At 44.6% G+C, this 144,179-nt stretch overlaps 4 protein-coding genes across 5 annotated transcripts; 1 reads left to right on the top strand and 3 right to left on the bottom strand.

The window, feature by feature from the left end:
- Window positions 1-40,909: 40,909 nt before the first annotated feature.
- Window positions 40,910-81,804, bottom strand: LOC141270811 (uncharacterized). Its single transcript, XM_073680917.1, has 7 exons — window positions 81,560-81,804; window positions 63,555-63,636; window positions 47,190-47,369; window positions 46,991-47,114; window positions 46,814-46,911; window positions 46,525-46,615; window positions 40,910-42,628 (listed from the first exon to the last, which is right to left on the bottom strand). The coding sequence occupies exons 1-7, from the start codon at window positions 81,802-81,804 to the stop codon at window positions 42,030-42,032; spliced, it is 1,419 nt and encodes a 472-aa protein (XP_073537018.1). The 3' UTR covers window positions 40,910-42,029.
- Window positions 81,805-98,818: 17,014 nt separating this feature from the next.
- Window positions 98,819-112,657, bottom strand: LOC141271693 (uncharacterized). 2 transcript variants are annotated; one of them, XM_073681762.1, is made up of 7 exons: window positions 112,445-112,657; window positions 106,297-106,430; window positions 105,988-106,167; window positions 105,780-105,903; window positions 105,599-105,696; window positions 105,310-105,400; window positions 98,819-102,007 (listed from the first exon to the last, which is right to left on the bottom strand). In XM_073681762.1, exons 2-7 carry the CDS (start codon window positions 106,351-106,353, stop codon window positions 100,656-100,658), a joined length of 1,902 nt encoding a protein of 633 aa, XP_073537863.1. In that variant the 5' UTR covers window positions 106,354-106,430; window positions 112,445-112,657; the 3' UTR covers window positions 98,819-100,655. The 2 variants fall into 2 exon arrangements, with proteins under 2 accessions (XP_073537863.1, XP_073537862.1); XM_073681761.1 differs by lacking the exon at window positions 112,445-112,657 and having other exon boundaries at window positions 105,988-106,315.
- Window positions 106,441-130,867, bottom strand: LOC141271694 (gastrula zinc finger protein XlCGF66.1-like). Its single transcript, XM_073681764.1, has 6 exons — window positions 130,807-130,867; window positions 113,427-113,566; window positions 113,118-113,297; window positions 112,911-113,034; window positions 112,734-112,831; window positions 106,441-112,535 (listed from the first exon to the last, which is right to left on the bottom strand). The coding sequence occupies exons 2-6, from the start codon at window positions 113,502-113,504 to the stop codon at window positions 112,434-112,436; spliced, it is 582 nt and encodes a 193-aa protein (XP_073537865.1). The 5' UTR covers window positions 113,505-113,566; window positions 130,807-130,867; the 3' UTR covers window positions 106,441-112,433.
- Window positions 130,868-133,268: 2,401 nt separating this feature from the next.
- LOC141270850 (uncharacterized) lies at window positions 133,269-142,441 on the top strand. The gene is made up of 2 exons (XM_073680946.1): window positions 133,269-133,409; window positions 139,566-142,441. Exons 1-2 carry the CDS (start codon window positions 133,364-133,366, stop codon window positions 140,534-140,536), a joined length of 1,017 nt encoding a protein of 338 aa, XP_073537047.1. The 5' UTR covers window positions 133,269-133,363; the 3' UTR covers window positions 140,537-142,441.
- The last annotated feature ends 1,738 nt before the right edge of the window (window positions 142,442-144,179 follow it).

The raw sequence follows: 144,179 nt of genomic DNA, 5'->3' as shown, positions 1-144,179 counted from the left end.
CCAATGAAGAGATGGAATGGTGCACCCCCTGCTGGCGCACATTAAATGCCGCTGTCACAGACTGATAGCAAGATTTAATAGGCTAACTGTCGTGGGCAGAGCTCCCCTCATCCTGTGACTGTTAGAGGCATATGATTGCTGAATAACACAGCCATCATCTGCCGAGAAAGATGCAGACTCGGCGTGTGAGCCTGCAAGAAATGCGGGGAGCAGAATTATGACGGATATAGTCCTTCATAAGTTAAGATGCAATTCTTAGTTAAAGAGTGACCATCAATAACTGTATTTTCTAGACTATATGACGCACTTTTTAACAACAAAAAATCTTGCTCAGTATTGTGTGCGTCCTATAGACCAGAAGCAGCGTCCTATCAAGTATGCTTATCATGTGTCTGGCACCTGCCGGAGCAGATTTCAGCTGATCGTGGGGGCGCCAGGTGTCAGACCCTCCGATCTCATACTGATGAGCGATCTAACAGATAGATCATCAATTCTTAAGTCCCAAATAACCCTTTAAGGGGACTGGGAATGAAATCACCACCAAGGCTCCAACAGAATAATAAATATGTCCTTGTATAAACTGTTGGTTCATTATAAGCTCATTGTCTACACAATGCAGAAATGAATGATTTATACAGGGGCATCTTTATAAACTCATTACACAGTGGTATTTCACAATGGTGGTGGTTTAGGGGCCTGAAATGAAGTAATGGGTTACCTTTAATACATACATGAACATTCACACACATACACACTCACCTCAACACACACATACATACACACACAGACACAAATACACACTCACCTCTATACACATACAATAAACACACGTGCACACACCCCTTCAGTGCTGCAGTGCTCGGTAGACAAACACACAGACCAGGTACACACAAACCATCACACAGCCACCCCGTTATTGATGGGGCCATAGAGACACACATCTTCAGTGCTGGAGTCACAGACACACATCCCTTTGGTGCTGAGGTCACACAAACAGACACAGACACACACCTTCAGTGCTGGAGCCACACACACAGCCCTTCAGTGCTGCATTTCAGGGGACATGTACACTTGTGCCAAACACACGTGCACACACCCCTTCAGGGTTGCAGTGATGAGGAAACAAGCACACACCCCATTAATGCAGGGACACGCAAACCATCACACAGCCTCCCCGTTATTGATGGGGCCATAGAGACACACATCTTTATTGCTGGGGTCACAGACATACATCCCTTTGGTGCTGAGGTCACACAAACAGACACAGACACACATCTTCAGTGCTGGGGCCACACACACAGCCCTTCAGTGCTGCATTTCAGGGGACATGTACACGTGTGCCAAACACGCGAGCACAAACCCCTTCAGTGCTGCAGTGTTGCCGAAACAAGCACACACCCCATTAGTGCAGGGACACGCAAACCATCACACAGCCTCCCCGTTATTGATGGGGCCATAGAGACACACATCTTTATTGCTGGGGTCACAAACACACATCCCTTTGGTGCTGAGGTCACACAAACAGACACAGACACACACCTTCAGTGCTGGAGCCACACACACAGCCCTTCATTGCTGCATTTCAGGGAACAAGTACACGTGTGCCAAACACACGTGCACACACCCCTTCAGTGTTGCAGTAATGAGGAAACAAGCACACACCCCATTAGTGCAGGGACACGCAAACCATCACACAGCCTCCCCGTTATTGATGGGGCCATAGAGACACACATCTTTATTGCTGGGGTCACAGACACACATCCATTTGGTGCTGAGGTCACACAAACTGACACAGGTACACACCTTCAGTGCTGGGGCCACACACACAGCCCTTCAGTGCTGCATTTCAGGGGATATGTACACGTGTGCCAAACACGCGAGCACAAACCCCTTCAGTGCTGCAGTGTTGAGGAAACAAGCACACACCCCATTAGTGCAGGGACACGCAAACCATCACACAGCCACCCCTTTATTGATGGGGCCATAGAGACACAACCCCTTCATTGCTGGGGTCACAGACACATCCCTTTGGTGCTGAGGTCACACAAACAGACACACACCTTCATTGCTGGGGCCACACACACAGCCCTTCAGTGCTGCATTTCAGGGGACATGTACACATGTGCCAAACACACGTGCACACACCCCTTCAGTGCTGCAGTGTTGAGGAAACAAACACACACCCCATTAGTGCAGTGACACACAAACCATCACACAACCACCCCTTTATTGATGGGGCCATAGAGACGCAGCCCTTCATTGCTGGGGTCACAGACACACATCTCTTTGGTGCTGAGGTCACACAAACAGACACAGACACTCACCTTCAGTGCTGGAGCCACACACACAGCCCTTCAGTGCTGCATTTCAGGGGACATGTACACGTGTGCCAAACACGAGAGCACAAACCCCTTCAGTGCTGCAGTGTTGAGGACACAAACACACACCCCATTAGTGCAGGGACACGCAAACCATCACACAGCCTCCCCGATATTGATGGGGCCATAGAGACACACATCTTTACTGCTGGGGTCACAGACACACATCCCTTTGGTGCTGAGGTCACACAAACAGACACACACCTTCATTGCTGGGGCCACACACACAGCCCTTCAGTGCTGCATTTCAGGGGAAACCTACACGTGTGTCAAACACACGTGCACACACCCGTTCAGTGCTGCAGTGTTGAGGACACAAACACACACCCCATTAGTGCAGGGATACACAAACCATCACACATCCACCCCTTTATTGATGTGGTCACAGAGACACCCTTTCATTTCTGGGGTCACAGACACACATCCCTTTGGTGCTGAGGTCACACAAACAGACACAGACACACACTTTCAGTGCTGGGGCCACACACACAGCCCTTCAGTGCTGCATTTCTGGAGACATGTACATGTGTGCCAAACACACGTGCACACATCCCTTCAGTGCTGCAGTGTTGAGGACACATACACACACCCCATTAGTGCAGGGACACACAAACCATCACACAGCCACCCCTTTATTGATGGGGCCATAGAGACACAGCCCTTCATTGCTGGGGTCACAGACACACCTTCCTTTGGAGCTGAGGTCACACAAACAGACACAGATACACACCTTCAGTGCTGAGGCCACACACACAGACCTTCAGTGCTGCATTTCAGGGGACATTAACACGTGTACCAAACACACGTGTACACACCCCTTCAGTGTTGCAGTGTTGAGGACACAAACACACACCCCATTAGTGCAGGGACACGCAAACCATCACACAGCCTCCCCGATACTGATGGGGCCATAGAGACACACATCTTTACAGCTGGGGTCACAGACACACATCCCTTTGGTGCTGAGGTCACACAAACAGACACAGACACACACCTTCAGTGCTGGGGCCACACACACAGCCCTTCAGCGCTGCATTTCATGAGACATGTACACTTGTGCCAAACACACATACACACACCCCTTCAGTGCTGCAGTGTTGAGGACACAAACACCCACCCCATTAGTGCAGGGACACACAAACCATCACACAACCACCCCTTTATTGATGGGGCCATAGAGACACACCCCTTCATTGCTGGGGTCACAGACACACATCCCTTTGGTGCTGAGGTCACACAAACAGACACACACCTTCAGTGCTGGGGCCACACACACACCCCTTCAGTGCTGCATTTCAGGGGACATGTACACATGTGCCAAACACACGTGCACACACCCCTTCAGTGCTGCAGTGTTGAGGACACAAACACACACCCCATTAGTGCAGGGACACGCAAACCATCACACATCCACCCCTTTATTGATGGGGTCACATAGACACCCCTTCATTTCTGGGGTCACAGACACACATCCCTTTGGTGCTGAGGTCACACAAACAGACACAGACACACGCCTTCAGTGCTGGAGCCACACACAGCCCTTCAGTGCTGCATTTCAGGGGACATGTACATGTGTGCCAAACATACGTGCACACACCCCTTCAGTGTTGCAGTGATGAGGAAACAAGCACACACCCCATTAGTGCAGGGACACGCAGACCATCAGCAGCCTCCCCGTTATTGATGGGGCCATAGAGACACACATCTTTATTGCTGGGGTCACAGACACACATCCCTTTGGTGCTGAGGTCACACAAACAGACACAAACACACACCTTCAGTGCTGGGGTCACAGACACACATCCCTTTGGTGCTGAGGTCACACAAACAGACACAGACACACACCTTCAGTGCTGGGGCCACACACACAGCCCTTCAGTGCTGCATTTCAGGGGAAATGTACACGTGTGCCAAACACACGTGCACACACCCCTTCAGTGCTGCAGTGTTGAGGACACAAACACACACCCCATTAGTGCAGGGACACACAAACCATCACACATCCACCCCTTTATTGATGTGGTCACAGAGACACCCTTTCATTTCTGGGGTCACAGACACACATCCCTTTGGTGCTGAGGTCACACAAACAGACACAGACACACACTTTCAGTGCTGGGGCCACACACACAGACCTTCAGTGCTGCATTTCTGGAGACATGTACATGTGTGCCAAACACACGTGCACACACCCCTTCAGTGCTGCAGTGTTGAGGACACATACACACACCCCATTAGTGCAGGGACACACAAACCATCACACAGCCACCCCTTTATTGATGGGGCCATAGAGACACAGCCCTTCATTGCTGGGGTCACAGACACACCTCCCTTTGGTGCTGAGGTCACACAAACAGACACAGACACACACCTTCAGTGCTGAGGCCACACACACAGACCTTCAGTGCTGCATTTCAGGGGATATGTACACGTGTACCAAACACACGTGTACACACCCCTTCAGTGTTGCAGTGTTGAGGACACAAACACACACCCCATTAGTGCAGGGACACGCAAACCATCACACAGCCTCCTCGATATTGATGGGTCCATAGAGACACACATCTTTACTGCTGGGGTCACAGACACACATCCCTTTGGTGCTGAGGTCACACAAACAGACACAGACACACACCTTCAGTGCTGGGGCCACACACACAGCCCTTCAGCGCTGCATTTCATGAGACATGTACACTTGTGCCAAACACAAGTACACACACCCCTTCAGTGCTGCAGTGTTGAGGACACAAACACCCATCCCATTAGTGCAGGGACACACAAACCATCACACAACCACCCCTTTATTGATGGGGCCATAGAGACACACCCCTTCATTGCTGGGGTCACAGACACACATCCCTTTGGTGCTGAGGTCACACAAACAGACACACACCTTCAGTGCTGGGGCCACACACACACCCCTTCAGTGCTGCATTTCAGGGGACATGTACACATGTGCCAAACACACGTGCACACACCCCTTCAGTGCTGCAGTGTTAAGGACACAAACACACACCCCATTAGTGCAGGGACAAGCAAACCATCACACATCCACCCCTTTATTGATGGGGTCACAGACACCCCTTCATTTCTGGGGTCACAGACACACATCCCTTTGGTGCTGAGGTCACACAAACAGACACAGACACACGCCTTCAGTGCTGGAGCCACACACACAGCCCTTCAGTGCTGCATTTCAGGGGACATGTACATGTGTGCCAAACACACGTGCACACACCCCTTCGGTGTTGCAGTGATGAGGAAACAAGCACACACCCCATTAGTGCAGGGACACGCAGACCATCAGACAGCCTCCCCGTTATTGATGGGGCCATAGAGACACACATCTTTATTGCTGGGGTCACAGACACACATCCCTTTGGTGCTGAGGTCACACAAACAGACACAAACACACACCTTCAGTGCTGGGGCCTCACACACAGCCCTTCAGCGCTGCATTTCATGAGACATGTACACTTGTGCCAAACACACGTGCACACACCCCTTCAGTGCTGCAGTGTTGAGAACACAAACACCCACCCCATTAGTGCAGGGACACACAAACCATCACACAACCACCCCTTTTATTGATGGGGCCATAGAGACACACCCCTTCATTGCTGGGGTCACAGACACACATCCCTTTGGTGCTGAGGTCACACAAACAGACACAGACACACACCTTCAGTGCTGGGGCCACACACACAGCCCTTCAGTGCTGCATTTCAGGGGACATGTACACGTTTGCCAAACACACGTTCACACACCCCTTCTGTGCTGCAGTGTTGAGGAAACAAGCACACACCCCATTAGTGCAGGGACACGCAAACCATCACACATCCACCCCTTTATTGATGGGGTCACAGAGACACCCCTTCATTTCTGGGATCACAGACACACATCCCTTTGGTGCTGAGGTCACACAAACAGACACAGACATACACTTTCAGTGCTGGGGCCACACACACAGCCCTTCAGTGTTGCATTTCTGGAGACATGTACATGTGTGCCAAACACACGTGCACACACCCCTTCAGTGCTGCAGTGTTGAGGACACAAACACACACCCCATTAGTGCAGGGACACACAAACCATCACACAGCCACCCCTTTATTGATGGGGCCATAGAGACACAGCCCTTCATTGCTGGGGTCACAGACACACATCCCTTTGGTGCTGAGGTCACACAAACTGACACAGACTCACACCTTCAGTGCTGGAGCCACACACACAGCCCTTCAGTGCTGCATTTCAGGGGACATGTACACGTGTGCCAAATACACGTGCACACACCCCTTCAGTGTTGCAGTGATGAGGAAACAAGCACACACCCCATTAGTGCAGGGACACGCAAACCATCACACAGCCTCCCCGTTATTGATGGGGCCATAGAGACACACATCTTTATTGCCGGGGTCACAGACACACATCCCTTTGCTGCTGAGGTCACACAAACAGACACAGACACACACCTTCAGTGCTGGGGCCACACACACAGCCCTTCAGTGCTGCATTTCAGGGGACATGTACACTTGTGCCAAACACACGTGCACACACCCCTTCAGTGCTGCAGTGTTGAGGACACAAACACGCACCCCATTAGTGCAGGGACACGCAAACCATCACACAACCACCCCTTTTTTTGATGGGGCCATAGAGACACACCCCTTCATTGCTGGGGTCACAGACACACATCCCTTTGGTGCTGAGGTCACACAGACACAGAGACACACCATCAGTGCTGGAGCCACACACACAGCCCTTCAGTGCTGCATTTCAGGGGACATGTACACGTGTGCCAAACACACGTGCACACAACCCTTCAGTGTTGCAGTGATGAGGAAACAAGCACACACCCCATTAGTGCAGGGACACGCAGACCATCAGACAGCCTCCCCGTTATTGATGGGGCCATAGAGACACACATCTTTATTGCTGGGGTCACAGACACACATCCCTTTGGTGCTGAGGTCACACAAACAGACACAGACACACACCTTCAGTGCTGGGGCCACACACACAGCCCTTCAGTGCTGCATTTCAGGGGACATGTAGACGTGTGCCAAACACACGTGCACACACCCCTTCAGTGTTGCAATGATGAGGAAACAAGCACACACCACATTAGCGCAGGGACACGCAAACCATCACACAGCCTCCCCGTAATTGATGGGGCCATAGAGACACACATCTTTATTGCTGGGGTCACAGACACACATCGCTTTGGTGCTGAGGTCACACAAACAGACACAGACACACACCTTCAGTGCTGGGGCCACACACATAGCCCTTCAGTGTTGCATTTCAGGGGACATGTACATGTGTGCCAAACACACGTGCACACACCCCTTCAGTGCTGCAGTGTTGAGGACACAAACACACACCCCATTAGTGCAGGGACACACAAACCATCACACAACCATCCCTTTTATTGATGGGGCCATAGAGACACACCCCTTCATTGCTGGGGTCACAGACACACATCCCTTTGGTGCTGAGGTCACACAAACAGACACAGACACACACCTTCAGTGCTGGAGCCACACACACAGCCCTTCAGTGCTGCATTTCAGGGGACATGTACACGTGTGCCAAACACACGTGCACACACCCCTTCAGTGTTGCAGTGATGAGGAAACAAGCATACACCCCATTAGTGCAGGGACACGCAAACCATCACACAGCCTCCCCGTTATTGATGGGGCCATAGAGACACACATCTTTATTGCCGGGGTCACAGACACACATCCCTTTGGTGCTGAGGTCACACAAACAGACACAGACACACACCTTCAGTGCTGGGGCCACACACATAGCCCTTCAGTGCTGCATTTCAGGGGACATGTACACTTGTGCCAAACACACGTGCACGCACCCCTTCTGTGCTGCAGTGTTGAGGACACAAACACACACCCCATTAGTGCAGGGACACACAAACCATCACACAACCATCCATTTTATTGATAGGGCCATAGAGACACACCCCTTCATTGCTGGGGTCACAGACACACATCCCTTTGGTGCTGAGGTCACACAAACAGACACAGACACACACCTTCAGTGCTGGGGCCACACACACAGCCCTTCAGTGCTGCATTTCATGGGACATGTACACGTGTGCCAAACACACGTTCACACACCCCTTCTGTGCTGCAGTGTTGAGGAAACAAGTACACACCCCATTAGTGCAGGGACACGCAAACCATCACACATCCACCCCTTTATTGATGGGGTCACAGAGACACCCCTTCATTTCTGGGATCACAGACACACATCCCTTTGGTGCTGAGGTCACACAAACAGACACAGACACACACTTTCAGTGCTGGGGCCACACACACAGCCCTTCAGTGTTGCATTTCTGGAGACATGTACATGTGTGCCAAACACACATGCACACACCCCTTCAGTGCTGCAGTGTTGAGGACTCAAACACACACCCCATTAGTGCAGAGACACACAAACCATCACACAGCCACCCCTTTATTGATGGGGCCATAGAGACACAGCCCTTCATTGCTGGGGTCACAGACACACATCCCTTTGGTTCTGAGGTCACACAAACAGACACAGACACACACCTTCAGTGCTGGAGCCACACCCACAGCCCTTCAGTGCTGCATTTCAGGGGACATGTAAACGTGTGCCAAACACACGTGCACACACCCTTTCAGTGTTGCAGTGATGAGGAAACAAGCACACACCCCATTAGTGCAGGGACACGCAAACCATCACACAGCTTCCCCGTTATTGATGGGGCCATAGAGACACACATCTTTATTGCTGGGGTCACAGACCCACATCCCTTTTGTGCTGAGGTCACACAAACAGACACAGACACACACCTTCAGTGCTGGAGCCACACACACAGCCCTTCAGTGCTGCATTTCAGAGGATATGTACACGAGTGCAAAACACACGTGCACACACCCCTTCAGTGCTGCAGTGTTGAGGAAACAAGCACACACCCCATTAGTGCAGGGACACGCAAACCATCACACAGCCACCCCGTTATTGATGGGGTCACAGAGACACCCCTTCATTTCTGGGATCACAGACAGACATCCCTTTGGTGCTGAGGTCACACAAACAGACACAGACACACACTTTCAGTGCTGGGGCCACACACACAGCCCTTCAGTGCTGCATTTCTGGAGACATGTACATGTGTGCCAAACACACGTGCACACACCCCTTCAGTGTTGCAGTGTTGAGGACACAAACACACACCCCATTAGTGCAGGGACACACAAACCATCACACAGCCACCCCTTTATTGGTGGGGTCACAGGCACACATCCCTTTATTGGTGGGGTCACAGACACACATCCCTTTATTGGTGGGGTCACAGACACACATCCCTTTATTGGTGGGGTCACAGACACACATCCTTGTAGTGCTGGGGTCACAGACACACTTCCCTTTAGATCTGGGGTCACACAAACCTTCAATGCTGTGCCTACACACACACTCACATGCACGCACACCTACCTTCTTGCTGAATCCCAAAAAGTCTTCTCAGTTGATAATTGCCGGACGTATGATAGTTACTCCACAGATCTCAGAACAGCCTTGAGGAAGGTCAGGAAGAAAGAAAACAATGCAGCTAATAATCATCTGGAAATATCATGGGGATGAGGACACAGTCCATACAGCACACACTGCAGATCTCTTCCTGATCCTACTCTGCTGTTTGTGCTGTGACCCAATGCTGTGCAGCCAGTCCTCCTCCCTTTCCGATGTGACCCGATCCCCAGCGTTCAGTGATGAGCTACTTACCTGGACTGGTCCTCTTCAAGCTGTGACACAAGATGGCTCAGGAATAGAACTTTGTACATTCTGTAGCAGTTATGATGTCATGTGAGGTCTATGATGTCATGTTCTCTATGCTGTCATGTGCTTTGTGATGTCATCATAACGGACACTGCTGTTCTATGTATCAAGTTTACACTTCAGGAAATAAATTACTAAACAAAAAAGTCACAGACTGCAAATATCCCACAGCCCCATGTTATAATTCATGACAGCTATTTAAATGAACCTTTATTTTAATCCATATAACCTACTGCTATATGAAAAAAACCTCGAGACCTGAACTGGAATTTAAATTGTCGTGCATGCAGCATGTAAGAGCATGTTCACACATGGCCACTAACCAGAAAAAAACTAAGACAGAAATACAATACTCAAACACCCTGCAGTAAATAAATAAATCGCAATAGTGCATGAAAATAATAAAGCGTACTTAGTTAACATAATTTTGATCGAAATAATGCGAAAGCCATCCCGCCTCGTAACGGTGACCCTTATGGGACAGTCCTAACTCTAATATTTAAAACTTTACCGTTATTTGTGTATTGTGTTTCTGTCTTTGTCTTCTACTGCTATGTGAGTTACAGGAAAACACTGGACTAAAATCACTGACTGCGGTGGATTCCCCAATAAAATGTACATTTTATTTCCTTAAATAACATTTTCCTATACACACCTTACCTAATAATCGTGACATTTTGTGGAGCGTGCCAAATATTACCCTCCATTTAAAGTCTGCCAGCTGTGTTTTGTTGAACCTATTCACACTTGGTCGCAGACCAATACCACACTACAAGACCAGTGCCTAAAACCGTGATTTATACAGCTGACATGTGCCCCCAACAGCCGCGGGTGGAATCGCGATCCACTTGCGGCTGTTAACATGTTAAATGCTGCTGTCTGTAGCGTCGGCGTCCCTGCCTCCTGCTAGGCAGGGACGCCGTTTCCCTCACCTCTCCGCTCCGTGCCCGGCAGCTTCCTCCCGCTCTGCTGGCAGCGCGCGCTGCTTCCCGGCCTCTGTGCCTATGGCACGCGCGCGCGCGCTCTCCCTCTCTTAAAGGGGCCGCGCGCACCGTCCTAAGGAGTCCCCGGCCAATGGCCGGAGGACCTCACCATATATAAGGCACCTCCTCCAAAATGGAGGTGCCCGAGCAATGTTGTTGCAAAGCCTTTCAACTCTGCTTCAGCCCTCAGGTCCCATTACCAGATACCTGCCAGTTACCTGCCAGATCTCTGCTTGATACCTACCTGATTCCTGTCTATCTGCTTGCATTCCTGCGGTCCGACAGTCTGCCTTCCAACACCTGTCAGTCTATCTATGGATCTGCCCGCCCGCTCACCTGGGAGCGCTCACCTGCTACCTGCTTGCTAGCCTACCTGGAGGCTCTGCCGTCACTTGCCGTGACCACCTGCCTGTCCAGCGACTCCTGCCCGCTCACCTGGGAACGCTCACCTGCTACCTGCCTGCTAGCCTACCTGGAGGCTCTGCCGTCACTTGCCGTGACCACCTGCCTGTCCAGAGACTCTTGCCCGCTCACCTGGGAGCGCTCACCTGCTACCTGCCTGCTAGCCTATCTGGAGGCTCTACCGTCACTTGCCGTGACCACCTGCCTGTCCAGAGACTCCTGCCCGCTCACCTAGGAGCGCTCACCTGCTACCTGCCTGCTAGCCTATCTAGAGACTCTTATCCTGCTGTCACTTGCCGTGACCACCTGCCTGTCTAGAGACTCTTACCCTGCTGTCACTTGCCGTGACCATCCGCCTGTCAAGAGACTGTCCCCGTCACTTGCCGTGACCTCCTGCCCTTCTACCCAGAGACTGTCCCTGTCACTTGCCATGACTACCTGCCCGCCTTCCCTGGGAGCCACCCGCTTGTTTACAAGGACTGCCCCTTTGTATAGTTGCTCTGAGGTTCCACCTCCGAGACCCGTTACACTGTCAATCTCTGACAGCGGCATTTAACAGCGCCGCGCCGGAAGCGCGTCACTTACCCCGCCCATCTGTGACCCCGTCACGTAATCGCGGGTCACTGATGGGTGGGCATGACAACCCTGGGTCTGCAGCAGACCCCAGTGATTGTCATGTACTGACGCTATGAGCGCCACCTAGTGGTCGGCGCTCATAGCACAGGAGCATTTCTGCTACCTAGAGCTGATCTGCTCATCCCCTGTATGTAGCAGAGGTGATTGGACAGTTGCTGCTTCTAGCCTCCTAATGAGACTATAGAAGCAAGCAAAAAGTGTAAAAAAAAAAAATGTTTTTAAAAATATAAAAAAAAATTAAAAATATATAAAAGTTTAAATCACCCCCCTTTCGCCCCATTCAGAAAAAAATTCTAAAAATACCACCCACATACACATATTTGGTATCGCCGTGCTCAGAATCGCCCGATCTATCAATATAAAAAAAGAATTAATCCAATCGGTAAACGACGTAACGAGAAAAAAATTCTAAATGCCAGAATTACGTTTTTTGGTCGCCGCAACATTGCAATAAAATGCAATAACTGGCGATCAAAACATCGGATCTACCCCAAAATGGTATCAATAAAAACTTCAGCTCGGCGTGCAAAAAATAAACCCGGCCCCAGATCCCGAAAAATGGAGACGCTACGGGTCTTGTAAAATGGCACCATTTTATTTTTTAATTATGGCACTTTGCAAAGCACTTCATTAGTTTCTTTGGCGTCATATCCGTAAAATGATGATATTAAAGTGGCCTCCAGACCCTGCTTTTCCCCAGTGCAGGAGCGTTGCTGGGGTCCTAAGATATCAGGGACCCCAGCCCCAAAGTACATGTTTCCCCATATAACCTCCCTGTCACTTAAAAGAGGATTTATACATATATAATTACAGTATACCACTGTTACTAATCTAAAATACACTATACAAAGACCAATATTCCCAAAATTACTACTATACAAGGCCAAAATGATCCTGCTACACAATGTTCTCTACCATCACCACCACACAGTGAGTCCATATATGAAAGAAAACCCCGCAGGGTAAAAGACCATCAAAGGAGCCCAGGGAGTATAAAATATATCATATTTATTCAGCAATAGAAGAATAGGATGATGGGGGAAGGGACACAACACATATGTGATTGTTAGACATGTAAGCCAAAAAAAGCAAGGCACGCAAGGAAGGGGCCATTCCAGGTATAATGGCTGTCTATAGTATCATCATGGGTATACTAAAATATCCCAAAATAGACACCGCATATATTCCACTGGGGGCAACAGTCATCATATGCAGGTGCATCTCACTAAATTAGAATATCATCAAAAAGTTAATTTATTTGAGTTCTTCAATACAAAAAGTGAAACTCCTATATTATATAGAGTCATTACAGACAGAGAGATCTATTTCAAGTGTTTATTTCTGTTAATGTTGACGATTATGGCTTACAGCCAATGAAAACACTAAAGTCAATATCTCAGTAAATTAGAATAATTAACAAAAAGCACCTGCAACGGTTTCCTAAGTGTTTAAAAATGTCCCATAGTCTGTTTCAGTAGGCTCCACAATCATGGGGAAGACTGCTGACTTTACAAATGCCAAGAAGGCAGTCATTGACACCATCCACAAGGTCCCAGAGTTCCAATTTTCCTTTGGAAATCAAGGTCCCAGAGTCTGGAGGAAGAGTGGAGAGGCCACAATCCAAGCTGCTTGAGGTCTAGTGTGAAGGCTCCACAATCAGTGATGGTTTGGGGAGCCATGTCATCTGCTGGTGTAGGTCCACTGTGTTTTATCAACACCAAAGTCAGCGCAGCCGTCTACCAGGACATTTTACAGCACTTCATGCTTCCCTCTGCCGGCAAGCTTTTTGGAGATGGAAATTTCATTCTCCAGCAGGACTTGGCCCCTGTCCACACTGCTAAAAGTACCAATACCTGGTTTAAAGACAACAGCATCACTCTGCTTAATTGGCCAGCAAATTCACCTGAACTTAACCCCATAGAGAAACTATTATAGAGAATCTATGGGGTATTGTCAAGAGGAAGATGAGACACCAGACCCAACAATGCTGTCGAGCTGAAGGCTGCTATCAAAGCCACCTGGGCTTCCATAACACCTCAGCAGTGCCACAGGCTGATCGCCTCCATGCCACGGCGCACTATGCAGTAATTGATGCAAAAGGAGCCTGACCAAGTATTGAGTGCATTTACTGAACATACATTTCAGTAGGCCAACATTTCGGATTTTAAAAACATTTTTCAAGCTGATGTTATGAAGTATTTTAATTTACTGAGATAATTACTTTTGTGATTTCATTGGCTGTAAGCCATAATCAGTGGCGTACCGCCAATGGTGGCAGGCCACACCACTTCTATGGGGCCCGTGAGCCTCGGGGGAGCGAGGAGGATAGGTGAGTATTGGGGGGGTGGGAGGTTGCGGCGGCGGAGGAGCGGGCACACGCAGTAGCGGCTGCTGTAGCTACCACGTGTGCCTGCTGCTAAAGGGACATGAATATTCCCTCTTCTCCACTTCCATGGGCGTGGAGAAGAGGGAATATTCATTCTCTTTAGTAGGGGGCACGGAGGAGCGCTGAGCCGTGGCTCCTGCTTACAGTGCCCGCTACCAAAGAGAATGCATATTCACGCTTGTCAACGCTCATAGTCCCGGCGTGGAGAGGAGTGAATATGCTGGCAGCAGCAGCAGCTCACCTAGGCAACTGAGAGCGCGCGCTGCTCAGATACCAACATGAGCTGCTGGCAGACAGAACACAGCAGCTCTGGAGCAGAGGTGAGGAAGGAAGGTGAGTATAAGTGTTTATTTTTTGTGTGTGCAGTGATGGGGCCACACATACCAGGATTGGGGAGTGAGGGGGCCACACATACCAGGATTGGGGAGTGAGGAGGCCATACATACCAAGATTGGGGGATGAGGGGGCTATGCATACCAGGATTGGGGGATGAGGGGGCCATGCATACCAGGATTGGGGGGATGAGGAGGCCACACATACCATTCCTGACCCCATTTCTGGCGATTGGATATTTCCCTGGATCTCGTGTATCCTGCTGCATATTGCTGTATATAACATAGGTTTACTTTATGTGAACAATGGCCAAATAGCTGTTGGTTGAGAACTCTTCCTATATGATAAAATCTGCGATGGAGGTTCCTAATACGGCTTCCAACGAAGATGTGAAATCATCTAAATGTGTATAAGAACTAGCGAGTGATAAAGGAGACAATGGCTGGTAGGTAATAAGTCATTACCTGTCTGCCTATATCTTCTTCTGGAAGACTTGAAGATATCATGTATTACATATTACATATTATTTTGAAAGAGCACCATGTAATACCACATGTGTCCTGGAGAGGCCGCTATGTCCAGCAAAACACAGCTGATTGCTGAGGGGGTTCACTGCCGGACCCCCGACTATCAACTGATCGCCTGCAAGTCCTCATTTGGGGACAGGAGCTGTTCACACTTGGCATATTTTGTGATTCATGAGGGGAGGACAGTAGCCGGATATAGACTTTTTCTATAAAGTCAGGTTAAAGGGGTTTTCAGGAATGTTTTTATGTAATATATAGGAGGTTCCCAGTGGTAGAGAAAACACACAGAGCTTTACTTTCTCCTGCTGCTCCAGCTCTGGATCTTCAGCGCTTCCTGTGCTCTATTGTGACAGGCTGCAGGGGTGATGGCTCAACTTCAGCACACATCATTGCTGCAGCCAATCACTGAGCTTAGAAGCTCTGTCAGCATGGCCCACTGAGCCAAGTGATTGGCTGCAGAGCTGCAGTCATGATGTCACCCTTGAAGCCAGTGACTAAAGATCAGCGGCAGCGGTGAAGTGCTGGAGCTGGAGCAGGAGGTAGTAAAGCTTCATCTGTTCTACTTAAGTGACGATTTATAGGATTTATATTTAAGTGATGAAAAAAAATTCCGAAATTTGTAAAAAAAATAATAAAAATAATTTGCTTGTGTCGCCACTTTCCGAGATCTGAAAGCCGCGGCGTTTTCATGTTTCGGGAATGGGGCTGCGTGAGGGCTAGTTTTTTGCACCACAAACTGATGGTTATATTGATATCATTTTGGGGTATATACAATGTTTTGATTGCCTATTATTATTTATTTTTTTCTTGTTGCAACGACTGAAAATCTGTAATTCTGGCATTTTATTTAATGTTCTAGTTACGCCTTTTACTAAATGGATTAATTTATTTTATATTTTGATGGATCTGACTTTTACAAACGCAGCGATACCAAATATGTGTATTTTTTAAAATGTTTTATAATTCTTAATTTTTAATGAGGGGAAAACTGGGATGATTTGAACTTTTATACTTTTTTGATTTTTTTTTTTTACTTTTCACTGTATTTGTTAGTCTCTTTAGGGGGCTTGAACCTGCAATCATCTGATTGCTTGTGCTATATACAGCATTGCTATATATAGCAGAAATCACGGTCTCCTATGAACACTAGCAACAGGCTGGCTGTCACAGGAATACAGTGATGACAGACAGTGTGCAGTGATGGGGCCACACATACCAGGATTGGGGGGTGAGGAGGCCCCACATACCAGGATTGGGGGATGAGGGGGCCATGCATACCAGGATTGGGGGTTGAGGGGTCCACACACACCAGGGGATTGGGGGATGAGAAGGCCACACATACCAGGATTGGGGGATGAGGAGGCCACACATACCGGGATTGGGGGATGAGGAGGCCACACATACCAAGATTGGGGGATGAGGAGGCCACACATACCAGGATTGGGGGATGAGGAGGCCACACATACCAGGATTGGGGGATGAGGGGGCCACGCATACCAGGATTGGGGGATGAGGGGTGCCATATGTACCAGGATTGGGGGATGAGGGGTGCCATACATACCAGGATTGGTGATGAGGGGTGCCATACATACCAGGATGGTGAAATTTTCCAGTAGCTGCTGCCTTTCCTACCCTAGGCTTATACTCAACTCAATACTTTTTCCCAGTTTTTTTGTGGTAAAATTAGGGGCCTCGGCTTATACTCGGGTCGTCTTATTTAAAACATACAGTATTTTAAAATCAGCGAGTACGTGGTGCCCATAATACTGCAGGACTGTGTGGTGCATTATACTATATGGGAGCTGCATTTTACCCTTTGGGGTGTGAAATATACTGCATGGAGGACTATGGGGAGTGCATTATATTCTATCGAGGACCATGGGAAGTTCATTATTCTATATGGAGGATTATGGGGGGTGCATTATACTATATGGAGGATTTTGGAGGGTGCATTATACTATATGGAGGATTATGGGTGGCATATTATACTATATTATACTATATGGAAGTCTATGTGGGGCCATTATTATATTTTGAGGGCTATGTGGGGGGCCGTTATACTGTATGAAAGCAATTATACGGTGTGAAGGTTTGTGTGGGGTCCATCATACTGTTTGAAGGGCTATGTGGGGCCATTATACTGTTTGGAGGGCTAGTGTGGGCCATTATACTGTATGTAGGCCCAGTATACTGTATGGAGGGCTGTGTGGGAGTCACAGTTGGGGGAATCATACTGTGTTAGGGTCACCATACTTTGCCTTGGGAGTTGAAGTGGGGTACAATAAGGTCATTATACTGTTCATGTAGAGGCTAATGTGGAGGAATGCACCATGGGGGTATCATACTGTGTTTGGGGGGCACTTTTATTGGCATCATACTTCATGGGGGCAATGAAAGAGGGATCTAGGACTTCAGTAGGAGGAACATTAGAAAAGCGAAGTAAAGGCTGGAAAGTTGTGAGATCGGCTCTTCTGTGACACAGACAAATATTTCTTTATTTTTTTGGTGGGGGGGTCCAATTAGAGCTTCTGCTATGGGGCCTCATGATTTCTATGTGCGCCCCTGGCCATAATCATCAACATTAATAGAAATAAACACTTGAAATAGATCACTTTGATTGTAATGACTTTATATAATATATGAGTTTCATTTTCAGCATTGAAGAACTAAAATAAATAAACTTTTTGATGATATTCTAATTTAGTGAGATGCACCTGTATATATAAGGGGTGTGGGTGCCATCATACTATAAGGGGCTATGGGAGTCATCATGCTATATATAAGGGGCAGTGGGGCCATCATATTATATAAAATGGGGAGTGGGTGCCAGAATACAGTTTATATGGGGCTGTGGGGCCATCATACAGTATAAAGGGAGCTGTAGGGGCCATAATATAGTGTACAAGTGGGTGTGGGGGCCATCATACAATATATATTGAGCTGCGGGGGCCATCATACAGTACTGTATATATGGGGCTGTGAGGGCCATTATACAGGATATAGGAAGTTGTAGGGACCATCATGCCAGTTATAAGGAGTTGTAGAGACCATCATACAGTGCATAGGGAGCTGTGGGGACCATCAGACAATGCATAGGGAGCTGTGGAGACCATCATACAGTGCATAGGGAGCTGTGGGGACCATCATGCAGGGCATAGGGAGCTGTGGGGACCATCAGACAATGCATAGGGAGATGTGGAGACCATCATACAGGGCATAGGGAGCTGTGGGGACCATCAGACAATGCATAGGGAGCTGTGGAGACCGTCATACAGTGCATAGGGAGCTGTGGGGACCATCATACAGTGCATAGGGAGCTGTGGGGACCATTATGCAGTGCATAGGGAGCTGTGGGGACCATTATGCAGTGCATAGAGAGCTGTGGGGACCATTATGCAGTGCATAGGGAGATGTGGGGACCATCATACAGGGCATAGGGAGCTGTGGGGACCATTATGCAGTGCATAGGGAGCTGTGGGGACCATTATGCAGTGCATAGGGAGCTGTGGGGACCATTATGCAGTGCATAGATAGCTGTGGGGACCATCATACAGTGCATAGGGAGATGTGGGGACCATCATACTGGGCATAGGGAGCTGTGGGGACCATTATGCAGTGCATAGGGAGCTGTGGGGACCATCATACCGAGCGTAGGGAACTGCAGGGACCATCATACAGTACATAAAGAGCCGTGGGGACCATCATACAGTGTATAAGGAGCCGTGGGTACCATCATACTGTGCTTAAGGAGCTGCGGGGACCATCATACAGTGCGTAGAGAGCTATGAGGACCATCACACAATGCATAGGGAGCTGTGGAGACCATCATACAATGCTTAGGGAGCTGTGAAGACCATCATACAGTGCATAGGGCACTGTGGGGACCATCATACAGAGCGTAGGGAGCTGTGGGGACCATCATACAGAGCATAGGGAGCTGTGGGGACCATCATACAGTGTCTAGGGAGCTGTGGGGACCATCATACAGTGTCTAGGGAGCTGTGGGGACCTCATACAGGATCTACGGAGCTGTGGGGACCATCATACAGTGTGTAGGGAGCTGTGGGGACCATCATACAGTGTATAGGGAAGTATGAGGACCATTATACAGTATCTAAGGAGCTGTGGGGACCATCATACAGTGCATAGTGAGCTGTGGGGACCATTATACAGAGCGTAGATAGCTGTGGGGACCATCATACAGTGCATAGGGAGCTGTGGGTTCCATCATGCAGAGCGTAGATAGCTGTGGGGACCATCATACAGTGCATAAGTAGCTGTGGGGACCATGATACAGTGCATATGGAACTGTGGGTACCATCATACAGGGCATAGGGAGCTGTGGGGACCATTATGCAGTGCATACGGAGCTGTGGGGACCATCATACAGGGTATAGGGAGCTATGGGGATTATCATACAGTGTATAGGGATCTGTGGGGACCATCATATAGTGCGTAGGGAGCTGTGGGGACCATCATACAGTGCATACGGAGCTGTGGGGAACATCATACAGTACGTAGGGAGCTGTGGGGACCATCATGTAGTGTATAGGGATCTGTGGGGACCATCATACAGTGCATAGGGAGCTGTGGGGACCATCATACAGTGTGTAGTGAGCTGTGGGACTATCATACAATATACAGGGTGCTATGGGGGCACTCAGGACATTATTTCTTTTAAATGGGTGCATCATCAGAAATTTCTTCTTTCACCACCCCGAAATCATCGTCCATAGACTTGAAGAAGAACTTTGTAGTTGGGTGTAGTTTGATTGTGGCTTTAAGGGGGCATTATTACTTAAAGGGGATACTCAACGGTATTTGTTGCTTGGAGGGAACACTTCAGATATTGAAACTTTCATAAGAGCATATCTGGCATTATTACTTGCTAGGTAGCACAGTGGGGTCTTTACTACTTTCTATGGGACGCTATTATTTTTATAGGTCCCCTCTATCTGGCACACAGTCTTTGTAGCATTAATTGGTGGAGGGTAATCATAGTAATGACATAATTTTTGAAGTATTGAGGTTCCTATTCCACGTCGGAAGAGCAGGCAGCATGGGGAGGTTGTGCAGGGGGGGAATAGATGGGGACGGTGCTGGAAATGTGAGAAGTCAGATGGTCTTTGTACAGTGTGTTTTTTATGTAGAGGCAATGGTCATATCATAATACTATGTACTCACTGTGTAGTGTTGATGGTAGAGGGCATTGTGTAGCGGGATTATTATTGCCTTGTATAGAAGTAATTTTGGGAATATTGGTCTTTCAGTTGTGTATTTTAGGTTAGCAACAATGGTGTACTGTAATTATATATGTATAGGTCGTCTTTTAAGTGGCGGGGAGGTTGTATGGGGAAACACCTACTTTGGGGCTTTGGCCCCTGATCTTTTAGGACCCTGGCAACATCCCGGTATACAAGGGATATCGGGGGGCACAAAGTGTTCTGGAGGTTTCCTTTACAGTATGAAGCATTTTCCACACAGTATCCTTCCTCTGTAATATACTCCAGGACTGCTGAGGCGCACTGTCGCTCCCTATTTCGCCATAACTCGGCCTCAGCACTGCAGTGCTGATCAGCAGGTCTGCTTACTTGTTCTTCGGTTTCGCGCACTATGTCTTCCACTACTGGCGCCCTTGAACCCTTGCACTCGTGACTCCCACTAGTACATCATATTCAGTGCTGCTTTGGGGTCTGTAACTCGGCGTCCAATCCAAGGACCCTTCTCTGTAAGGCCACTCTGTCTCATCGGTCCAAAAGAGTCGGGCGCACTTCATGGCCGCCTCATATAGAATGAATGGAGCAGCATTTTAGCATGCGTACCACCGTTCCAATCTAAAGGGGATGAAGGTTCCTGTAGATTGGAGCTTGTTTTCATTGGACAACCCCTTTCATTTTTCACACACTGTTTCTTCATTTAAGTCTATTTTTTGGTAAATATTCGGTGACCTGGTGTAATTTGTGATGTGTTGTTCACCTGAGGTTGTATTGACCTCGTTTTATAACTTCTAAGGACCAGACTTTTTTTTTAATATATCCTGAATAGAACACAATAGAATTGTATGGAAACATTATTGTGTTCTTCACAATTCAAGGCAACGTGTCCTTATGAGATCTTTTTCTTGAAGGTATATGGCCCTCAGGTTCTTTATCACCATGCAATCTGAAGAGCCAACTTAGACTAAGAGTGGCCACCACTGGGCATACACCATGGTGCAGCAAGGGCTAGCAATCTGTCCCTCCAATTGTGTGGGTACTTATTGCTTAGGGAATGTCAGTCCAATTCTTCTTTTTAAGAGGGTTCACTGTCTGTGCATCTCTGTGCCCGAAGAATATTAACCTGGTGTTACTGTATTACTGCTGTTCCAAGTGGCAAGCACATGGTTCTCTTAGAGACAGGACCCTTGTTTAAACCCAAGTAGACTTGAATTGGAAAGGCCACTGGTCTGGACCAGGACTCTGGTTGTGTACAGTGATGGCGGCATGCACGGTTTCTATGTACGTGTCTGTGTGTAGTCAGAAAAGCATTTCAGTGGTGGCCTAATAACTGCAAGGACCGGCGGAGGTGATGGACAAAGGTAACGAGTGGCTGCAGAACGGTTGGTAAATGTGGCCACTTCATGGGAATATTGGCCACTGATGACTGAGGCCTCCCTCCTGGTTTGGTCCTGGAGCCCCCCGGCCACTTGTTGGACATCTTTCCTGTTTTTTACTGTTACACAAGACCCTGTGTCTCCTGTATTCTGCGGCTGCGTCCCGTTCTTCAGTCTTCTTTCTGTAGCATGGTGTGTACGACGTCCTGGATACAATGTTACTGCTCCATCACAGACTGAACCCCAGAACAATTGTCATGGAATTTGGTACCAGAGTTCTCTCTGTGTATGGAGCCCCCATATTTTGTGATTACTCTTATCATTCTCACTGTGTAAGGTGAAATCCAGGAAAAAAAAACACACAAAACAATATATATATATATAATTAATTTTTTTTACTGAAATAGCAATAAGCAACATTGTAATGAAAATATTACTGGTCCTTTAAGAAATTAAACTATGGTCACAGTCACTCTCAGATTGGCCCCGGTGGAGACCACAAAACGAGCTGCGGTCATTGGGGACCACCTGAGAGTCATTGGGACCCAAAGATCCAGAAGAAGGCAAAGAAACCCCCCCAAAAGAATTCTGATTCAGGGGGGAAAAAATTCCTTCCTGACCCCATTTCTGGCGATCGGATATTTCCCTGGATCTTGTGTATCCTGCTGCATATTGCTCTCTATAACATAGGCTTACGTCATGTGAACAATGGCCAAATAGCTGTTGGCTGAGAACTCGTCCTGTATGATAAAATCTGCGATGGAGGTTCCTAATACGGCTTCCAACGAAGATGAGACATCATCCAAATGTGTATAAGAACTAGCGAGTGATAAAGAGACAATGGCTGGTAGGTAATAAGTCATTACCTGTCTGCCAATATCTTCTTCTGGAAGACTTCAAGATATCATGTATTACATATTACATATTATTCTGAAAGAGCACCATGTAATACCACATGTGTCCTGGAGAGGCCACTACGTCCAGCAAAACACAGCTGATTGCTGAGGGGGTTCACTGCCGGACCCCCACTATCAACTGATCGCCTGCAAGTCCTCATTTGGGGACAGGAGTTGTTCACACTTGGCATATTTTGTGATTCATGAGGGGAGGACAGTAGCCGGATATAGACTTTTTCTATAAAGTCAGATTAAAGGGGTTTTCAGGAATGTTTTTATGTAATATATAGGAGGTTCCCAGTGGTAGAGAAAACACACAGAGCTTTACTTTCTCCTGCTGCTCCAGCTCTGGATCTTCAGCGCTGCCTGTGGTCTATTGTGACAGGCTGCAGGGGTGATGGCTCAACTTCAGCACACATCATTGCTGCAGCCAATCACTGAGCTTAGAAGCTCTGTCAGCATGGCCCACTGAGCCAAGTGATTGGCTGCAGAGCTGCAGTCATGATGTCACCCTTGAAGCCAGTGACTAAAGATCAGCGGCAGCGGTGAAGTGCTGGAGCTGGAGCAGGAGGTAATAAAGCTTCATCTGTTCTACTTAAGTGACGATTTATAGGATTTTTATTTAAGTGATGAAAAAAAATTCTGAAATTTGTAAAAAAAATAATAAAAATAATTTGCTTGTGTCGCCACTTTCCGAGATCTGAAAGCCGCGGCGTTTTCATGTTTCGGGAATGAGGCTGCGTGAGGGCTAGTTTTTTGCACCACAAACTGATGGTTATATTGATATCATTTTGGGGTATATACAATGTTTTGATTGCCTATTATTATTTATTTTTTTCTTGTTGCAACGACTGAAAATCTGTAATTCTGGCATTTTATTTAATGTTCTAGTTACGCCTTTTACTAAATGGATTAATTTATTTTATATTTTGATGGATCTGACTTTTACAAACGCAGCGATACCAAATATGTGTATTTTTTAAAATGTTTTATAATTCTTAATTTTTAATGGGGGGAAAACTGGGATGATTTGAACTTTTATACTTTTTTGATTTTTTTTTTTACTTTTCACTGTATTTGTTAGTCTCTTTAGGGGGCTTGAACCTGCAATCATCTGATTGCTTGTGCTATATACAGCATTGCTATATATAGCAGAAATCACGGTCTCCTATGAACACTAGCAACAGGCTGGCTGTCACAGGAATACAGTGATGACAGACAGTGTGCAGTGATGGGGCCACACATACCAGGATTGGGGGGGTGAGGAGGCCCCACATACCAGGATTGGAGGATGAGGGGGCAATGCATACCAGGATTGGGGGTTGAGGGGGCCACACATACCAAGATTGGAGGATGAGGAGGCCACAGATACCAAGATTGGGGGATGAGGAGGCCATACATACCAGGATTGGAGGATGAGGAGGCCAGACATACCAGGATTGGGGAATGAGGAGGCCACACATACCAGGATTGGGGGATGAGGGGGCCACGCTTGCCAGGATTGGGGGATGAGGGGTGCCATACATACCAGGATTGGTGATGAGGGAGCCATACATACCAGGATGGTGAAATTTTCCAGTAGCTGCTGCATTTCCCACCCTAGGCTTATACTCAACTCAATATTTTTTCCCAGTTTTTTTGTGGTAAAATTAGGCGTCTTGGCTTATACTCGGGTCGTCTTATTTAAAACATATGGTATTTTAAAATCAGTGAGTACGTGGTGCCCATAATACTGCAGGACTGTGTGGTGCATTATACTATTTGGGGGCTGCATTTTACCCTTTGGGGTGTGAAATATACTGTATGGAGGGCTATGAGGAGTGCATTATATTCTATCGAGGACCATGGGAAGTTCATTATACTATATGGAGGATTTTGGGGGGTGCATTATACTATATGGAGGATTTTGGAGGGTGCATTATACTATATGGAGGATTATGGGTGGCATATTATACTATATGGAAGTCTATGTGGGGCCATTATGATATTTTGAGGGCTATGTGGGGGCCGTTATACTGTATGAAAGCAATTATACGGTGTGAAGGTTTGTGTGGGGTCCATCATACTGTTTGGAGGGCTGTGTGGGGCCATTATAATGTTTGGAGGGCTAGTGTGGGCCATTATACTGTATGTAGGCCCATTATACTGTATGGAGGGCTGTGTGGGAGTCACAGTTGGGGGAATCATACTGTGTTAGGGTCACCATACTTTGCCTTGGGAGTTGAAGTGGGGTACAATAAGGTCATTATACTGTTCATGTAGAGGCTAATGTGGAGGAATGCACCATGGGGGTATCATACTGTGTTTGGGGGGCACTTTTATTGGCATCATACTTCATGGGGGCAATGAAAGAGGGATCTAGGACTTCAGTAGGAGGAAAATTAGAAAAACGAAGTAAAGGCTGGAAAGTTGTGAGATCGGCTCTTCTGTGACACAGACAAATATTTCTTTATTTTTTGGTGGGGGGGGGTCCAATTAGAGCTTCTGCTATGGGGCCGCATGATTTCTATGTGCGCCCCTGGCCACAATCATCAACATTAACAGAAATAAACACTTGAAATAGATCTCTTTGATTGTAATGACTCTATATAATATACAGTACAGACCAAACGTTTGGACACACCTTCTAATTTAAAGATTTTTCTGTATTTTTATGACTATGAAAATTGCACATTCACATTGAAGGCATCAAAACTATGAATTAACACATGTGGAATTATATACTTATCAAAAAAGTGTGAAACAACTGAAAATATGTCTTATATTCTAGGTTCTTCAAAGTAGCCACCTTTTGCTTTGATAACTGCTTTGCACACTCTTGGCATTCTCTTGATGAGCTTCAAGAGGTAGTCACCGGAAATGGTCTTCCAACAATCTTGAAGGAGTTCCCAGAGATGCTTAGCACTTGTTGGCCCTTTTGCCTTCACTCTGCGGTCCAGCTCACACCAAACCATCTCGATTGGGTTCAGGTCTGGTGACTGTGGAGGCCAGGTCATCTGGCGTAGCACCCCATCACTCTCCTCCTAGGTCAACTATCCCTTACACAGCCTGGAGGTGTGTTTGGGGTCATTGTCCTGTTGAAAAATAAATGATGGTCCAACTAAACGCAAACCGGATGGAATAGCATGCCGCTGCAAGATGCTGTGGTAGCCATGCTGGTTCAGTATGCCTTCAATTTTGAATAAATCCCCAACAGTGTCACCAGCAAAGTACCCCCACACCATCACACCTCCTCCATGCTTCACGGTGGGAACCAGGCATGTAGAGTCCATCCGTTCACTTTTTCTGCGTCGCACAAAGACACGGTGGCTGGAACCAAAGATCTCAAATTTGGACTCATCAGACCAAAGCACAGATTTCCACTGGTCTAATGGCCATTCCTTGTGTTCTTTAGCCCAAACAATTCTCTTCTGCTTGTTGCCTGTCCTTAGCAGTGGTTTCCTAGCAGCTATTTTACCATGAAGGCCTGCTGCACAAAGTCTCCTCTTTACAGTTGTTGAAGAGATGTGTCTGCTGCTAGAACTCTGTGTGGCATTGACCTGGTCTCTAATCTGAGCTGCTGTTAACCTGCGATTTCTGATGCCGGTGACTCGGATAAACTTATCCTCAGAAGCAGAGGTGACTCTTGGTCTTCCTTTCCTGTGGCGGTCCTCACGTGAGCCAGTTTCTTTGTAGCGCTTGATGGTTTTTGCAACTGCACTTGGGGACACTTTCAAAGTTTGCCCAATTTTTGGGACTGACTGACCTTCATTTCTTAAAGTAATGATGGCCACTCGTTTTTCTTTACTTAGCTGTTTTTTTCTTTCCATAATACAAATTCTAACAGTCTATTCAGTAGGACTATCAGCTGTGTATCCACCAGACTTCTGCACAACACAACTGATGGTCCCAACCCCATTTATAAGGCAAGAAATCTCACTTATTAAACCTGACAGGGCACACCTGTGAAGTGAAAACCATTTCCGGTGACTACCTCTTGAAGCTCATCAAGAGAATGCCAAGAGTGTGTAAAGCAGTCATCAAAGCAAAAGGTGGCTACTTTGAAGAACCTAGAATATAAGACATTTTTTCAGTTGTTTCACACTTTTTTGTTAAGTATATAATTCCACATGTGTTAATTCATCGTTTTGATGCCTTCGGTGTGAATATACAATTTTCATAGTCATAAAAATACAGAAAAATCTTTAAATAAGAAGGTGTGTCCAAACTTTTGGTCTGTACTGTATAAGGGGTGTGGGTGCCATCATACTATAAGGGGCTATAGGAGTCATCATGCTATATATAAGGGGCAGTGGGGCCATCATATTATATAAAATGGGGAGTGGGTGCCAGAATACAGTTTATAAGGGTCTGTGGGGCCATCATACAGTTTAACCGGTTCCCGACCGCCCACTGTAGATAAACGTCGGCGCTTGCTGGGCTCTGTGCAGCGTTGACGTTTAAAAACGGTGGGTGGTCTCGCAGCGCTCAGGACCCCCAGGGTTCTGCAAGTGCTGCAATTCCAGTGCAGAGCGTTAGCTCTGACATGGAACATCATCGGGACCTGATTGGATCGGGTCCCAATGATGTTAACCCTTTGCTATGTTCTATATGCCGCGATCTATAGTGATCACGGCATATAGAAGATAGACAGAGGAGAGGGGGTCGTCTTACTTACCTCTCCGACAATCCCTGATACCTTCCAGGACCTGGCGTTGCTATGGCAGCTGGAGGTCACATGACCGCCACCAGATCTGCCATATATGGTGTCCTGCCAGGGTCAGCCTGCAGCTGAAGCCTGGCAGGAGACTCTGACTGTGAAACAGTCAGCGAAGATCTCATGTAATGTAATACATGTCTATTACATTACATGAGATCAGTGATCAGAAAAATAAAAATTAATGTCCCATACAGGGACTAAGTAAAAATGTAAAAAAAAATGTTTTTAAACTGTTAAAAAAAATCACAAAATAAATAAAAATAAATAAATAAAATATTAAACCAATAAATCCGTATATTTATGCAAAACCAAAAAAAGTACACATATTTGGTATCGCCGCGTCCGAAACAACCTGATCTATAAAACTGCCACACTAATTAAGTCCTTCTGTGCACACCGTAATAAAAATAAATAAAAAACGGAGCAAAAAAATATGCTTTTTCATCATATCGCCAAACAAAAAGTGTAAAAAAATGCGATCAAAAAGCAAAATGGAAATAAAAATGGTACCGCTGAAAATGTCATCTTGTTCCGCAAAAAAAAAGCCGCCATACAGCTCCATCAGCCGAAAAATAAAAAAGTTATAGCGCTCAGAATAAAGCAATGGAAAAAAAATATTTTTTCTATAAAATAGTTTTATTGTGTAAAAGCGCCAAAACATAAAAAAAATATACAGTAAGTGTAGTATCGCTGTAAACGTACTGACCCGAAGAATAACGCTGCCTGATCACTTTTACCACACGCAGAACGGCATAAAAAAAAACTTCAAAAAACAATTCCTGAATTGTTGGTTTTTGTTAATTTTACCTCCCAAAAAACGGAATAGAAAGCGATCAAAAAATGTTACGTACCCAAAAATGGTACCAATAAAAATGTCAACTCGTCCCGCAAAAAACAAGCCATCACATGACTCTGTCGGCCGAAATATGGAAAAATTATAGCTCTCAAAATATGGCGATGCAAAAACTAGATTTTGCAAAAAAAAGCGTCTCTTAGTGTGTGACAGCTGTCAGTCATAAAAACCCGATATAAATCTGGTATCTCTGTAATCGCACCGACCCGAAGAATAAAGTAATCTAATCAGTTATATCACACGAGGAACGGCGTAAAAAATAAATAAAACCAATTCTTCACCTGCTACTGATTTGTTTATTATGTCTCCCAAAGATCGCAGTATGGCTCGGCACACATTTATCCTGCGCTCTGCGCTGAGCACTTACGCCAGAGTTTCCATGTAAATCTCTGAAATATGTGATTCAGCCGGAACCCATGACGGAAGATTCCCTGTAATGAGGCAGATATAGGCCACTGTGGATGCCGTCTGGCCTGTGATCCCACGGTGTCATTTGTTTTAGGCGTGCATAAAAGTGCGGTTGGCCACAGTTTTGTGCACTTCTGAAAAAAAGGACACCGCTAAACAGAGGCCAGACGGAGTCCAGAGTAACTCTGCTGCCTCATTACAGTGAATGGATCCCGCAGGGGTTTCATCTGAATTACATCACTTGGAAATTTAGATGGAAACCCCCGATGTAAGTGCTCAGCCTAGAGCGCCGGATAAATGTTACGTAAAATGTTCCCAATAAAAGCTTCAACTCAGTCCTCAAAAAAAGCTAGTCCCCACTCAGGTCCGTCATCTGTTAAAAATATAAGGGACTTCCAAGTTACTGGTAGCAGAAAGGCTCTGGAAAAGCGAAATGGCCCTTGCCCCCCAAAAGAAATTCAAAAAATTTTGTGCTCCCAAATCCAAATGCCTATTCTACAATAATTTGTTCTCCAATTGTCAAATAGCACTCCGTCCCCCCAAGATCTCGCCATATGGCTGAGCGGTACGATACAGCTACATATGGGGTATTGCCACTTTTAGAAGAAATTGTGTGACACATTTCGGCACCATTTTTACCCATTGCCCTGTGTGAAAATGTAAAATCTGAGGGTAAAACATTTTTTTGTGGTAAAAATATAATTATGCTTTTTTCACTGCCCAATGGTATAAATTTAAAAATTAAAAAATACTCACTACTTCCCTAGATGAATTCCTTGAGAGGTGTAGTTTACAAAATGGGGTCACTTGTGGGGGTTTCTGCTGTTTCGGCATGTCAGCGACTCTTCAAATGTGACACGGTGTCTGCTGCCTATCCCAGCCAACATAGCGCTCTTTTCTCTTCCGAACCCTGCCGTACACCAAAGCAGTTGTTTTCCCCCACATATGGGGTATCGGCGTGTTCAGGAGAAATTGAACAACAAATTTCATGGTGCAATTTATCCTGTTACCCTTATGATAGTACAAAATTAGGGAAAGGAAAACATTTTTTGTGGGAAAAATGTGAAAATTTTATTTTTATGACTCAATGTTATAAACTTCTGTGAAGCAGCTGGGGGTGCAAGGTGCTCACCACATATCTATATAAGTTCCCTAAGGGGTCTAGTTTCCAAAATGGTGTCACTTGTGGGGGGTTTCCACTGTTTAGGCACATCAGGGGCTCCCCAGATGCAACATGGCGTCCGCTAATTATTCAAACAAATTTTACATTCAAAAAGTCAAATGGCGCTCCTTCCCTTCCGAGCCCTGCCGTGCGCCCAAACAGTGGTTTGCCTCCACATATGGGGTATCGGCGTGTTCAGGAGAAATTGCACAACAAATTTCATGGTGCAATTTATCCTATCACCCTTATGATAATGCAAAATTAAGGGATGAAAAACGTTTTTGCGGGAAAAATGTGAAAATTTTATTTTTACAGCTGATTATTATAAACTTCTGTGAAGCACCTTGGGGTTCAAGGTGCTCACCACACATCTAGATAAGTTCCCTAAGGGGTCTAGTTTCCAAAATGGTGTCACTTGTGGGGGGTTTCCACTGTTTAGGCACATCAGGGGCTCCCCAAATGCAACATGGCGTCCGCTAATTATTCAAACAAATTTTACATTCAAAAAGTCAAATGGCGCTCCTTCCCTTCCGAGCCCTGCCGTGCGCCCAAACAGTGGTTTGCCTCCACATATGGGGTATCGGCGTGTTCAGGAGAAATTGCACAACAAATTTCATGGTGCAATTTATCCTATCACCCTTATGATAATGCAAAATTAAGGGATGAAAAACGTTTTTGCGGGAAAAATGTGAAAATTTTATTTTTACAGCTGATTATTATAAACTTCTGTGAAGCACCTTGGGGTTCAAGGTGCTCACCACACATCTAGATAAGTTCCCTAAGGGGTCTAGTTTCCAAAATGGTGTCACTTGTGGGGGGTTTCCACTGTTTAGGCACATCAGGGGCTCCCCAAATGCAACATGGCGTCCGCTAATTATTCAAACAAATTTTACATTCAAAAAGTCAAATGGCGCTCCTTCCCTTCCGAGCTCTGCCGTGCGCCCAAACAGTGGTTTGCCTCCACATATGGGGTATCGGCGTGTTCAGGAGAAATTGCACAACAAATTTCATGGTGCAATTTATCCTATTACCCTTATGATAATGCAAAATTAAGGGATGAAAAACGTTTTTGCGGGAAAAATGTGAAAATTTTATTTTTACAGCTGATTATTATAAACTTCTGTGAAGCACGTTGGGGTTCAAGGTGCTCACCACACATCTAGATAAGTTCCGTAAGGGGTCTAGTTTCCAAAATGGTGTCACTTGTGGGGGGTTTCCACTGTTTAGGAACATCAGGGGCTCTCCAAACGCAACATGGCGTCTGCTAATTATTCAAACAAATTTTACATTCAAAAAGTCAAATGGCGCTCCTTCCCTTCCAAACCTTGCCGTGCGCCCAAACAGTGGTTTTCCCCCACATATGGGGTATCGGCGTGTTCAGGAGAAATTGCACAACAAATTTCATGGTGCAATTTATCCTATTACCATTATGATAATGGAAAATTAAGGGATGAAAAATGTTTTTGTGGGAAAAATGTGAAAATTTTATTTTTACAGCTCAATATTATAAACTTCTGTGAAGCACCTTGGGGTTCAAGGTGCTCACCACACATCTAGATATGTTCCCTAAGTGGTCTAGTTTCCAAAATGGTGTCACTTGTGGGGGATTTCCACTGTTTAGTCACATCAGGAGCTCTCCAAACGCAACATGGTGTCTGCTAATTATTCAGACAAATTTTACATTCAAAAAGTCTAATGGCGCTCCTTCCTTTCCGAGCCCTGCCGTGCGCCCAAACAGTGGTTTTCCCTCACATATGGGGTATCAGCACGCTCAATAGAAATTGCACAAAAAATTTTGGGGTCCATTTTTTCCTGTTACCCCTGTGAAAATAAAAAAAATTGGGTCTAAAGTAACATTTTTGTGAAAAAAGTTAAATGTTAATTTTTTTCTTCCACATTCCAAAAATTCCTGTGAAGCACCTGAAGGGTTAATAAAGTTCTTCAATGTGGTTTTGAGCACCTTGAGGGGTGCAGTTTTTAGAACGGTGTCACTTTTGGGTATTTTCTGTCATAAAGACCCCTCAAAGTGACTTCAAATATGATGTGGTCCCTAAAAAAATGTTTTTGTAAATTTTGTTGGAAAAATGAGAAATCGCTGGTCAACTTTTAACCCTTATAGCTCCCTAACAAAAAAAAATTTTGGTTCCAAAATTGTGCTGATGTAAAGTAGACATGTGGGAAATGTTATTTATTAAGTATTTTGTGTGACATATCTCTCTGATTTAAGGGCATGAAAATTCAAAGTTTGAAAATTGCAAAATTTTCAAAATTTTTGCCAAATTTCCGATTTTTTCACAAATAAACGCATGTGATATCAAAGAAATTTTACGACTACCATGAAGTACAATATGTCACGAAAAAAACAGTCTCAGAATCAGGGGGATCCGTTGAAGCGTTCCAGAGTAATTGCTTCATAAAGTGACAGTGGTCAGAATTGAAAAAATTGGCCCGGTCACGAAGGCAAAAACAGGCTCTGGTGCGAAGTGGTTAAACAGATATATTTGTGTCTGAACAATCAGGAGACACTATTACTGTTTTTCTTTACGGCAAAAAATGCCAAAACCAGGTTAATACAGAGATTTGACCCGTGGAACTGCAAAACCACAGTTCTATTTCTTGGGCCTACACCAGACTCTTTTAAACAGATATATTTGTGTCTGAACAATCAGGAGACATTATTACTGTTTTTCTTTACGGAAAAAATACCAAAAGCTGGATAATAGAGATTTTTTACCATGGAACGGCAAAACCACAGTTATAATTTACTGGTGTATACCAGACTTTTTTAAATAGATATATTTGCGGCTGAACAGTGAGCGACACACTCAAACTGCTTTTTTTTTTTTAGGTAAAAATGGCCCAAAAGTGATTTTTCCTGGCCCCCGAGACCTGGAGCTAAGTCCAGAAATTTCAGCAACAGGAGCACACAGGACTGTAATGCAGCGTTTGCCGGTATAACCACTGCGTCTCATATGCAGCCTGCCTGCCTGATATCTGGGATGGATATTAGTCCTGAGAAGGACTGTTTGTTTGATTTGGCAGGCTTTAGAGACCCTACACTACCTATTTTGCACTATAAATCTCTCCCTAGCTCAGCAGCACTTTCCCTACACTAGCTGATTCCGGCCGTCTGTGTCCAAGATGGCGGCGCCCGGTTTTAAATACTCAAGGTGACGCTGTGCGGCCAGCTAATCAATGTAATGCCCACAACCAACATGGCTGCGGCATTACAGTGACTGGCTGGCAATCCCTGCATGTTCATTGGCTCTGTAAAGAGCGCCAAACATGCAGGGCGGAGACCCGAGCTCCCGCCCGAGTAACCCCGAAATGCTCGGTGCTCGCCGAACATCCCGAGTAGCGTGATGCTCAGGCGAGTACCGAGCAGTGTCGAGCATGCTCGCTCAACACTACTAATGATCTTTTGATATCGCTCTATTTTTTCCATGACAATGGGACATGTAATGATAACAGGAGGTGATACCTTTTTATACACGCTCAAATCACTACTTCAAAAAGGTTAAAACAGCCAAAGAGCGTGTAAAAGAAAAAGACTCTGAAAGTAATGCCACTCCTCGTAGGCAAGGAGAACTAGACAAGTTTCTTAAGAAAAAAATTCCCACACCCCAAAAAGCCTCTAGAAAAATTGCCTCTAACTCACCATTGCTTGCTTCCGCTGCAGACACAGATTCAGGCAGCGAAGATTTGGACTCGAGCTCTCAATCCTCTAACTGTACTCCAATCTCTAGATCTTTCCTAAAGAAAACACTTTCACAGGTGATGCAACCAATAATGCAAGAATTGTCCGGCCTGAGAGCAGACCTTAAACAAGTAGGTCAGAGAGTTGAATCCCTGAAAATTATACAGACAGATTTACTAGACTTTTCAGACACCCTAAAAGACCAAATGTCCTATCATAAACAACAACTGAATTTTGCCCAAGCCATCACACTGCCTCCGCCGTGTTTTACAGATGATGTGGTATGCTTTGGATCATGAGCTGTACCACGCCTTCGCCATACTTTTCTCTTTCCATCATTCTGGTAGAGGTTGATCTTGGTTTCATCTATCCAAAGAATGTTCTTCCAGAACTGTGCTGGCTTTTTTAGATGTTTTTTAGCAACGTTCAGTCTAGCCTTTTTATTCTTGATGCTTATGAGTGGCTTGCATCGTGCAGTCAACCCTCTGTATTTACTTTCATGCAGTCTTCTCTTTATGGTAGATTTGGATATTGATACGCCTACCTCCTGGAGAGTGTTGTTCACTTGGTTGGCTGTTGTGAAGGGGTTTCTCTTCACCATGGAGATTATTCTGCGATCATCCACCACTGTTGTCTTCCGTGGGCGGCCAGGTCTTTTTGCATTGATGAGTTCACCAGTGCTTTCTTTCTTTCTCAGGATGTACCAAACTGTAGATTTTACCACTCCTAACATTGTAGCAATTTCTCGGATGGTTTTTTTCTGTTTTTGCAGCTTAAGGATGGCTTGTTTCACCTGCATGGAGAGCTCCTTTGACCGCATGTTTACTTCACAGCAAAACCTTCCAAATGCAAGCACCACACCTCAAATCAACTCCAGGCCTTTTATCTGCTTAATTGAAAATGACATAACGAAAGGATTGCCCACACCTGTCCATGAAATAGCCTTGGAGTCATTTGTCCAATTACTTTTGGTCCCTTTAAAAGCAGGGTGGCACATGTTAAGGAGCTGAAACTCCTAAACCCTTCATCCAATTTTAATGTGGATACCCTCAAATGAAAGCTGAAAGTCTGAACTTCAACTGCATCTGAATTGTTTTGTTTAAAATTCATTGTGGTAATGTCTAGAACCAAAACTAGAAAAATGTTGTCTCTGTCCAAATATATATGGACCTATCTGTACTTGGAATCCAAAAAATTGACATACCTTCGTGGATGCCATTAGATGAAGAGATTTTCACCTTTACTCAGCTACAGAGACCTGAAAAATGGTCGATGCAGGGGAAAAGCACCACTAATAGGCTCAGGGGAACACCACCTAGACATCCCCCTCCATGATGAATTAGACTTCTCCTACCAGTTTCCAGTATGCGATGAAACTTTTCTTATGGAAGAAGTTCAGTTATATCCTTCTTCACTTGACTTAATTGGCTGAGAAAGCTTTTCTTGGGACTCCCCCCTGATTGTTCTCTCTTTACTAGTTTTGTTCTCACTTGACAAAAAATGTTATGATTATGACTAGCTTTGTTCATTACTGTCATACCTGTTATTGGTTTGTGTATTACCTTTTATCTCTTTAAGGTATCACCTCCTCATTTATCTTGTCTGCTATTCTTGGGATGCCCCCCCCCTGCAGCAGATAAGTTGTATATTAATTATATTATAGTTGTAATATGTTATATATGTTTATGCTCGTGCCTTGCTGATTGGACCTCTTTACATTCTCATGTCTTTGAAAGAAATTATGATGACAAATATGACCCCAAATGACACTATAGTAATCGCGTTATTTAATGTTAAGGGATTTCATTCCCCGCAGAAACGCAGTCAAATCCTCCACCTGTTAAATAAAAATAACACTTCCATAGCTTTCATACAAGAAACACATTTTAAAGCAGAACGCACTCCTGACTTGTCCAGATCTAAGTTCCCAACTTGGTACCACAGCTGCGGCTCTTCAGCATCCAGAGGAACCAGTATTGCTCTTCATAAAAATTTAACCTTCTCTTTCAAGGACCAACTTTCAAATACAGAAGGTAGATATGTTTTCGTTAAAGGAAGTATCGCAAACACCATTGTTACATTAAGCAACATTATGCCCCAAATCAGGGTCAAGCTGGCTGGTTGGTTAATACTCTGGATACTCTAAACTCCTTTAAAGAAGGCCTCTTAATAGTAGGTGGTGACCTAAATTCCTCATTAAATCCCCAATTTGATGTTTCCTCAGGATTATCTGCTCTTTCTCAAAAGACTTTGAGGAAAATACATATGTCTCTGAATGCTTTACACCTAATAGATAGTTGGAGACTTCTAAATCCCTCTTCTTTATCTCTTTTAAAATCTGCCTCAATAGGTTCTATAACACTATCGGGCCATGCCCCAATCTTCTTGGAATTATCCATGTCCTCACTACCAAAAAGAGAAATGACTTGGAGATTAAATGAGTCTCTAATAAACAATGAAGAATATATCTCTAAGATCTCCAAATTTCTGGACTTATACTTCAAGGAAAATTTGAACTCTGGTCCCTCTGTTCCGGTGATTTGGGAAGCCCATAAGGCTGTTATTAGAGGTGAACTAATATTATTAAATGCCCATCTAAAAAAATCTAGAGATAAAGAAATTTTTTCTTTGCTCAATCAAATCAATACTTTAGAAAAACTTCATAAAAAGTCTTTAGCGAATAAAGCTCAAAACGACCTTTTGGTCTTAAGAAATAAACTCAAGGATGCTTTAAACATAAAATCTGCTAAAATATTCCAAAGATGCAAGCAGATAATCTATCTACATGGCAATAGAGGGAGTAAGCTTAGATCCTCTTTGCTCAAGAAAAATCTTGAGAGATCTTTTCTTAAAAAAATCCGCTCCAAAGATGGAACCTTAAGTGAAGATACGGCAGACATTTCACACTCTTTTAAATCTTACTATCAGGAACTATATAATATAGAATCCCTGCCTTCTGTTACGAGTCCGGAAGGTGGAACCTCTGTGCTGTGGTGCAAGGAGGGACCCAGAGGGGCGTAACTAGGTATCAACTCGAAGCGACCAAGGTCGTACAGCGGCTCAATCGACTCCGTGACCAGGGAGGGTCCGAGCTGAGGGTTCAGGTACTACTCTGGGGACGAGCTTGTAAGGGAGCAGGTGACTTCCACGGTACAGATAGTAGGGACTGACCGGTATTGCAGATGGGCACAGCAGGCAGGCTGACGAGTGATCCGGGTAGATGGACTGGCAGACACGGCAGGTAACAAGCAGTAACCTCCAGGTAGGTACGGCAGATGTCAGCAGAAGCCTCCAGGGAGGCTGTCAGGTAGGCACGACCAGTGCTGGCAGAAAACTCTAGGTAGGCAGTCAGGAGGTCACGGCAAGTGACGGCAGGAGCCTCCAGGTAGGCACAGCAGGTAACAGGCAGGTGCTTCCAGGTAAGCGGGCTGACAGGCACGGCAGGTAACAGGCAGGTGCTTCCAGGTAAGCGGGCTGGCAGGCACGGCAGGAACAGGCAGGTAATAGGCAGGTGCTTCCAGGTAAGCAGGCGGGCAGAGCTCATAGACAGACTGGCGGACAGAACGGAAGACAGACTGTCAGGCTGGAGAGTAGTCAGGCTGGCGGACAGGACTGGAAATCAGGCTGGCGGACAGGACTGGAAATCAGGCTGGCGGACAGGACTGGAAATCAGGCTGGTGGACAGGACTGGAAATCAGGCTGGCGGACAGGACTGGAAATCAGGCTGACGGACAGGACTAGTAGTCAGGCTAGCAGCAGGACCTGAGGGCTGAAGCAGAGGTAAGTACACTGTGCAACAACTATTGCTCGGGCACCTGCATTTTGGAGGAGGTGCCTTATATATGGGAGGACCTCCGGCTATTGGCCGGGGACTCCTTAGGATGGCATGCGCGGCCCCTTTAAGAGGAAGGGTGCGCGCGCGCACCCTAAGCACAGTGCCAGGGAAGCTGCACGCGCCGGCAGCAGCAGGAAGAGTAGCGCTGGAGGACGCCGGGCGGGTAGCGCGGAGGTGAGAGGGACGGCGTCTCTGCCTGGCAGGGGACAGAGACGCCGATGCTACACCTTCTATGCTTCACCCATATTTGGCATCTACAAAAATTAAAGATTTTTTAAACTCGCTGAACCTTCCCACTCTTAAACCAGAACACATACAATTATTAACAAAGAATGTCACTCAACAAGAAATTCTAGACACGCTAAAATCCATTCCTAATGGTATATCACCTGGCCCAGATGGCCTTCCCATAATTTACTATAAATAAATTATCAAATCTTTTCTCCCACACTTAGTAGAATTATTTAATGCATTCTTGTCAAGAGACGCCCCGACTACTCAAACTTTGGAAGCACATGTTTCGGTTATTCACAAGGAGGGTAAAGACCCTACACATTGCGGTAACTACCGTCCAATTTCTCTATTGAATACTGATATTAAATTATGGGCTAAACTCCTTGCTAGGAGCCTGGAATACGTGCTCCCATATCTAATACACTGCGACCAGGTTGGTTTTGTTAAGGGTAGGGAGGGAAAAGATAACTCTAGTAAAATCATTCGCGCCATTGCCCATGCTAGGAGAGGGGGCTCCCCTTTGATCTTGCTCACTACAGGCGCCGAAAAGGCATTCGACAGAGTGAGCTGGAGGTTTTTAGCATATACTCTAGAAAAATTTGCTTTCCCTGAGATTTTTGTAAATTCTATCTTCTCTTTATACTCCTCCCCTTCTGCTAGAATACGGGTAAATGGTACTCTTTCACAAAGTTTTAGTATTCAAAATGGGACGAGGCAAGGCTGCCCCCTGGCGCCTTCCCTCTTTATACTCCTCATGGAAAAACTTGTTTAAGTAATTGGACAGGACCCAGATATTCAGGGAATTAAAATGAAAAATACCAAACTATTGTTGGCAGTTTTTGCAGATGATCTGCTCCTCATGCTTTCCAATTCAATTAAAGCATTCCCCAAACTCATGTCTATTTTTGAACAATTTGGAGAGCTCTCTAATTTTAAAATTAACTACGAGAAATTGGAAGCATTAAACATTTCCACCCCCACATCTGATGTTGAATTTCTACAGAGTTCTACCCCTTAAGTGGCCACATGGCTGTATCAAATATTTAGGGATCCAGATCACTAATAACCGAGATCTTTTATATGAGAAAAATTTTACACCATTGGTTGAGAAAATGAGATCCCTCCTTAAAACTTTCGACAACCCACTGTTATCTTGTATTGGTAGGAAAAATGTAGTAAAAGCATACATTCTCCCTAAAATCATCTACCACATAAATATGCTCCCCATATGCCTCCCTTTGTCTTTCTTTTCTTCCATAAAACAAGTACTAGCTCAACACATATGGAAACATAAAAGACCTAGGCTCTCACACAAATTATTATCCCAACGAAACCATAGAGGTGGCATTGGGCTTCCGGACATCCTAAGATATTATAAATCCATTCACATGCTCAGATGGCTAAAGATGGCCAATGCCTCCAAAAGAAGAGATGCTAAAGATATTGACTGTCTTCTACTAGGTAACAACCCCCATAAGTTCATATGGGCAGATGTAATTCCTGTCTCTGAGATGTCGAGAAACACCATTACTTCCACTTCTCTGGCTATTAAACGTAACCTAGTTCAAGAACTCCATGGTGACACTATCCCTATGTCTGATGCTCCAATATCTACTATCCCATACTTTTTAGACCCCAAGTACACAGACCCTTATAACCTCTGGTCAGAGTTACCAAACTATTCTATTAAACAATTCCTTTCAAATGAGATCCTTATGCTAGACTCTTGGCCAATGGGTACCTCGACGTGGCCCAAAAACTTCCTGCAATATAATCATGTCTCTCACATCTTCTCTCAGTTTAAAACTAGATTCTCTAAAATTAGGAAGGGCTCTTGGATTGACATGTTAAGTAGACTTTCTTTCCCTTTTTCCAAAGGTATTTCGAAGATATATGACAATTTGACATCCCAGTTCTCTCAAAAGCCCACTTTCATATATTCCAGGGAGAAGGAATTAAATATTACATTGTCCGAAGAGGAAACTGACTCCATCCTTTCCAATTCACATGGCTTCTCAAGATGTATAACTTTACAAGAAAATTCATATAAAATTATTTCGCGTTGGTACAGAACCCTGGAAATATTACACCATTTTGGTCGGAGTGACTCTAACTTATGTTGGAGATGCAAACTAGCTGTGGGTAATATGACACATATCTTTTGGTCATGCTCGAAGATTAGACCATTTTGGGGAAAATTAGAACTGACCTTAAAAAAACTAGGCCTGATAAGACATTCATTAACCCCTAAAGAAATCCTATTATCCTGCCCAACAGATAACTATGAGCCAAAAAAACATGACTTGATCCCCCTGTTGTTGGGTTCAGCAAAACAACTGATATCTCTACATTGGAAGCAGGAATCTCCCCCCACTCATTCTGAATGGATAAATAAGGTAAACATGATAAGACTCACCAGTTGGGAAACCTATAGTCACCCTAAATTTTCTAAAGTTTGGAGCCAATGGAGACAGGAGGTTTAATTTTTTCTTTGTCCCCCCCCCCCCCTTCCCTGGAAAACCATATCAATCTCCTGATATGATATTCTTACTATTCTTATTCCCTTGCCCTGTTGATTACACCCATCCACTCCCCCTATCCTTCTGCGACTAAATTACCCCCTTGGTGGAGAGTGTTTATCAACCACTAACTTTTTATGTCACTAAACTTTAAAAGATCTACTATTCCTATATAGGGTTATTTGACTGCAATTATTTTATTTTATATTCATATGTCTTTTACTCATATGTCATGCCGCTCTTTATTCTTGTCTTTTTATTTATTTCTTTTCTGAGGTCTAATTTGTGGGCTACGAGCTTGTTTATGTTGTTGTCCTTTTCTAGGTTTTTTCTGGTTTTTATGTTACTATGTCCTTTTAATGTATCAACATGACTTCTGTACTTTTGACCTTTGTGCAATTATTTACTTGTCATGTAATTTCAATCTTTCGTGTTCTATACTTAATTCAGAAATAAAGAATGTAAAAAAAAATAAGTTTTTATACCCATATGAATTTTTAATATAAAGAATAATAAAAGCTACATTTTATGGCTTGAATAGAGATGGGGTTCTCCACACTTTGTCTGGTTTTCCTCCAAAACATCTTAAAATGGCTTCTAGAAAGTTTGCTCCCAAATTTGTAGGTCCTTACTAAAATTTTAAATCCCGTGACTGTTAAGCTTCAACTCCCTGTAGCTTGGAAAATCAACAACTTCTTCCATTTTTCTCTTTTAAAGAAATTTGAAGGGACACTTGGTCCCCAAGACATTATTGAGGTGGATCAGGAGAATAAAATCGAGCGAGTTCTGGTATCCAGGCTGGTCAAATGGCATTTGCAGTATCTCAGTATTTTCAGTTAAAACATTCTTTTTCCTTGTGTAACTTCTCTGATGTTTATGAAAAATTGATTCCCATGTAAAATATTTACCACATTAAAAAAAGGCTTCTCCCCTGTGTTAATTCTTAGGTAAGAAGAGATTTCTTCACAAAACATTTTCAGCATTCTGAACATGAAAATGGCATCTCCCCAGTATTGGTTCTCTGGTGGATATCAAGAGAATCGTTCTGGTTAAAACATTTCCCACATTCTGAACATTAAAAGGGCTTCTCCCCTGTGTGAGTTCTTTGGGGATTAGCACAATATGATTTATGGCTAAAACATTTCCCACATTATGAACATGAAAAAGGCTTTTCCACAGTTTGGGTTCTCTGATGGCTATTAAGATTCACTTTTTGGTTAAAACATTTCCCACATTTTGAACAAGAAAAAGGCTTCTCCCCTGTGTGAGTTCTCTGGTGCTTAACACAATTTGAATTCTAGCTAAAACGTTTCCCACATTCTGAACATGAAAAAGGCTTGCCCCCTGTGTGGGTTCTCTGGTGACTATCAAGATGCTGTTTCAGGTTAAAACATATCCCACATTCTGAACATGAAAAAGGCCTCTCCCCTGTGTGAGTTCTCTGGTGATTAAGAAGAGATGATTTCTTTACAAAACATTTTCCACATTCTGAACATGAAAATGGCTTCATCCCTGTGTGAGTTCTCTGATGTGTAACAAGAGCTGATTTCGCTATATAACATTTCCCACATTCTGAACATAAAAAGGCTTCTCCTCTGTGTGGGTTCTCTGGTGACTAACAAGGTCTGATTTCCGTGCAAAACATTTTCCACATTCTCAACATGAAAAAGGCTTCTCCCTTGTGTGAGTTCTCTGATGTCTGTTAAGACTTGATTTCATTGTAAAACATTTCCCACATTCTGAACATGAAAAAGGCTTCTCCCCTGTGTGACTTCTCTGGTGTCTAACAAGATATGATTTCCATAAAAAACATTTCCCACATTCTGAACATGAAAATGGCTTCTCCCCTGTGTGAGTTCTCTGGTGCTTAACAAAATATGATTTCTGGTTAAAACATTTCCCACACTTTGAACAAGAAAATCTATTCTCTGCTGTGTGAATTTTTTGATCTTTAAGAAAGGAATTTTTGAGGGGAAAACTATTTCCATATTCTGAATGTGAAAAGGAATTCTTTGCTTTAGGAGCAGTTCGTCTTTTAATGCTTATTTTGTGACTTTGATTTTCCTTAGTAGTCGGTAATGAATCAGAAGACAGGACCTGTTTCATAGGATCAGATGACATATCTTTGCTGTGAAGGGATGATGGTATATCTGAAATAATTGCATTCACTTCAATTGTATCCTGTGGGATCTCAAGATCGTCTGATTTACAAATTGAAGATGTCAGCTGTCCCTCTGATCTCCTGGTACAGTCAACTGCCAAGAAGATAACAAATTATTATTTTTCAATAAAATATCCTTGATTTATATATTTTTCAACATTTCTACTTAAACTGTGTGTAAAAATGGTAAGTTATGTAAAAATATTGAATTATTCACCAAGACAATGACAGTTCACAGTCTATTAGAAAACCTCATAGGATGAACCAGTAGAACGTGGTGTTCAACTGTTTGTTCATTCTGGAATATGGAACAAAAAGCCACCAAGCAATGTTATGTAGGTGAAAATAATATCAATAAAAACGTCTACTCATCTCACAAAAAACAAGCCCCCACTCAGGTCCATCATCTGTCAGTGTAATAACAGAGGTTTCCACATTATTAGTGGCTCAAAGGCTCTTGAAAAGCAACATGGCTTCCATAAACCAATCCAGCAATATCCGCTGTACCAAAATCAGATCTCCCCCTCGCTTCTGAGCCTTGCAGTGCGCCCAAACTATATTTAGCCTCCATGTATTTAGCATTACTATAGTGAGAAGAACCCACTTAATTGATGGTGTGTGTCTCCTGGAACACAATCTAGGCACTATGTGTTGGGTAATAAAATTATATATTTGCAATTTTCAAGCATCCCTTGAATATTCTAAAAAGTGCCTGAGAAGTCAAAATAGTCACTTCTTCTACTGATTAATTCACTGAGGGCTATAATTTCCAAAATGAAGTCACTTTATGGGGATTTTTACTCCTCTGATTTTCTGCCATTTTGTCATATTAGGGCTTCTGCAAATGGTGTGTCCCACTTTCTTTGGGTTCTGCTCATGCAACATCTGCTTCTCTCACCAGGTGCCGCCTTATTCATCCGGCAGGCGGCGCTGGTGATGGAGGAGACGTCAGAACCAGAAGCTCTGGGCGGCACAGGCTCTGTCCAGCCACTAAGATTAGGGTGCCTGGGACCAGTAGTACTATCCAGTCTGGCAGTATGGGTGTGTGTGCTGTCCAGCTGGAGTAATCTGCTCCCTACTTCAACCAATTGGAAAGCACCGCACCCTACTAAAGCTGGAGGCATATTGCCGGAAGCTGCCAGATACAGCCTTGTTCTCCTCTGGTTCAGTCCTCTGTGCTCAGCTCCCGGCTTGTGGATTTATTTCTGTTGCGACCTCGGCCCGTTTACTGACTACTCTTGTGCCATCTGAGTTTGTATTTCTTCTGCTCTCCTGGTTCTGACCCGACTACTTGAATATTCTTTTTCCCCATCTCACTCCACAGAACAGCAGGTAACACCGTGGCCCAAGCCTAGGGGTCTCTGTGTAAGTCCAGATCCATGTAGAGGGGTTAAGGGGTGATGGGCAAAACTGTGAGTATAGACAATAACAAATCTCTAGAAATGATCAAACTCAAGAGTCTTCATCAGTGAAAAAAGTGAATAACTAGTGGTGAAACCTCTCTGGGGTAATTGGAGTATGGGGCTCAGGGGCTCTTGGGAATCTAAACTATTGTAAAGGCCAATATTTGTTGTCAGATGAGTTTCAAGAAGAAATATTTTAAACATTTTAAAGATAACTTTTCATAATACTGCAGAGCTGAGGTGTCTTAAATTTAGGTCTCAGGCATTTGGAAGAAGAAATAGAGACCTTCTTTTAACCCTGTTACAGCCTGGGGTGTAATAGTACACACCAGGCTGTCACCCCATGTTCAGCGCGGGCTCCGCGCTGAGCCCACACTGAACCGGGCACATGTCAGCTGATTTATACAGCTGACCTGTGCCCGCAACAGCCGCGGGTGGAATCGCGATCCAACCGCGGCTGTTAAAATCTCTGACAGCGGCATTTAACAGCGCCGCGCCGGGAGCGCGTCATTTACCTTGCCCATCGGTGACCCCGTCACATGATCGCGGGTCACTGATGGGTGGGTATGACAACCCTGGGTCTGCAGCAGACCCCAGTGGTTGTCATGTACTGATCGCTATGAGCGCCACCTAGTGGTCGGCGCTCATAGCACAGGAGCATTTCTGCTACATAGAGGTGATCTGCTCATCACCTCTATGTAGCAGAGGCGATCGGACAGTTGCTGCTTCTATAGTCTACTATGGAGACTATAGAAGCAAGCAAATAGTGTAAAAAAATGTTTTTAAAAATATTAAAAAAATAAAAAAAATATAAAAGTTCAAATCACCCCCCTTTCTCCCCATTCAAAATAAAATATATAAAAAAAAAACACATACACATATTTGGTATCACCGCGTTCAGAATCGCCCGATCTATCAATATAAAAAAAGAATTAATCCGATCGGTAAACGGCATAGCGAGAAAAAAATTCTAAATGCCGGAATTACGTTTTTTGGTCACCGCAACATTGAAATAAAATGCAATAACGGGCGATTAAAACATCATATCTACCCCAAAACGGTATCAATAAAAACTTCAGCCCGGCGCTCAAAAAATAAGCTCTCACCCGGCCCCCCCAGGTCCCGAAAAATGGAAACGCTACGGGTCTTGGAAAATAGCACCTTTTTTTTTTTGTTGTTTTATTTTTTCACCACTTAAATAAAAAAGAACCTATACATGTTTGGTGTCTACAAACTCGCAATGACCTGTCAGTTTTAGCATTCAGTGAACGTGGTAAAAAAAATAAAAAAAACATCTGTGGTATTGCACTTTTTTTGCAATTTCACCGCACTTGGAATTTTTTCCCCGTTTTCCCATACACGATATAGTAAAACCAGTAATGTCATTCAAAAGTACTACTCGTCCCGCAAAAAATAATCCCTCACACGGCCATATTGACCAAAAAATAAAAATGCTATGGCTCTGGGAAAAAGGGGAGCAAAAAACGAAAATGCAAAAATGGAAAATCCCAGGGTCCTTAAGGGGTTAAAGACTACCAGGGAGTTTCAAACTTATTAGTGAGGCCGGCTGATCCCACCACAATCAAACTATCAAACAGAATGAACCTGTAAAAAGAAGACTTTTTTATTCTATTGTTACATTCCCAACAACATTATATGTTTGGGGTGGAAAACTGCAACACTAAATCGGAGTCACACTCATTTATGGTGGATCATTACAGCTACTATGAGTCCTGACCAGAAGAGTAGAGAAAGTATTAGCGCCCCCATTTCAGGAGAGATTGTGCAGTAATCTGAATTCCTTAGGATCGAAAACATAATGCAATTTATGACGTGGAGTGAATCCATGAAACCAGGGCTGGAGCCAACACATCTCCTGCAGGCGTGAATAAATGTATATTACAGCCATCAGCCACGCACAGCTTAGAGATATATCATGGCACAGGTGTAATGTTTTCTGTATAGTTTATCACAATCCTGTTTGAAGTTAGTTGGTTTAAAAAGAAATTTAAAAGTCGGGATAAAGGGAAACTCTGTTGTTAATGTACAGAAATTCACACTTGGCCTCACTGCACATTTAATGTTGTAGATCATAAGAGTGAAGTTTGGCCAGAAAGACTGGACCTGGTCTTGTAGGGACCATATGAGCACATTCAGCAGCACAGAAGAGAGAGAAGGTAGATTCATCCAATAAGATATCAGGGATCTAGGAAGCCAACAGCATCATTACCCTCCGCTTTCTCTTACAGGCCCATCATAATATTTTTATTCAAGTGATTTTCTAATTTGTCAGCACATTCTACGTACGCAGTCATTTAGCTTTATAGTTTACAGATCTGGGCAGATAAGTCAGTTTCTTCTAATCACAGGGAGTAGGTGGATCTTCCTGGTTGTAAGTTCTATAGAAAAGGCTTTTCAATGACCACAGTCATTTAAACAGTTTTGGGTGGAGGAGAATGTTGTGGTCTAGAGGCAAAATGGTGATCACACGATTGTGATATAGCCGGACTACACCAACGATAAAGCAGCCACAGCCGGTGACTGAGAAGAATCTGTGACTTCTCTGCATTTAGTGGTCACTACTCACCTGGGTAGTCATATGTAGGAATCTCCTCTTTACACCGCTCATCACCCCTCACATATGTCTCTGTAGTATTAATATGGGTCAGATCTTCACCCTGAAACAAATATTGTAAAAGTCACAGACAGATGGAGAAGTCCCATCTATGATCAGCTCTAATCCTGCCATCTCCACCGTTCTCATTACACAAGTATAAACCATATAATACTGGTGGATAAAACAAGACTGAACACAAGACCTTCACAGCCACCTACACATCATAGGGGAGATCTCATGACACCTTCTCTCCATCTACCTGATGATCCTGAGGAACATTGGGATCTTCTTGTTTACAGCCCTGTGGAAGAAGAGGACGGGGACATCTCTCTGGTGTTGTCCTCTTACTGGATAGATCTGGAGGAATCACATACAGGGACTGAATTCATTCTTTACATACAGATAATTATAGGCCGTGTGTATTTAGTCCTTTTACCTGGTGATGTGAGGGGCTGGGGAACCTCCATCATGACGTCCTTGTACAGATCTTTGTGTCCTTCTAAATACTCCCACTCCTCCATAGAGAAATAGACAGCGACATCCTGACATCTTATAGGAACCTGACACATACAATGATACCGTCATCCCCCCAATAGTGTTACTGTATAATGTCCCAGCATTCCCAGCAGTGTCACCTCTCCAGTCAGCAGCTGAATCATCTTGTAGGTGAGTTCTAGGATCTTCTGGTCATTGATGTCATCATGTATGAAGGGGTGAGATGGAGGCCCTGCGATTGGGCTCAGGGGTCTTCCCCATCCCTCAGACACAGGGTCCTGACAGAGCTCACTAGAGGTCTTCTTCACTACTATGTAATCCTGGTTATGAAGGAAGCATATAACATTTTATCAGATGCTAAATATTATGAAAAGCTAGAGGTGGATCCCTCAAAGGATTTCACAAGGGAATACCATGACCTGATCAATTATGCCTACACAGCAGGTATCCTTACAAAAAAAGAAAAAACCTTTTTAAACAATAAAGAACCATCATTGGCATTCTTTTATCACTTGCCGAAAATTCACAAGGATTGTAATATTCCTCCTGGACGACCGATCATTTCAGGAATGAATTCCCTTACTAGTCCACTCTCCCACTTTATAGATCTGTACCTTCAGCAATATGTAAAATCTCTCACCTCCTATTTAAAAGATTCTACTCAACTTATTTTTGAATTGAATGCACTACAATGGGAAGATAATTATCTCATGATTACAATGGATGTTAATGCACTTTATTCAAATATTGGTCATGATTTAGGTATAAATGCAGTGAAATTTTTTTTACAGCAGGATAAAGATATGCCACAAGGTCAGGTAGATTTCCTTTTGAGAGGCTTAAATTTTATCCTCAAGCATAATCTTTTTGAATTTGAGGGACACCTCTATTTACAGAGGCTCGGTACCGCGATGGGGACTTGGATAGCCCCAAGTTTTGCTAATTTATTCATGGGGCTATTCGAGTCCCAGTCGCTCCTATGCTCCCCTAAATATAGCAACAATATAGTACTGTACAAGCGCTATATAGATGACCTATTCGTGATATGGAGGGGCAGTAAAGAGGATGCTCAGTCTCTAGTCAATGAATTGAATGAGAACACCTGGGGTATTACTTTTTCTTCTAGTATCGAACCAAAAATAGCTGTTTTTCTTGATTTAGAAATTTCACATGAAGAAAAGAAAATAATAACGAAAACTCATTTCAAATCTGTTGATGTGAATGGCTACTTGGACTATCAAAGTGCCCATTACATCAAATGGAAAAATAACATCCCTTTCAGCCAATTTCATCGAATCAGAAAAAATAATACTAAGGATTCGGATTATATCAGACAATCGGATATAATCAAGAAGAGATTTAAAGAGAAAAAGTACCCCAAGCAAATTATCGATGAGGTATACCGTATAAATTTGACTAAAACCCAAACTGATTGTTTGGGGAATAAGGATGAATTGCCCCATAAGGAATCCAGGGATAGTGACACTAAGAATATGAATAAATGGAATCATAATTTTATCACCTCTTATAATAAGGGGAACCAATTGATTAGGAATATTTTGCAAAAGCATTGGCATATCTTGAAACAAGATCCTCTCCTACGAGATATATTGCCAAAAATACCTGGCATTACATTTAGGAGAGGAAAAACTCTAAGAAACCTCCTCGCACCTAGTCGTTTAAAAAAACGGAAACCAGGAGGCCAACCAGTGTTCTCTCAATCTAAAAATATTTGTCCCTTGATTAGTACATTATTACTCACACAGAATGGCACTTATAGGTGCTCTCAGAAAAAATGTCAGTGCTGTCATATAATTACTCATGGGTCCCATTCCACTACATCGAATAGCACAGGAGAGACTTTTAATATCAAGGATCACCTGACCTGTACTAGTGACTATGTAATCTATGTTATTACATGCGATTCCGGTCTCCAGTACGTGGGTAGGACCACACAAATGGTGAGATCCCGACTCAATGCCCACAGATATAATGCCAAAAAAGGCTTATTAACACACAGCCTCTCCAGACATCTTCTTACTACCCATAACAAAAAATTTAAAGTGAGACTTACACCGGCGGAGCAGATTCCGGCTGATATTCCTGACAGGATCCAACAACTTAACAAGAAGGAGGCCTTCTGGATATATAGACTACGTTGTTTGTATCCTGATGGCCTCAATGATAAATTGGAGAATGTATAGAGTTCACGGAGATATCTCCACAATTAATGTTTCATTCACTATGTATAATAATAACCTCTTTCTCTTTTTTTTTCCTTTGTTTTTTTTTTTCCTTATATGCGTTTTTGGTGCGTTTTTTATCAATTTTAGAGGAGAAGAGAGAAAAAAAAAAATTTTTAATATATTTTTTAAATTTTTTATCTTTTTTTTTTTTTCTTGCGTTTTTTGATGCGTTTTTTTTTTTTCTCTCTCTCTGCCTTCCGTTTTACTGCCTTTAGCATATATATCTATGTGAATTTAACTCCCCTTATCTGAATTTTATTGATATACCTATTGAATGAAAATCTTCTTAAATCCAGGTTCATGGTATAGATTCTTCTATCAATGCACTTATTTTCTCCTCTTAAAGGGATAGAAAAAGAAAGGAAAGAAAGAGAAGGAGAAAGTATAATACCTTCGTTACCAAAATTTTATTATGTTAGGGAGAATATAAGTATATCTTTGGCTTTCCTGTGATATATTTGGTAAGTATACTTTACTTGTGTACATCTATACTATTAGGAACAAAATCTAATTTTTATATACCATACTTGTGCAATATTTTGGATACATGAATTAATATTTATTCAATATTCATTTAATATTTATTGGCTATTTATACAAAAAATTCTATAAGGCGTCATATTTTCACTTGTCTTTGTTGTATATGTTTTTATCATGTTTTTAATTAGTGGTGTTGTTTGTCCCAGTCATGATAAAATTTACAAATTTTTTTCGACACTCTGCTTCTATATTTCATGATTTTGTATGCTTGGTGCCTGCTTTGCCCTCTTTTTTTCCTGTTCTCAATTTGTCTGTTTGGGGGTCTTTGGGCACAGGCATAGGTTTATTTATATGGTGGTGCTGGGTCTCCTTTTTGCCATCAGAATCTCTCACCTCTCCTGTAAGCCGGAAGAGGATCTCTAGGGTGAGGTGTAATATCCTCTCTGCCATCTTGTCTCTATCCATATCCATCTTTGATTGGTAAATCAGGAAAATTCTCTTATATAGAAGATCTTCACTGAGAGGATCCGATATTGTAGAGACCTGAATGAGAAGAAGATGAGCCGATGTAACATCATAAAAATCCTGTGTAATAATACAATTACTGGAGATAATAAGGGGAAACATATGAGATTTATTATTTTACAGTATTTAGTTTTCTTCTTTACATCTACTAATAAAACCTATATACACTGCTCAAAAAATAAAGGGAACACTCAAATAACACATCCTAGATCTGAATGAATGAAATATTCTCATTGAATACTTTGTTCTGTACAAAGTTGAATGTGCTGACAACAAAATCACACAAAAATCATCAATGGAAATCAAATTTATTAACCAATGGAGGCCTGGATTTGGAGTCACCTCCAAAATTAAAGTGGAAAAACACACTACAGGCTGATCCAACTTTGATGTAATGTCCTTAAAACAAGTCAAAATGAGTCTCAGTATTGTGTGTGGCCTCCACGTGCCTGTATGACCTCCCTACAACGCCCGGGCATGCTCCTGATGAGGCTGAGTATTGTGTGTGACCTCCACATGCCTGTATGACCTCCCTACAATGCCTGGGCATGCTCCTGATGAGGTTGTGGATGGTCTACTGTGGGATCTCCTCCCAGACCTGGACTAAAGCATCCGCCAACTCCTGGACATTCTGTGGTGCAACGTGACGTTGGTGGATGGAGTGAGACATGATGTCCCAGATGTGCTCAATCGGATTCAGGTCTGGGGAACGGGCGGGCCTGTCCATAGGTTCAACTCCTTCATCTTGCAGGAACTGCTGACACACTCCAGCCACATGAGGTCTGGCATTGTCCTGCATTAGGAGGAACCCAGGGCCAACCGCACCAGCATATGGTCTCACAAGGGGTCTGAGGATCTCATCTCGGTACCTAATGGCAGTCAGGCTACCTCTGGTGAGCACATGGAGGGCTGTGCGGCCCTCCAAAGAAATGCCACCCCACACCATTATTGACCCACTTCCAAACCGGACATGCTGAAGGATGTTGCAGGCAGCAGATCGCTCTCCACGGCGTCTCCAGACTCTGTCACGTCTGTCACATGTGCTCAATGTGAACCTGCTTTCATCTGTGAAGAGCACAGGGCGCCAGTGGTGACTTTGCCAATGCTGGTGTTCTGTGGCAAATGCCAAGCGTCCTGCACGGTGTTGGACTGTGAGCACAACCCCCATCTGTGGACATCGGGCCCTCATACCACCCTCATGGAGTCGGTTTCTAACCGTTTGTGCAGACACATGCACATTTGTGGCCTGCTGGAGGTCATTTTGCAGGGCTCTGGCAGTGCGCCTCCTGTTTCTCCTTGCACAAAGGCGGAGGTAGCGGTCCTGCTGCTGGGTTGTTGCCCTCCTACGGCCCCCTCCACATCTCCTGGTGTACTGGCATGTCCAGCCTCTGGACAGTATGCTGACAGACAGCGCAAACCTTCTTGCCACAGCTCGCATTGATGTGCCATCCTGGATGAGCTGCAGTACCTGAGCAACTTCTGTGGGTTGTAGAGTCCGTCTCATGCTACCATGAATGTGAAAGCACAACCAACATTCAAAAGTGACCAAAACATCAACCAGAAAGCATTGGTACGGAGATGTGGTCTGTGGTCCCCACCTGCTGAACCACTCCTTTATTGAGGGTGTCTTGATAATTGCCAATAATTTCCATCTATTGTCTATTCCATTTGCACAACAGCATGTGAAATTGATTGTCAATCAGTGTTGCTTCCTAAGTGGACAGTTTGATTTCACAGAAGTTTTATTTACTTGGAGTTATATTCTGTTGTTTAAGTGTTCCCTTTATTTTTTTGAACAGTGTATTTTAGGCCACAGACAACAAGCAGTTTTTCCCTCGGAGTCGGAAGCTGAACACGTTTCTCAGACTCATTTTCCATAAAGCTAATTCTCATCTCATTTACTGACACTGGAATCGGCATTAGCAATACTGCAGGAGATATTCATTACACAAGACATGAGAAATTAAACACCTACAATCACAATCCTTATAGTAAGGCTTATATGCATCATATCAACAATAACCCAAATTTAGAAAAAATGACAGCCAAAATATATTAAAAAAATCTCATTTATTTAGAATACATAAAAAGTACAACAAAAAATAACATATGGTAATAATAACACAACACAGGTAGAAAAAGGGGGCACACCTGGTATACATATATACATCGATAGGACAAAATTGGTACACAGACTGATTAATGAATTAATAAAGCCAGAGTATAAAATTTAATAAAACAGTATATATGTGCTAATGTGTATCTCAAAAATATAATGTATGAGTAAAGCAGTTCACAAACTACTCCAAATAAGCCATCTATAGGAGATTACATGTATACAGACAATGAACATCAAAAGAAAGTATAATACCTGTATATGTATGGAAGAATTAGTGAGGGAAACATAAAAAACCAAGGGCCCACGCACGTTTCACAAAGAAATGCTTTGTCCAGTATAGTGAGCTACTGTGTAACCACTTTATAGGGTGAAGGGTCCAATCAGATTGTATAAGGAGGATAAACTAACTATATGGCACCTGCACATAGAGGGAGTCGTCACTGGAGGAAGCTGAATAAATTAGGGTGAAGGTTCATTTATCCAGTTTCTTCCAATGAAGACTTCCTCTACATGTAGGTGCCGAATAGTTAATTTATTTTCTCTCTCTTTCGTGTTTGGATTTCCGCGACAGACACTAGCTGTCCGATACAAACCATGAACTTTACAGGTCGGGCTCGCTCATCTCTAGTTATTATTGATCCTTACTATAAGGATTGTGGTCGTAGGTGTTTAATGTATACATTTTACTATTACAGTAATTATTCCTCAATCCGGTGTGGATTACATGAGCAGACATGCGTCCTGGCTAATACGGGCTAAAAACATATTACAAAATGAAACCCCACAGGTACAAGATTCAGCCCAGAAGATTGCACTGAAAAGGACTTTTAAAAAAACGTATTAAACCGTCGTACTCATCTCTGGTGGAAAAAAACTTTGCCGGAGAATTACCTGTCCAAAGATATCACACCCCATGGACTCAGAGAGCAGGTTTTTAATTTTACATTGAATGGGAAAATGAAATATCTACCATAAAAACAAAGAAGTTGCATAGAGAACTACAAGATAAGGAGCAATACAAAGTCTTTACATGGAGCCATAATCCTAGACATTCTGACAAGGCCATCCCTGGATCCACAGGAACATCTATCAGTGGGACATCAGCTGCCTCCTCTGCTGATACAAGAAGATACCCATTGAGATTCAGTAAATGGAGGTTGGAACATGACTGTCGTTTTGATAGTAAAAGACAGACCGGTATGAGCTCATCACCAGAGGACCAACATATGAATACATAATTCATTTATCATCTTTGGTCTCATCTTCTGATCAATTATCGGTTCTCAGTCGTGGTCTGCCTTTATTCCCGTCTTTCAACTTTAACAATTTTTCAGCAATCAAAAGATTTACAGCTTTTCACTTGAAAATTTATTTTCAAAAAAATGTATGCTACCAAGCCCATAGATGGGTTTTTTCCTTCATTACAAAAAAAAAAAGACATTTCAGATATTGGAAGAATTAGCAGGAGAATCTGAAAATCCTGGCAGATGTAAGTACCCTGGCTATCTTCTACCTAAATAAAAGAAAATGCCTAATAATGGTGTCTGGTCCTGCAATGTACGAAAGTCTATTAGGCCGGGCCAGAGGCAATGTCCAATAAGTTACCTTTTAACGCTCCATACACATTAGTCTAAAGTTGCATGAAAGCACTAATTTTGGTGGGGAAAGGGGGTTTGGTAGCCTATATAATGTATTTGGGGGCCTCCGGACAGATGGATTTGGCATCCTGAATTTCAGAGTTTAATCGGTTTGTTCTTCCTGTAAATAATCCTCTGCTAGAGGAGTCTGGAGGTGACTCTCTCTTGTTTGTACTTGCGTATAATTGTTTGTACAGATGAACGAGGCACCTTCAGGTATCTTCAAATTGTACCCAAGGATGAGCCAGACTTGTGCAAGTCCACAATTCTCTTCCTGATATCTTGGCTGATTTCTGTATACTTTCCCATGATGCTACACAAAGAAGGGGTGTGTTTCAGTTGTGCATTAAAATACATCCACAGGTGTGTCTCTAATTAACTCAGATGTTGCTAAAAAACTTATCAGAAGCTTCCAAACCCTTGACATCATCATATGGGCAGTCCAAAATAGTTTAAAGGCATAGTAATCTTAGAGTACGTAAACTTTTGACTTAGCAGTAATAAAAATGCTTTAAAACATTCTCTCTCTCATTATTCTGGCATTTGGCAAATATTAAAAATTATGGTAATTCTAATTGACCTAAAACGTCAGTGCAAAGGTTCTGGTGTGACTGGGTGAGAGGCGTCAGACTGGTATCTAAGAAGTAACATTTCTCCTTGTGGAGAGCAACATGCTAAGCACATCGCACACACTATGTGATGTAGTCCTGTAGCAAGGGTCAGGGTCCTATCAGTCCAATATCTGTATCATCTCATATTGTAAATCCAGGGTGACAAACATGAAAACCCCATTATAAAACCTTTAATTAAAAAAATAAATCCCCTCAAAGTTGAAGATGAATATACAGGTGCATCTCACAAAATTAGAATATAATCAAATAGTTAATTTATTTCAGTTCTTCGATATAAAAAGTGAAACTCCTATATTATATAGAGTCATTACACACAGAGTGATCTATTTCACGTGTTTATTTCTGTTAATGTTGATGATTATGGCTTACAGCCAATGAAAACACAAACAAGTCATTATCTCAGTAAATTAGAATACTTTATAACAGCTTGAAAAATGATTTTAAAATCCGATATGTTATCATACTGAAATGTATGTTCAGTAAATGCCCTCAATACTTGGTCGGGCTCCTTTTGCATCAATTACTGCATCAATTCGGCGTGGCATGGAGGCGATCAGCCTGTGGCACTGCTGAGGTGTTATGGAAGCCCAGGTTGCTTTGATAGCAGCCTTCAGCTCGTCTGCTTTGTTGGGTCTGGGGTCTCTCATCTTCCTCTTGACAATACCCCATAGATTCTCTATAGTAGATTCTCTATGGGATTAAGGTCAGGCAAGTTTGCTGGCCAATCAAGCACAGTGATACTGTTGTGTGTAAACCAGGTATTGATACTTTTGGCAGTGAGGACAGCGGCCAAGTCCTGCTGGAGAATGAAATTTCCATCTCCAAAAAGCTTGTCGGCAGAGGGAAGCATGAAGTGCTCTAAAATGTCCTGGTAGACGGCTGCGCTGACTTTGGTCTTGATAAAACACAGTGGACCTCCACCAGCAGATGACATGGCACCCCAAACCATCACTGATTGTGGAGACTTCACACTAGACCTCCAGCAGCTTGGATTGTGGCCTCTCCACTCTTCCTCCAGACTCTGGGACCTTGATTTCCAAATGAAATGCAAAATTTACTTTCATCTGAAAACAACACCTTGGACCACTGAGCAACAGTCCAGGTCTTTTTCTCCTTGGCCCAGGTAAGACGCTTCTGTCGTTGTCTATTGGTCATGAGTGGCTTGACACAAGGAATGCGACATTGGTAACATGTCCTGGATACGTCTGTGTGTGGTGGCTCTTGAAGCAATGACTCCAGCAGCAGTCCACTCCTTGTGAATCTCCCCCAAATTTTTTGACTGGCCTTTACTTAACAATCCTTTCAAGGCTGCGGTTATCCCGGTTGCTTGTGCACCCTTTTCTACCACACTTTTTCCTTCCACTCAACCTTCCATTATTATGCTTGGATACAGCACTTTGTGAACAGCCAGCTTCTTTAGCAATTTTGTGGCTTACCCTCCTTGTGGAATGTGTCAATGACTGTCTTCTGGACATCTGTGATGTCAGCAGTCTTCCCCATGATTGTGGAGCCTACTGAAACAGACTATGGGACATTTTTAAACACTCAGGAAGCCGTTGCAGGTGTTTTTTGTTAATTATTCTAATTTACTGAGATAATGACTTTTGTGTTTCCATTGGCTGTAAGCCATAATCATCAACATTAACAGAAATAAACATTTGAAATAGATCACTCTGTGTGTAATGACTCTATATAATATAGGAGTTTCACTTTTTGTATTGAAGAACTGACATAAATTAACTTATTGATGATATTCTAATTTTGTGAGAAGCACCTGTATATGATAAAGAGCTAAATAGAAACAGCCAGTAGGCGCAAATAGATAATCAAATATAGGTGCAGGCCCCTAAATATATACTCAGTATAGACAACAAGACCCCAAAGGGTGAGAAGGGAATAAGAGAAAAAAAGTTCCAGGGGGCGCACTTTCTTCTTTGCATGTGTAATATTCTACCGCCCCCTCTTTTGGGGTGACAGAGGAATGCAGAGATTGTGCAGGTTGGGAATAGATGGGGACGGGGGGTGAGGAGTCAGATGTGTCTGTGCTGTAATCTCTGCAGACGAGTCCTGGCTGGAGAAGTCACAATGTCTTTCTGAGAAAGATGAAAAAGTGAATGAGTCCATCAGAAAGAACATCAGCTGTGATTATCTGCAACTGTGCTGTATCTTCTGTGTGTCCTGCAGTACTGGGATCTACCACTAGATGTGGCGGGAATAGCGTGGGGCTTTGTGGAAATTTTTTTTTTAGTTACAGCGCGGTTATCTGCTGAAGTTCTCCTATACCCACTAATAGGCCCCGACCCCACTATCAGTATTCGGTCAGTATTTTTTCTCAGGAGTGGGAGCCAAAACCAGGAAAAAATACTGACCAAATACTGATAGTGGGGCCGTGCCAGCATAGCTGTAATCAGGGTTACCAGTAAGGGCCCACTCAGACACTGCGCCCCCCGGAGCTGAACACCTAGATATGCCTCTGCAAGTGTTACATCACTGTTCACACCACACAGAGACGCCAAAAGAGTCTCCGTGCTGAAGGGGTTAATGACCCCTGCGCCCAGTAATGGGGGTCTCCACATAGCTCCACCTGCAGAGCCGCCACCACATATATGGCTGCTCTGTGCGCACAGGAGCTGTGATGAGGTCACAGGAGGGGAGGAGTCAGGGGTCACATGATCAGGGCCTCAGTGGATGCAGGACTCTGCTGTGCTGGTTGTCATGGTGCTGGATGAGCTGAAGTTTATGTGTGGGGTCAGGAGGGGTTTACAGTGTGGATGTAGCGGAGCCGTGTGTGTACGAGGTGTACGGAGCAGAGCCGCATGTGTACGAGGTGTACGGAGCAGAGCCGTGTGTGTACGAGGTGTACGGAGCAGAGCCGCGTGTGTACGAGGTGTACGGAGCGGAGCCGCGTGTGTACGAGGTGTACGGAGCAGAGCCGCGTGTGTACGAGGTGTACGGAGCAGAGCCGCGTGTGTACGAGGCGTACGGAGCGGAGCCGCGCGTGTACGAGGTGTACGGAGCGGAGCCGCGTGTGTACGAGGTGTACGGAGCAGAGCCGCGTGTGTACGAGGTGTACGGAGCAGAGCCGCGTGTGTACGAGGTGTGCGGAGAAGTGTGTGTACGAGGCGTACGGAGCCGAACCGCGTGTGTACGAGGCGTACGGAGCAGAGCCTCGTGTGTACGAGGTGTACGGAGCGGAGCCGCGCGTGTACGAGGCGTACGGAGCGGAGCCGCGTGTGTACGAGGCATACGGAGCGGAGCCGCGCGTGTACGAGGCATACGGAGCGGAGCCGCGCGTGTACGAGGTGTACGGAGCAGAGCCGCGTGTGTACGAGGTGTACGGAGCAGAGCCGCGTGTGTACGAGGTGTACGGAGCGGAGCCGCGTTTGCACGAGGTGTACGGAGCGGAGCCGCGTGTGTACGAGGTGTACGGAGCGGAGCCGCGTGTGTACGAGGTGTACGGAGCGGAGCCGCGTGTGTACGAGGCGTACGGAGCGGAGCCGCGCGTGTATGAGGTGTACGGAGCAGAGCCGCGTGTGTACGAGGTGTACGGAGCGGAGCCGCGTGTGTACGAGGTGTACGGAGCGGAGCCGCATTTGTACGAGGTGTACGGAGCGGAGCCGCGTGTGTACGAGGTGTACGGAGCGGAGCCGCGTGTGTACGAGGTGTACGGAGCGGAGCCGCGCGTGTACGAGGTGTACGGAGCGGAGCCGCGCGTGTACGAGGCGTACGGAGCGGAGCCGCGCGTGTACGAGGCGTACGGAGCGGAGCCGCGCGTGTATGAGGTGTACGGAGCAGAGCCGCGTGTGTATGAGGTGTACGGAGCAGAGCCGCGTGTGTACGAGGTGTACGGAGCAGAGCCGCATGTGTACGAGGTGTATGGAGCGGAGCCGCGTTTGTACGAGGTGTACGGAGCGGAGCCGCGTGTGTACGAGGTGTACGGAGCGGAGCCGCGTGTGTACGAGGCGTACGGAGCGGAGCCGCGCGTGTACGAGGCGTACGGAGCGGAGCCGCGTTTGTACGAGGCGTACGGAGCGGAGCCGCGTGTGTACGAAGCGGAGCCGCGTGTGTATGAGGTGTACGGAGCGGAGCCGCGTGTGTACGAGGCGTACGGAGCGGAGCCATGTGTGTACGAGGTGTACGGAACGGAGCCGCGCGTGTACGAGGTGTACGGAACGGAGCCGCGCGTGTACGAGGCGTACGGAGCGGAGCCATGTGTGTACGAGGCGTACGGAGCGGAGCCATGCACATTCTCCTTTCCTACCACCCTCCCACCCCTGGGAAGCATTCTGGTCACCACACCGCTCCAAGCAGCTTTTTCTTTATACCTTCCCAGTCTGTTATATTGATCCCTCCTGTGCATTGTGCTCTTGTAATATATGAGGGGCCATTGAGCTTTTATGTATTTTTCACTAGCTACCCATGCGTCTGTGAAATGTCTTAGGCCATTGGGGCACAGTGTAATAATGGGAGACCGTGATTATATATGTCTGTGATAGGGTATTTTTTAGATCTATTTGGAGCTAGTATATTTAAACCTTTTCTGTTAACCGCCCAGATTTAGGGCTATAAACTGTTATATACAGTATATCCGGTTTTGCTTTCACCTTGAATACTGTCTTCATAAACTCTTTTTTAATAATATAACTTAATAAAATGAATTTCTACATTTCGTACCAGGTTGTCTGTCTTGTCTTCCTATCTTCTCCATGTCTTGTTGACAGTTAATGGTTTATGTAAGGGGGGATGTGCTGCCCAAGCCTGGTCAGTGATCCACCCCTTTATGAGTGATGTTCTTTTTGGCCATGTATTGGTGCCTGAAAATAGCCCGGCAGCATTTGTCAGATCCCCACAGGAGATACGAGTGACCTATAACTGTACCTGAAGGGATTTACAAGCTTTGACTAAAGCAAAGGCAGGAGATGTGAGAGGGACACATGATTTAAAGTAACAGTAACAGGGCATGATATGACCAGAGAAAGTGGGGAAGACTTTTGCGAACTAATGAAGAAGGGGGCGGATTTAAAGGTTTGGCCACCGGATGCTATTGGGGCTTTTGAAAAATTGAAAGAGTGTTTTATGTCTGCTCCTGTTCTAATCCAACCCCATCTCCAAGAACCATTCATTGTGGAGGTGGATGATTCGGAGGTCGGGGTAGGGGCTGTTTTATCTCAGTGTTGCCAAACTCTGACTAATTTGCGGCCATGTGCTTTTTTCGTATGTTGTTGGGAATTGTGAGTTACTCTCTGTTAAATTAGCCTTTAAGGAATGGAGACATTTTCTGGAGGGGGCAGTTCATAAAGTCACCGTGGTCACTGACCAGAAGAATTTAACATATATTGAGCGTATATTCAGCTAAACGGCTAACTCCTAGACAGGCCAGAGGGTCCTTATTTTTCTCTAGTTTCAACTTCTCTATCACTTTTAGGCCAGGGTCCAAGAATGTGAAGGCTGACACACTATCATGCAGTCTTAGTTCAGTTTCTCCTTCATCCTCCATTATTTCTAAGGATATTGTGGTTTCTGCTGTATCCTCGGATTTGGAAGCTGAGATCCTTAAAGTCCAATCGTTGGCTCCTTCCACCACTTCTGGGTCCAAAATATTTGTAGCTGTGTACATAATATTGGATCTGTTTCAGGAGTTACATTATTCCATCTTGAGTGGTCATCGTGAGGTCACACCTATGTGGAATGCTATTAGGCTGTGTGCCCACGATGCGTTTTTAATGCATTTCCGCAGCGTTTTTGCATCTGCGGAAAAGCATTAAAAACGCATGGTAGAAGGGCAGCAATGTTCCCCAATGATAATCCGCATGTGCTGTGCACATGCGGTGGAAATTTCCGCTGCGGATTATCATTGCGGAAAAAAACGCAGCACTACCAATTATTTTGCGGAAGCGCTGCGTTTTCGCCGCCATTGACTTGCATTAGAACGCGCCAATTCCGCAAGACTGCATCTGTACTTGCGTAATTGGCATGTTCTAATGTGCGTATGGTACCAGGGTGTGGAGGACAGGAGGCTCTCCTCCACACCCAGGTACCATAGAAACTGTAAAAAAAAGATTAAAATAAAAAATAAAGATTATATTTACCTTCTGGCGACCCGCGCTGCGCTCCTTCTCCTTTGCCGACAGATCGCGTTGGACTGAAGGACCTGCGCTGACGTCACAGTCATGTGACGGTAGGTCCTACAGTACAGGGCATCGCGATGTGCGGGCAGCCAGGAACGAGCGCCGGAGCACACCCCGGAAGGTAAGTATAGGTTTATTTTTTTATTTTTAACCATTCTACACCGCGTGCAGAATTATTAGGCAAATGAGTATTTTGATTACATGATATTTTTTATACATGTTGTCCTACTCCAAGCTGCATAGGCTTGAGAACCAACTACCAATTAAGAAAATCTGGTGATGTGCATCTCTGTAATGAGGAGGGGTGTTGACTAATGACATCAACACCCTATATAAGGTGTGCTTAATTATTAGGCAACTTCCTTTCCTTTGGCAAAATGGGTCAGAAGAGAGATTTGATGGGCTCTGAAAAGTCCAAAATTGTGAGATGTCTTGCAGAGGGATGCAGCAGTCTTGAAATTTCCAAACTTTTGAAGCGTGATCACCGAACAATCAAGCGTTTCATGGAAAATAGACAACAGGGTCGCAAGAAGCGTGTTGGCCAAAAAAGGCGCAAAATAACTGCCCATGAATTGAGGAAAATCAAGCGTGAAGGTGCCAAGATGACATTCGCCACCAGTTTTACCATATTTCAGAGCTGCAACGTTACTGGAGTATCAAAAACCACAAGGTGTGTGATACTCAGGGACATGGCCAAGGTAAGGAAGGCTGAAAACCGACCACCTTTGAACAAGAAACATAACATAAAACGTCAAGAATGGGCCAAGAAATATCTTAAGACTGATTTTTCAAAGGTTTTATGGACTGATGAAATGAGAGTGACTCTTGATGGGCCAGATGGATGGGCCAGAGGCTGGATCAGTAAAGGGCAGAGAGCTCCACTCCGACTCAGACGCCAGCAAGGTGGACGTGGGGTACTGGTATGGGCTGGTATCATCAAAGATGAACTTGTGGGACCTTTTTGGGTTGAGGATGTAGTGAAGCTCAACTCCCAGACCTACTGCCAGTTTCTGGAAGACAACTTCTTCAAGCAGTGGTACAGGAAGAAGTCGGTATCGTTCAAGAAACACATGATTTTCATGCAGGACAATGCTCCATCACATGCATCCAACTACTCCACAGCGTGGCTGGCCAGTAAAGGTCTCAAAGAAGATAAAATAATGACATGGCCCCCTTGTTCACCTGATCTGAACCCCATAGAGAACCTGTGGTCCATCATAAAATGTGAGATCTACAGGGAGCGAAAACAGTACACCTCTCAGAACAGTGTCTGGGAGGCTGTGGTGGCTGCTGCACGCAATGCTGATCGAAAACAGATCAAGCAACTGACAGAATCTATGGATGGAGGCTGTTGAGTGTCATCATAAAGAAAGGTGGCTATATTGATCACTAATTTTTTTGGTTTTTGTTTTTGCATGTCAGAAAAGTTTATTTCTAAATTTTGTGCACTGATATTGGTTTACCCGGTGAAAATAAACAAGTGAGATAGGATTATATTTGGTTTTTATTAAATTGCCTAATAATTCTGAACAGTAATAGTTACCTGCACAAACAGATATCCTCCTAAGATAGCCAAATCTAAAAAAAAAAACACTCCAACTTCCAAAAATATTAAGCTTGGATATTTATGAGTCTTTTGGGTTGATTGAGAACATAGTTGTTGATCAATAATAAAAATAATCCTCTAAAATACAACTTGCCTAATAATTCAGCACACAGTGTATTATAGGAAATTCATTAGGGGTTTTTCTCAGATTGCTGAACCTCTTATTGTCATCACACATAAGGGGGCAGATCTCAAGGTTTGGCCACAGGACTATTGGGGTTTTTGAAAAATTGAAAGAGTGTTTTATATCAGCTACTGTTCTAATCCAACCCGATCTCCAAGAACCATTCATTGTGGAGGTGGATGCTTCGAAGGTAGGGGCCATTTTATCTCAGGGTTCCAAAACTTTTGTCTGCTGGAAGAAATTATGCTGTTGGGAATTGTAAATTACTAGCTTTTAAATTAGCCGTTAAGGAATGGAGACATTTTCTGGAGGGGGCAGTTCATCAAGTCCCCGTGGTCACTGACCATAAGAATTTAGCGTATATTGAATCCATTAAATGGCTAACTCCTAGACAGGCCAGATGGTCCTTATTTTTCTCTAAATTCAATTTCTCTATCACTTTCAATATGTAGAAGGAAATACTATAAAACAAAATAGAATAGGGGCGCAAATGGTGCTGTTACCCAATGAAACAATGGTTGAATAATAAAAAGGAGGCTCACCTTGTCGTGTTGTGATGATGCACAACACATATAAGAGCTAATGTGGAGAGCTGCAGATAAGACCAACCCTAGCAGTTTCCAAAATGTATCAACGAACCGATGTAGAAGAAGAAAGATATCTAAATGTTCGCGCTCCTCCGCATACACGGATGATCTCGTGTCCGATGGATAGATGTAAGAATTTTATGAAACAAAAGCCACATTCAAACACGTTTCGAGGACGTCCTGTCCGCTTCCTCAGTGAGTAGCTGGTATACAGACTTCTTTAGTGCAGCTTAAATACAAACATGCATGAAAGAAAAAAAAAACATTTTTTTTCTTTTTTTTTTAGAAAGCTAATAAATGGATAACAAACAAGGACACCAACAAGTGTAACAAAACTAGCATATACAACTTGTCAACCTATACACTTAATTCAGATGAAAATAGTGTGCTCTCTAGGGGGCTTTCTTTTTGCCCCACATACAAAATCAAAGATTTTGATTTCTTCTTGGATCTTCAAGCTTTCATTAGAAAGATCACTCTCAAAAGACATTATGCCATCACCCCTATAAACATATCAAACAAAGAAAACGTTACAATAGGGACTATGGAGGATACCATACACACTGGTCTGAAAAACAAATCCAATTTTTACCCGGTAGAAAGCAAGAGTCATCAGATAGAAACGTTTAATGATGTAACCTTACAGGATTTTAAAAAATTATCAGAGCATCCTATTAATTTTAAAAAGGGAAATTTGAGCAATCCGGAAAGAAAAGCTCTCATAAGTCTTAAGAACAACAAAAATATTATAATTAGATCATCAGATAAGGGCGGGGGGATTGTCATCCAAAATTACGGCGACTACGTAAATTAAGCTTTTAGGATCCTTGGAGATACTATTATAAAAGTTTCTCAGAGGTAAGATGTGTTTCTTGCAGACAAGTCAGCAGGTTTTCCGCCTAAATATAATGAACGATTGACTGTTGTGAAGAATTGCAGCAGAGAGATCCTGCCAGGCAGAGACGCCGTTCCCCTTACCGCCGCATTCCTGGTCCAGCGTCTTCCAGCCTCCCTGCTGCTGCTGCGGCTGGTGCACGCAGCTTCCCCTCTTAAAGGGGCAGTGCGCGCCATCCTAAAAAGTCCCCGACCAATGGCTGGAGGACTTTTCCTATTTAAAGCACCTCCTCCAATATTGAGGTGCCCGTGCAAGGTTGTTGCTCTGTTATTCTTACTGTTGCTTCAGCCCTCAGGTCCCTCTGCAAGTCAGTCCTGTCTGTTCTTCAGTCCAGTCCACCGGTCTGACTACTACCCAGCCCGACAATCTGTCTACAGTCCAGTCCGCCAGTCTGTCTATGGGCTCTGCCTGCCTGCTTACCTGGAAGCACCTCCCTGTTACCTACCATGCCTGCCAGCCTGCTTACCTGGAAGCACCTGCCAGTTACCAGTCATGCCCGCCAGCCTGCCTACCCGGAGCACCCGTCTGGCTATCAGTCGAATCAGCCTGCTTGTCTACCCGGACCACCCGTCAGCCTTCCTTCCGTGCTCATAAGCTGTACCGGTCAGTTCCTTCCATCTGACCCGTGGGAGTCACCTGTTCTCATACAAGGTTGGTCCCAGAGTGGCACCTGGTCCCTCTGCTTCGTCCCTGCCTGGTTCACGGAGTCGACTGAGCCGCCGTGCGACCTTGGTCAGGCCGAGTAGATACTTAGTCACGCCCCTCTGGTCCCTCCTTGCACCCCAGCACAGAGGTTCCACCACCCGAATCCGTAACAGTTTGCACGGGCAATGGAACCCGGTGGCCCCCAGGCTCCTTCGCTCTCTGACCTGTACCAGGAGGTTTCTCATCAGAGATCCCAACAGGAAACTATCCTGACCTACCTGCGGTCAGTCAATTCCCGCCTGGACACGCTGCCCTTCCCATCTGTGTCTGTCTTGAGCCGAGCGGCACCCACTCCGGCAGCGCCTCAGCCTACTAGTGCCATGGCATCCAGCTCTGGCCCCCGGATCTCTGCGCCTCCACGTTTTGGTGGTGGCCCTGTCTTATGTTGGGGTTTTCTAAATCAGTGCATGCTGCACTTTGAACTCCTGGCACATCAGTTTCCCTCCGACCGGGCCAAGGTGGCGTTCATCATGTCTCACCTCACCGGGGAGTCATTGGCATGGCTAAACCCTCTGTGGGAGAGAGGGGATCCCCTGGTGTCTGATCTTCCGGCTTTCCTCACTGCCTTCCAGAAGGTCTTCGATGAGCCCGGACGAAAGACTTCTACTGCCTCCTCACTTCTCAGTCTCCGCCAAGGGAGTCTCACTGTGGGCCAGTATGCCATACATTTCCGTACCCTCGCATCTGAGCTTGCCTGGAACAACGATGCCCTGGTGTCCACCTTCTGGGAGGGTCTTTCCGGACGGATCAAGGATGAGCTAACCGGTCGTAACATCCCTTCCACCCTGGACGACCTGGTGTCATTAGCTACCCGGATTGACATCCGTTTTTTGGAACGAGCTAAGGAGACTACCCGGGAGAGAGGGTTTCCGCGTCTCGCTCCTGTATTCCAAAAGCCTGCCTCCCAACCAGCAATTCCCTGGGCGCGCTCACCTGAACCCATGCAAATTGACCAAACCAAGATGGTCAAGTCTCACCAGGAGACGCACCGAGCCAAAGGGAGTTGCTTCTACTGTGGCAGTAAGAAGCATCTGATCCATTCCTGCCCGGTGAAGCCGGGAAACTCCAGTGTCTAGGACCGCTCGGAGGTCGTCCTAGGCAAGAATAAATCCTCTCCGTCCTTGACTCTATCTGTTTCTATTTCCAGTGGTGAGATCCACTTGTTCGAGACCGCCCACTTGGGTTCTGGAGCCGCTGGGAATCTCATTTCTCAGGCCCTTGTGGAGCGGTATCAGATTCCTACCATACGTCTGGCTGAACCATTGGCAGTCGCTTCCGTGGATGGGAGACTTCTTCCGGAGACCATCTTGCTTGTCACAGAGCCTGAAACCCTTCAGGTGGGAATGCTGCACTCGGAGAAGATCTCCTCTCATGTGCTGTCTGGTCTCTCTCACTCCCTCTTGCTTGATCTACCCTGGTTAAAGAGACGTGAACTCGTCCTGAATTGGCGATCTGGTGAGGTGCTCTGTTGGGGGCAGGATTGCCATGAGTTCTGCCTGGTTCTGGTTCGTCCAGCTCGACCCCCGTCTAATCTACCCTACTGGTCCTATGCGGACGTCTTCGACAAGAAGGAAGCTGAGACACTACCACCTCATAGGCCGTATGATTGCCCAATCGACCTGGTTCCTGGTGCTTCACCTCCCCGCAGGCGTATCTACCCCTTGTCGCTGGCTGAGACCCGGGCCATGTCTGAGTACATAGAAGATAATCTTGCTAGGAGATTCATCCAGAAATCTACCTCCCCGGCTGCAGCAGGATTCTTCTTCGTTAAGAAGAAAGATGGCTCGCTATGTCCGTGTATCAACTACAGGGGTCTTAACCAGATCACCATCAAGAATAAGTACCCCCTGCCTCTCATCTTGGAGCCGTTGACCGCCTTAAAGGCGTGAAGATCTTCACCAAGCTCAATCTTCGTGGGGCGTACAATTTAGTCCGGATCCGCCAGGGAGACGAGGTGAAGACGGCATTCAACACCCGGGACGGTCACTACGAATACCGCGTGATGCCCTTTGGTCTGTGTAATGCCCCAGCCATCTTCCAGGAGCTGGTTAACGACATCTTCCGTGATCTCCTGTATTCTTGCGTGGTGGTGTACCTGGATGATATCTTGGTCTTCTCTCCGGATCTGCCCACACACCGGAGGGATGTTCGTCAGGTTCTGCCTAGGCTCCGGCAGAATCGCCTCTATGCAAAATAAGAGAAATGTCTCTTCGAGCAGACATCCCTTCCGTTCCTGGGATATATTATCTCTGAGACTGGTCTTCGGATGGATCCCGAGAAGGTTTCTGCCGTCTTAAAGTGGCCCTGACCGGAGGGGTTGAAGGCGATTCAGCGATTTCTGGGCTTCATCCCTCATTTCTCCTCCTGGACCGCTCCCATCTCCGCGCTCACCCGTAAGGGAGCAAATCCCAAGGAATGGACTTCTGAAGCGGAGGAGGCCTTCGTCTTCCTAAAACAAGCATTCTCCTCCGCCCCTGTGATGCACCATCCGGATTGCAACAAGCAGTTCTTCCTGGAGGTTGATGCTTCCTCCTCCGGAGCCGGAGCGGTGCACACCCAGAAATCCCTGTCCGGGAGAATGGTAACTTGCTGCTTCTTCTCCAAGCTCTTCTCCTCGTCCGAGCGCAACTACTCCATAGGAGATCGTGAGCTGCTTGCCATCAAATTGGCGCTGGAGGAGTGGCGCTACCTGCTGGAAGGGGCTCTGCACCTGGTGGTCATCTACACTGACCACAAAAACCTGGCCTATTTACAAAACGCCCAAAGACTCAATCCGTGTCAGGCCTGGTGGTCTCTGTTCGTTGCCCGATTCTGCTTTACTCTACATTACCGCCCTGCGGACAAGAACATTAAAGCCGATGCTCTATCCCACTCATTCCTGTCTTCCGACCTAGAGGAAGAGCCTCTGCATATCATCGACCCCTCCAAAGTAATGACTGTGGCTCCGTTTGACCTGTCTCGTCTTCCACTGGGTAAGACTTTTGTAGCGGTTCCGGATCGTAAGAAGGTTCTTCTCTGGGGCCATTCATCCAAACTAACCGGCCATGCTGGCCAGAGGAATACCTTCCTGCTCATCGCCCGGCATTACTGGTGGCCTTCCCTACGCAAGGATGTTGCGGATTTCGTCACTGCTTGTTCCTCCTGTGCCCGTAACAAGGTTCCCAGGCATCTTCCAGCCAGCCGTATCCTTCCTCTTCCTGTACCTTCCGCTCCGTGGCAACACATTGCTATGGACTTTATTACTGATCTCTCGATTTTTGCCGGTTGTACTGTCATTTGGGTGGTCGCTGACCGCTTTTCTAAAATGGCCCACTTCATCCCTCTGCCTGGCCTCCCGTCTGCATCTGTGCTGGCTAAGGACTTCATCCTTCACATCTTTCGTCTCCACGGCCTAGCCCTCCACATTGTGTCTGATCGCGGGGTCCAGTTCACTTCACTCTTCTGGAGAGCTACGTGTAAGCTGCTGGATGTCTCCTTGGATTTCTCCTCTGCTTATCATCCTCAGTCCAATGGTCAAGTGGAACGCATCAACCAGGTCCTTACCAGCTTTCTCCGGCACTTCGTCAACGCTCACCATAACGATTGGGTTGAGCTCCTACCATGGGCCGAGTTCTCCTATAACAACCATGAGAGCGACTCTTCTTCCAAATCCCCGTTCTTTGTGGTCTACGGTCAACACTCCCGGATTCTGTTTCCCGTCTCCGCTTCAGTGGACAATCCTGCCGTGGAGTCTCTGGTCAGCGAATTTTCTACTATTTGGGAAGACAACATCAACAAATAAACTCAGGCTAAATCAGCCTAGTTTTAAAGGAAGATATAAATACAATTGTTTAAAATTTATTCATTTTTATTTCCAATAGTTTGTTAAAAAAAACACCAAGGTTACTTACCGGTAGCTGGTTTTTCCTGAACCCATGACTGCACACCTTGAGAGAGGGATCCGCCCCACCAAGGACAGGAAACTGTCTGAAATAAAAGGTCGGTACCTCTCCCTCGCTTCAGTTGGATTACAGAGCATTGAGAGGACCTCCAGAAAAGGTTAGACACATAACCATCACCTACAATATATATATAATCACCCAAAATGTAAAGTGCTTCACCAGGGCGTGAGAAAGACAGGGGGGGGAAACTACGGGTGCTGTCATGGGTTCAGGAAAAACCGTCTACCGGTAAGTAACCTTGGTGTTTTCCCCTCACCCATGACAGCACTCTTGAGAGAATTTTGGAGAATATGAGCACCCTAGGGAGGGACCACCGCCTGAAGTACCCTTCTCCCAAAAGGTAAGGTCAGAGGAGGATAGATCCAACCGATAGTGCTTGTAGAAGGTGGATGGTGCAGACCAAGTAGCAGCTTTACATATCTGGTCAATCGAGACATCGGCTCTCTGCCCAGGAGGTTGCGACAGCTCTGTGGAATGAGCTTTAATACCGTCCGGTGCCAGAACACCTGTAGATGTATAAGCTAGACAAATGGCCTCCCTAAGCCACCTAGCAATAGTTCCCTTTGATACCCCGTGACCTTTCCTACTCCCCTGAAAGGCCAGAAACTAGGACTTGTCCTTCCTCCACTGACTAGTCATGTCTATGTACTGTAGTAAAGCCCTTCTAACATTTAGATTGTGGAACCTAACCTCCCCGGGGTTTTTAGGGTTACTGCAGAAAGAGGGAAGTACAATCTCCTGATTACAGTGGAATCTGGATACAACTTTTGGAAGGTACGCCGGATCTGTACGCAGGACGACCCGGTCCTCATGAATTTGGGTGTATGGGGGATCAAGAGAAAGGGCCTGCAGGTCACTCACCCTACGGGCCGACGTTAGGGCCACTAAGAGGATGGTTTTGAGGGTGAGGATCTTTGGCGAGATAACCTGCAGGGGTTCAAATGGGTTGCCAGAGAGTGCATTTAAAACCAAATTCAGGTCCCAGGGAGGAACTCTGAGAGCCGAACTGGCTTAGCTCTGGAACAGGATTTAATGAATCTAGAGACCCATCTGTTCCCTGCCAGGTTACAATTATAGAGCGCCCCCCGGGTGGACACCTGAACTTTAAGTGTTCCCGTAGCCAATCCTAGGTCACGTCCCTTTTGTAAAAACTCTAGGACTTCTCTAACTGGAGGTTTATCCGACAATGGGGAGTCTATAAAATGCAGGAATTTTCCTCAGATTCTGGAATAAATTTTAGTTGTTATGGGCTTTCTACTACTCAACAGGGTAGAAACTAGGCATGGTGACTACCCCCTATTGCTCAGTAACAACCTCTCAAATTCCAAGCCGCCAGATGGAAACCTTTGGCTTGTGCATGGAATATTGGCCCCTGGATGAGAAGGTCCGGCCTGTCCGGCAGGACCCAGGGATCTGAGACCGACATTATGCGAAGCAGGGAGAACCAGAGTCTTTTGGGCCAAAAGGGGGCTATTAGAATTATCCTCGCCCCCTCCTCCCGAATTTTCCTCACAACTGCCGGGATCATCACTATCGGTGGAAACGCGTAGTCCTTCCCGAACTTCCAGGGTATCTGGAGAGCGTCTACAGCATAGGGATTCTCTGTTGGATTTAGTGAACAGAATCTCTCCACCTTCCTGTTCGCCCTGATGGTGAAAAAATCTATGTCCGGTGACCCCCATAGCTGGATAATCTGTTGGAAGACTATCGGGTTTAGAGCCCACTCTCCCTGTCTTAAACTGTGGCGACTGAGGAAATCTGCTCTTGAATTTTCTACCCCCCCCCGGTGAAAAGAGCACTGAGGGATGGAAGATGCTGTTCTGCTAGATGCAGGATCCTGTTTGCCACTACCATAAGGGAGCGAGATCTTGTTCCTCCCTGGTGATTTATATACGCCAGTCGTCCGATTGTCGGTCCTGATCTGGACATGGCGACCCTGTATGCAGGGAAGGAAGCCTATCAGGGATTTCTCCACTGCCAGAAGCTCTTTTAGGTTTAATGACGCTTCTTTTTCGTGACGTAGCCAGAGCCCCTGAACGGAGAGCTCTGCCAGATGATCCCCCAGCCGGAGCGCCACTTGCATCTGTTGTAATTGTGTGGTCGACTGGTTTGGACCATTGTAAGCCTGCGGTCAGATTCTCCCTGTTTGTCCACGAGGAGAGGGAGTTTACTGTCTCCAAAGAAAGAGATAGTTTTTCCCCTAAATGTCCGTTGAAGGATTTCTGTGCTGACAGGACCTCCCACTGAAGAAGCCTCATATGACTCTGGGCCCATTTGACTGCCGGAAGACAGGAAGTCATGGAGCCTAGTAGGGACATTGCTTCTCTCAAGGACATCACGGGAGACCTTATGGCCCTTGAGACCAGGCTGACTATTTTGCAAACCTTGTCTTCCGGGAGGAAATAGGATTGGCGTTGGGAATCTAGGGTCAAGCCCAGAAAGATCTGAGTCCTTGAGTGGGATAGCTTTGATTTTTGAATATTTATTAACCACCCCAGGTGATGTAAAGCTGTCCTGACCTCTAAAAGTTGAGAGGAACAGTGGTCCTCCGATTTCCCTTTTATCAGAAAGTCATCCAGATAGGGAACAATCACCATGCTCTAGATTCGGAGAAAAGCTGTCACCTCCGCTATAACCTTTGTAAATACTCTCGGTGCTATCGAGAGTCCAAAAGGTAGGGCAGTGAATTGGAAATGTCTTAATTGTCCTTGGATGAACAGGGCTACCCTTAGGTGCTTCCGGTAGTCTGGATGGATTGGGACATGATAGTAGGCATCTTTTAGGTCGATGACTGCCATGAAACAATTGTGGTGTAAGAGTTTCACTGCAGAGTTCACTGATTCCATCTTGAAAGTCTGGTTGATTATCAGCTGATTTAGACTTTTGAGGTTGATAATGGTCCTTAAGGACCCATTTGTTTTTTTTATCACAAACAGGGGGGAATAAAATCCCCGTCCCCATTGTGAAACTGGAACTTCGTGAAGGACCTGCTTGTTGACTAAGTCTAATACCTCTGATTCTAGAGCCATCTGCTCCTCCCTGGACTTCCTCCTGGAGGTGATCATGAAGGTTCGGTGAGGGACCTGACAGAAGCGTATCTTTAGGCCGTTCTTTATGATACTTAACACCCAGGGATTTGAAGTGATGGCTTCCCAAGCTGGGATAAAATGGGAAAGCCTTCCCCCGACCTCTAGCCTCGCGTCATTGGGGAGATTTCTTGGAACTGGAGGATGGTCCTCCAAACATGTAACCAGAGTCCTTTTTAGATCCGGGCTCCCATCTTTTCCTTTCTCCCGGAGGGCGACCCCGGTTAAACCTCTTCCTCCGAAAATAGAACCTTTTTGTTTACCCCGTGAACCCTGGGAAACCTCTCTTTGTCGCCAGGCTTCTCCAAAAGCTCGTCCAGTTTTTGGCCAAACAAAAGTTTACCATCATAAGGAAGAGAACAAAGCTTATGCTTAGATTGTAGGTCTCCTGGGCAACCCATGAGCCACAGGGCTCGTCTGGCAGCATTAGACAAATTCGCCGACCTGGCAGCGAGTTTAACTGAATCCGCTGAGGAGTCGGCCAACAAAGCAGATGCTGCTTGTAGCAAAGGCAGATTGGAGAGGATTTTATCTCTGGACATCTTTTTATCCTTGAGCTGGTCTCCTAATTGCTGAAGCCACACCATAAGTGACCTAGCGGTGTGACCAGGTGTGACGCAGGAAGGAATCTGCCTTCTTATTCAAAGCATCCTTTAGACTGCCCGAATCTTCCAGGGGTAGGGACAATCTTTTGGATGATCGGATGACAGACTCGTCAACTTTAGGAACTTTGTTATCAAAGCAAAAGGTGGCTACTTTGAAGAACCTAGAATATAAGACATATTTTCAGCTGTTTCACACTTTTTTGTTAAGTATATAATTCCACATGTGTTATTCATAGTTTTGATGCCTTCAGTGTGAATGTACAATTTTCATAGTCATGAAAATACAGAAAAATCTTTAAATGAGAAAGTGTGTCCAAACTTTTGGTCTGTACTGTATATATATAAAACACAGGTACTTTCAAAATCACAGTCAGATCCCAATTACAAGCTTCTATTATTATAGTACGTTATCTCTTTAAATAATTTATGTCAAAAAATGCTTTTACTCCATTTCTATTGCACTCATCCCCTAATCATAAAGTGCTGAAAAAGATATACTTTTTTCTAAATATGAATTAAATCCCCTTACTCAAAAATTCAAAAAAGTATAAAGTGCAAAGAGTTTTTTTTTTTTTCCTCTATAATAAAGTTTAACTAGATATAGATGTATACAAGTATATAAATGCTTGGTTCTTTTTAGTATTTTCCAGACCAAATAATATAAAAAAAGGGGGAATATAACTGATAGCAATTAATTAATTTCATGATTAAGGAGTTTTCCAGACAAAGCAATGTCAAAAAATGGGGGAATAAGACTAGCAGCGATTAATTCATCTCATAGTTAAGGTGCTGTGCTTACAGAGGCAAAATCAATTAGACTTCGCATGTAGCAGACAAGTGATTCAAATGAGAGTACTTACATGGCTCAATGTATAGCTCCTGCGGATGAGACTAAGATCTACCCCAACGACGCCGTTTCGCCTTGGGCTTCTTCAATAGGGGGCGTTAGTTAATGTTCACAATATACCGTTTTTATATTGTTCTCACCAGCTGTGTGTAATCTGTCTGATCAATCAGAGTGGTTGCGGCGCATGCGTCAGTTACATAGGTGCCCTCTGAACAAAAGGGACTTCCGGACTCACTGCGCCTGACACGCTTGCGATGGAACGCATGCCGTGTCTATTGCGGAGAACCGGAAGTCAAACGGGCCCGTTTACGCGCGCATGCGCACTCTCTGTTGGAAATCCCCATATGGTGGTGGCGGAGTTTACAGTGGGCGAGCCAAGGCACCGGAGTTATATACAAAACATCTAAACCCATCTAAGTCCATAAACATTCTTTGCAATAACATAGTATATGTTTTTATAATAATTTTAGTTGAGAGATGTCTGTAGTGATTGATTGGTATACATTTTTGATTGAAGAATATTATCAGTGTTTTTGCAATAATTGTAATTAAAAAAATATCTAAAAATATTAATTAATGAATATTATCAGTGATTGGATTGTGTGAATTTGGTGTAATCAAAAATGTGTGAATGAGTGTAAACAATGTAAATAATAAAATAGTGAATAGTATGAATTGTATAGTGGAAATAAGTGAAGTGCCAGAATAAAAAATGTCAGAACAAAAATTATATGAGATGTATAATGTAATAATGGTAAAATATTGTGCAGAAAAATATATATATATAAAAACTATACACATGTGATAGGATGTAGGGTGTATTTCATACCACAATGTGTCCTGCAAAAATATTTTGCAGTTCACATGAATACACCCCACATCCTAGAAAATGTAAGTTATGGAAGAAAAAAAAGTGCATTAAGTACCCTGCAATAGAATATCCATTGCAGGGTGTGTGGCGTTTGATGATTAAAAGGTGAATGAATAAACGTGAAATATTAAACATATGTATACATTAAATACGAAAATACAATGTGAAATGAATCTGGAAGAGCAGTGAAAGACATATGCGATAATATATGACAATTGTATGGAAGATTATCATTTTTCCCCCCAAAAAAAGAAAAAAGGGGGGGGTGGGAGAAGAAAAAGGGCTCAACAACAATAATAATAATATAGTAACCGGGCCAAGGAAGTCCATAGTTATCAGTCTTCTTATCTCTTTTCTTCTCTTTATTTTCTCTTTTGTTGTTAAGAGGTCCTCACAAAGTATGGTTCAAACTTCATGACTGTCATTTCCTGAGGTCTCTCTACAGTGCATACGTCACTCCAAACTCAAACAGTCCTTTAGAATTTCAAGAGAGAGTTTTTCTAATTTCAAATATTTTACTGTGGTTATAATTTCTGAAGTGTTTTCCTTTTGTCAGATTTTTGCAGGCCTTACATTTTCCACATGTAGAAAAGCCAAATTTGGATTTATCTGCCATTTGTAGATGTGATCTTGTTTCATAGTGACTGTGTACTGTACTAAAGAATCCCTCAGATTTCTTGATCGTTTGGCAACCATTATGGGGTTTTGAGGTAGAATTTTTTGTAATGTTGGATCTGTTAACCCCTTAATAACATCTGACGTACTAATACGCGTCTGTGCCCTGGGACTTAAGAGCCAGACCCGTATTAGTACGTCATCGCGATCGCGCCCGCACACAGGCTGTGCGGGCGCGATCGCCGCCGGGTGTCAGCTGATTGTCACAGCTGACACCCGGTACTATGTGCAGGGAGCGGTCACGCACCGCTCCCAGCACATTAACCCCCGCGATGCTGCGATCGAAGTCGATCGAAGTCGATCGCGGCATTGCGGGGGCAAGGGGAGGTGATCGGCGATACTCACCTCCTCTTCCGGCTTCCAGCGCAGTCTGCAAAGGCTTCCCGGGTGTTGCCATGACGACCCGATGTCGTCATGACAACATCCGGGTCACCAGAGAGCAGGAAGATTGCTTGGACATGCGCAGTGCATCTCCAAGCAATCTTCACACTGTGCATTTCTGACAGCTTGCATGGCATAGGGATGGTGCTCCATTCCTGTGCCATGCAGGCGATCAGAAAAAAAAAGTGAAAGTCCCAGAGTGGGACAAAGTAATAAAGTGTATAAACTGTGTGAAAGTGGAAAAAAAAAAAAAAAAAAATGTGCAAAAATATTATAAAAAAATAAAAAAAATAATACACCAAAAATAAAAATATAATGTACCCATCAATAAATATTATTATAAAAAAAATAAAAAAAAAACAATAAAAGTACACATATTTGGTATCGCCGCGTCCGGAACAACCTGACCTATAAAACTGTCCCACTAGTTAACCCCTTCAGTGAACACGGTAAAAAAAAAAAAAAAAAAAACAAGCAAAAAACAATGCTTTATCACCATACCGCCAAACAAAAAGTGGAATAACACGCGATCAAAAAGACGCATATAAATAAAAATGATACCGCTGAAAACGTCATCTCGTCCCGCAAAAAACAAGCCGCCATATAGCTCCATCAGCCGAAAAATAAAAAAGTTATAGCTCTCAGAATAAAGCAATACTAAAAAATATTTTTTTCTATAAAATAGCTTTTATTGTGTATAAGCGCCAAAACATAGAAAAATGATACAAATGTGGTACCGCTGTAAACGTACTGACCCGAAGAGTAAAGCTGCCTCATCAATTTTACCACACGCGGAACAGAATAAAAAAAAAAAAAAAAAACAATTCCTGAATTGTTGGTTTTTGTTTATTCTGCCTCCCAAAAATCGGAATAGAAAGCGATCAAAAAATGTCACGTGCCTGAAAATGGCACCAATAACAACGTCAAGTCATCCCGCAAAAAACGAGCCGTCACATGACTGTCTGCCAAAATCTGGAAAAATTATAGCTCTCAAAATATGGCGATGCAAAAACTAGATTTTACAAAAAATGCGTCTTTTAGTGTGTGACAGCTGTCAGTCATAAAAACCCCATATGATTCTGGCATTGCTGTAATCACACCGACCCGAAGAATAAAGTCGTCTAATCACTTATACCGCACAAGGAACGGCGTCAAAAATAAACTCTTGAGTTAGGATTGGGCTAGGGTTAGGGCTGGGTTTGGGGCTAGGGTTGTGCTGGGGCTAGGGTTGTGCTGGGGCTAGGGTTGTGCTGGGGCTAGGGTTGTGCTGGGGCTAGGGTTGTGCTGGGGCTAGGGTTGTGCTAGGGTTAGGGCTGGGGTTGGGATTTTTTTCAAAAGTAAGAAAAAAAGATGACGATATGGCGACTAGTGTTGAGAGCAAGTGCTCGCTACTTGAGTTTGCATCGGGTGCTCTGGTATGCATTTAGTATCGTGGGTATTTGAGTGACATGCTCGAGTCTCTGCCCCATATGCTTCGCGGCCAAAAAACTTTATGGGGATTGCCTGCCATGCACGAGCGATCCCCGCATGTTTTTTTTTGGGTGTCTAATAACCGTGAAACATGCGGAGCAGGGACTCGAGCATGTCACTCGAGCACTTGAGCAAACTCAAGTAGCGAGCACTTGCGCTCAAGAATAATGAAAACTTATTCAATATGATGACCTAATGTAAACAAATAATGTGCCGTACCTCTGGGTTCAAAATGTTCACTATACACCTTAATAAAATCTTTGAGGGGTATAGTTTCCAAAATGGGGACACTTGTGGGGGAGCTCCACTGTTTAGGCACATCACGGGCTCTCCAAACGCGACATGGTGTCCGCTAACAAATTGAATGGAAAATCGGCTCAAATTGTTAGCGGACGCCATGTTGCGTTTGGAGAGCCCCTGTGTGTCTAAACATTGGAGCTCCCCCACAAGTGACCCCATTTTGGAAACTAGACCCCCCAAGGCACCTATCTAGATGCATAGTGAGCACTTAGAACCCCCAGGTGCTTCACAAATTGATTCGTAAAAATGAAAAAGTGAAAATAAAACACTTTTTCATTTTTATGAATCAATTTGTGAAGCACCTGGGGTTCCAAGTGCTCACTATGAATCTAGATAGGTGCCTTGGGGGGTCTAGTTTCCAAAATGGGGTCACTTGTGGGGGAGCTCCAATGTTTGGGCACACAGGGACTCTCTAAATGCAACATGGTATCCGCTAACAAATTGAATGGAAAATCGGCTCAAATTGTTAGCGGACACCACATTGCGTTTGGAGAGCCCCTCTGTGCCCAAACTTTGGAGCTCCCCCACAAGTGACCCCATTTTGGAAACTAGACCCCCCAAGGCACCTTTCTAGATGCATAGTGAGCACTTGGAACCCCCAGGTGCTTCACAAATTGATTCGTAAAAATGAAAAAGTGAAAAAAAAAACACTTTTTCATTTTTATGAATCAATTTGTGAAGCACCTGGGGTTCCAAGTGCTCACTATGAATCTAGATAGGTGCCTTGGGGGGTCTAGTTTCCAAAATGGGGTCACTTGTGGGGGAGCTCCAATGTTTGGGCACACAGGGACTCTCCAAATGCAACATGATATCCGCTAACAAATTGTCGGCTCAAATTGTTAGCGGATATCATGTTGCATTTGGAGAGTCCCTGTGTGCCCAAACATTGGAGCTCCTCCACAAGTGACCCCATTTTGGAAACTAGACCCCCCAAGGCACCTATCTAGATGCATAGTGAGCACTTGGAACCCCTAGGTGCTTCACAAATTAATTCGTAAAAATGAAAAAGTGTTTTTTTTTTCACTTTTTCATTATTACGAATCAATTTGTGAAGCACCTGGGGGATCCAAGTGCTCACTATGCATCTAGAAAGGTGCCTTGGGGGGTCTAGTTTCCAAAATGGGGTCACTTGTGGGGGAGCTCCAAAGTTTGGGCACAGAGGGGCTCTCCAAACGCAATGTGGCGTCCGCTAACAATTTGAGCCGATTTTCCATTCAATTTGTTAGCGGATACCATGTTGCATTTAGAGAGTCCCTGTGTGCCCAAACATTGGAGCTCTCCCACAAGTGACCCCATTTTGGAAACTAGACCCCCCAAGGCACCTATCTAGATGCATAGTGAGCAGTTGGAACCCCCAGGTGCTTCACAAATTGATTCATAAAAATGAAAAAGTGTTTTTTTTTTTCACTTTTTCATTGTTACGAATCAATTTGTGAAGCACCTGGGGGTTCCAAGTGCTCACTATGCATCTAGAAAGGTGCCTTGGGGGGTCTAGTTTCCAAAATGGGGTCACTTGTGGGGGAGCTCCAAAGTTTGGGCACAGAGAAGCTCTCCAAACGCAATGTGGTGTCCGCTAACAATTTGAGCCGATTTTCCATTCAATTTGTTAGCGGATACCATGTTGCATTTAGAGAGTCCCTGTGTGCCCAAACATTGGAGCTCTCCCACAAGTGACCCCATTTTGGAAACTAGACCCCCCAAGGCACCTATCTAGATGCATAGTGAGCAGTTGGAACCCCCAGGTGCTTCACAAATTGATTCATAAAAATGAAAAAGTGTTTTTTTTTTCACTTTTTCATTGTTACGAATCAATTTGTGAAGCACCTGGGGGTTCCAAGTGCTCACTATGCATCTAGATAGGTGCCTTGGGGGGTCTAGTTTCCAAAATGGGGTCACTTGTGGGGGAGCTCCAATGTTTGGGCACACAGCAGCTCTCCAAACGCAACATGGTGTCGCTAACAATTTGAGCCAATTTTGCGTTAAATTTGTTAGCGGACACCATGTTGCATTTAGAGAGCCGCTGTGTGCCCAAATATTGGAGCTCCCCCACAAGTGACCCCATTTTGGAAACTAGACCACCCAAGGCACCTATCTAGATGCATAGTGAGCACTTGGAACCCTCAGGTGCTTCATAAATTGATTCATACAAATGAAAAAGTGTTTTTTTTTTCACTTTTTCATTGTTACGAATCAATTTGTGAAGCACCTGGGGGTTCCAAGTGCTCACTATGCATCTAGATAGGTGCCTTGGGGGGTCTAGTTTCCAAAATGGGGTCACTTGTGGGGGAGCTCCAATGTTTGGGCACACAGGGACTCTCTAAATGCAACATGGTGTCCTCTAACAAATTTAACGGAAAATCGGCTCAAATTGTTAGCGACACCATGTTGCGTTTGGAGAGCCGCTGTGTGCCCAAACATTGGAGCTCCCCCACAAGTGACCCCATTTTGGAAACTAGACCCCCCAAGGCACCTATCTAGATGCATTGTGAGCACTTGGAACACTCAGGTGCTTCACAAATTGATTCATAAAAATGAAAAAGTGTTTTTTTTTTCACTTTTTCATTGTTACGAATCAATTTGTGAAGCACCTGGGGGTTCCAAGTGCTCACTATGCATCTAGAAAGGTGCCTTGGGGGGTCTAGTTTCCAAAATGGGGTCACTTGTGGGGGAGCTCCAAAGTTTGGGCACACATGGGCTCTCCAAACACAACATGGCGTCCGCTAATTATTCAAGCAAATTTTACAATCAAAAAGTCAAATAGCGCTCCTTCCCTTCCGAGCCCTGCCGTGCGCGCAAACAGTATTTTTTCCCCAAATATTGGGTATCTGCGTGCCCAGGGGAAATTGCACAACAAATTTTGGGGTCCATTTTTTCTTGTTACCCCTGTGAAAATAAAAAAAATTGGGTCTAAATTAACATTTTTGTGAAAAAAGTTAAATGTTCATTTTTTTCTTCCACATTCAAAAAATTCCTGTGAAGCACCTGAAGGGTTAATAAAGTTCTTGAATGTGGTTTTGAGCACCTTGAGGGGTGCAGTTTTTAGAATGGTGTCACTTTTGGGTATTTTCTGTCATAAAGACCTCTCAAAGTGACTTCAAATGTGATGTGGTCCCTAAAAAAATGGTTTTGTAAATTTTGTTGGAAAAATGAGAAATCGCTGGTCAACTTTTAACCCTTATAGCTCCCTAACAAAAAAAAATTTTGGTTCCAAAATTGTGCTGATGTAAAGTAGACATGTGGGAAATGTTATTTATTAACTCTTTTGTGTGACATATCGCTCTGATTTCAGGGCTTAAAAATTCAAATTTTGAAAATTGCAAAATTTTCAAAATTTTCGCCAAATTTCCGTTTTTTTCACAAATAAACGCAAGTGATATCGAAGAAATTTTTCCACAATCATGAAGTACAATATGTCACGAAAAAACAATCTCAGAATCAGGGGGATCCGTTGAAGCGTTCGAGAGTAATTACCTCATAAAATGACAGTGGTCAGAATTGTAAAAATTGGCCCGGTCATTAACATGCAAACCACCCGCGGGGCTTAAGGGGTTAATAACAAATTCCAATGTTTCCTGATAATTCCGGTAAGCTCTGGCCACTGATCATTGTAATTAGATATAAATCTTATAGAGCATTCCTTATCATCACTTTTTTTTTTTTTCTTGCCATATAACAGTTGTTCTCTGCTGGTATTCACAGCTCTTTTAAATCCAGTTTTAATGTTTCTGTTGCTGTAGCCCCGGTCCTTAAAACGTCTCGTAAGGTCTTGGGCTTGTTGCTGAAATGATTCATTACTGGTACATATCATTTTCAATCTCAAAAATTGTCCCATGGGGATTCCCTTGATTGTAGAAGGGAGGTAGGAAGAAGTTCCATGTAGTAATGCATTTGTAGCTGTGGATTTTCTATACATATCAGTCATGATGTAACCACTAGGAGTAGTGGTGATATGCAGATCTAGAAAATCCACTGCTTTTCCATATTGGTAGGTGAGCTTAATATTAAGATTATTCTTGTTCAGCTGATCCATGAATCTACTTAGTTGCTTTGTTGGTCCTTCCCAAATAAACCAAATATCATCGATGAACCTCATCCACCCTTGAACGAGGTGGATGTCATCGATTTCCTCACTTTGGAAGATATATTTTTCCCTCGCCCCCAAAAATAGGTTTGCGTATGCAGGGGCACACGAGGCCCCCATCGCAGTTCCTTGTTTTTGTAAGTAGACTTTTTTTATTGAAAACAAAAACATTGTGCTCCAGTACAAAACATAATAAGGTTAGAATTAGAGTGGCCATTGACTTGTCCAGATTGCTCTCCTCAAGAAAAGGGGATACTGCTTTTAGTCCATCCTTGTGTTTAATTGATGAATATAACGCTTCCACATCAGTAGTTACCATTACAGATCCAGCCTCCAATTGTAATGAGTCTAGTCTTCTCAATGCATCCGTTGAATCCCTAATGTAAGATGGTAGGGTAAGTACCAAAGGTTGCAAATAGAAGTCTATTATGGTGCATATGCTTTTGCACAGACTACCATTTCCAGAGATAATGGGTCTCCCAGGAGGATCTAGTTGATCCTTGTGTAATTTTGATAATAAATAAAAGGTTGGTAGTCTTGGTCGCACCTTTTTTATCAAGTCTACCAACCTTCTAGGAATTACATTGTCCTCAAATGCTTTTTCTAATATTTCAATCAGTTGAGACTGAAATTGAGTTAATGGATTAAATGTCAATTTCTGATAACAACCAGGGAACTCTAATATCTTGGCGGCTTGTTTTTCATATAGATCATTTGGCCAAATAACCAGGTTACCGCCTTTATCAGCAGGTTTTATGACTACATTAGGCAAGTTTTTAAGATGTTCAAGCGCCACCCTCTCCTCCTTGCTCATATTCGATCTACCTCTAGCACTGTGAGGAAGTGTTGCAATTTCTGTTGTTACCATTTTAGAAAAAATGTCTACTGCTGAGCAAGTAGATAATGATGGGAAGGTTTTAGATTTTTTGATTAAGTGAACAGGAAACTTACCTCCATCAATTTGTTCATTTTCTGCTTCCTGGTCTACCAGATCTTTTAAGGCCCTTTTTTCCAACTCAGTGGGAAAAAGTATGTCCAAGTCTGGTCTAAAGTGTAGTTTTTGTAAGATGATTTTTCTAGCAAAGGTGCAAGTCCTTCACCACTGTGAACTGATCTAAGTGAGAGGATAGGGAGAAGGTTAAACCTTTTTCCAAAACTTTCACCTGTGTCTCTTAATATGTGATCAGATAAGTTAACTACCTTTCAGGCGGTCATTCTGTCTCTTGTTGAATTTCTTGGTAAACATTTCATGATATCTCTTTTGGTGTAGTCTAGTATTTGGTCTAGTGTGTTCAACTGCATCTTCACTTTCACTACATGAAGCACTGCTTTCAGAGCATGATGGTTCATGATTAGAGGAAACTGTTGTATTTAGTTGGTTTTGACTTCGTTTCTTTGGTAGCTGCCATTTAAAGACCTTATTATTTTCATAATCCTGTACATCATGTAGGTATTTTTTATGTTTCACTTTACAAATATCTGTTTCCCATTTGTTGATATCACCTTCAATGCTTTTTAGATATATTTCGAGTCTCTCCTTATAAAGTTCTTTTTTTAGATCCTCAATTTTTTTGTCAATTATACTCAGAGACAAAGTATTTTTTTCAATGATGATTTTTAAGAATTCCATGGAGCAATTGGTGGCTGCAACCTTCCACCTATTAATTAATTCCGTCTCTTCCAGATCAAATGATGGGTACACCTGTACTCTTAATCCCCTGGGAATGATTTTTTGTTCACAGTAATTTTCCAAAGTAATCCTATTCCACCATATTTTAAGTTTCCTCTGGATAGCCGTTTTATATTGAAACATTAAATCCCTGTTTTCTCTTACTACATCCTGTGGAGCACCTGGAAAGCCCTGTTTAAACATGTCCAATGCTTTAGATCTCCAGGCTGTCTCCCTGGCTTTGAGATCCATTTCTATTATATGACCATCTGTTCAAAAAACAGTAAATGATTAATATGTCAAAAAAATAGGGGGGTCAGTAGCTTGCAACTTCCAGTTTAGAAAACAACATCAACAAATAAACTCAGGCTAAATCAGCCTAGTTTTAAAGGAAGATATAAATGAAATTGTTTAAAATGTATTCATTTTTATTTCCAATAGTTTGTTAAAAAAATTTCTTTCAAAATCACAGTCAGATCCCAATTACAACTACATTTTCTAGGATGTGGGGTGTATTCATGTGAACTGCAAAATATTTTTGCAGGACACATTGTGGTATGAAATACACCCTACATCCTATCACATGTGTATAGTTTTTATAAATATATTTGTCTGCACAATATTTTACCATTATTACATTATACACCTCCTATAATTTTTGTTCTGACATTTTTTATTCTGGCACTTCACTTATTTCCACTATACAATTCATACCATTCACTATCTTATTATTTACATTGTTTACACTCATTCACACATTTTTGATTACACCAAATTCACACAATCCAATCACTGATAATATTCATTAATTAATATTTTTAGATATTTTTTTAATTGAAATTATTACAAAAACACTGATAATATTCTTCAATCAAAAATGTATACCAATCACTACAGACATCTCTCAACTAAAATTATTATAAAAACATATACTATGTTATTGCAAAGAATGTTTATGGACTTAAATGGGTTTAGATGTTTTGTATATAACTCCAGTGCCTTGGCACACCCCCTCTAAACTCCGCCACCACCACATGGGGATTTCCAACAGAGAATGCGCATGTGCACGTGAACGGGCACGTTTGATTTCCGGTCCTGCGCAATAGACACGGCATGCGTTCCATCGCATGCGTGTCAGGCGCAGTGAGTCCGGAAGTCCCTTTTGTTCAGAGGGCACCTATGTAACTGACGCATGCGCCGCAACCACTCTGATTGATCAGACAGATTACACACAGCTGGTGAGAACAATACAACCAGGCACTGCTCATCACCTGCACAATACAATCCCAACAGTGAAACATGGTGGTGGCAGCATCATGCTATGGGGGTGTTTTTCAGCTGCAGGGACAGGACGACTGGTTGCAATTGAAGGAAACATGAATGCGGCCAAGTACAGAGATATCCTGGATGAAAACCTCTTCCAGAGTGCTCTGGACTTCAGACTTGGCTGAAGGTTCACCTTCCAACAAGACAATGACCCTAAGCACACAGCTAAAATAACAAAGGAGTGGCTTCAGAACAACTCTGTGACCATTCTTTACTGGCCCAGCCAGAGCCCTAACCTAAACCCATTTGAGCATCTCTGGAGAGACCTGAAAATGGCTGTCTACCAATGTTCACCATCCAACCTGATGGAACTGGAGAGAATCTGCAAGGAAGGATGGCAGAGGATCCCCAAATCCAGGTGTGAAAACCTTGTTGCATCATTCCCAAGAAGACTCATGGCTGTACTAGCTCAAAAGGGTGCTTCTACTCAATACTCAGCAAAGGATCTGAATACTTATGACCATGTGATATTTCAGTTTTTCTTTTTTAATAAATTTGCAAAAATGTCTACATTTCTGTTTTTTTCCAGTCAAGATGGGGTTGTAATGCAGCAGCTTGCTGCATTGCTAAAATGTCCAGGGGGTGTGTTCTGACTGACCATTTACCTCCCCCTCAGGTGACTGATCACATGATTGTGACATCATCACAGGTCCTGTGTGCACAAAAGGATATATAAATCCTGGTGGATTTTGAAATAGAGAGAAAGAGGTCTGGAAAGCAAAGGCTGGATCCCTGTGTCTAGGATACCAGTAGCCTTGGAAGGCAAGAGGCTTGGTCCCTGTGTTTGGGACTCCATTAGCCTGGAAGGCAGAGGCTGGATCTCTGTGTCTGGATCTCTGTGTCTAGGATACCAGTAGCCTTGGAAGGCACGTGGCCTGGAAACTACGTCTGGGGAGCCTTAAAGCCACAGCTGTGGCAGAACCGAGCTGATAGAAGCAGCTGAGACCCGGCAAAGGTAAACCGGCGCTTTAAGTGAATATTGATGCTGTACCTTGCTGAAGTCTGTATTTGAAGCCAGGCAGGCATTACTGCCACTGAAAAGGCTCTAGGATACATGTGTAACATTCCTGCGAGCCACTGAGATGGACTATGTTATGAGCGGTTTAAACTGCTGGACTGTGAATTACCGGAAAACGTTGCATGTGTGCTTTAATTGACCCAGTGAAGCGAGTACCCCTCAGCGTGATGAATAGCGCTTCCTTACAGGGTGCAGAGTGTACTTTAATGAGAACAAAAAATGAACTTTTTAGAATTTACCAAATGGCTGCAAAGAAACAAGGAGTGAAAAATTAAAAGGGGTCTGAATACTTTCCGTACCCATAACTCGGTGTTGAATTATAATTGTTATAATTGTCTGATACAAAGAACATGCCACAAGGCTTGGAAACCACAGGGGGCCTTCCTGTGGCAGCTCACAGCTGCGGTGATGGATGTCACTCAGACTCTCGGCCTCCTCCCTTCTTCTTGCTACAGAAGTGTCCAAATACACTCTACATTGAAGATCTCTATAATCCCCCACCAAACAGGGCACAATGATTGACATGGGATTACGGGAAGACAATACATCCCAGTGATACACTAAATAGATTTTTGGAAACACACGAACTGGGTGAATCTCACCCCGGCTTTCAGCACAGTCCAGCACGTAGGGAAAGGGAGATACACGGCACAGCCTTGCAGGAGCCCCTAGGGCCCCTCTGCTTGGTCTCCACACGTAGCAGGGGCCCATCTGGATCCAATGACACCAGAACCGGCTACTTAGGACTGTCCATTAAGGAAGTATAGCCCATTTTAGTTTTTGGAGTTTTTAGCTCCAGAGAGGCCAGGGGTGGAGATTGAGGTTCAGCCAGGAGGCAAGAGGGGGAGTGATTCAGTGGGGTTAAGAGCCCAGCAGCCCTAGCTCCATTTACTTTTTCCCTGGGAGGTTGTGACGTCATGTGGGAGAAGTCCTGCAACAAAGGGGACCACTAGCCTCCCATGTGGCAACACCTCCCCCACAAGCCAGACCATCCATCTGACTGGTAATTGACTCTTAGTAACTGCTTTATCTCTTTTGTACCACTACTATTGTGTTTGCAACTCTGACCATTATGTATGTATAACCCTTATGTTACAGATCCGGGTGGTGGAACCTCTGTGCTGCGGTGCAAGGAGAGACCAGAGGGGAGTGACTAAGTATCTAATCGGCCTGACCAAGGTTGCACGGCTCAATAGACTCTGTTAACCAGGGAGTGACCGAGCAGAGGGACCAGATGCCACTCTGGGACCGACCTTGTATGAGAGCAGGTGACTCCCACAGGTCAGATCGCAGGGACTGACCAGTACAGCGGTTGAGCACGGCAGGAAGGCTGACGGGTGGTCCGGGTAGACAAGCAGGCTGATTCGGCTAATAGCCAGATGGGTGTTCCGGGTAGGCAGGCTGGCGAGCACAACGGGTAACTGGCATGTGCTTCCAGGTAAGCAGTCTGGCGGACAAGGCAGGTAGCAGGCAGGTGCTTCCAGGTAAGCAGGCTGGCGGGCACGGCAGGTAACAGGCAGGTGCTTCCAGGTAAGCAGGCTGGCGGGCATGGCAGGTAACAGGCAGGTGCATCCAGGTAAGCAGGCGGGCAAAGCCCATAGATAGACTGGCGGACTGGACTGTAGACAGACTGTCGGGCTGGGTAGTAGTCAGACTGGCGGACTGGACTGAAGAACAGACTGGCGGACAGGACTGACTTGCAGAGGGACCTGAGGGCTGAAGCAACAGTAAGAATAACAGAGCAACAACCTTGCATGGGCACCTCCATATTGGAGGAGGTGCTTTAAATAGGGAAAGTCCCCCGGCCCGGGGATTTTTTAGGATGGCGCGCGTGGCCCCTTTAAGAGGGAGCGCGCGCTCCCTAAGCACAATGCACGGGAAGCTGCATGCACCAGCAGCAGCAGGGAGGCCGGAAGACGCAGGACCAGGAGCGCGGCGGTAAGGGGAACGACGTCTCGGCCTGGCAAAGACGACGGTGCTACAGTACCCCCCCCCCTTTACGGCCCCTCTTTTTTAGGCCTGCAAGAAATTCTTTAAGAAGAAGAGGGGCATGGATGTTCTTCTTGGGTTCCCAAGACCTCTCCTCCGGGCCAAACCCCTTCCAATCTGCCAAAAAAAGGTTTTTCCTCTTACCTTTTTGGTGGCCAAAACGTTCTCTACCTCATAGACGTCCTCAGCGGAGACTGGAGCTGGAGAGGTACCTGGATCGTCAGAGAAGGAATTAAGAACATCTGGGTGGAGGACAGATATGTGGAAAGAGTTGGGAATCCGTAAGGTGGCCGGGAGTTTGAGCTTGTAAGCCACGGGATTGATTTGGTTGAGAACCTCAAACGGACCAATGAACCGCGGACCCAACTTATACGATGGTACTTTGAGACCAACATGTTTGGAGGAGAGCCAGACCCTGTCTCCCGGACGGAATTGAGGCGGATCCAGACGTCTATTATCAGCATGTTTCTTCATCCGCTCGGAGGACTGAAGAAGTGCGAATCTAGTGTCCTCCCAAATATGTCAAAAAAACAGGGGGGTCAGTAGCTTGCAACTTCCAGTTTAGGAAACAACATCAACAAATAAACTCAGGCTAAATCAGCCTAGTTTTAAAGGAAGATATAAATACAATTGTTTAAAATGTATTCATTTTTATTTCCAATAGTTTGTTAAAAAAAATTCTTTTATATATAGTACAGACCAAAAGTTTGGACACACCTTGTCATTTAAAGATTTTTCTGTATTTTCATGACTATGAAAATTGTACATTCACACTGAAGGCATCAAAACTATGAATTAACACATGTGTAATTATATACTTAACAAAAAAGTGTGAAACAACTGAAAATATGTCTTATATTCTAGGTTCTTCAAAGTAGCCACCTTTTGCTTTGATGACTGCTTTGCACACTCTTGGCATTCTCTTGATGAGCTTCAAGAGGTAGTCACCGGAAATGGTTTTCACTTCACAGGTGTGCCCTGTCAGGTTTAATAAGTGGGATTTCTTGCCTTATAAATGGGGTTGGGACCATCAGTTGTGTTGTGCAGAACTCTGGTGGATACACAGCTGATAGTCCTACTGAATAGACTGTTAGAATTTGTATTATGGCAAGAAAAAAGCAGCTAAGTAAAGAAAAACGAGTGGACATCATTACTTTAAGAAATGAAGGACAGTCAGTCTGAAAAATTGGGAAAACTTTGAAAGTGTCCCCAAGTGCAGTTGCAAAAACCATCAAGCTCTACAAAGAAACTGGCTCACATGAGGACCGCCCCAGGAAAGGAAGACCAAGAGTCACCTCTGCTTCTGAGGATAAGTTTATCCGAGTCACCAGCCTCAGAAATCGCAGGTTAACAGCAGCTCAGATTAGAGACCAGGTCAATGCCACACAGAGTTCTAGCAGCAGACACATCTCTTCAACAACTGTAAAGAGGAGACTTTGTGCAGCAGGCCTTCATGGTAAAATAGCTGCTAGGAAACCACTGCTAAGGACAGGCAACAAGCAGAAGAGACTTGTTTGGGCTCAAGAACACAAGGAATGGACATTAGACCAGTGGAAATCGGTGCTTTGGTCTTATGAGTCCAAGTTTGAGATCTTTAGTTCCAACCACCGTGTCTTTGTGCGACGCAGAAAAGGTGAACGGATGGACTCTACATGCCTGGTTCCCACCGTGAAGCATGGAGGAGGAGGTGTGATGGTGTGGGGGTGCTTTGCTGGTGACACTGTTGGGGATTTATTCAAAATTGAAGGCATACTGAACCAGCATGGCTACCACAGCATCTTGCAGCGGCATGCTATTCCATCCAGTTTGCATTTAGTTGGACAATCATTTATTTTTCAACAGGGCAATGACCCCAAACACACCTCCAGGCTGTGTAAGGGCTATTTGACCAAGAAGGAGAGTGATGGGGTGCTACGCCAGATGACCTGGCCTCCACAGTCACCAGACCTGAACCCAATTGAGATGGTTTGGGGTGAGCTGGACCGCAGAGTGAAGGCAAAAGGGCCAACAAGTGCTAAGCATCTCTGGGAACTCCTTCAAGATTGTTGGAAGACCATTTCCGGTGACTACCTCTTGAAGCTCATCAAGAGAATGCCAAGAGTGTGCAAAGCAGTCATCAAAGCAAAAGGTGGCTACTTTGAAGAAGCTAGAATATAAGACATATTTTCAGTTGTTTCACACTTTTTTGTTAAGTATATAATTCCACATGTGTTAATTCATAGTTTTGCTGCCTTCAGTGTAAATGTACAATTTTCATAGTCATGAAAATACAGAAAAATCTTTAAATGAGGTGTGTCCAAACTTTTGGTCTGTACTGTATAATATATATATATATATATATATATATATATATATACACACACACACACACACACACACACAGTATATATATGTCTATACACATACGCTGTGCACACACAGTATACATACATACGCATTGCACATGTTTACATACAGCTCTTACATACACTATACACTAATGCATGCACTTTACACATATGCAAGCATCTCAAAGATGTTTATATATGCGCACACACATACACTGCCCATATACAGATATTGGAAATAAATAAAGCCCATCTTGTGTGGCATACCTCTTCTTTCAGTAGGTAGTTTCTGTTTCCAGCACCTCTCCTCTCACCCCTGTTGGCTGTGGGGAGGGGCACAATGAGTACACTGGCAGTGCAGGATCATGTGGGGGGCTAATAGCCAGCCCACAACAAGGACATCAAGCTGGGCTTTACAGAAAAGGGAGGTATAAGGAAGAAACGCAGGGGCAGCAGTTCAGATCCTTTGCAGACACAGAGCTGCACCAAGACTGATCCACCCAGCAGCTGCAGAGCAGGATCGCTGGGTTATTGCTGACCTGTGCTGCATCTGGAGCAGCACTGCTTACCTTTCACATAAATGTCAGCAGCACTGAGCACAACCAGCTCAGTCACAGAGCCTGGGTACTGATAGGCAGACTGCTACTCACTTTCCTCTATGCTGTGCATCATGGGAGAGTGACATCAGCTGAGCAGGGGAAAGTGGGGATTCCCTTGGTGGCGACTTCTGAAGTCGGCTCATCTGACTGAGAGGCTCCTGCCAAGAAGAGGATTTTTTCACCCAATTGGTATCTGCCTTGTTCATAATTTTGTCAACTCATTAATATTATTACCTCGGCTTTTAAGTTAAATAAAAAAAAAATAGTGATAGGTCCTCTTTAAGTCTCCTTGGACTTAACTCCAACTTGAATTCAACTCCAGTTACGCACAAGGACTGCAATATAATCATAATAGAACCTGAAAAAAAATAAAAAATTCATAAAGAAATGTCCAACAAGCAAGGACACACTTCATCCCATATACTCACGAATCACTGTGTTATTGAAGATTTGAAGAATTAGTGTTTGTGTAGCACCCTGAGGACTCGGCTGCTACAGGGGTATTGCACCTCACTCCAGAGGTGTGGTATTCCGCTCCCGGGTAAGGATGGAGTGTGGGACTGAGCTCAGTAGGCTGCATGCACTACATACATCCCATTTCCGGGGGACAGAACTACGGTACTCCCACCAAGTATATGTGCAGGTACGACAGCGTCTGTCCCTGGCTGGAGTGGGAGGGGGGTGGAACATCCCAGTAGTGTAGGGGGAGTACTCTGGGTAAAGCTAGGAGCTCATTGGGTGCTAGTCACCTGGGCTCACACATAGAGGGAGTATATATGGTGGGCACCATCTTAGGACAGGGTCTTTTTAGCAGGGGAGCTCAGCCAGGAGGGCTGACAGGGAGCTGTGGCTCTGGCTGGGCCCAGCTCCAGAGCCAAGCCTGCAGAGGAGAGAGGAGAAAGAAAGGCCCAGAGTGGAAGATCAGAGGGGACCCTAAGAACCCAGAATCAGACCAAAAAGGGTGAAGGGTTGGCGGACATGGGTACCGGAACCCGAACTGGTGGAGGCCACTTATCCTCAGCCAGGAACCGGAGGTCGTGGTCAAGATTTGCCACGACCCTCACCAAATCCACCAGAAAGGCACACCAAGCATAGGGTCAGGGAACCCAGAGGAGGTTTGACCACTAAGAGACCCGAGGGAGCCGGCCAAAGGTGGATCCCTGGTGGGAATGGCCAGAGACAGAGAGGGAGAAGGGAGCTCAGGACCACGCTCCAGAACTGCCTGGCGGTTAGCCGAGTCCAGGACCTGGTGGACGCAGCACGGCTCGGGTGGTCACTCAAGGCCAGAGTGACTGAGAGAACACTTGTGAGTAAAACCCCTGAAACTGCATCTCCTGACTCTGACTCTTCTTACTGCACCGTCACAACCCCTATCATCTTCATCTGCTGCCCTGAGGCCATACCCCTCCCGTTGGGGGTTATCACATCATCGCTGCACCCATACCACCGGCCTCAGCGGACTGTTCTGCAGCGGCGGCTTCAAAGCCGCACTCAACGGGTGGCGTAGTCGACACATATTCTAACATCTACTGCCATAGACTGCCGCTTAGTTTGACACCCTGGGCACGGACCGGGTCACCGCCACAAGGACTACTACCCCTATCCAGATCCGGCTCCGGGTAATCCCTTGAACATGGCCCAGGGGGCGCGTCAACTTTGGCGTAGTCGGCAGGATTCCGTGCCCGCAACCACCGGGTACTGCGTGCCTGAAGAAAAGTTCACATTTACCTCAAAAAGAAGTCTCCCGCCAATTCCGGAGTGTCCCCGCCATCGGACGCCATCACGGGTCGTTTCCCGCCGGTTGCCCGCCATCTGCAGCTTTTTCCCGCCATCCACAGAGTTTCCCGCCACTGGGAGGCGATTCCCGCCATCTTGGACAGTTTCCCGCCCTGGCAGAGCGGACGCCATTATGGGCGTGCCAGAGGGTGGCAAGAGGCCACCTCCCATCGTGGGCCAGGACCAAGAATGGCGCCAAAAACGAAGACCGCCCCCACCAGCAGAGACTGCAATGATTGAGATGTCCATCAGCGTGGGGGGTCTGCCCCTGGAACTGACAATCACCAAGTTGCCCCAGGACCGCCCTGAGTGTGGGCGGAGACAGAACAAAAGAGCGAAGATGGGTGCAGCCTGGGGGAGTCTGGAGGAGCCGTACCCGGAGATGGAGGGAGAGGCAGGCAGCACCGACCCTGTGGTCAGGAGCCTGATGCAAGCAACCACCCCACCAGACCTGGTGGAGATCCTGGCACAGCTCCCCCGAGACCGGGAGCGTGCACAGACCGCGCTGGAGGGCCTCGTAAGGAGGATGGCCCAGGTGCAGCGAGAAACGCTGACGGAATGGAGCAGGGAGATGGCCCAGCAGGCTGGAACCCGCCAGCGGAGCACACCACCCGCAACGAGGAGCACGCCTGCCCCTGAAGAGGATGCAGAAGGGACGGAGGCCGGAGACGACGCCGCAGAGGGAGCTGAAGAGACGGAGGCAAGTAAAGGGGACGTCACTACCCCAAGCCCAGCCACCGTAAGCCTACCCCCGCTCCCCGTTGCAGAGCCCGAAATCCCACCGATCGTGCCCGTTGCCGCACCGCTACCGCTCCAGACTAGGCCCCAAGCAGGAGCCGCGACCACGCCCCCTGTGACGTCACGCGCCTCAACCCTGAGCGCGGCCAAGCAGGATACGCCACCGGCCTGGTCGCAGGGCCGAGTGCCCCCGGGCGCCGCAGTACCAACAGCGCCCTCTACTGAGCCACCGGCCTGGTCGCAAAGTCAAGTACCCCCGGGCGCCGCCGTCTTCACGGTGCCCTTTACCTTCAGGGTACCCCAAGCCTGGTCGCAAGGCCTAGTGATCCCGGGCGCCGCTGCCACCACCGCGCCCTCAACCTCCACAGTGCCGCACCTGGGTGAAGACTTGTTTGCCCAGCACACTTGCCCGGATGGGCAGCCTTGTGAGTGGCCACCGAAGTACTACCATCCCCGACTCCGGAAGGAAAGGCCCCTGGATGAGCCCCTGATCCCGGCTCCGGCGCCCGCTAAGATCACCCCACTCTCGCTGGAGGAAGCGCAGTTTGCGTGGGACCCCACTGGAGGAGACCTCATCGGGTTCACTCAAGAGACCCGGGCGGCTGCAGCTGAGCGTGCAGAGTGCTGCCGGCAGCAGTTAGAGGTTTTCGACCGGGAACGGCGAGAGAGGCGGGTCCGCGAGGAGCGGCTGCAAGTGAAGAGTGCAGAGCAGAAGAGCCGGACCCGACGGAACCCCCATGCAGCCCACGGTCCCCGTGCCACCGGGACTGTAATCAAATTCCAACTGCAGCACGGTTGGGGCTTCATCCGGGATCACCGCACCCCAGGCGACGTCTTCGTGACCCGCAGAGATGTCGAGTCCCACCTGCCGGAGGGACACAGAGGTCGTGACCTATACCTGGGTGACGAGGTCACCTTTACCCGGCACCAATGTGCCAAAGGACCCTATGCCCTTCATGTACACCGGTTGACAGAGGAAGAGCTGAGGTATCAGGAGGAGCAAGAGGACCCGGACGGGTCTGAAGAATACAGGGAGGAAGCATCAGGAGGACGCCGTTATTAGAGTACGGTAAAAAAAAGAACTGTACATAGTTATCCGTAAGGGTATAAGAACTGCTGCTAATTTAAATATAGTCCCCGTTGGGACCAGCGAACTGTTACCCGTGTGTCCCTATCCCTTACCAGGCTGAGGACTGTGAGCAGCCATCCCTTATCCCCACTGGCCGAGGACTGAGAGCGGCCACCTCCCCTTGTATATAGTTGCGCTTTCTAAGGCGCCCCCTACTGGTTTTATAGGAAACTGTTGTTCTTGAACTGACTGTTGCACTTCTACCTGGTCACAAGCGCACAGTGGCCAGTAACTCAAAGAACATTATTATGAAAGAGTTTTATATGAAAGAAAAAGTTTATCTTGTTTAAATCTGATAATGTTTGATGTTTGATATGTTCTTGTATGTTTTGAAAAAAAAAATTGTATGTTTTTGGATATTTTATTCTTTTACAGCCCGAGGACGTGCTGTGATTTACCAGGGGGGAATGTAGCACCCTGAGGACTCGGCTGCTACAGGGGTATTGCACCTCACTCCAGAGGTGTGGTATTCCACTCCCGGGTAAGGATGGAGTGTGGGACTGAGCTCAGTAGGCTGCATGCACTACATACATCCCATTTCCGGGGGACAGAACTACGGTACTCCCACCAAGTATATGTGCAGGTACGACAGCGTCTGTCCCTGGCTGGAGTGGGAGGGGGGTGGAACATCCCAGTAGTGTAGGGGCAGATAGGGGGAGTACTCTGGGTAAAGCTAGGAGCTCATTGGGTGCTAGTCACCTGGGCTCACACATAGAGGGAGTATATATGGTGGGCACCATCTTAGGACAGGGTCTTTTTAGCAGGGGAGCTCAGCCAGGAGGGCTGACAGGGAGCTGTGGCTCCGGCTGGGCCCAGCTCCAGAGCCAAGCCTGCAGAGGAGAGAGGAGAAAGAAAGGCCCAGAGTGGAAGATCAGAGGGGACCCTAAGAACCCAGAATCAGACCAAAAAGGGTGAAGGGTTGGCGGACATGGGTACCGGAACCCGAACTGGTGGAGGCCACTTATCCTCAGCCAGGAACCGGAGGTCGTGGTCAAGATTTGCCACGACCCTCACCAAATCCACCAGAAAGGCACACCAAGCATAGGGTCAGGGAACCCAGAGGAGGTTTGACCACTAAGAGACCCGAGGGAGCCGGCCAAAGGTGGATCCCTGGTGGGAATGGCCAGAGACAGAGAGGGAGAAGGGAGCTCAGGACCACGCTCCAGAACTGCCTGGCGGTTAGCCGAGTCCAGGACCTGGTGGACGCAGCACGGCTCGGGTGGTCACTCAAGGCCAGAGTGACTGAGAGAACACTTGTGAGTAAAACCCCTGAAACTGCATCTCCTGACTCTGACTCTTCTTACTGCACCGTCACAACCCCTATCATCTTCATCTGCTGCCCTGAGGCCATACCCCTCCCGTTGGGGGTTATCACATCATCGCTGCACCCATACCACCGGCCTCAGTGGACTGTTCTGCAGCTGCGGCTTCAAAGCCGCACTCAACGGGTGGCGTAGTCGACACATATTCTAACATCTACTGCCATAGACTGCCGCTTAGTTTGACACCCTGGGCACGGACCGGGTCACCGCCACAAGGACTACTACCCCTATCCAGATCCGGCTCCGGGTAATCCCTTGAACATGGCCCAGGGGGCGCGTCATTTGTACCACAGGACCTTCAACCTGTAACATCCCGAATTTGATCCCAGCGTATTTGCCTCTCATTCATATCAGCCAGCGAAGGGCACAGTATCTCCGGCTACCATCCTTAACTTGGCAGGGAATATCACTGAATATGGAACGTACAGATCTCTCAGATGTTTTTTGTTATCAAAGAATTTGGCTCTTTACTCTGCACTTTTATAGAATAATCTGGAAAGATTGAGATTTTGGATCTATTGTTAGATCTGGGTGATCCCTTTCCTGTCGCAGGATAATATCTCTGTCCCGATAGTGTAAAATTTTAGCGAGCACAGGTCTTGGTGGAAGCCCAGGAGGAAGAGGACGGGTCGGCACCCTATTAGCTTGTTCTAGATCCTAAGATTTTAGGTCCGATTATTAATTTCAGCAAGTATTCAAATAATTCAGTAGGAGAGGAGCCTTCTATTTTTTCAGGCACATCAATAAGTGGTATATTATTGCTCTTGATCTATTTTCAAGGTCATCTGTGCTGATACTTGGTGTGCTGCAAGCCTGCTCTCATTCCTTGTATCGTCTATCTGATCCTCAATAGCGCTGACTCTGCCTTCCACTGCCCCTGCTCTGTTTTCTGCAGTTTGTGGCGTATACCTGTTATTTAATCTTTAAGACCACCAAATTGTACAAACAAAGCAGATAGAGAGGATTTACAATGTACCTCTGGAATGAAAACTTCCTTTAACCCCTTTACCCCCGAGGGTGGTTTGCACATTAATGACCAGGCCAATTTTTACAATTCTGACCACCGTCACTTTATGAGGTAATAACTCTGGAACGCTTCAACTGATCCCACTGATTCTGAGATTATATTTTTGTAACATATTGTACTTCATGATAGTGGTACAAATTTATTCAATATGTTTTGCAATTATTATTGAAAAAAATGTGAAATTTGCGAAAATTTGGAAAATTTAGCAATTTTCAAAATTTTAATTTTCATGCCCTTAAATCAGAGAGATATGTCACACAAAATAGTTAATAAATAACATTTCCCACATGTCTACTTTACATCAGCACAATTTTGGAACCAACATTTTTTTTGTTAGGAAGTTATAACAGTTAAAAGTTGACCAGCGATTTCTCATTTTTCCAACAAAATTTACAAAACCATTTTTTTAGGGACTGCATCTTATTTGAAGTGACTTTGAGGGGTCTTTATGACAGAAAATACCCAAAAGTGGCACCATTCTAAAAATTACACCCCTCAAGGTGCTGAAAACCACATTCAAGAAGTTTCTTAACCCTTCAGGTGCTTCACTTGAATTTTTGGAATGCGGAAGAAAAAAATTAACATTTAACTTTTTTCACAAAATTGTTACTTTAGACCACAATGTTTTTATTTTTGCAGGGGTAACAAGAAAAAATGGACCCCAAAATGTGTTGTGCAATTTCTCCTGTGCACGCCGATTCTCCATATCTGGGAGAAAAACACTTTTTGGGCGCACGGTAGTGTCCAGAAGGGAAGGAGCGCCATTTGACTTTTTGAATGTAAAATTTGCTTGAATAATTAGCGAATGCCACGTTGTGTTTGGAGAGCCCCTGATGTGCCTAAACAGTGGAAACCCCAAACAAGTGACATCATTTTGGAAACTAGACCCCTCAGGGAACTTATCTAAATGTGTGGTGAGCACCCTGAACCCCCAGGTGCTTCACAGAAGTTTATAACATGGAGCCGTGAAATTAAAAAAAATCAAACTATTCCAAAAAAATTATCTTTTAGCCCAAAATGTTTTATTTTCATAAGTGTAAGTAGAGAAAATGGACCCCAAAAACTGTTGTGCAATTTCTCCCGAGTACGCCGATACCCCATATGTGGGGAAAATACACTGCTTGCGCACACGGTAGGGTTCAGAAGGGAAGGAGCACTGAGTGACTTTTTTGAAAGCAAAATTAGCTGGAATCGAGAGCGGATGCTATGTCGCATTTGGAGAACAGCTAATGCGCCTAAATTGTGGAAATCCTCCACAAGTGACCCCATTTTGGAAACTAGACCCCTAGAGGATTTTATCAAGGGGTATAGTGAACATTTTGAACCCAGAAAGTACGACACAGAATTTGATAATATTAGGTCATTATACTCAATGAGTTGTCATCAATCTTGAGCACAAGTGCTCGCTACTTGAGTTTGCATCGGGTGCTCAGGAATGCACCATGCATCACGGGTGCTCGAGTGACATGCTCGAGTCCCCACCCCGCATGTTTGACGGTTGTTAGACACCCAAAAAAAAATATGCGGGGATCGCTTGTGCATGGCAGGCAATCCCCGCAAGGTATTTTTGGCTGCAAAGCATATGGGGCGGAGACTTGAGCATGTCACTTGAGCACCCGATGCAAACTCAAGTAGCGCGCACTTGCGCTCAACGCTAGTCGTCACACCGTCATTTTTTTTTCTTTACTTTTGAAAAAATTTCAACCCCAACACAACCCTAACCGTAACACAACCCTAACCCTAGAGTTTATTTTTTACACCGTTCCTCGTGTGGTACAAGTGATTAGACAACTTTATTCTTCAGGTCGGTGCGATTACAGCGATGCCAGATTCATATCAGGTTTTTATGTTTGGCAACTGTCATACACTAAAAGATGCTTTTTTTTGCAAAGACTAGTTTTTCCAATCATTTTTCCATATTTTGGCCGACAGAGTCATGTAAGGACTTGTTTTTTGCGGGACAAGTTGACGTTTTTAGTGGTACCATTTTCGGGCACGTGACTTTTTTAATTGCTTTCTATTCTGATTTTTGGGAGGCAGAATAAACAAAAACTAATAGTTTAGGAATTGTTGTTTTTTTTTTTTCTGCTGTTCCGCTTGTGGTAAAAATTGATAAGGTAGCTTTATTCTTTGGGTCAGTAAATTTACAGCGGTACCACATTAATATTTTTTTTTATGTTTTAGCACTTTTACACAAAAATTATTTTATAGAAATACCGCTTTATTCTTAGAGCTATAACTTTTTTTATTTTTCAGCTGATGGAGCTGTATGGCGGCTTGTTTTTTGCTTGACAAGATGACGTTTTCAGCGGTACCATTTTTATTTACATTTGTCTTTTTGATCACGTTTATTTTATTTTTTGCTTGGTGGTATGATGATAAAGCATAGTTTTTGCTTCATTTTTTATTTATTTATTTTTTTAGCGTATTCACTAAAGGGGTTAGCTAGTGGGACAATTTTATTGTTAAGGTTGTTCAGGATGCGGTGATACCAAATATGTGTACTTTTATTGTTTTTTTTCATTATAATATTTTTTATGGGTATAGTATATTTTTTGATTATTTTTTTTCATTTTTTTAAATATTTTTACAATTTTTAAAATATTTTTTTCACTTTGATACTTTTTTTTACTTTTACACTTTGTCCCACTATGGGACTTTCATTTTTTGCAAGCTGATCGCTTGTATACCATGGAGATGTAGCAGCATCTCTATGCTATGCTGCGTGTCAGCGCTGCACAGGCAGAAGTTACTTTGATCGCGCACATGTCACCAGGCAACTTCATGATGCCTGGTGACCCGGATGTCGTCATGACGACATTGGGTCACCATGACAATTACCAAGACTCGGCACAGACAGCTCGGGACGCCGTAGAGGAGGTAAGTAGGTCACGCTTATCTCCCCTTGTTTCCGGAATGCTGCGATCGACTTCACGGCACCGCTCCTGGCACATAGCACCAAGTGTCAGCTGTGAGAATCAGCTGACACCCGGCGGCCATCGCCTGCACCGCTTGTGTGTGGGCACGATCGAAGAGCGCGTAATAGTACGTATCTGGTCCAATAAGCCTAGGTCAGTATGACGTACTATTACTGGGCATATCAGAAAGGGGTTAAAGGAGGTTCCTTAGGCATCTGTATGTCACCTTGGTGCAAATTAGACTGTGGGGCAGTGAGAACTGTGCCACATGTAGTTTTGTGGTCCTTTCACGTCATCAATGCAGCTGCCTTTTCCATCTCCTCCTCACCCGACTCCTCTGCTCCGGAGCCCATGCACAGCTGCGGGGTAGCTGCTATATGAAGGCCACCGTCACCTGCTAAGACCTGTGTTTCTGTGCAGGCAAATTGCTCCAGCCTGACCACCACTTCCCTCCTCTTCATCTTCCATGTTCAATATATCTTCAGCATGATGACTGCAGTGTCATCTTGGCGCTTAGAGCCCGCTTCTCCGCCATCTTTCTGTGGATTTCCTGGTCTTTTTTCTCCCCCGCAGCTAAGTACTTCCTAACAAACAGGCATTCCTCACATGTATTAAAGCTTTCAAACAGTCGAAAATCATGCACACGGAGTGACTCAAACATAACATTCAAGCACGCCGAAGATACTCGGAAAACACCTGAGCATGCGCGTAAATCTTGAGTAACGAGTATGCTCGCTCATCACTAGTGGTAAATAATTTTTGGGAAACTGAAGAGCAGGTAACTGAAGAGTTGGTGGAAAATCACCTATAAACATATAAAGATCTTGGCTGTAACATGTCCTTAAAGATTAATTTCTTAAATTCGCATCTAGACTTTGAACCACCAAACTGCGGAGCAATGAGGGACAAGCACAGTGAGAGATTTCACCAAGGTATTGCGTTTATGGAGAAAAGATATCAAGGAAATTGGAATCCATCAATGCTTGCAAGTTACTGTTGGACAATTGTAAGAAATGATCCGATGCAGGACTACAAGAGACAAGCGAAAAAGTTGTCACTGAATGAGGACCAAATTTTGTAGTGCAATTTCTGTAACTGTCTATATTTCCCAATAGGGTTTAAACAGGTTTTAGTTATTTGAATTGTTGCTACGTTTCCTCTAAATAAATATCAGAAAATTGGCATAACAAAATATTCAGAATCTTTATATTTGCAAAATTAATGTTTCAAAGTATTGAAACTTTTATCATTAATTATATGTAGCAGTAAAAGGAAAACGCTTTGATATCATAGAAACAAGTCATTAAAATCATTAAGAAATGGCTCATTTCATAACTGAACTTGACAACTTTTGAAAATATGTAGAACAGTTATACATGATCAGAAAAGTCCTTGAGCTCGTCGGGTGGAAGGTTCTTCAGCTGCTCACTTGTGCAGCCTCTGTGCAGATACCGGTAACTTCCTCTCCTGCTTTGCTCAGTTAGATAAGTGTGGGGCTGGAGGAGAGCGCAGTTCTCTCAGTGATCAGGAAGGACACTGTCTCAGCGTTCTCCTCTGTCACAGGAAGCTGCCACCAGTCTGTAAGACGCACTCACTTATTAGCAAGATTTTTTCTTGCTAAAAGTGTGTCTTTACAAGTAAAACATTTTCCACATTAAGAATATAAAAAAGCTTCTCCTCTGAGTGATTGCTCTGGTGACTAAGAAGAGATGATTTCTTGACAAAACATTTCCCGCATTCTGAACATCTAAAAGGCTTCTCCCCTGTGTGAGTTCTTTGGTGCTTAACAAAATTTCATTTCTTTGTAAAACATTTCCGACATTCTGATCATGAAAATGGCTTATACCCTGTGTGAGTTCTCTGATGTTTGATAAGGCTTGATTTCTCTGTAAAACATTTTTCACATTCTGAACATGAAAATGGTTTCTCCCCTGTGTGAATTCTCCGGTGACAAAGTAAAGATGATTTCTTCACAACACATTTCCCACATTCTGAACATGAAAATGGCTTCACCCCTGTGTGAGTTCTTTGATGTGTAAAAAGAGTTGATTTCCTCATAAAACATTTTCCACATTCTGAACAGAAAAAGGGCTTTTCCCCTGTGTGAGTTCTCTGATGTTTGATAAGACTTGATTTCTCTGTAAAATATTTCCCACATTCTGAACATGAAAATGGTTCCTCCCCTGTGTGAGTTCTCTGATGTTTGATAAGACTTGATTTCTGTGTAAAACATTTTCCACATTCTGAACATGAAAATGGTTTCTCCCCTGTGTGAGTTCTCCAGTGACAAAGTAAAGATGATTTGTTCACAAAACATTTCCCACATTCTGAACAAGAAAATGGCTTCACCCCTGTGTGAGTTCTTTGATGTGTAAAAAGAGTTGATTTCCTCTTAAAACATTTTCCACATTCTGAACAGGAAAAAGGCTTTTCCCCTGTGTGGGTTCTCTGATGCCTAACAAATTGTGATTTCTGGTTAAAACATTTTCCACATTCTGAGCAGAAAAAAGGCTTCTCCCCTGTGTGGGTTCTCTGGTGTATAACAAAATCGGATTTCTGGCTAAAACATTTCCCACATTCTAAACATGAAAATGGCTTCTCCCCTGTGTGAGTTCTTTGGTGCATAACAAAACTTGATTTCTGTGTAAAACATTTTCCACATTCTGAACATGAAAATGGTTTCTCCCCTGTGTGCGTCCGAAGATGTTTAACAAGAGATGATTTCTCTGTAAAACATTTCACACATTCTGAACATGAAAATGGCTTCTCCCCTGTGTGAGTTCTCTGGTGACTAACAAAAACTGATTTCTGGATAAAACATTTTCCACACTTGGAACAAAAAAATCTATTCTCTGTTGTGTAAATGCTTTGATGTTTAAGAAAAGACTTTTCGAGGGAAAAACTATTTCCATATTCTGAATGTGAAAATGGCTTCTTTGCTTTAGGAGCAGTTCGTTTTTTAATGCTTATTTTGTGACTTTGATTTTTCTTAGTAGTCGGTAATGAATCAGAAGACAGGACCTGTTTCATAGGATCAGATGACAGATCTTTGTTGTGAAGGGATGATGGTATATCTGGAGTAATGGCATTCACTTCAATTGTATCTTGTGTGATCTCAAGATCATGTGATTTAAAAATTGAAGATGTCAGCTGTCCCTCTGATCTCCTGGTACTGTTATCTGCCAAGAAGAAAACCAATCATTATTTTTGAATAAAATATCCTTGAAATGTATATTTTTGAACATTTCTACTTAAACTATCAGTAAAAATGGCAAGTTATGTAAAAATACTGAATTCTTCACCAAGAAAATGACAGTTCACAGTCTAATAGAAAACCTCATAGGATGAACCAGTAGAGTGTGGTGTCCAACTTTTTGTTCATTCTTCCCCCCCAAATATGGAATAAAAGGCCAACAAACAATGTTATGTAGGCAAAAATAATACCAATAAAAACTTCTACTCATCTCACAAAAAAAGCCCCCACTCAGGTCCATCATCTGTCAATGGAAAAACAGAGGTTTCCATATTATTAGTGGCTCAAAGATTCTTGAAAAGCAACATGGCTTCCATAAACCAATCCAGCAATATCCGCCCTCCTAAAGTCAGATCTCCCCCTCACTTCTGAGCCTTGCAGTGTGCCCAAACCACATTTAGCATCCATGTTTTTGGCATTACTATAGTGAGAAGAACCCACTTAATTTACGGTGTGTGTGTCTCCTGGAGCACAATCTGGGCACTATGTGTTGGGTAAAAAAATGGTATATTTGCAATTTTCACTCTCCATCATCCACTGCGTGCTAATTTCCGGAAAGTGCCTGTGGAATCAATAGTCACTACTCCTATAGATTAATTCACAGAGGGTTATAATTTCCAAAATGGAGTCACTTTATGTGGATTTCTATTGCTTTTATGACATTTTGTCATATTAGGGTTTCTGCAAATGGTGTGTCCCATCTCCTCTGGGACGCAGGTATTTCTGTCACCAGTCACCACCTTATTCATTTTACAGGCGGTGCTGGTGATGGAAGAGACATCAGAACCAGAAGCTCTGGGCGGCGCAGGCTCTGTCCAGCCACTAAGATTAGGGTTGCTTGGACCTGTAGTACCATCCAGTCTGGCAGTATGGGTGTGTGCTGTCCAGCTGGAGTAATCTACTCCCTGTTTCAGTCAATCGGAAAGCACCGCACCCTACTAAAGCTGGAAGCATATTGCCGGAAGCTGCCAGATACAGCCTTGTTCTCCTCTGGTTCAGTCCTCTGTGCTCAGCTCCCGGATTATGTATTTGGTTCCTGTTGTGACCTCAACACGTTTACCGACTACTCGTGTCTTCTGATTTTGTATTTTCTTTAACCTCCTGGTTCTGACCCGGCTACCTGACTATTCTTCTTCTAATCTCACACCACAGAACAGCAGGTAACACCGTGGCCCAAGCCTAGGGGTCTCTGTGTAAGTCCAGATCCATGTAGAGGGGTTAAAGGATCAGGGTTAAGGCAATACTTGAGATCTGGAAAACAGGGTAGATAGCGCCAAGATTGTTCGTGGTGGCCCCAATTCATTGTGTCTGCAACTTATTCCAGCAAGATCTGCATTCAAATAGCTAAATGTCGCTCCTTCCCTTCTTAACTTGCCATGTGCCCAGACAGTAGTGTACAACTGTATACAGGGTATTGTTGGATTCAAGAGAAGTTGGAAAATAATTTGTAAGGACCATTTGTTTCTTATTAACTTTGGAATTCTTCACAAAGGATATCACCACAAAGTGACACACGTCAGATTTGAAGAATAGGACCTCATAAGGCTGTCTACAGAAAGTGGTTAAATAGTATTTTGGGCACTAACTACTTTAGTCAAAAACTGTGACTATAGACAATAACACATCTACTGAAATGATCAAACTCAACAGTCTCCATCAGTAAGTAGTGAGTAACTAGTGGTGAAACCTCTCTGTTGTAATTAGAGTATGGGGTTTGGGGGCTCTTGGCATTCTAAATGATCATAAGGGACAATATTTTCTGTCAGATGAGTTTCAAGAAGAAATATTAGACATTCAAAGAGAACTTTTTATATTAGTAAAAACCTGGGAGTCTGAACTGAAACGTAAATTGGTGTGCATGCAAAATGTAAATGCAAATTCACATAAGGCCATTAGACAGAAAAAAACAAAGACAAAAGCACAATACACAAATACCCAAAAGTAAATCGATAAATTGCAAAGTGCATAAAAGTAATGATAAATAATAAAGGGTATTTAGTTAACATAAATTTTTATCAAAATAATGTAAAAGCCATCCCGCCACGTCATGGCAACCCTTATGGGACAGTCCTAACTCTAATATTAAAACATTACCATTTGTCAAGTGACACATATATGGATAAGGGCTGAGAGACTGAACCCTTAGTAGAAGCATGGACCCGAGAGGCAGAATGAACCTTCCAGCTCAGAAAAAGAGCGGCCACACCCTTATATGCATTAATAAACATTAGACTACAAAGAAAAAACCTGGGAGTCTTTTTACTCTTTAAAATGGCTTTTACATTATTTTGATCAAAATTTAAGTTAAATAATAAAGGGTATTTAGTTATCATTACTTTTATGCACTTTGCAATTTACTTGTGGGTATCTGTGTATTGTGCTTTTGTCTTTGTTTTTTTCTGTCTAATGGCCTTATGTGAACATGTATTTACATTTTGCATGCACACCAATTTACGTTTCAGTTCAGACTCCCAGGTTTTTTCGTTGTAGTCTAATAAGCATTAGTGCATATAAGGGTTAACTAAATACCCTTTATTATTTATCATTACTTTTATGCACTTTGCGATTTATCCATTTACTTTTGGGCATTTGTGTATTGTGCTTTTGTCTTTAACTTTTTATATTAGTGCAGAGCTGAGGTGTTTTAAATTTAGCTTAGAGATATATCATGGCACAGGTGTAATGTTTTTTATGTAGTTTATCGCAATCCTGTTTGAAGTTAGTCAGTTTTAAAAGAAATTGAAAAGTCAGGATAAAGGGAAACTGCTGTAATTGTACAGAAATTCACACTGGGCCCTCACTGCACATTTAATGTTGTAGATCATAAAAGTGAAGTTTGGTCAGAAAGACTGGACCTGGTCTTGTATGAACCATATGAGCACATTCAGCAGCACAGAAGGGAGAGAAGGTAGATTCATCCAATAAGATATCAGGGATCTAGGAAGCCAACAGCATCATTACCCTCCGCTTTCTCTTACAGTCCCATCATAATATTTTATTCTAAGCCCAGAGGGTAGGTGGTACTTCCACCTTGTAAGATCTATTGAAAAGGGCTTTCAATGCCCAAAGTCATTTGAACAGTTTTGGGTGGAGGAGAATCTTGTGGTCCAGAGGCAAAATGGTGATCACACAATTATGATACAGACGGACAACACCGTTGATAAAGAAGCCACAGCCGGTGACTGAGAAGAATCTGTGAATTCTCCGCATTTAGTGGTCACTACTCACCTGGGTAGTCATATGTAGGAATCTCCTCTTTACACCACTCATCACCCCTCACATATGTCTCTGTAGTATTAATATGGATCAGATCTTCACCCTGAAACAAATATTTCAAAAGTCACAGAGAGATGGAGAAATCACATCTATGATCAGCTCTAATCGTGCCATCTCCACCGTTCTCAATACACAAGTATAAAACATATAATACTGGTTGATAAAACAAGACTGAGCACAAGACCTTCACAGCCGTCTACACATCATAGGGGAGATCTCATGACACCTTCTCTCCATCTACCTGATGATCCTGAGGAACATTGGGATCTTCTTGTTTACAGTCCTGTGGAAGAAGAGGACGGGGACATCTCTCTGGTGTTGTCCTCTTACTGGATAGATCTGGAGGAAACACATACAGGGACTGAATTCATTCTTTACATACAGATAATTAAAGGCCGTGTGTACTTAGTCCTGTCAGTTACCTGGTGATGTGAGGGGCTGGGGAACCTCCATCATGATGTCCTTGTACAGATCTTTGTGTCCGTCTAAATACTCCCACTCCTCCATGGAGAAATAGACAGCGGCATCCTGACACCTTATAGGAACCTGACACATACAATGATACAGTCATCCCCCCCATTCATTTCATAGTGTTACTGTATAATGTGCCAGCATTCCCAGCAGTGTCACCTCTCCAGTCAGCAGCTCAATCATCTTGTAGGTGAGTTCTAGGATCTTCTGGTCATTGATGTCATCATGTATCAGGGGGTGAGGTGGAGGCCCCGTGATTGGGCTCAGGGGTTTTTCCCATCCCTCAGACAAAGGGTCCTGACAGCGCTCACTAGAGGTCTTCTTCACTACTGTGTAATCCTGGTTATGGAGCGACACATTAATAAATATCACTATAGACATTTCCAGAGTCCTCACCTCTCCAGTTCTGTCCATCTGTTATTCCCATAGATATGAATGATGTAATGTGACGTCATCAGAATCCCTCACCTCTCCAGTAAGCCGGAAGAGGATCTCTAGGGTGAGGTGTAATATTTTCTCTACCATCTAGTCTCTGTCCATCTTTGATGGGTAAATCAGCAAAATTCTCTTATATAGAAGATATCCACTGAGAGGATCCAATACTGTAGAGAGAAGATGATGAGCCGATATATCATAAAAATCCTGTGTAATAATACAATTACTGCAGATAATAAGGGAAACATGAGATTTATTATTTTACAGTATTTAGTTTTCTGCTTTACATCTTGTAATAAAACCTATATATTTTAGGCCACAGACAACAAGCAGTTTCTTCCTCGGAGTCTGCAGCTGAATACGTTTCTCATAGACTCATCCTCCATGACACTAATTCTCATCTCATTTACCGACACTGGAATCAGTAATGGATTCCACATTCCTCTATTCCTCCTCATCTAGTGAGGAATGAACCCCAACAAGGCACCTTAAGACCTAGGCAACCCCTACTGCAATTGATCCCATATGGCCTACACCCCCAAAAATGGTCAGTCTGTTATTTCTGGATTTCATCGGACGCTCAGGAATCCAATTTGATGTCACACGCCTCACTGAAATTGACTTTTTCAAATTCTTTTTCAGAGACAAAATAGTAAATCTTATGGTGGCCCAGACAAATTTTTATGCCCATCAATTTTTACCCATTTTTTTCTCACCCAAAACCAAGTGAGGAACAATCAGAGAAAAGGTCACTAATTCTGCATTTATCACCCACTCCTGGTTTTGGCTCCCACTCCTGAGAAAAAATACTGACAAAATACTGAGCTGTGGCCTTATAGTGATAATGCACTGTGTCCTCCCTGAGATGATCCTAACTTTGATCGTCTATACAAAATTCGGCCAGTAGTTGACCACTTCAGCAGAACATTTGCAGAGGCGTACAACCCCAAAAGGAACATCTCTATAAATGAATCTCTGGTTCATTTCAAAGGGAGGTTAAAATTTCGACAATACCTGCCCAGAAAGAGGGGCATGTACGGAATTAAACTGTAAAAGCTGTGCGAGAGTACCTCAGGGTACACCCACAGATTTAGGGTCTAAGAAGGGAAGGACACCCAGATTAACCAAATTACACCCAAATTAACAAGTGGGAAAATTGTGTAGGAACTGCTGCACCCACTGCTGGATAAGGGTTATCACCTCTACTTTTACACCAGCATTCCAAACTTCAAGACCCTCTCAGTCAGAGGTACAGTTTCATGCTGCACTCTGCGAAAAAAATGAGGGAGGCCTCCCTAAGTTGCTAATTGGGCAACTGCTGAGAAAGGGAGAAATAATTAAACTACTCAACCAGTATAGGTGCTTCATAATAATTATTGTACAGTGAAAAAAACTCTGATTAGGTGCACTTGCAGACTACAGAGTAAGGGGACAAAAATCGCTAAAAAACATCAGAACCATGGACTGAAAAAAAGACGATCGAAAAAATCCCAAGTGACAGAGTATCATATAAGAGATAAAGCCTTTATTAAGGCATGTTTAAAATCAATATAATACAGGTAATTGGAAATGGCGACAGGGATTGTGACATGCACATGAAAAAAGGATGTGCGTATTACCCAGAGATCACACAGGAAATAATTGTGAAGTACAGATAATTATAAACATCAAAATGTTAGTCTGCCAATGGTGAATTCACCAAGTGTGAAATCATACAAGTGTGGCATATTGAAGAATTAGACCTGAATTTAATAATATGTATATAGTTTGCATCTTGTCATCTATGATCATCACACTCTAATCAGCATGTCCATTTGTCTATTCTTCTTGCAGATACAGCACCCAACTTTCCATGTGTGTGACATATCTTGCCTCTCCTATGTTGCCTAACTCGGTATGTTTGTTAGCTGAACAGTATATTGAAGAATTAGACCTGAATTGAACCTGAAGGGAACCGAAAGAAACTAGATACCCAGGCAAAGAAAACAATGTTTCTGTTTGTTTTCACTCTCTCTCCTATAGTCCTCCACTTTCTACTAACCCCCCTAATCTCTACACCAAGTAATGAACTCTTCATCTCTCCCTCCATCATCCCCATTCACCTCACCTCCTCCTCGGAACTATTTCTCAATATTTACTCCTGTGTCTCCAAACACAAGACATCCACCTAAGGCTCTCTCCTGCTCCCACCTGCTAACACTTTCCCTGCTCCTTCTGACTGCCAGCGATATCTCTCCAAATCCTGGCCCTCCTCAGCACATACCCACAGTCACTTCCGCCTCCTATCCACTGTCAAAAACTCTCACAACCTTTGAAATCTTATATTCATCCGCCCAGCCCCCGCTTCCCCAGTCCCACTAACAGGAGCTCTATGGAACGCTTGCTCCGTCTGCAACAAACGTTCCTACATCCATGATCTTTTCATTACTAACAAATTTTCCTTCCTTGGCATCACTGAAACGTGGCTCAACCCCTCTGACACAGCCTCTCCAGCTGCACTTTCATACGGTGGATTACATCTTTCTCACACACCCCGCTCCAACACCAAGCATGGTGGAGGAGTAGGTTTACTCCGGTCAGATAACCGCTCTTTCACTCAAATCCCACTGCCACCCTCCGATGCTCTCCCCCCTTTTGAGGTGCATTCTGTGCGCATCTACTCCCCCTCCACCTCTAACTGGCTGTCATTTACCACCCCCCAGGACCAGCCACCACTTTCTCCAGCCACTTCACCACCTGGCTCCTTCTTTTCCTTTCCGCTGACATCCCCACTATCATCATGGGTGACTTCAACATCTCCACTGACACTTCCCACTCATCTGCCTCTAAGATTCTATCCCTCAGTTCCTCCTTCGGCCTTGCTCAATGGTCTTCTGCCCCCACTCAAAGATGGCCACACACTGCACCTCATCTTCACCCACCTCTGTTTCCTATCTAACTTCTCTAACTCAACTCCCCCCCTGTCTGATCACAACCTACTTACATTCTCTTCCCTCTCCTCTCCAGGTGACAATCCTTACTCCACAAACTAGCATACTCTCGCAAAAATCTCAAACACCTTGACCTACACTCACTAAATCCCTCCTCCCTCTTACAGACATAAGTTCATTACACAATGCAGATGCTGCTGCCACTTATATAACACTACAACAGCTGCAGCTCTCGTCGGTCGCCCCCCTCACACATACCACAGCATGCACACTCAAAAGGCAACCCTGGCACACCAACCTGACTAAAGAACTATGAAGACAAAAAAGGGGGTGGGGTAGAAAAGGTTTGAATTTAGCGATTGATAATGTGTGCAGATGAATTATTAATATTTATATATTTTTGGGGGGATAAAAACTGGTTGAGGGGTATACTCAGAATATGCCTCACCAATTTTTATGTAATATGCTTCATTTATATATGCATTTTTATATGTATGTATTTTTAAAGCATTGCCGTTAATGTCTGCATCTTGCATCTTCATAGTAAGTTTATAATGTGTAGTTATTGACCTGTAATGCTTTTTTAAGTCCCTTTGTTATTTAATTGCAATTGTCTTTTTTAATGGTGATTAAGGGGTTAAGTACCAAATTCTCCCTTGGCACCTCCCATTGAGTTCCTTTGTTTTATGTATAAAAGTGCCTGTTTCTGCCATTTTCCCATAACTCCACCCGATGAAGGCAGCAGACCGCTGCAGAAACGCATTGTGGGCATTAATACTTCAATAAAGAGGTTTGTTTTATCCTTTTCCAGCGCCTTATCCAGTTTCTAGTGCCCCACTGACCACTTCAATTTGCACACTAAAGAACTATGAAGGGCCTCCAGGGCTGCTGAGCGGAAATGGAAAAGGTTCCACTCCAACGAGCATTTCATCATTCAAATGGTCCCTCAATTCTTTCAAGTCCCCACTTCCTGCAGCAAAACAAACCTACTTATCAGCTCTTATATCCTCCCTGTCTCACAACCCTAAACAGCTATTCAACGCTTTCAATTCTCTCCTCCATCCCCCAGAGCCTCCTCCCTCTCCTGTCGTATCAGCCGAACACTTTGCCTCATTCTTCAAGCAGAAGATTGACACCATCAGACAAACTTTTGCCTAAAGTCCCCACAGGCACTCCTTATATCTACTCAACCCTCCTCCTCAAAAACCAGCTTCTCCACCATTACGGACGATCAAGTTTCCCCTTTACTCTCCAAATCACACCTCACCACCTGCGAATTTGACTCAATCCATCCTACCTCATCCCTAACCTCACCACAGTCTTCATCCCAACCCTAACCCACCTTTTCAACCTGTCAAAACTGATGTCTTCCCCTCATGTTTGAAACATATCTCGATCACACCCATCCTCAAAAAGCCCTCCCTTGACCTATCCTCTCTGACTAGCTATTGCCCCATATCACTTCTCCCCTATTCCTCAAAATGACTGGAACAACACGTCCATTCTGAACTGTCCTCCCACCTCTCCTCCCGCTTCCTCTTTGACCGCTTACAATCTGGCTTAAGACCGCATCACTCCACTGAAACTGCCCTCACTGAAGTCACCAAAGTCACCTACAAACTGCCCAATCCAAGAGACACTACTCTGTCCTCCTCCTCCTGGACCTGTCATCAGCCTTTGACACAGTGGACCATTCCCTTTTACTACAGACTCTCTCATGTCTTGGCACCACAGACTTGCCCCTATCTTGGATCTCTTCATACCTAACAGACCGGACATTCAGTGTCTCACACTCACACATCACCTCCTCATCTCGGCCCCTATCTATCGGTGTCCCCCAAGGTTCAGTTCTAGGGCCCCTGCTCGTCTCCATCTACACCTTCGGCCTGGGACAGCTCATAGAGTCCCATGGCTTTCAGTATCATCTCAATGCTGATGACACACAGTTCTACGTCTCTGGACCTGATATCACCTAATTACTAACCAGAATCCCACAATGTCTGTACGCTATTTCATCCTTCTTCTCTGAAAGATTTCTAAGACTTAACATGGATAAAACTGAATTCATCATCTTTACTCCATCTCACTCAACCCCACCGTCTGACCTATCCATCATAGTCAATGGCTGCTAACTCTCCCCAGTCCCGCAAAATCGCTGCCTCAGGGTAACCCTGGACTCTAATCTCTCCTTTAAACCACATATCCAAGCCCTTTCCACTTCCGGCCGACTCCAACAATATCTCCCGGATCCGCACATTCCTCAACCACGAATCTGCAAAAACACTAGTGCACTCACTCATCATCTCCTGCCTCAACTACTGCAACCTCCTGCTCTGTGGCCTACCCTCTAACACTCTCGCACCCTCCAATCTATCCTAAACTCTGCTGCCCGACTAATCCACCTCCCCCCCCCTGCTATTCCCTGGCCTCTCCTCTCTGTCAATCCCTTCAATGGCCCCCCATTACCCAGAGACTACAGTTGAAAACCCTAACCATGGCATAAAAAGCCATCCACAACTTGTCTCCTCCATACATCTGTGACCTAGTCTCCCGGTACTTACCTGCACACAACCTTCGATCCTCACAAGATCTCCTTCTCTACTTCCCTCTTATTTCCTCTTACCTCAATCGCATACAAGATTTCTCCCGTGCATGCCCGCTACTCTGGAACTCTCTACCCAAACATATCAGACTCTCGCCTACTGTGGAAACCTTCAAAAGGAACCTGAAGACCTACCTATTCCGACAAGCGTACAACCTGCAGTAACCACCGCTCCACCATACCGCTGCATGACCAGCTCTACCCTCACCTACTGTATCCTCACCCATCCCTTGTAGGTTGTGAGCCCTCGCGGGCAGGGTCCTCTTTCCTCCTGTACCAGTCGCTGACTTGTATTCTTCAAAATTATTGTAATTGTTTTTGCTATGTATACCCCTTTCACATGTAAAGCGCCATGGAATAAATGGCGCTATAATAATAAATAATAATTAAATCCTATTACCACACTCCCCTTCAGCATACAATCACGTTAGTATACCACTGGCTAATCCAGCAATGGCAAAAAGACTACTGATGATATAGTAGGAAAAATAATTATATGGGGATAGTGTATACCTGTTGTACTGTAGTCTAGAGGCAAAATGGTGACCACACGATTGTGATATGGCCGGACTACACCGTCAATAAAGCAGCCACAGCCGGTGACTGAGAAGAATCTGTGACTTCTCTGCATTTAGTGGTCAGTACTCACCTGGGTAGTCATATGTAGGAATCTCCTCTTTACACCACTCATCACCCCTAACATATGTCTCTGTAGTATTAGTATGGATCAGATCTTTACTCTGAAACAAATATTGTAAAAGTCACAGACAGATGGAAAAGTCACATCTATGATCAGCTATAATCCTGCCATCTACACTGTTCTCATTACACAAGTATAAAACATATAATACTGGTGGATAAAACAAGACTGAACACAAGACCTTCACAGCCATCTACACATCATAGGGGAGGTCTCATGACACCTTCTCTCCATCTACCTGATGATCCTGAGGAACATTGGGACCTTCTTGTTTACAGTCCTGTGGAAGAAGAGGACGGGGACATCTCTCTGGTGTTGTCCTCTTACTGGATAGATCTGGAGGAAACACATACAGGGACTGAATTCATTCTTTACATACAGATAATTATAGGCCGTGTGTATTTAGTCCTATTACCTGGTGATGTGAGGGACTGGGGAACCGTCATCATGAAGTCCTTGTACAGATCTTTGTGTTCTTCTAAATATTCCCACTCCTCCATGGAGAAATAGACAGCGACATCCTGACACCTTATAGGAACCTGACACATACAATGATACCGTCATCTCTCCAATCCCTTCATAACGTTACTGTATAATGTCCCAGCATTCCCAGCAGTGTCACCTCTCCAGTCAGCAGCGCAATCATCTTGTAGGTGAGTTCTAGGATCTTCTGGTCATTGATGTCCTCATGTATCAGGGGATGAGGTGGAGGCCCTGTGATTGGGCTCAGAGGTCTTCCCCATCCCTCAGACACAGGGTCCTGACAGCGCTCACTAGAGGTCTTCTTCACTACTGTGTAATCCTGGTTATGGAGAGACACATTAATAAATCTCACTGCAGACATTTCCAGAGTCCTCACCTCTCCAGTTCTGTCCATCTGTTATTCCCATAGATAAGAATGATGTAATGTGACGTCATCAGAATCTCTCACCTCTCCAGTAAGCCAGAAGAGGATCTCTAGGGTGAGGTGTAATATCCTCTCCGCCATCTTGTCTCTGCCCATATCCATCTTTGATAGATAAATAAGGATAATTCTCTTATATAGAATATCTCCACTGAGAGGATCCGACACTGTAGAGAGAAGATGATGAGCCGATGTAATATCATAAAAATCTTGTGTAATAATACAATTACTGCAGATAATAAGGGAAACATAGTTAGAAAATCAGAGATTCGGTAATACTGGAGTACTGATATTCTCTACAACACACCGGTATTCTGTTTGGCTATGAAAAAAATGTTTGCATTAGGCCCTAGCCCCACTATCAGTATTTGGTCAGCATTTTTTTCTCAGGAGTGGGAGCCAAAACCAGGTGAGGGACAATCAGAGACAAAGTATAATAGAAACAAGTCACCAATTCTGCATTTATCACCCACTCCTGAGAAAAAATACTGACCGAATACTGACCAAATACTGATAGTGCGGCCGTGGCCTTATAGTGATAATGCACTGTGTCCTCCCTGAGATGATCCTAACTTTGATCGTCTATACAAAATTCGGCCAGTAGTTGAACACTTCAGCAGAAAATTTGCAGAGGCGTACAACCCCCAAAGGGACATCTCTATAGATGAATCTCTGGTTTATTTCAAAGGGATGTTAAAATTCTAACAACACCTGCCCAGTAAGAGGGCAAGGTACGGAATTAAACAGTACAAGCTGTGCGAGAGTACTTCAGGGAACGCCCACAGATTTAGGGTCTACGAAGGAAAGAACGCCCAAATTAACTAAATTACACTCAAATTAACAAGTTGGAAAATTGTGTGGGAATTGCTGCACCCACTGCTGGATAAGGGTTATCACCTCTACATTGATAACTTTTACACCAGCATTCCACTCTTCAAGACCCTCTCTGTCAGAGGTGCAGTTGCATGAGGCAACGAGCAAAAAAAATCAGAAAGGCCTCCCTAAGCCGCTAATTGGGCAACTGCTGAGAAAGGGAGAAATAATTAAACTACTCAACCAGTATAGGTGCTTCATAATAATTATTGTACAGTAAAAATCCTCTGATTAGGTGCACTTGCAGACTACAGAGTAAGGGGACAAAATCGCTAGAAAACATCAGAACCATGGACTGAAAAAAAAGACGATCGAAAAAATCCCAAGTGACAGAGTATCATATAAGAGATAAAGCCTTTATTAAGGCATGTTTAAAATCTATATAATACATGTAATTGGAAATGGCGACAGGGATTGTGACATGCACATGAAAAAAGGATGTGCGTATTACCCAGAGATCACACAGGAAATATTTGTATAGTACAGATAATTATAAACATCAACGCTCCCTCCATTTGCAACAAACGTTCCTACATCCATGATCTTTTCATTACCAACAAACTTTCTTTCCTCGGCATCACTGAAACGTGGCTCAACCCCTCTGACACGGTCTCTCCAGCTGTACTTTCGTACGGTGGTTTCCATCTTTCTCACACACCCCTCTCCAATGGCAAGCATGGTAGAGGAGTAAGTTTTCTCCTTACCCCCTCACACATACCACAGCTCAACAGGCAACCCTGGCACACCAACCTGACTAAAGAACTACGAAGGGCCTCCAGGGTTGCTGAGCGGAGATGGAAAAGGTCCCACTCCAACGAGCAATTCATCGCGTTCAAATAGTCCCTCAATTCTTTCAAGTCCCCACTTCCTGCAGAAAAACAAACCTACTTCTCAGCTCTCATATCCTCTCTCCGTCTCACAACCCTAAGCAGCTATTCAACACTTTCAATTCTCTCCTCCATCCCCTAGTGCCTCCTCCCTCTCCTCTCATCTCAGCCGAAGACTTTGCCTCATCCTTCAAGCAGAAGATTGACACCATCAGACAAAGCTTTTGCTTAACCCCTTTAAAGCCCATGACGTACTAATACGCGTCTGTGCCCTGGGCTTTAAGAGCCTGACCCTTATTAGTACATCATCGCGCGCGCACACAGGCTGTGCGGGAGCGATCGCCGCAGGGTGTCAGCTGATTGTCACAGTTGACACCCGGTACTATGTGCAGGGAGCGGTCCCGCACAGCTCCCAGCACATTAACCCCCGCAATGCTGCGATCGAAGTCGATCGCAGCATTGCGGTGGCAAGGGGAGGTGATCGGTATACTCACCTCCTCTTCCGGCCTCCAGCGCCGTCTGCCGCGGCTTCCCGGGTGTTGCCATGATAACCCGATGTTGTCATGACAACATCCGGGTCACAAGACAGCAGTAAGATTGTTTGGACATGCGCAGTGCATCTCCAAACTATCTTCTCCCTGTCCAGCGCTGACAGCCTGCATGGCACAGGGATGGTGCTGCATTCCTGTGCCATGCAGGCAATCAGAATAAAAAAAGTGAAAGTCCTATAGTGGGACAAAGTAAAAAAGTAAAAAAAAATTTGTAAAAATATTTTTAAAAAAATAATCCACTAACAAAAAAAAATATAATGTACCCATCAATAAATATTATTATGAAAAAAAACCAAACAAACAATAAAAGTACACATATTTGGTATCGCCGCATCTGTAACGACCTGGTCTATAAAACTGTTCCACTAGTTAACCCCTTCAGTGAACACGGTAAAAAAAAAAATTAAAAACAAACCAAAAAACAATGCTTTATCATCATACCACCAAACAAAAAATGGAATAACACGCGATCAAAAAGAAGAATATAAATAAAACTGGTACTGCTGAAAACATCATCTCGTCCTGCAAAAAACAAGCTGCCATACAGCTCCATCATCCGAAAAATCAAAAAGTTACAGCTCTCAGAATAAAGCGATGCTGAAAAATAATTTTTTCTATAAAATAGCTTTTATTGTGTAAAAGCACCAAAACATAGAAAAACTATATAAATGTGGTACCGCTGTAAACGTACTGACCCGAACAATAAAGCTACCTTATCAATTTTACCACACCCGGAGCAGAATAAAAAAATGTAAAAAAACACAATTACTGAATTGTTGGTTTTTGTTTATTCTGCCTCCCAAAAGCTGGAATAGAAAGCGATCAAAAAATGTCACATGCCTGAAAATGGCACCAATAAAAATGTCAACTCATCCCGCAAAAAACAAGCCATCACATGACTCTGTCGGCCAAAATATGGCGATGCAAAAACTAGATTTTACAAAATATGTGTCTTTTAGTGTGTGACAGCTGTCAATCATAAAAACCCGATATGATTCTGGTATCGTTGTAATCGCACCGACCCGAAGAATAAAGTAATCTCATCACTTATACCGCACGAGGAACGGCGTAAAAAATAAACGCTAGGGCTGGGGTTGGGGTTGTCCTAATGTTGGGGTTGTTTTTTTTTTCAAAAGTAAAAAAAAAAAAAAAAAAAGATGACGATATGGCAACTAGTTTTGAACGCAAGCGCTCGCTACTTGAGTTTGCATCGGGTGCTCGGGTATGCACTGAGTATCGCGGGTGCTCGAGTCTCCACCCCATATGCTTCGCGGCCAAAAAAACCTTGCGGGGATTGCCTGCCATGCACGAGCGATCCCCGCATGTTTTCTTTGGGGTGTCTAATAACCGTGAAACATGCGGGCGGGGATTCAAGCATTTCACTTGAGCACCCGTGATACATGGTGCATACCTGAGTACCCGATGCAAACTCAAGTAGCGAGCACTTGCGCTCAAGAGTAATGACAACTTATTCAATATGATGACCTAATGTTATCAAATTCTGTGTCGTACCTCTGGGTTCAAAATGTTCACTATACCCCTTAATAAAATCCTTGAGGGGTATAGTTTCCAAAATGGAGTCACTTGTGGGGGAGCTCCAATGTTTAGGCACACAGGGGCTCTCCAAACGCAACATGGTGTCCGCTAACAATTTGAGCCGATTTTTCATTCAATTTGTTAGCGGACACCATGTCGTGTTTGGAGAGCCCCTGATGTGCCTAAACAGTGGAGCTCTCCCACAAGTGACCCCATTTTGGAAACTAGACCCCCAAAGGCACCTATCTAGATGCATAGTGAGCACTTGGAACCCTCAGGTGCTTCACAAATTGATTCGTAAAAATGAAAAAGTGGAAAAAAAAATACTGTTTCATTTTACGAATCAATTTGTGAAGCACCTAGGGGTTCCAAGTTCTCACTATGCATCTAGATAGGTGCCTTGGGGGGTCTAGTTTCCAAAATGGGGTCACTTGTGGGGGGTTTCCACTGTTTAGGCACATCAAGGGCTCTCCAAACGCAACATGGCGTCCGCTAATTATTCAAGCAAATTTTACAATCAAAAAGTCAAATGGCGCTCCTTCCCTTCCGAGCCCTGCCGTTTGCCCAAACAGTGGTTTTTCCCCACATATGGGGTATCTGCGTGCCCAGGGGAAATTTCACAATAAATTTTGGGGTCCATATTTTCCTGTTACCCCTGTGAAAATAAAAAAAATTGGGTCTAAAATAACATTTTTGTGAAAAAAGTTAAATGTTCATTTTTTTCTTCCACATTCCAAAAATTCCTGTGAAGCACCTGAAGGGTTAATAAAGTTCTTGAATGTGGTTTTGAGCACCTTGAGGGGTGCAGTTTTAAGAATGGTGTCACTTTTGGGTATTTTCTGTCATAAAGACCTCTCAAAGTGACTTCAAATGTGATGTGGTCCCTAAAAAAATGGTTTTGTTGGAAAAATGAGAAATCGCTGGTCAACTTTTAACCCTTATAGCTCCCTAACAAAAAAAAAAATTTGGTTCCAAAATTGTGCTGATGTAAAGTAGATATGTGGGAAATGTTATTTATTAACTCTTTTGTGCGACATATCTCTCTGATTTAAGGGCATAAAATTTCAAATTTTGAAAATTGCTAAATTTTCGCCAAATTTCTGTTTTTTTCACAAATAAACGCAAGTGATATCGAAGAAATTTTACCACATTCATGAAGTACAATATGTCACGAAAAAACAATCTCAGAATCAGGGGGATAAGTTGAAGCGTTCCAGAGTAATTACCTCATAAAGTGACAGTGGTCAGAATTGTAAAAATTGGCCTGGTCATTAACGTGCAAACCACCCTCGGGGGTAAAGGGGTTAAAGTCCCCATAGCTCCTTCTCATATCTACTCAACCCTCCTCCTCTAAAACCAGTTTCTCCACCATTACAGACAATCAAGTTTCCTCTTTACTCTACAAATCACACCTCACCACCTGCGAACTTGACCCAATCCGTCCCACCTCATCCCTAACATCACCACAGTCTCCATCCCAACCCTAACCCACCTTTTCAACCTGTCAAAACTGGTGTCTTCCCCTCATGTTTCAAACATGTCTCGATCACACCCATCCTCAAAAAGCCCTTCCTTGACCTATCCTCTCTGACTAGCTATTGCCCCATATCACTTCTCCCCTATGCCTCAAAACTACAGGAACAACACGTCCATTCTGAACTGTCTTCTCACCTCTCCTCTTGCTCCCTCTTTGACTGTTTACAATCTGGCTTAAGACTTCATCACTCCACTGAAACTGCCCTGACTAAAGTCACCAAAGACCTACTAACTGCCAAATCCAAGCGACACTACTCTGTCTTCCTCCTCCTGGACCTGTCATCAGCCTTTGACACAGTGGACCATTCCCTCTTACTACAGACTCTCAGACATTCAGTGTCTCCCACTCACACACCACCTCCTCATCTCGCATCCTATCTGTCGGTGTCCCCCAAGGTTCAGTTCTAGGACCCCTGCTCCTCTCCATCTACACCTTCGGCCTAGGAAAGAGTCCCATGGCTTTCAGTATCATCTCAATGCTGATGACACACAGTTCTACGTCTCTGGACCTGATATCACCTCCTTACTAACCAGAATCCCACAATGTCTGTCCGCTATTTCATCCTTCTTCTCTGATAGATTTCTAAGACTAAACATGGATAAAACTGAATTCATCATCTTTCCACCATCTCACTCAACCCCCTCATCTGACCTATCCATCATAGTCAATGGCTGCTCCTTCTCCCCAGTCCTGCAAGCTCACTGCCTTGGGGTAACCCTAGACTCTAATCTCTCCTTTAAACCACATATCCAAGCCCTTTCCACTTCTGGCCGACTCCAACTCAAAACAATTTCCCAGATACACACATCCCTCAACCACAAATCTGCAAAAACACTAGTGCACGCACTCATCATCTCCCGTCTCAACTACTGCAACCTCCTGCTCTGTGGACTACCCTCTAACACTCTCGCACCCCTCCAATCTATCCTAAACTCTGCAGCCCAACTAATCCACCTGTCCTCCCCACTATTCCCCGGTCTCTCCTCTATGTTAATACCTTCACTGGCCCCTCATTACCCAGAGACTGCAGTTGAAAACCCTAACCATGGAATAAAAAGCCATCCACCCCTTGTCTCCTTCATACATCTGTGACCTAGTCTCCTCTTACTTACACACAACCTCTGATCTTCACAAGATCTCCTTCTCTACTTCCCTGTTATCTCCTCTTCCCACAATCGCATACAAGATTTCTCCCATGCATCCCCCCCCCTACTCTGGAACTCTCTACCCCAACATATCAGACTCTCGCCTACCCTGGAAACTTTCAAAAGGAACCTGAAGACCTACCTCTTCTGACAAGCGTACAACCTGCAGTAACCACCGCTCCACCGTAATGCTGCACGACCAGCTCTACCCTCACCTACTGTTTCCTCACCCATCCCTTGTAGGTTGTGAGCCCTCCCGGGAAGGTCCTCTTTCCTCCTGTACCAGTTGCTGACTTTTATTGTTCAAAATTATTGTAATTATTTTTGCTACGTATACCCCTTTCACATGTAAAGCGCCATGGAATAAATGCTATAATAATAATAATAATTAAATGCTATTACCACACTCCCCTTCAGCATACAATCACGTTAGTACACCACTGGCCAATCCAACAATGTCAAAAAGACTACTGATGATATAATAGGAAAAATAATTAAATAGGGATAGTGTATACCTGTTGTACTGTGGTCTAGAGGCGAAATGGTGATCACACGATTGTGATATGGCTGCGGGTGATGGACTCCCTGGGTGGGCGCATGTCCACCCCAACTCTAGTTTCGGCGGAACCTTCGTCAGGGAAACAGTGCACAAATGGAGGGAAAATCTAGTTAAAGTTAAGTTCACCAATCACGCCGTGTTGGTGACCACAAACGACGCATGCCGCGTCATGGTAGTCAGGGTGACCCGCGGCTTCAACATCATGTGTGGAGCAATGTCAGAGTCACGTACGATTTTTTTGATCGTTTTTTCAGTCCATAGTTCTAATGAGAAAGAGAGAAAGCAGAGCCCAATGCAGTGACAACATGCTCATGGTCAAATATAAGGAGAATAGGGGTGTCCTTATTTTGACCACCATAAACTGAGACAACACTTCCCTTGTCACTGTCCGAGGTACCACAACACAAGTCCCAAAGCCAGATTGTATCTTGGATTATAAGTACATGGTCGGTATAGAACTCTCAGATCAGGTCCTTTAATCATATGATGCCATGTGAAAAGCTAAAGTATGGTGCGAAAAATTGGCCAAGCACATTGTACAGATGGCACTGTACGATGCTTTTGTGTTGTTTCGACCTGCAGGCAATATGGGGACCTTCCTTCAGTTTCAGGATGTAGTCATCAAGGCCCTAATGTTTGGCACTCAGGAAGGTGAGGGTTCCAGTTCTTCTGAAATGATAGTGCCCATATCGTCCCAGGTCAAAAATTTTCCAGGAGAGGCTTCCCAAACAGCAAAGAAAGGAAGATCACAAAAACGCTGCATAGTGTGCTCAAAGAGAGGAATCCGAAAAGACACAATTTACCATTATGAAACCTGCACTGAGAAGCCTGGCCTTTGCATCAACCCATTACTGACATTGTCAGTAATAGTACGTCCCTGTGCCCTGGGCCTAATGGACCAGGTACTTACTATTCTGCACAATGTGATCATAGCTTCTGTGCGGGGCGCTCGCCGCCAGGTGTCAGCTGATTCTCACAGCTGACGATATTGTTGCATTTTATTAGAGCTTTACTGGCCCATGAGTTGAGATGGGCAAACCTGAACAGTACGCTACGTCGCTATCGGCAAGCGAGCAAAAAGCGTATGGCGTCACACCTCCGGATTCCAACGCATGGAATATGTGTCTACGCCCCGTTCGGTTACTGCCAGCTTCACGATAGCCCAATTACGATTACACCACCGGCCAGTTTGAAGTATATTATAGGACTGGTCAGAAATCTGCGTTCTGGTAGCGTATGGCTTCGGGGGAGGGAACGATTACAGAACAAAAGAAACAGGACTATTAAATTTTATATTTAATCCAAAAGGGAGGCAGTGTTTAGGAAAAATTGACAGAGATTTTACAAAAGGAGACAATACAATACATATGCAGTTACACAAAATAATAAGGATTAAGGAAGAAACTTACTATAAGCCCGCAGAGACGATTCACTATAGCTCGAGGGGGAGGAGGCCCACTTTGATTTGAACGTTATCGATTGTGATCCGTTGCTTATAGTCTCTCTCTATACCCCCCCGACAATGAATACTGATCCATCCCCAGTGGATTATTTTATGCTGAAGGGTGAAACCTGCCCACACACCACCTGTGCTGACATTACATGGGCTGGGCTCCAGCCTTCACATTTTTATTAAAATATCTGGCTTTTGTGATAATTTATCGCTGGTTGATCGTAGAGGCCCGAAAGTGATACAGTTTTTTTCTGTTATGAATTTACCTTCCGTTAGAGACCACACACGATATAGCTGCGGTCTGTTAAATAGTTACTTTTGAGCCACAGCTCCCTGAAGGTGCTTACAGCAATGGAAAAATAAGCATATTGTTCCTTAGCTGACCCTGTCACTAAAAATATGGGCCCCATTATTATCGAAAGTATGGAACCTTAGTTATTCCATATTTTGTGTCGGCTCCGGTCCAACTGCAGAGCTCTGTTGAATCCCTGGGAACTAATCTTCCTTGGCTAGATGTACATTTATCACAAGTCTCTGTTAATTGGGTTTGCCACCTCTCTCAGTACTGGGATCTGCTTACAGGCTACTTCGACTGCGAGTGCTAATTGGGTTTGTAGCACCTTTTGTGCTACCATGTCTCCTAGCTACTTCTGCTGTGGGTGATAATTTGTGTACACCCCCACTTCCCTTAACCCCCTCCCGCACCCAAGTCCAGGAATACTCGGGCCATCGGTATGGGACGGCGAACACCCCCAAACCCAGTGACAGTCAGGATCTTCCCAGGAATGAGTTCTTCTATTAACACAAACTAAGGGAGGATGAAGGATGGGGGATGAGGGTAAATTCTGCGCCAGTATCCTTAAGGCCAACAGTAACTGTGTTGCCCACAGTAACCGGTTGTAAGTTCTCCTGGACCCTGCCAACCGCCCCACCCACAAAAAGAATGGCTGCAGTAGGCCTTAGGGCCTCAGATGTGGTGTTCATCTTCTGCAGACAAGGCTGATGTCACAAACATAACACTTATGGGAGTCAAATGCAAGCCACTTCGCCTGCGAGTGCTAATTGGGTTTGTACTTAGCACTAGTGATGAGCGAGCACTAAAATGCTCGGGTACTTGTTGGAATACTCGGGTGCTCGACCCGAGCAACGAGCCTAATGTAAGTCTATGGGAAACTCGAGCATTTTTCAGGCGGCTCCCCCCGGCGGTCTGCAGAGGGCCTAAAAATTGCCCAAATCGATGAGAACAGTGCTGAAATGACATGGGGACAGCATGGGGAAGACCCCTGGAAGGATTTCTGACTCCCAGGTCACTGCTGTCAACAACGTTGTCAAAGTATTACGCCACTTTTACAGACTCACAATAAAACATACAAAAACGAAACCAAAATGGATTTTCCTGGGATATATGTCAAGGAACATCCTTTCCAGGGTAATGACTTGTATAGAAGGCAAAATAAATAACCAAAACCAAAAATACTCCTCCACACCTTGGGCTATGTTCACTTGTAGCGTTTTTCATGCGTTTTTGCACTTTTGTATTGCTTTCAACCAAGATAAATGCATTCACCAGGAAATGTCATTTTTACATTTTACAACCTTATCTGGCCATGTGGTGTGTGACACATCATCAGACACATGCATACAGTGCTGAAAAGTCATGGGAACAGCATGGGGAAGACCTCTGGAAGCATCTCTGACTCCCAGGTCACTGCCTAAAAGCATGCCCATCATAAGTGATCCTTGGCGCATGCAAAGATGGCTCCCGCCATGCACCTGTCATTGCAGACTTGCAACAATCACCGTCCACGTCCTTGTCCCAGTGCAGCGTTCAGTTGTCCCTACCCCATTCCTTGGAATGCAAGCACAAGTATGCAGGCAGCCACCCACCCATCCACCCACAGGCTGCAATACTATACTGCAGCTCTTTGCACTTGAAATATGGCCTTTTAAGCTCATAGAGGTGGAAGCTTTTCACAACCTCATGCCGGCGGCGGCCGGGTGTCCATACTTGGTCCCCAGCCGCCACTATATTTCCCAGTATCGCCTCCGCCTTCCACAAGCACGGGTCCCACAACATTACCCGTTCCCTCCCCAGTGCACTTACTGGGAAGGACCGCCTAACCACAAAAATGTGAATGTGGCCAGGGATGGTACGGAGCCAGTCCACAACTTTTTTTGCTGACAGTTGTATTTAGCTCGGTGAAAGGACTGGCATAGAGGGAAACCATATCTACCCTGCGTGTCATTTCTCCCAGGAAGTCTTGTAAAGCTGCTTGCACTTGAAACGTGGCCTTTTAGGCTCGTGGAGGCGGAAGCTTTTCACAACCACATGCCTCATGCCTCGTGTCCATACTCGGTCCCCAGCCGTCACTATAAATCCTTTCCAACATCTGCAGTGTAGAGTTCCAAAGCGTGGGGACATCACACCAGTCTGTGAGCCGGAAGCTGCAAATGCTGCTGAAACACGGCAAGGGCGGTGGAAGCTGACTTTCTAAAATGGGCACACAGGCGCCGTACTTTAACAAGCAGATCCGGCAGCTCCGGGTAGGATTTGAGAAACCGCTGAACCACGAGGTTAAGCACATGGGCCAGGCGAGCTCCCCTCGCCTCAGAGCCGCCACCAGGTTCCGGCCATTGTCACACACGACCAGGCCTGGCTGTAGGTTCAGCGGTGTGAGCCACAGATCTGCCTGGTCTTTCAGAGCTGTCCACATCTCTTCAGCATTGTGCGGTTTTTCACCTAAGCATATTAGCTTCAGCACAGCCTGTTGCCACTTGGCCGAGGCAGTGCTGCAGTGCTTCCAGCTTGTAACTGATGTGATCATTTCGGAGATGGAGGCTGAAGAGGCTGAGGAGGATGAGGTGCAGGAGCTGTAGACCGTGGGGGCAACCCTGATTGACCTAGGGCCCGCAATACTTGGCGTCGGGAGGACATGTTTCGTCCCAAGGTCCGACTGGGTCCCCGCTTCCACTATATTAACCCAGTGTGCCGTCAGCGAGATGTACTGTCCCTGCCCACAAGCACTTGTCCAAGTGTCCGTGGTTAGGTGGACTTTACCGGTAACTGCGTTGTTGAGAGCAAGGCTAATATTTTGGGACACGTGCTTGAGTAATGCGGGGACGGCACACTGGGAGAAATAGTGGCGGCTGGGGACTGAGTACCGAGGGACGGCGGCCGCCGCAATCAGGTTGCAGAATGCTTCCGTCTCCACGAGCCTAAAAGGCAACATTTCGAGCACAAGCAGTTGTGAAATGTGAGAACTTAGTAGTGTAGCCTGTGGGGCGTTGGCTGCATAATTGCGCTTGCGTTCCAAGGACTGGGGTATGGACAACTGAACGCTGCGCTGGGACAAGGACGTGGACATGCTTCCTGATGCTGCTACTTGAGAATTTGCAACAACAGGTGCAGGGCAGGAGGCATCTTCGCATGCACCATGGGCAGGGGATTGGCTTGCATGCACAAAAGCGGAAGAAGCAACAGTGCCACCCACAGACACTGTTCCTGGACCCGGGGTTCGACCCCCAAAGTCGGGTGCTTTGCTGCCATGTGCCTGATAATGCTGGTGGTGGTCAGGCTGGTCGTTTTGCCACTCCAGCTGATGCTGGCCTGGCAGGTGGTGCAAATGGCCTTTTTGGGGTTATCGGCAGAGTCTTTAAAAAACAACCAGATTCGGGAAGACATAACAGTTGTACTGGCAACTTCCTTCGTGTTTGTGTTACGGGGAACGGTGGCCTGCCTTCTGTCTGCGGCCACCACACTGCTTCTTCCTGCTTGTTGGGGTGCTCTGCCTCCCTCCCCCTGTGTGCTGCTGTCCTCGCTCTGCATGTCCTAATGCCAGGTTGGGTCAGTTACTATATCATCCACCACCTCGTCTTCCACTTCCGCACCCTGGTCCTCCTCCTGACTTTCTGGCAATTGTGTCTCATCATCGTCCACCTCTTGTGACACTTTCCCAAAGTCGCCTTTTTGTAACCATGGCTGCTCAAATATTTGGGCATCGCTACACGCGATCTCCTCTTGCCCCGCTTCAAGTGGACCGGGAGAGAGGCCCGAATCTATAAATGGAAGAGTGAATAGCTCTTCAGAGTGTCCAAGTGTGGGATCAGTTGTCTCTGGGTACTCGGCCTGGTGGGAGGAAGGAGGATCAGGGTGAGGAATATGTGGTCCAGACTCACGGCTACTGAGACTTGACCGTGTGAAAGACAGGGTGGTGGTGGTGGGGCTAAGTGACTGGAAGCATTATCCGCTATCCAACCAACAACCTTTTGACACTGCTCTGGGTTAAATAGTGGTGTGCTGCGGTCGCCTAGAAAATTGGGACAGGAAGGTCAGGCGAGAAGATGTGGGTGTTTGTTGTGGCACAATTTCGGCTTGCCCACGGCCTTGTCCTCTGCATGCACCATTACCATCACGTCCAGTTGCCCGTCCTTTGCCACGTGCCTTGCCCATTTTAAATGGAGGACAGTATCTTCCACGCTCACTACAAATGACTGAGTTTGGAGCGAACTTATATGTGATCCGTGTGATGGAGAAACCAGTTTTAAATACCTGGCCTGTAGGTAAGTAGTTTGATCAGCAAACTGCTGTGAATTGCTTCACTGACACACTGAAATTTTTTTTTAATGGAGGCCAGAAATGGCAGTATTTTCTGACAACGTATATGTGAGCCATGTGATGGAGAAAATACAGTTTTAAATAGATGGATTTTTAGCGCTGTAATATGGAAAGGACCTGGCTGTATTCTGCAGTGCCAACAAGCAAATGGCGCAGAAAAACGGTGTTCTCTGGATTGCTTTATAAGCAAATAATGAGGATTAAGATCCAAAGAAAAGTATTCCTGGCCCTGAGACCTAGGGCCTTTGTATACAAATATGTAACAGCAGCAGAAGGCAGAATTGGAATGGAGCCTCTTGTGCTATATGCACTGCAGTCTGCTATATACACTGCCTGCCTGCCTATATACACTGCCTGCCTGATATCTCTGCAGATGGATTAGTCCTCAGAAGGACTGTTTGTTAAGATGGATATGTGTAATGTACGGTTTTTCTCCCTACATTACCTAATACACAAGCAAATCTCTCCCTGACGCAGCAGCAGCTCCCTACACTCTCTGATCTGGAGTGACTGTGACGAGCATGGCGGCGCCAGGTCTTATATACACCTGATGACGCTGTGCGGCCAGCCAATCACTGTAATGCCCACAACCAACATGGCTATGGCATCACAGTGCATGGCAGGCAATCCTTGCATGTTCATTGGCTCTGTAAAGAGCGCCAAACATGCAGGGAGGGGACCCGAGCTCCCGCCTGAGCAACCCGGAAATACTCGCCGAAATTGTCGAGCACCATGATGCTCGGGCGAGTACCGAGTAGTAGCGAGCACGTTCGCTCATCACTACTTAGCACCTTTTGTGCTATCATTTGTCCAAGCTACTTCTGCTGTGGGTGATAATTTGCATACAGACAGATGGTGGATTGTCAGCTCCTCTCTTCTAACAAATACTATAGGGGAGGAGGGGTGAAAAGTTGGGGGAAATTATTAATATTTTCTTAATACTTCCATGACAACCATCATAATACTTGCCTGTCGGGTTTAATCCACATCAGCAGTCACTGATGTGACTGTTCTACACAACAGCCACTGCGGTCAGGGTCAGCTGCGGTGCCGTGAGATCACTTGGGTTCATCAGCTGAACTGAACTTTCTAACAGCAGCTCAGCACTACACACTGCCTGTCTGTGTCAGTGTGCAGCTGGCGGTCATGTAGAGCAGTCACATTAGTGACTGCTGATGTGGATTACGTCCGACAGTTGATTATTATGGTGTTTTTTTATTTGTTCTCATTTACAATGGACAAGGGCATGAGGCATTAGGTGTTAGGTAAGTATACCTGTGTTGTTTATTTTTAAATAAATGTGTAAAATGTTGTGTCTGTCTCTCGCGTTTTTCTACAAACGATCGTGCGGAATACAAAATGTACTGTGGGGACTCTTTTTCCTGAATCTGGTGTTCATGTTTATTGCCTGTCTATTAACCCCTTTACGACCTTGGGATTTTCCGTTTTTGCATTTTTGTTTTTTTGCTCCCCTTGTTCTCAGAGCCATAGCGTTTTTATTTTTTGGGCAATATGGCCATGTGAGGGCTTATTTTTTGAGGGACAAGTTGTACTTTTAAGCCATTACTAGTTTTACCATATCGTGTACTGGAAAATGGGAAAAAAAATTCCAAGTGCGGTGAAATTGCAAAAAAAAATGCAATCCCACAGTTGTTTTTTGTTTTTTTTTCTTTCCACGTTCACTGGATGCTAAAACTGACCTGCCATCATTATTCTCCAGGTCATTACGAGTTCGAAGATACCAAACATGTAAAGGTTCTTTTTTATTTAAGTGATGAAAAAAATCCAAAGTTTGCAAAAAAAAAAAAAAATGGCGCCATTTTCCAAGACCCGTAGCGTCTCCATTTATCAGGATCTGGGGCCGGCTGAGAGATTATTTTTTGCGCGCCGGGCTGACGTTTTTATTGATACCATTTTAGGGTAGGTACAATGTTTTGATCGCCCGTTATTGCATTTTATTGTAATGTTAGTACATCCAGGAAAGGCAACTGTTTATAACTCAACTCTGATGTAAATCTACTTAACTCTATTGATTCCGCTGACAAATTCAAGAAATTGTTCACTCATCTTTGACCAGATGATACAGGTGCATCTCACTAAATTAGAATATCATCAAAAAGTTAATTTATTCCAGTTCTTCAATACAAAAAGTGAAACTGCTATATTATATAGAGTCATTACACACAGAGGGATCTATTATATAGAGTCATTACACACAGAGGGATCTATTATATCGAGTCATTACACACAGAGGGATCTATTATACAGAGTCATTACACACAGAGGGATCTATTATATAGAGTCATTACACACAGAGGGATCTATTATACAGAGTCATTACACACAGAGGGATCTATTATATAGAGTCATTACACACAGAGGGATCTATTTCAAGTGTTTATTTCGGTTAATGTTGATGATTATGGCTTACAGCCAATGAAAACACAAAAGTCATTATCTCAGTAAATTAGAATAATTAACAAAAAACACCTGCAACGGCTTCCTAAGTGTTTAAAAATGTCCCATAGTCTGTTTCAGTAGGCTCCACAATCATGGGGAAGACTGCTGACTTGACAGATGTCCAGAAGGCAGACACTGACATACTCCACAAGGTCCCAGATTTCCAATTTTCATTTGGAAATCAAGGTCCCAGAGTCTGCTTGAGCTCTAGTGTGAAGTTTCCACAATCAGTGATGGTTTGGGGGGCCATGTCATCTGCTGGTGTAGGTCCACTGTGTTTTATCAACACCAAAGTCAGCTCAGCCATCTACCAGGAAATTTTAGAGCACTTCATGCTTCCCTCTGCCGACAAGCTTTTGGGAGATGGAAATCTCATTCTCCAGCAGGACTTGTCACCTGTACACACGGCCAAAAGTACCTATACCTGGTTTAAAAACAGTATCACTGTACTTGATTGGCCAGTAAACTCGCCCGACCTTAACCAAACAAAGAATCTATGGGGTATTGTCAAGAGGAAGATAAGAGACACCAAACCCAACAATGCAGACGAGCTGAAGGCTGCTATCAAAGCCACCTGGGCTTCCATAACCCCTCAGCAGTGCCACAGGCTGATCGCCTCCATGCCACATTGATGTAGTAATTGATGCAAAAGGAGTCCTGACCAAGTATTGAGTGCATTTACTGAACAGACATTTCAGCTTTTAAAAATATTTTTCAAGCTGTTGTTATCAAGTATTCTAATTTACTGAGATAATGACGTTTGTGTTTTCATTGGCTGTAAGCCATAATCATCAACATTAACAGAAATAAACACTTGAAATAGATCACTCTGTGTGTAATGACTCTATATAATATAGGAGTTTCACTTTTTATATTGAAGAACTGAAATAAATTAACTTTTTGATGATATTCTAATTTTGTGGGATGCACCTGTATATTAATGATATTTTTATCTATACCCCAATATATGAAGGCCACCACTTATGATCATTCCTGAATATTGTAGATTCCTCCCACCAGCATAGGAAAAGGTTTTCATATGAGGGGGCACAGAGGCTCCCCATCGCAGTACCCCTGAGCTGGTGGAAGTACTTCCTATCAAAAATAAAGAAGTTATGAGTAAGAGTGAATTTTAGAAGATCCTCCATGAAGTCATTATGTCTGCTACACTCTATTGATCTCGATTTCAAGAAATGTCTTACTCCTCTGATACCATCCTCATGCGGTATATTACTCTACAAAGCCTCGATATCTAGTAAGGCCTGCTCCCATACATGAATGTATACATGCTCGAGGGTCTACATGTAGGGGAGCAGGCAAAGGGAAAACCAACTCTAGAGGGATTATTCCAACTGCAAGACCTCAGGCGGTACTGGGGGAACATTATACTGTGTGGGGGGCATCATACATCCTGCATAAGGGGCATAATGGGGGCATTACACTGTGTGGGGGCATCATACATCCTGCATAAGGGGCATAATGGGGGCATTACACTGTGTGGGGGCATCATACATCCTGCATAAGGGGCATAATGGGGGCATTACACTGTGTGGGGGCATCATACATCCTGCATAAGGGGCATAATGGGGGCATTACACTGTGGGGGCATCATACATCCTGCATAAGGGGCATAATGGGGACATTACACTGTGGGGTCAGTAAAGGGGTCCTGTACTATGAGAACAATACGTTTCCTCCTTCCTGTCTCCATAGTTGGGTCGTATGTATCTATTACAGGAAACAGAACAAAAACCTTATGATTCTTATAAAGGGGCAACACAAGACCCCAAAAGAGTCTCCGTGCTGAAGGGGTTAATGCCCCCTGCGCCCAGTAATGGGGTCTCCACATACCTCCACCTGCAGAGCCGCCACCACATATATGGCTGCTCTGTGCGCACAGGAGCTGTGATGAGGTCACAGGAGGGGAGGAGTCAGGGGTCACATGATCAGGGGCCTCAGTGGATGCAGGACTCTGCTGTGCTGGTTGTCATGGTGCTGGATGAGCTGAAGTTTATGTGTGGGGTCAGGAGGGGTTTACAGGGGGGATGTAGCAGAGCCGCGTGTGTACGAGGTGTACGGAGCAGAGCCGCGTGTGTACGAGGTGTACGGAGCGGAGCCGCGTGTGTACGAGGTGTACGGAGCGGAGCCGCGTGTGTACGAGGTGTACGGAGCGGAGCCGCGTGTGTACGAGGTGTACGGAGCAGAGCCGCGTGTGTACGAGGCGTACGGAGCAGAGCCGCGTGTGTACGAGGCGTACGGAGCGGAGCCGTGTGTGTACGAGGCGTACGGAGCGGAGCCGCATGTGTACGAAGCGTACGGAGCGGAGCCGCGTGTGTACGAGGCATACGGAGCAGAGCCGCGTGTGTACGAGGCGTACGGAGCGGAGCCGTGTGTGTACGAGGTGTACGGAGCAGAGCCGCGTGTGTACGAGGTGTACGGAGCGGAGCCGCGTGTGTACGAGGTGTACGGAGCGGAGCCGCGCGTGTACGAGGTGTACGGAGCAGAGCCACGTGTGTACGAGGTGTACGGAGCGGAGCCGCGTGTGTACGAGGCGTACGGAGCGGAGCCGCGTGTGTACGAGGCGTACGGAGCGGAGCCGCGTGTGTACGAGGCGTACGGAGCGGAGCCGCGTGTGTACGAGGCGTACGGAGCGGAGCCGCGTGTGTACGAGGCATACGGAGCGGAGCCGCGTGTGTACGACGCGTACGGAGCACGGTGTACGGAGCAGAGCCGCGTGTGTACGAGGCGTACGGAGCGGAGCCGTGCATGTACGAGGCGTGCGGAGCGGAGCTGGGCTTGTACAAGGCGTACGGAGCGGAGCCGCGCGTGTACGAGGCGTACGGAGCGGAGCCGCGCGTGTACGAGGCGTACGGAGCGGAGCCGCGCGTGTACGAGGCGTACGGAGCGGAGCCGTGCGTGTACGAGGCGTACGGAGCGGAGCCGGGCGTGTACGAGGCGTACGGAGCGCAGCCGGGCGTGTACGAGGCGTGCGGAGCGGAGCCGGGCGTGTACGAGGCGTGCGGAGCGGAGCCGGGCGTGTACGAGGTGTACGGAGCGGAGCCGGGCGTGTACGAGGCGTGCGGAGCGGATCCGGGCGTGTACGAGGCGTGCGGAGCCGGGCGTGTACGAGGCTTGCGGAGCGGAGCCGGGCATATACGAGGCGTACGGAGCGGATGCTGCCCCTCTCCAGGAGCGATCACAGCAGCATGCACGGCATGAGACGTTCTTGTACTACACAGACTGTCCTGACAGAACACAGCTCGTCAGGACATAGCCCCAACCTCCAGCGACAGCCGGACAGTCCCATTGGATCAGGGACGGTTGGGGGGTCTCTGTATATAAGTTGTGTGTGATAATTGTAGAATTATTAATGTCTTAGCATAAAAGGATGTGCCTGAGTGTTTGTGCCGGGGTCCACATTCATGGAGGGGTTGAGGCGGTGCTGGCTGTATTATGCAGACGGCATCTGCCTGTAACAGTAGTAACCAGAAACTACTAGAAACTCTGCACCAAAATGAAGCAAATCCTTATTCTGGGACCTTCGCCTTGTACGTAACACCCCCGGATCCGGTACAAGCCGGGCAGATGTTCTCATTCATGTCATTTTCTGCTTAAGGTTCTGCGGTTTTCTGGCCAACTATAAAAAAGAAAAAGCGTAAAACAATATTTGTTTCTGCTGCATTGACATAAGTGCAATCTTTCATTACATATAAATCTATTACACGTCGGGTCAATGCTGTAAAGGACAGTAAAGTGCCATGGTTGTGGTTGTGGTTTTTGGGTCACTCAACTTCCCTCGCAAATGCAATCAGAAACTTGTAACTACTGATCTCTCCACAAGAAGAAGCCGACAACTCCATCAATGGGATCATTTTATAAAATTAGGTCTTCGCAAGATGAAAATGGTCTCACAAACCACATTTTTTTTAAATGTTCATAAAAAAACCCAAACAAACAAAAATAATAACCTTACTTTGATTTTCCCCCCATTTTTCAATACTTTATGTGCTAAATTGAATGTTGTCATTCCAAAGAACAACTAGTCCCACAAAACACAAGCCCTCCGTCTATGTGAATGAAAAAACAAAGTTATATTTTTTGGGAAAAAGGGGAGGAAAAAAACAAAAAATTGGTCTTGTCAGAATAATGTAATTGCTATATATATATATTTTTAAAATTGAATAATTTTACCCCAAAGTTGTGATCTCTTATAATATTATCATTCTTCATGTGAGATTAATCATTAGTCTGTAGATAAATCCAAACATCTGGAAGATGTAGAACAATATATCTCTGATTCTCTTCTGCCAGGATAAGCGCCTCCTTTCTGTCCTTTCTGTGATTGAGAAAACGCTTGAAAGATTCAGAAAGTCCGATGAGTTTTTGGAGCTTATTGTAAAGGGCCTTAATGACGACCTGGGAAAGAAACCACCAGAAACAAAGGATCCAACCAGGTAAGTTCTAATGATCCCATCTGATAAAATGATCAGCTTTATTTCCATGGGATTGTTCTGTAGAAGAGATGGGACCTGCAGCATTTTGATCCTGAACTTCACTATGTATAGATGTAGCAAAGCTTAATGTCACAATTCACACACCGCATTGATAAATTGTCTCAGAAGGTTAGCTCTCATAACAGAATTAACATCACTTATAGTGGAACTAAACTTACAATTTGTTTTCAGAATTGTGAAAATTATGGCACTTTGCAAAGCACTTCATTAGTTTCTTTGGCGTCATATCCATAAAATGATGATGATATTAAAGTGGCCTCCAGACCCTGCTTTTCCCCAGTGCAGGAGCGTTGCTGGGGTCCTAAGAGATCAGGGACCCCAGCCCCAAAGTACATGTTTCCCCATATAACCTCCCTGCCACTTAAAAGAGGATTTATACATATATAATTACACTATACCACTGTTACTAATCTAAAATACACTATACAAAGACCAATATTCCCAAAATTACTACTATACAAGGCCAAAATGATCCTGCTACACAATGTCCTCTACCATCACCACCACACAGTGAGTCCATATATGAAAGAAAACCCCGCAGGGTAAAAGACGATCAAAGGAGTCCAGGGAGTATAAAATCTATCATATTTATTCAGCAATAGAAGAATAGGATGATGGGGGAAGGGACACAACACATATGTGATTGTTAGACATGTAAGCAAAAAAAAGCAAGGCACGCAAGGAAGGGGCCATTCCAGGTATAATGGCTGTCTATAGTATCATCATGGGTGTACTAAAATATCCCAAAATAGACACCGCATATATTCCACTGGGGGCAGCAGTCATCATATGCAGGTGCATCTCACTAAATTACAATATCATCAAAAAGTTAATTTATTTCAGTTCTTCAATACAAACAGTGAAACTCATATATTATATAGAGTCATTACAAACAGAGAGATCTATTTCAAGTGTTTATTTCTGTTAATGTTGATGATTATGGCTTACAGCCAATGAAAACACAAAAGTTATTATCTCAGTAAATTAGAATAATTATCAAAAAACACCTGTAACGGCTTCCTAAGTGTTTCAAAATGTCCCATAGTCTGTTTCAGTAGGCTCCACAATCATGGGGAAGACTGCTGACTTGTGGTGTAATGCATGCAGGTGTCGGGGTCCTGATCCACACTCCATCCTTACCTGAGAGTGAGATACCGCACATCTGGATGAGGTGCAATACCTCTGTAGCAACCGAGCCCTCGGGGCGCTACAGATGCACCTGTATATATAAGGGGTGTGGGTGCTATCTTACTGTAAGGGGCTATGGGAGTCATCATGCTATAAATAAGGGGCAGTGGGGCCATCATATTATATAAAATGGGGAGTGGGTGCCAGAATACAGTTTATAAGGGGCTGTGGGGCCATCATAGAGTATAAAGGGAGCTGTAGGGGCCATAATATAGCGTACAAGTGGGTGTGGGGGCCATCATACAGTATATATTGGGCTGCGGGGGCCATCATACAGTGCAAAGGGAGCTGTGGGGACCATCAGACAATACATAGATAGCTGTGGGGACCATTATGCAGTGCATAGGGAGCTGTGGGGACCATTATGCAGTGCATAGGGAGATGTGGAGACCATCATACAGGGCATAGGGAGCTGTGGGGACCATTATACAGTGCGTAGGGAGCTGTGGGGACCATTATGCAGTGCATAGGGAGCTGTGGGGACCATTATGCAGTGCATAGGGAGTTGTTGGGACCATCATACCGAGTGTAGGGAGCTGTGGGGACTATCATACAGTACATAAGGAGCTGTGGGGACCATCATACAGTGTATAAGGAGCCGTGGTGACCATCATACAGTGTATAAGGAGCCGTGGGGACCATCATTCAGTGCATAAGGAGCTGCGGGGACCATCATACAGTGCGTAGAGAGCTATGGGGACCATCAGACAATGCATAGGGAGCTGTGGAGACAATCATACAGTGCCTAAGGAGCTGTGGGGACCATCATACAGTGCATAGGGAGATGTGAGGACCATCATACAGGGCATAGGGAGCTGTGGGGACCATTATGCAGTGCATAGGGAGCTGTGGGGACCATCATACCGAGCGTAGGGAGCTGCGGGGACCATCATACAGTACATAAGGAGCCGTGGGGACCATCATAAAGTGTATAAGGAGCCGTGGGACCATCATTCAGTGCATAAGGAGCTGCGGGGACCATCATACAGTGCGTAGAGAGCTATGATGACCATCATACAATGCATAGGGAGCTGTGGAGACCATCATACAATGCATAGGGAGCTGTGAAGACCATCATAAAGAGCATAGGGAGCTGTGAGGACCATCATACAGAGCACAGGGAGCTGTGGGGACCATCATACAGTGTCTAGGGAGCTGTGGGGACCCTCATACAGTATCTATGGAACTGTGGGGACAATCATACAGTGTGTAGGAAGCTGTGGGGACCATCATACAGTGTTTAGGGAGCTGTGGGGACCATCGTACAGTATCTAAGGAGCTGTGGGGACCATCATACAGTGCATAGGGGGCTGTGGGGACCATCATACAGTGCATAGGGAGCTGTGGGGACCATCATACAGAGCGTAGGGAGCTGTGGGGACCATCATACAGTGTGTATGGAGCTGTGGGACCATCATACAGTGTATAGGGAGCTGTGGGGACCATCATACAGAGCGTAGGGAGCTGTGGGGACCATGATACCAGTGCATATGGAGCTGTGGGTACCATCATACAGTGCATAGGGAGCTGTGGGGACCATCATACAGTGCATAGGGAGCTGTGGGGACCATCATACAGAGCGTAGGGAGCTGTGGGGACCATCATGCAGTATATAGGGATCTATGGGGACCATCATACAGTGCATAGGGAGCTGTGGGGACCATCATACAGTGTGTAGTGAGCTGTGGGACTATCATACAATATACAGGGTGCTATGGGGGCACTCAGGACATTATTTCTTTCAAATGGGTGCATCATCAGAAATTTCTTCTTTCACCACCCCGAAATCATCGTCCATAGACTTGAAGAAGAACTTTGTAGTTGGGTGTAGTTTGATTGTGGCTTTAAGGGGGCATTATTACTTAAAGGGGATACTCAACGGTATTTGTTGCTTGGAGGGAACAGTTCAGATATTGAAACTTTCATAAGAGCATATCTGGCATTATTACTTGCTAGGTAGCACAGTGGGGTCTTTACTACTTTCTATGGGACGCTATTATTTTTATAGGTCCCCTTTATCTGGCACACAGTCTTTGTAGCATTAATTGGTGGAGGGTAATCATAGTAATGACATAATTTTTGAAGTATTGAGGTTCCTATTCCACGTCGGAAGAGCAGGCAGCATGGGGAGGTTGTGCAGGGTGGGAATAGATGGGGACGGTGCTGGAAATGTGAGAAGTCAGATGGTCTTTGTACAGTGTGTTTTTTTATGTAGAGGCAATGGTCATATCATAATACTATGTACTCACTGTGTAGTGTTGATGGTAGAGGGCATTGTGTAGCGGGATTATTATTGCCTTATATAGAAGTAATTTTGGGAATATTGGTCTTTTAGTTGTGTATTTTAGGTTAGCAACAATGGTGTACAGTAATTATATATGTATAGGTCCTCTTTTAAGTGGCGGGGAGGTTGTATTGGGGCTTTGGCCCCTGATCTTTTAGGACCCTAGCAACGTCCCAGCATACAAGGGATATCGGGCACAAAGTGTTCTGGACGTTTCCTTTACAGTATAAAGCATTTTCCACACAGTATCCTTCCTCTGTAATATACTCCAGGACTGGTGAGGCGCACTGTCGCTCCCTATTTCGCCATAACTCGGCCTCAGCACTGCAGTGCTGATCAGCAGGTCTGCTTACTTGTTCTTCGGTTTCGCGCACTATGTCTTCCACTACTGGCACCCTTGAACCCTTGCACTCGTGACTCCCACTAGTACATCATATTCAGTGCTGCTTTGGGGTCCATAACTCGGCGTCCAATCCAAGTACCCTTCTCTGTAAGGCCACTCTGTCTCATCGGTCCAAAAAAGTCGGGCGCACTTCATGGCCGCCTCATATAGAATGAATGGAGCAGCATTTTAGCATGCGTACCACCGTTCCAATCTAAAGGGGGTGAAGGTTCCTGTAGATTGGAGCTTGTTTTCATTGGACAACCCCTTTATTTTTTCACACACTGTTTTTGCATTTAAGTCTATTTTTTGGTAAATATTCGATGACCTGGTGTAATTTGTGATGTGTTGTTGTTCACCTGAGGTTGTATTGACCTCATTTTATAACTTCTAAGGACCAGACTTTTTTTTAACCCCTTTCCAACCCATGCCGTATTAGTACGCATTTTTGCGTACTGCCCGTTCAGTGAGGGCTGCTGCGCTGAGCCCTCACTGAACCGAGCACATGTCAGCTGATTATTACAGCTGACATGTGCCCGCAACAGCCGCGGGTGGAATCGCGATCCACCCGCGGCTGTTAACCTGTTAAATGCCGCTGTCAATCTCCGACAGCGGCATTTAACGCGCGCTTCCGGGTAGCGCGTCATAAGCCCCGCCCACCGGCGACCCCGCCACGTGATCGCGGGTCGCCGATGGGCGTGCATGACAACCCAGGGTCTGCAGCAGACGCCTGTGATTGTCATGATCTCGTCGCTATGAGCGCCACCTAGTGGTCGGCGCTCATAGCACAGGACCATTTCTGCTGCATACAGGGGACCTGCTGGTCCCCTGTATGTAGCAGAGCCGATCAGACAACTGCTGCCTCTAGTCTCCTATGGAGACTATTGAAGCATGCAGTAAGTGAAAAAAAAAGTTTTTAAAAAAATAAAAAAAATGAAAAAAATATAAAAGTTTAAATCACCCCCCTTTTGCCCCACTCAAAATAAAATAATAAAAAATAAACCCCACATACATATATTTGGTATCACCATGTTCAGAATCGCCCGATCTATCAAAATAAAAAAAGAATTAATCCGATTGGTAAACGGCGTAACGAGAAAAAAATTCTAAACACCAGAATTACGTTTTTTGGTCGCCGCAAAATTGCAATAAAATGCAATAATGGGCGATCAAAACATCGGATCTACCCCAAAATGTTATCAATAAAAACATCAGCCCGGCGCGCAAAAAATAAGCCCTCACCCAGCCCCAGATCACGAAAAATGGAGACGCTACAGGTCTTGGAAAATGGCGCTATTTTTTTTTTTTTTTTACCAAATTTTGGAATTTTTTTTCACCACTTAAATATAAAAGAAGCCGGGTCATTCCACATCAAGTGGACCAGTTTTAAAAATCGTCCCCACTCGACCTTCTCCGATTTTGTTGAAAATTTATAAGGATGTACATGTAGGTTTGAATAGAGGTTCTGTAAATTTTTAGAGCCAGATCTCAAATACATTGGGCAATGTTGACCTTTTACTGCAGGTTCCACCAAGCCTGCGGCTTCAGCTAAGAGGATTTTGCAAACTTTGGCACATAGCCATTAGAGTTCTATACTGGCTATGATGCTGAAATTTGGCATACTAGCTCAACTTTTGCTGCTAAACACAATAAAATTATTACCGGCCATGACAAAACAATATTTCGGCCGCAATTTTGTGTCAAAGTAGCTTGTAAAACGCGTCGCATAAAATTTATGCCAAACTTTGCCCATATATAACTCAAGACCAAAAACCAATAGTAACTGGTGCTTTGCCCTGTACACCAAACATCTACATGACTTTGCATTGCTGCAATATCACGGTCAAACCATATGTATTTGTGGAAATATTCACACCCACATATGATGAAAAACTTAAAAAAAACGAATTTTACCTATTTTTAGGTCAAATTTCTCAAAAAGGGTACCCCTAAAATATATTAATTCTGATATCATTAGAAAGAGCACATTTTTCTCTACAAGGATCATTGTTTTTTTTTTTGGAGTCTCTCAGTTTAAGAAAAGAAAAATGCCACTGAACATGGTGTTATTTATGCGCGTAATGCATTGATTTTGTGTTTGATTTTCAGATTCTTATCACATGTTACAGAGTTGTATTGTTGCTAGCAATGTCTATTATAATCAAAAACCTATAAACCTTTTTGTTTATGAAAAGTTATTGACTATTGTTACATTTTAATGCATATATTATTTATTTTTTAGCGTTGGAGAAAGAAATTGATGAAGAATCGGCCCAGTGCTCTATCGGCCTTGCGAACAATTCGAAGTGCCGCCTTAAGACATTCACCCATAGCAAGGATGAGTTGAAATTGTTTACAAGCTTTGGATTGGATGAACAGAAATTGCTGCGTCGACGAGTGGGACTAAATTTTGACGAACATTCACAAATCTGTTTACACCGTGAAGCTTCATTCTTGACCAAATATGAGCATTTGCAAAAATCGTGTTGCAATCCTTTTGGGAAGAAAGGTCATAACACCAAAAAGAATTTGCGAGCTATCAATTTGTTAGCAGCTGACCAGTTGAACGAATTTACAAAGAATGATGTGAAGCCTGGCCAGAAGATGTGTGCATCATGTCGAAAAGAATTTGCTAACAGGAAAAAATCAGCTGATCCAGTTTCCTCTGAATCAGATCCAGATGGAATGGAATGTTCTCCTGAAATTCTAAATTCAAGCTTAACATCCATTGGCGTCTCTCCTCTGAAATATCCACGGGTAAGCCAGCGGGATTCACTTGGATATGCAAGGAGAAAGATAAGCCAGGTGCAAAATGCATTTCCTAGCAAGATTGCTTCAATTGGAGGGCTTGAGCCGAAAGACATTGAGCAAACAAAAACAGCACAGTGCAAAATGTGTCTGGATTACAATCACCTTTTGGCAGATTTGAAGCAAAAGCTGCAGGTGTCCAGTCGGGCAGAAAAGGTCCAAATCTTGACATTGGCACCTAAAAGTTGGTCCATTAAGGCTATATCAGACGAATTCGGTGTCTCTGAACGAATGGTCAAACAAGCTCGAAAGCTTAAATGTGAACATGGGATCTTAGCCTTACCTAGAATCAAGTGTGGCAAGAAAGTTTCTGAGGAAGTGAAGAAAAAGGTGCAGGCTTTTTTGAGGATGATGAATTCAGTCGAATGTGCCCTGGTAAAAAAGACTATGTATCAGTGTGAATAGCAGGAGAAAAAAAGCAGATGCAAAAGCGACTATTACTGAGCAATATGAGGGAAATGTTTGTTGCCTATCAGGATCGGAAAGGCCCTGAAATTGGATTTTCCAAGTTTTGTGAGCTTCGGCCAAAGTGGTGCGTAACCGTTGGATCTGCTGGAACACATTCCGTTTGTGTGTGTACCATTCACCAAAATGTCAAACTAATGCTTGCAGCATGCCCAATCAATGATGACTACAAAGAGCTCATATGCAAAATGGTCTGTGGAATTGAATCCAAGGACTGTATGCTTGGCCGTTGTGATAAATGCCCGGGTCCTGAAGTTTTAAAAGAATTTCTAGTCAATGTGTTTGTCAACAGTGACCCTGAAGATATTATTGAGTTCAAATAATGGATTTATACTCATCGAGGCACGCTTGATACCAAACAACTGACTATAGAAGATTTCATTGAAGAATTGGTTTTGAAAATTTCTAAACTTTGTAGCCATCACTACATCGCCAAGCACCAAAGTAGCTATTTGAAATCGTTGAAGGAAAATCTGAGACCTGGAGAGCTTGTGATCCTTATGGACTTTGCTGAAAATTACTCATTTATTGTTCAAGATGCCATTCAAGGTTTCCACTGGGAAAATAGTCAAGCTACAGTACACCCATTTGTAATTTACTTCAAGGAGTTAAATGGTGAAGCTGCGCAGAACATCAGCTTGTGCATAATCAGTGATTGCTCACGACATGACACAGTTGCAGTCCACACTTTCTTAACAGTAATTGTGGAGTATCTCAAGACTCTCATCTATGGGATTCGTCATATCCACTACTTCAGCGATGGATCTGCAGCCCAGTACAAAAATGTAAAAAATTTTCTCAACTTGTGCCACCACAATGCTGATTTCAATATCAGCGCTGAATGGAATTTTTTTGGTACCAGTCATGGAAAGTCACCCTGTGATGGGATTGGAGGGACAGCAAAGAGGTTGGCAGCTCGTACCAGTCTTCAACGCCCAACTGAAAACCAAATACTGACCCCGGTGGATTTATTCAACTTTTGCAACGAGCAAATGCATGGAATCAAATTTTTTTTTTGTTCCAAAAGAAAAAATTGATGAAATACGGGTAGTTCAAGAGGAAAGGTTCAAAGATGGACATACAATTGCTGGAACAAGAGAAAATCACCAGTTTGTGCAAATTGATGACAAAAAGATTCACATTTCAAGGGTGTCAAATGACCCAGCATCTTTCATTGCCCATGTAGATAGATCTGTCAGATCAGAAATGCCTTTTGTGCCAATTGCAAACCTCCAGCCAGGGCAATACATTGCCTGCATTTACGATAGGAACTGGTGGATTGGAAATATTTCTGAAATTTCAGTCGACGACCATGATGCATTAATAAATTTTATGCATCCTCATGGACCAGCTAGCTTCTTTCACTGGCCTGTGAGAAATGATACATGCTGGATTCCCGAGCAGTCAATCATTGCAATAATTCCAGCACCAGCTGCAACAGCAGTGGGCCGACAATACAGCTTCTCTGAACCGATTATGTTGCAAATTCAGCAACAATTCCAGATCACTTAGACTGAACATTATGGTTTTGGAACCAACAAAAGATACCCAATATTAGGCTTGGGATCCTAGGCAAAGACACCCACCCTCAGGCTTCGGAACCTGCGATAAAGAGACCGCCCGCGGCTGGCCTTGCACGGCTATCGGCCATGGCTCCTAGGTGATGGGGCTGCCAATTCTCGAAAGACAGCATTATTACAATTCTTAATAGGATTATAATACCAATTCTTAGGGAATTGGTTGTGGTATAACCACCATGGACCAACGCAAGGGTTTGAATAGTGCAGTTACCATTCATTGCTTATTAATAAATAACACCATGTTCAGTGGCATTTTTCTTTTCTTAAACTGAGAGACTCCAAAAAAAAAAAAACAATGATCCTTGTAGAGAAAAATGTGCTCTTTCTAATGATATCAGAATTAATATATTTTATGGGTACCCTTTTTGAGAAATTTGACCTAAAAATAGGTAAAATTCGTTTTTTTTTAAGTTTTTCATCATATGTGTGTGTGAATATTTCCACAAATACATATGATTTGACCGTGATATTGCAGCAATGCAAAGTCATGGAGATGTTTGATGTACAGGGCAAAGCACCAGTTACTATTGGTTTTTGGTCTTGAGTTATATATGAGCAAAGTTTGGCATAAATTTTATGCGACGCGTTTTACAAGCTACTTTGACACAAAATTGAGGCCGAAATATTGTTTTGTCATAGCCGGTAATAATTTTATCGTGTTTAGCAGCAAAAGTTGAGCTAGTATACCAAATTTCAGCATCATAGCCAGTATAGAACTCTAATGGCTATGTGCCAAAGTTTGCAAAATCCTCTTAGCTGAAGCCGCAGGCTTGGTGGAACCTCCAGTGAAAGGTCAACAGTGCCCAATGTATTTGAGAACTGGCCCTACATGTACATCCTTATAAATTTTCAGCAAAATCGGAGGTCGAGTGGGGACCACTGGTCCACTTGACATGGAATGACTCAATCCTATACATGTTTGGTGTCTATGAACTCGTAATGACCTGTAGAATAAGAATGGCAGGTCAGTTTTAGCATTCAGTGAACGTGGTAAAAAAAATAAATAAAAAACAACTGTGGTATTGCACTTTTTTTGCAATTTTACCGCACTTTGAATTTTTTTCCCGTTTTCCCGTACATGATATGGTAAAACTAGTAATGGCGCTGAAAAGTACAACTCGTCCCGCAAAAAATAAGCCCTCACATGGCCATATTGCCCAAACAATAAAAACGCTATGGCTCTGGGAACAAGGGGAGCAAAAAACGAAAAAGCAAAAACGGAAAAAGCTCTGTTCCTTAAGGGGTTAATATATCCTGAATAGAACACAATAGAATTGTATGGAAAACATTATTGTGTTCTTCACAATTCAAGGCAACGTGTCCTTATGAGATCTTTTTCTTGAAGGTATATGGCCCTCAGGTTCTTTATCACCATGCAATCTGAAGAGCCAACTTAGACTAAGGCTGTGTTCACACGATGCGTATTTCATGCGTTTCCGCGGCGTTTTTGCAGTTGCGTAAACGCCGCGGAAACGCATGAAAAACGCATGGTAGAAGGGCAGCAATGTTCCCCAATGGAAATCCGCATGTGCTGTGCCCATGATGCGGATTTTTCCGCAGCGTTAACGCTGCGGTCAAAAATCCGCAGCATGTCAATTAATTTTGCGGAAACGCGGCGATTTCGCCGCCATTGACTTGCATTAGAACGCGCCAATTCCGCTAGACAGCATTTGTACTTGCGTAATTGGTGCGTTCTAATGTGCGGATGGTACCCGGGTGTGGAGGAGAGGAGAGTCTCATCCACACCCAGGTACCATTAAAAAAGCTGTAAAAAGAAGAATAAAATAAAAAATAAATGTATTCTTACCTTCTGTCGGCCCGCGCAGCACTCCCGCTTGGTTCCCGGCACTTGCAGTGAGTTGTAGGACCTGCGGTGACGTCAGAGTCATGTGACGGGTCACGTGACGCTGACGTCGGCAGGTCTTTCAATTCAAAGTTGCCGGCAGCCGGGAGAACGGAGTGAGCAGGACAGCGCGGGCCATCGGAGGTAAGTATATACACTC

This window comes from Phyllobates terribilis, unplaced genomic scaffold (assembly GCF_046119375.1).
Source record: "Phyllobates terribilis strain yellow unplaced genomic scaffold, ASM4611937v1 Scaffold_5__5_contigs__length_657084704, whole genome shotgun sequence".
NCBI lineage: Eukaryota > Metazoa > Chordata > Amphibia > Anura > Dendrobatidae > Phyllobates > Phyllobates terribilis.
Note: the sequence above shows the minus strand (reverse complement) of the source record. Positions and strands in the feature narration are given on the sequence as shown.

Bases quoted from the DNA above. Each gene is read 5' to 3' on its own strand.
- LOC141270811 (XM_073680917.1), bottom strand. From the start codon at position 81,804: ATGAGCAAGGAGGAGAGGGTGGCGCTTGAACATCTTAAAAACTTGCCT. The intron at 47,370-63,554 runs GTATGTGGGGCA...CTTCATAACCAG, and splicing joins AAATCAAAATCTTTGATTTT to GATTACATAGTAGTGAAGAA. The intron at 47,115-47,189 runs GTGACACTGCTG...TGTATGTGTCAG, and splicing joins TTCAGCTGCTGACTGGAGAG to GTTCCTATAAGATGTCAGGA.
- LOC141270850 (XM_073680946.1), top strand. From the start codon at position 133,364: ATGACGACCTGGGAAAGAAACCACCAGAAACAAAGGATCCAACCAG. The intron at 133,410-139,565 runs GTAAGTTCTAAT...TTTATTTTTTAG, and splicing joins GAAACAAAGGATCCAACCAG to CGTTGGAGAAAGAAATTGAT.
- LOC141271694 (XM_073681764.1), bottom strand. From the start codon at position 113,504: ATGGATATGGGCAGAGACAAGATGGCGGAGAGGATATTACACCTCACC. The intron at 113,035-113,117 runs GTGACACTGCTG...TGTATGTGTCAG, and splicing joins TTGCGCTGCTGACTGGAGAG to GTTCCTATAAGGTGTCAGGA. The intron at 112,832-112,910 runs GTAATAGGACTA...TGTTTCCTCCAG, and splicing joins CCAGTCCCTCACATCACCAG to ATCTATCCAGTAAGAGGACA.
- LOC141271693 (XM_073681761.1), bottom strand. From the start codon at position 106,242: ATGGACAGAACTGGAGAGGTGAGGACTCTGGAAATGTCTATAGTGATA. The intron at 105,697-105,779 runs GTAACTGACAGG...TGTTTCCTCCAG, and splicing joins CCAGCCCCTCACATCACCAG to ATCTATCCAGTAAGAGGACA. The intron at 102,008-105,309 runs GTGAGTAGTGAC...TCTTCTTGGCAG, and splicing joins TCCTACATATGACTACCCAG to ATAACAGTACCAGGAGATCA.